General features: G+C 38.3%; 2 protein-coding genes and 1 non-coding gene across 11 annotated transcripts; all 3 read right to left on the bottom strand.

The window, feature by feature from the left end:
* Positions 1 to 13,060: 13,060 nt before the first annotated feature.
* LOC113641332 (palmitoyltransferase ZDHHC18-B-like) lies at positions 13,061 to 25,415 on the bottom strand. Of its 5 annotated transcripts, XM_047816561.1 has the most exons (10): positions 24,807 to 24,948; positions 24,580 to 24,709; positions 24,302 to 24,462; positions 21,719 to 21,874; positions 20,099 to 20,236; positions 19,163 to 19,214; positions 18,853 to 18,955; positions 18,091 to 18,203; positions 16,834 to 16,930; positions 13,061 to 14,573 (listed from the first exon to the last, which is right to left on the bottom strand). In XM_047816561.1, the coding sequence occupies exons 2-10, from the start codon at positions 24,636 to 24,638 to the stop codon at positions 14,316 to 14,318; spliced, it is 1,137 nt and encodes a 378-aa protein (XP_047672517.1). In that variant the 5' UTR covers positions 24,639 to 24,709; positions 24,807 to 24,948; the 3' UTR covers positions 13,061 to 14,315. The 5 variants fall into 5 exon arrangements, with proteins under 5 accessions (XP_047672517.1, XP_047672516.1, XP_026999810.1 ...); XM_047816560.1 differs by having other exon boundaries at positions 24,580 to 24,949; XM_027144009.2 differs by lacking the exon at positions 24,580 to 24,709 and having other exon boundaries at positions 13,087 to 14,573; positions 24,807 to 25,415.
* Positions 25,416 to 30,115: 4,700 nt separating this feature from the next.
* Positions 30,116 to 30,187, bottom strand: trnap-ugg. The gene has a single exon. It is a non-coding gene; the product is annotated as a tRNA-Pro (tRNA).
* Positions 30,188 to 32,998: 2,811 nt separating this feature from the next.
* grb10a (growth factor receptor-bound protein 10a) lies at positions 32,999 to 77,998 on the bottom strand. Of its 5 annotated transcripts, none has more exons than XM_027143870.2 (17): positions 77,825 to 77,998; positions 70,848 to 70,931; positions 68,297 to 68,384; positions 65,011 to 65,254; positions 60,188 to 60,323; positions 45,730 to 45,886; positions 43,648 to 43,763; positions 40,648 to 40,722; positions 40,066 to 40,203; positions 38,936 to 39,046; positions 38,630 to 38,728; positions 38,312 to 38,383; positions 37,714 to 37,830; positions 37,018 to 37,084; positions 36,847 to 36,934; positions 36,648 to 36,741; positions 32,999 to 36,517 (listed from the first exon to the last, which is right to left on the bottom strand). In XM_027143870.2, exons 2-17 carry the CDS (start codon positions 70,896 to 70,898, stop codon positions 36,371 to 36,373), a joined length of 1,800 nt encoding a protein of 599 aa, XP_026999671.1. In that variant the 5' UTR covers positions 70,899 to 70,931; positions 77,825 to 77,998; the 3' UTR covers positions 32,999 to 36,370. The 5 variants fall into 5 exon arrangements, with proteins under 5 accessions (XP_026999671.1, XP_047671947.1, XP_047671946.1 ...); XM_047815991.1 differs by lacking the exon at positions 77,825 to 77,998 and adding an exon at positions 75,642 to 75,663; XM_047815990.1 differs by lacking the exons at positions 70,848 to 70,931; positions 77,825 to 77,998 and adding an exon at positions 68,564 to 68,909 and having other exon boundaries at positions 36,648 to 36,720.
* Between the last annotated feature and the right edge of the window lie 48,740 nt (positions 77,999 to 126,738).

Below are 126,738 nucleotides of genomic sequence, written 5' to 3'. Positions count from 1 at the left end.
TTTTAAGGTTTGTGCTTGCAGACTCTTGTGTCTTCTTCAACAATGCAAGCATTATCTTGTTGTATTATGTGTACATTATCTTGTTTATTATCAGTTCATAACCTCCTGGTAGAACCAGGTATTGGGGTTGAAGTATCCAGGTGTTAGAAAAATCCAAACACCATCCATTTATATTTACGGCATTTAGCAGACACCTTTATCCAGAGTGACTCACATTTTTATTTCGATTTATACAACTGAGAAATTATGGGGTAAAGGGCCTCGATCAAGGGCCCAGCAGCAGTGGCATCTTGGTGGAACTGGGATTTAAACTCATGATCTTCCAATCAGAAGTCCAACACCTTAAACACTATGCTACCAAATCACTCAAAGGGCATTTTTAACAGCAGAGTACTGGATTAACAAGGGTAAGATCAAACACCAGTTTCAGTCTTTAACCTTGAGTGGGATATGAACTCATGTCTCTGTGATCAGAGCGCATCGTGCTAACCATCACACCAGGAAAGCACTCTGATGTAATGGTTGGAACTTCACAATAACTGCTGAATAATCAGCCACAAAAAAATGATCCACTAATCTGCTATAAGCTGGTATCTGATTTTGATTTCATCTTTTTGATCACGAAACACATGACTCCAATTCTAATCATAGCTCAGATTATAATTCAACCCTATTTTGTATTGCAAAATATGTTCTTCTGAAACCAACCACCATAACAACCTATATTGTTCAATTCTGCTACTCATCCTGATTATTCAACCCTTTTCAATAAAATTCGTTCAGCCAATTATTCAATTCATTTATCCCTTGTTTATCACTGCACATGTTGCAGTAGACTTGGAGACTCCCAGAAAAGCTGGACATGCAGTAATATGGACACAATAGTTAGAGACTCCAGTTCAACAAACATTTACACCAGCTTGTTTTAGGGGAACCCAGACAAATGGGATGAATGAGACATGGAGAACATGCAGAATGCACAAAGACCTTAAGGACTATGAAGTTCATTAGTTATTTCACCGCAAGCAAAATCTACAGAAGCTGGACACTATGATGGGTTTTTTCTAAACCATTTTACACAAACCATGTCAGGACAGGTAGACCTCTTCTAAATTGAACAAGAATTCTTAACATGCATAATTCCTGGGAGAGTCCTGGAATAATCACCAGCATCTCTGAGATCAGGTTTTGACTTGTATTGGACACCTGTTGGTTACATTTTAAGTTTTTGTGACTACTATAGACTTATCTTAAGCACGCTTGCACTTACAGATGATAAAATGTGGCAGATTTAACCCATATGGGTACTGAAAATAACAACGTTACATTGACATTCAGATGAATCATATATTAATATATAATATTATTCAGAGTAAGAGTATGTTGAATGTCGAGATTAGACTTCCACTGTCTGATACCACATTAAAAAAATGTGGGAAATTTGTTTTCTCATTTAAAATAGAAAAGAAACACATTCTGAACATCTTTAAAAGAAAGGAAGTAAATGCACAGTGTTGAATATTTTACACCCTCCTATTAAAATGCAAGCAAATTGGTAATATTGACCATGTTAACTCCTTTGTACCAAACATCACATTTTCCTTATGTCTAATATCAATAATGTTGAAGCATGACAACACTCCAAAAACACTTAATTTGATCTGGATCATAATGTCCACGCGGCTCAAGCGTAAACTGTCATTAATGCAAATAAGGTTTAAATCAAATACTACAAAACTCTGAAATTAATGTAAATATGTCAAAGATTTTACTTCACACTGTCAGGAATATCATTTTTAAAATTGGCATATTGAATGAGTAATTAATCCAAAATAGAAGCATTATTACCAGTGGCCTGTGTATATATATATATATATATATATATATATATATACACACAGACAGTGTGTGTGTGTGTGTGTGTGTGTGTGTGTGTGTGTGTGTGTGTGTGTGTGTGTGTGTGTGTGTGTGTATGTGACTGTTTCTTCCATATGTTTTATTCAATACTGTAGTTTCAGCTCTTGGTGGCTTTACAGTTGAGTTATTTTGTGTCCTATCAGAGAGTACACTTTGAACAGATCTTTTATGAGGAGAGTAGTTATTAATAATTGTGTTTATCAGACTCCAGAGCACTATAATATAATCCCAGTGTACTCTACTGCGCTTTGTACCCGAGTGTCGAGTGCCGAGAGTACATTTCTGCAGCACTGTCGTCTTCTTTATCGCATCTTCTTAATCTTTGTCTTTGAACTGCCGTCTTGTCGGTCATCTTTGTTTTTGGGTCTTCATCAGCAATCATTTGAAGACTTCAGCAGGAAGGATCTAGTGTTGTGTCTGTAATGAACTCAGAAATGATGCCGACCTGTTAATATCTCAGGAGCTTTCATCTCAGAGAGTTACCATTCTTTCTTGTCAAAGTTCGACTTGCCATATTTTCTAGTTACAATGGAAGCATGTCTTTAGTAACGCAAGAACAAGCTGTATACAGCTACTGTATATATCATCTCATATATATATCACGTTATTGCCTATGTACTCTTGTTTTTTGTTTTTGTTTCCTACTTTTTGATTTCTTGTGATGTTGTTGCTCTAACATGTGCTGCTGTGTTCAATTCAATTCTACTTCAATTCTTAAATGTCCCTTATTGGTGATTAATAGAGGTACATATCATATCATATGCTCTGTAAAACTGCTTTGAGACAATGTCTATTGTAAAAAGCGCTATACAAATAAACTTGAATTGAATTGAATTGAATTGAATTGAATCATATCATATCATATCATATCATCTATTTTAATCTCATCTCATTTCATCTCATCTCTGTGCCTTAAGGAATATAAGATTTAACAAATACTGGATACAATCAACAATCTGATAACATCTCGCTAAAGCTCCTATCCATCTGAAGTATATCATTATTAAATAAAGCAGTGTATTTGGGAAGTGACAGGTACATGGCAAGAATAATACAAAATGATCTTCTCATGCAGAACCTGACCTGTTTTTTAATTGTCTTACAGAATGGTACCTGTGCTCATTAAACAGACCATCGCTGTTATTATTAATACTCACATCCCACCCACTGTGACTCCTCAAAGCTGATAATCCTAAAAGTTGCACTACATAATGATTGACCCTTGAAGGAATAAGAAGCTGTCAAAGTTCTTTAAAATATGGTACGTGTTGAGTGACTGGGGATTTTCCCTCTTGAGGCAGTGATTTGTAATCCAAGCTGCCTTCTAAAAACAGATTTTAAGCTCCTTCTTTACAAACAGTCAGGTATGTTGTATTGTATGTTTTGTTTCTTTTCATATTGTCTTAAATAGATACAATAAGAATGAATTTATTCATCTGATCCAAAGGCCCAATAGCAATTTCCTTATAAAATGCCACCAGTAAACACAATACATTTATTAATCTTTAGTAGTCTAATGTAAATTTAGGATAGCTTTTGAGGTTTTATTGTTAGTTTTTAAGACTTTTCTTTAGGTAAGATACTCATTCAGACATGATAAGACCATAATAAAGGCATAAATTAGATTACATTACATTACATTACAATAGATAGATTAATCCCTGGAGCTGTAAAGCAACCATTAACATATTAACAAATTGTTAGAACATATTCTACAGATGTTGTTGATATTAAATATTACAGGCTTAAATGTGTTTATTTGATTTCAGGATTTAAGTCTCCACATGTGTGTGGATATGTTATTGAGAACGGACCAATAAGGATGAAATCATCTGCTTAAATCTGGCTCCCTTTCACCTTAATAATAGACTTTTGACTTCCTCTGCCTCTGCCAATGAAGTTCATAGGTGTATTGTAATGCATGTGATCATAACCTGGTGTTAATGTTATAACTCTTATAGTTATGTATGTATGTGTGTGTGTGTGTGTGTGTGTGTGTGTGTGTGTGTGTGTGTGTGTGTGTGTGTGTGTGTGTGTGTGTGTGTGTGTGTGTGTGCGTGCGTGCGTGCGTGCGTGTGTGTGTTTTAACCTTACAGTAGTTACTAGTATTATTTTTCATTATTCTCGTTACACATTTACACATTTACTTCCTGGTTTCCAGTAATTACCTGTGTGTGTGTGTGTGTGTGTGTGTGTGTGTGTGTGTGTGTGTGTGTGTGTGTGTGTGTGTGTGTGTGTGTGTGTGTGTGTGCGTGTGTGCTGTGTGTGTGTTTGCTTATTCATGATTATGAATTACGTCGATTATTGAGTTCTGTTATTTGTTCTCAGACCACTTCCTGGAATATGGCTCATGATTCAAAGATTCAACATAATAAAGTTCAAGTTCATATAAGAATAGTTTATTTATTTAAACTGAGATTTCAGGATTTTAAAGAAACAGGGTTAACAAATGCATCTAGTGGGACTTTTAATAGTAGTAGTAGTAGTAGTAGTAGTAGTAGTATTGTTGTTGTTGCTGATGTTAAATATGGATTAAACACAAATGACACAATACATTATGACATTGTCAAGTTTGCCATTTATTCTATTTTAAAAACTGATTACTTGTCAATTACATTAGTACGTTTCATTTCTGAAACTCTTGCTCTTTCAAGTTTTGAGATCCATCATTTTAGAACACAAAGAAGTGCTGAAATATTGTTGAGTTGCAGATTTCAGCAGTGCTTCAGTCGGCATTAGTTCCTCAAAACCCATACCTGTGGCAGTCCAGCTGGCTTCACAGAGAACAAAGGCCACATGCTGCCTGGTGCGCAATACGCCAAAAATTAAGCACAGATGTTAGACAGTTGCAGTTGGCCCAAAATGATGTTTTATAGCCACATAAATTTATCAAAAGCACTTGTGTTTGAAGTGAGGGTAAGAGCCATGCATCATATCGTTGACATGCCACAGAGCTTTGAAGTCAATCCTACGTATTTCAAAGACATATCTGATTTTACTTTTTTTGTTTTATTGAACTGCTTTTCTGTTGAATCTGGCTGTGATTTACTTGCATTACATATCCAGTTAAATAGATGGGGAAGAAGATAAAGAAGAAGAGGAAGGAATTATGAAATACACAGGTGTGGGGCAGTTTCAGTGAAATCAGCATAATTCACAGTAATTGAAACCTAAATGGAGACTGTGGTTTATCGAGGGGTGGTCTATTCACTGCAGGGCCACTTTATCCAACTTAAAACCCTATAATTTTGTCTCAAAGCCTCTATTCATTCATTATCTGGAATTTCCTATGTGGAAATGCACACCATCGCACATCTTTACCTGAAGATTTGGAACAATGGAAAATATGGATTAATAGCATCGTCCTGCTTGATGGTAATTGTTTATAATTGTAATTGATTTGTTTTAAATATTCTTGTCTGTTCTGCTGGATATGTAGACATTTTGGCAATACAGTTTTTTCCTGATGGGGAAATCATGCTTTGAGTGGCACTCAGTTGGAGGAGCCCTAATTTAAGTGTTTGTATGAGTTTTTAATGCCTCCTGGTGCTTAAGAGAGGAGTAAAAAGCCTCCACGCTGGCCGAGACCACAGCATGCTGACTGCTCACTTTTCCTTAAGATAATGAGCTTGCATAAAGCACAGCTCAGGACAAGGCTTGAAAATCTTCCCCACTATTCATCTTTTGCTTCTCTTAATCTTGCTTATCTAGATAACCTTTCGTGTCGCCGCAGCTACAGTATACGCCTTTCAGTGGTCCTTTCAACTGTCCCTAGTGAACAGTATATTACATAATGATTCCACACAAGGGAAATAAAACACAAGCAACTGACACACAAAATGCCATTCATCATAACATGAAAGCCTAAACCTATTATTACATCGCACCAAAACAAACCAACAAAGAGTGTTCAGACCCAGATCCTTCAGCAGACTGTGTTGAGAAGGAAAGGCACATTTAGATAGTTTCCCAGAAGGAAGCCCAGTGAAATGTCAGGGTAAGATTAGGTGGGGTTCCTTTACAACAATACACATTACAAATAGCTATATGGAATCTGGATGTTGGATCGTACTGTTCTGAGGTTTAGTATGCGTCTTAAACTCTTAACTTTAAAATGTTTACATTTTAATGTTACATATTAAAATAAAAAAGAAGTTGCAAATGAAACATTATTAGCCATATATTCATTTAGATTATATTCATTTCGTACCACCATTTTCCAAAATATTGTGATACAGGCAAACTTTAGGAGTTTTCTGATCCAAAAAAAGCTATTTCTTTGCTTCTTCAAACCTCCTGGGGCTTTTCCAGGAAGCAGACCTGGCAACCTTCACCGAATGACTAAACTTAATCCTCAGAATGTCTCCAAAGGCAAACTCTGGTTTTCCAGTTTCAACCCCCAGTCCAATGGGGTTGATCATGATGATGATTGTTTATATTAGTATTAATATATTTATAAGAATAGTATTTTCCATAATGAATTTCAAAAGTGCTAAGTGTGTATCTTATTCTACATGATTTTACATAGAAAAACTCAATACTGAGAGTTTCTTTCCACTCAGATGCTGAACAGAAATAAACCTGAGCTCTCAAAAGCAGCCCAAAGATACAAGTAAAGGGTTGTCAAAAAATTGTGACATTTAAGCAATAGGTGAACAGAAGGACAGAGCTGATGCCAAGAATTTCCTACAAATGCTTTCCCAGTCCCCAAGATATCCCACCCCGTGTGTCTGTTGGAACTGTAATACACAAAATAGCTCAGAAAGCCAAAGGTACGTTAATCACAGGGTGTGAAGGAGAGCACAGAGGAAAAGCCCGGGCTTCTTTCCTGCCTCTCTTTAACTGCACAAGGCAATGGCTTTCCCCATTTTACACAAACACACAGTCACATAAACACACATATGTGGGGCAGATCTTCCATCACAGTTTCCATCAGCATGCTGTTAAAGCTTCCTGACACTGGATATTTACAAGAAATGAGGGGGAAAGTAAGATGACAGGAAAACTAAGCATTATTTCTTTCTAAAAGAGAAAGCAGAGAGCAAACAGAAGCTTGGACAATAATGAGTTACAGAATTGTAAAGTATAAGCTATTATCTTACAATTGCTGTAGGTTATTTGATTGCAGAATCTCTGCAGCCATAAAACGAACAATCCACTTACAAAGATGAGTGTCCACAAATCCACATGCGCTCATACTAAACAAAATAGTTTTCAGACAAATTCTCCAGACAGACAGCTAATTTGTTTAAATATTGTGAAAAAGTGCTATACAAGTTGAATTGGATTGAAATGGGGGGCACGGTGGCTTAGTGGTTAGCACGTTTGCCTCACATCTACAGGGTTTGGGGGTTCGATTCCTGCCTCCGCCTTGTGTGTTTGGAGTTTGCATGTTCTCCCCGTGCCTTGGGGGTTTCCTCTGGGTACTCCGGTTTCCTCCCCCGGTCCAAAGACATGCATAGGTTGATTGGCATCTCTGGAAAATTGTCCGTAGTGTGACTGTGAGTGAATGAGATTGTGTGTGTGTGCCCTGCGATGGGTTGGCACTCCTTCCAGGGTGTATCCTGCCTCAATGCCCGATGATGCCCGAGACAGGCTTCAGGCTCAGGCTCCTCGTGACCCGAGAAGTTCGGATAAGTGGTTGAAAATGAATGAATGAAAGAATGAATGGATTGAAATGAATATATGTCAAGAGCTTCAGTTAACGTTCAGATCCAACACGAGAATTAGGAAAAGTGTGATTTGTGTGACTTTAAGCAGGTGGGCTGGTTTGAGTATTTTATAAATTGCTAATCTTTTGGATATTTTGGGGGAAATTTTTTTTAATTCTTTTGGCAATTTCACACATAACAGTCTCTAGTGTTTAAAAAAAAATAATTCTGTGTGTTGATGATAGAGACAACATGTTGATGATAGAGAACAGAGGATAATAGCCAAACTAGTCTCAGCTGACAGGAAGTCTACATGCTTACAAATTAGCATAGCTTTGCTGAGCAGAAAAGCATCTCAGCATGCCCAACACAAAAACCGTTGATGGTTGGGCTGCAACAGCAAATGACCAGACAAGTCATATTCAATTTAATGCTGCTGATCATCAGTGTCATCAAATGTCATCTAAAAATGCACTATTTGTTTGTGTGGAATCGGCAAAAAAAGAAAATATGTTTCTACTAATAACAAATGCTGTTTGAGGTATCAAAAGCATCACTTTTGGGTGTCAGTAGGAAAGACCTAACAGTGTGATGAAGTGAGGAAAGGATTGCTGGCACATATTAGGCGTCTGATACCTGATCATCACCGTATACAGTATCTCCAGATGGTCCTAGTAACGGCTTTCATTGCTTCTGTGGCCTCCAGTCCCTGGATTGCAACCCAATCAACCCTCTTTGGGATTTGCAGCCTTCTAATTTGCAGTGAACTGTGCAGTACAATCAGTTCCACATGGTACAACATTCTTGCACAACACATCAACCATACTGTATAGCCCAAGCCTAGGTGAATTCCCAATGATCTTTTCACACCTACAACCAATCTACAATATTTATACATAGATTTTAATTAGAAATGACCTTAAGAGACTGAAATCTAACAAATTGTCAAATCTTCCATTAATTAACCTTTCAAAGCTTGGGGGATATGCAAGCAGGAATGAAGGAAAATCTCCAAAACCAGGTAGAAAAATACATAGCATATGAGTAAATAAGTATTTCTCTAATTATGAGATAAAGACCAAAATAACAGTTCAGAACAAAAAGGAGTTGATGGAGCTGCAGGACACATGGGTGCTGCATGTATACAATCTTTGGACTTGTGAACTGCCCATGGTGCATCAATTGGTTATATGAAGTAAATGTGGACTTTCTAATCAAACAGATCATCTGATAGAGGAGCTGGATGTATCACATACCTGTAGGACCGGCTGTCAGAGCAAGGATCTCTAAACATTCTCTCTTCAACCTTCTGGAGAACAACAGCAAGTATAACAAGCATCTATCCACTACAATGGTGCCAGAGGTTGATTGATGCAATAGAACAGCAATTAGTTGGTACACTACATGTTTTTAAAAGAAACATTGCAGTTGACCACAATCTCTATAAATTCCATAGATATTGTAGCTATATTCGCAACCATTCTTCTCCTTGCCTCGTATACACAGAAGAACCACATACCCACCTTATGGAGGTATTTCTAATCTAATAATTTGGGCCTACAGTCTGAATCCTTCAAAGCTGTCCATAGACCCTCTTCAAGTCCTATCATCATCTATTCACTATTTTGTGCAATTTTCCTTTCCATTTGGAATTCCATGGCTGCTGGCTCGAGTTGGGTTCCTCATCCACGTATTAGCCTTGATTTCATTCACTCACTTGAGTTATCTACCAGCTATTATTGTTGGGCAGTACAGCATTCCCCTCTCAGTACCTCTAACACTGATCCTTTTTGCTGATCTGAGTTATTGATCAGCATTTAGTACCCTGCAGGCCTGTGAACAGTTGCCATGATCACTGATGTGTGCCATGTGCATCAAACTTTCTCCACCATACTGTGCTGATCAACACTAAGCTTCATCGAGTTTGGTGGTATGACTAAAGAAATATCATCTTCGAAAGAGGCACTGAATCAAGGGTTTAGACTTTTAGTTTTAGGCAAATTGTGCATACACATGTTCTACTCATATATATAGCATATAAAGAGAGATCATTACTTATAAATTAAAGTGTAGAAACCAGGAAGTAAGGTGCAGTACCTGTGCTTGGCACCATCATTCAATAGTTCTTCAAAACTGGAAAATATATATTTATTCCAATGTGGGTGCCCAAATATAAGTGCACAGGGCTGACCCAGAGAAGGCTAGCTACTTTAGCTACAGAGCTGTTAACTGTGATGTCAGTATAGGAGGTAAATTGATCTTTTTCATCAGAAGGTGAGTAAGTTGATCTGGGGCAAAAAGCATATAGTAAATTTTGATTAAAAAAAAAAAAAAAACTGTGACATGTGCCTCTAGCGGTCCGGACAATGCAGCCTCTAATGTACTCCAGACACAGGAATCCCCCCACCCCCACCCCCTTCCCGGGTTTAGCACATGCTTCAATTAGCTGCTCTTCAAAAAAATACATTTTTTTCTAAAGATCTCATTTAATGCCCTGGCACATCCTCTGGAAGGTAACCTTCTCTGTTTTAGATAAACATACACGCCATAAAGCAGCTCTGAGATATAACAGTAGTATAGAATTGACTTACAACCAGAGCAGCCCTTGGATCTTCCCCATGATCAGTCACAGCAGAGGACTTAACAGAGGAGTTACACAGCATGCCCAGGCTTGTCTCAGAGTGAGAGCTGAGAGTTGTGAGAATACGAGACAAGTGTGTGCACGCAACAGTGATAAAGGGCTCACACAAATGCTTAACCAAAGTAATCTGGGATTAAACGAGCTAAACCTTTCATTTAGCAGCACTGGCACACAGTGAAGTATTTAATTATCTGTGAACAGTGTAAACTTTGCGTGCCACATGTAATTTAGTCTTTTTCACTTACCTGCCTTGAGGTTTTTCTCAGAATTACACCTAATTTGCTCTAATACTATCACATTTATATTCTAGAGTCAATCTTTCGCTAGTCAAAATTCTGTGGTTTCACACAACGTTGGCCAAGGGAGTAGTGTTGCCACCTTAAAGCTCCATGGTCCTGGTTCTATCTTGATCTTGGGTTACTGTTGGTGATGAGTTGTTCATGTTTTCCATGTGTCCATGTGGATTTCTGCTGAGACAACATGCATGTAGATAAAGTGGCTATGCTAAAATATGCATGGGTGATTGTTACATCTACCCAGCACATCTCTATACCAACAGAAAATGCTTCTTTATTTCATCATCATCCTCTTCCTTCAAACACTTCCTGCCTCAAAACTGCACCATTGACCTACATCCTGTCTCCTCACCTTTATGCAACAGAGCATATCCCCGGTCATTGCCAGTTACCAATGTAACAAAGAACATATTTAGAAATACACCCTGAACCTAGATCATTTAGCCCATCTTCTAGTTCATATAGTCCTATGTACATGTGAGGAGAGAAGAAATATTCATAAAGTTAGACCAGTGCAATGCATAAACAGTTGAGTAGGCTCAACTTATGGTGAGCCTACTCCTCCTAGATTGTGCATATGTTGTTGTTGATTCAGCTGCTCCCTGTTCGTGGTCACCACAGATCAAATGGTCAACATATTTTATTTGGTTCAGGTTTTACACAGGATTCCCTTCTTGATGCAACCCTCCCATTTTATCTGTGCTCGGATTCAGCACTGAGAGTCAGTTCTTCAATGGCTGGGTTAGTTCCCTGTCCGTGAATCGATCCTGGGCCATCACAATGAGAGCGTGGGATCCTGCCACTTAAGGAATAATATATATGAAATAATAAATAAAAAAATTAAGTGGATGGACGAGATGGCATTAAAATAACATCATAACCACATTTGTCAGGTATTGTTGAAACCACTGGAAAACACCTTTTGTGTCAACCCTCCTAAAGCTCTTGGGATACATCCTGGATGACAATGGTGGTGGGAACTGACATATTGGTTGAGCCAGTAATATCATGGTCATGATCCATTAAAACAAAGGTAATACAGCAAGTTCTACTTGTGATTCATTAAAGGATTCAACTCCATGCTGACCCCTAATTACAATATAAGTGGAATGAAGCAGATTTCCAGCCATTCCAGATACTCTCAGCTCCCGCTATTCCTGTGGAACCCACTGAAGTACAAATGGACAAACTTAAAAAGCAGCACATGTCCAACACCAAAGAGACATCTGCAGATAGAAGTTCCAAGCCTACAAAAATCATCGGCCTCACTTACAGCTGCATACCTAACTCAGAAGGACTTTGCTTGACTCATGGTAATGAAGCAAACAGATGGTGTGTCCCATGGACTGAGAGGGGTACAGTGCTGAAGAAAGATCAGGGGTTGCTAGTAAGTGTATCTGAAGCAATTCATGAGTCATTACAGACAGAGAGACAAGCTGTATTATAAGTGTGGGTTGACTTCAGGAGGCGCCATATGGCCACATCGCCATCCCATCCAGAGTGTATTACTGTCTCAGTGTTCCTGGCGTAGTCTCCGGATCCACTTCAGTCTGGAGCAGGAAAAACAGTGACTGAAGATGAATGAATGTATATGACACATATAGTTGATGAAACACTACTAATGTGTGAAACATAAAGAACAGGATCAAGTTACACATTATTAAATGGTGCTTTCATCGCTCAAAACCAAGTATATCACTATATCTTCCAAAAGTTGAAAATATAAAGACAAATAAATGAGATGAATAAAATGCCAAACATTTATCATTCAAAACAACACAGGACAGATATGTTCTCTTCCTATAAACAACTGAAATTGATTCAGCTGTAATTATTGCCATCTAGTGGCAGACCTACTAACATTACCTGCTGTATCTTTATTTCCCAGTTGTTGTTGTTGTTGTTGTTTTTTTTTATGTAAGTATATTGGCCACATGCCACAAGCACATAACCATGAATCTTTTTTTCTATTTACAGATTCATTCTCTGCTCATTTCTGGTCACTGACTTTTAAGATAACATTTAAAGGGTCCATAAAGGTAATCGTTCTGAACTACATTTCTGGGTCGCTTTTATCTACAGTACCAGTGTGCGCTGTTTTACCCCTAGACATTCTATAGTGAATCAATTCACCCTAAAGGGAATCGACTCACCCTAGGTCTGACTGGTTCCCTGAACCAGGAATCAGTGCTCATTGTGTATGAACTAGACAGGAAGTTTTTAAAGGCAGATAGCTACTGATGATGGTATTTAATAAGCTGATAAGTTTATAGAAGCACAGTTATATGTATAACCACTATTTATTAGCCTATGTATTTATAGGCCATAATCGGTTTGACACAGACTTTGTCGGCAGGCATCACATCCTTTACCTCATTATCAATTCCCTGACTGTGGCTTTATGCTTTAAGTTGAGATCTGTTCCACTGAGGTTACACTGCCACACACACACACACACACACACACACACACACACACACACACACACACACACACACACACACACAAGACCTGTACACCAAATGTGCTTGTCCAGTGAGTTTTTAAATTTATTTGTGCAAATATTGCAAAGGTAAAGAATAGCAGTTAAGCATGATTGTTCCGTACTCATATTTTCCCTACTAAATTTGCATATTCATGAACCATATCTGGATTTCATCCACACCATATTTTCATATCCATACAGGTCCATATCCTAGAAATATATTTTTGTCCTGAAAACACCAAGAACATCAAACATTGGATCGAACATGACCAACTCAAGTAAAATAAGATGAAGATAAGAAATCACATGACTTGCTAATAATAAGTAACTTTAAGATCCATTGTGTGACTACATAGTGATTAGGGAATAAGGGAGACTACAACCTTTGTTTTTTAAACCATGATAGGCAACAAAATGCAAACAATATTTTTTCCAGCATGCACAGTCATTTGCATAAAGAAGGCTGGTCTTAGTGCACCTCAATAATGTAGCCTCGAAGGCCAGATAAATGGATCCCAGAGTTCATTCATCATACACAACAAATATATTCATGATAAATTATTGCTGTTTAAATCAATTTCCAATTGCATATTGATTCGCTGCTCTTTTTGTGACACACAACATATGAACTCAAACAGCAGATCTGATGGAATACATGGCGTTTGATCCACTGCTTTTGAACGTTTATAGTCATAGTGCTGATGTTTCTCAACATGGCGGCATCCATGCTAGGTTGGTTAGCAGGTGTGATTCGTGAGCACATCTGAGGTAAGAGTTGATATTCCTGACTGTTCAGTCTTGTTTTCAATCTGTAGATTGTGTTGGAGACTGCATAGCTACGTGCTAGCTAGCTAAATCGTTAGCCTCAGACATTACAATCAGTTTATACTGCGTCCATATTTCCGAGTAGCCTAGCATTAGTGTTCTCTTGACTTGAACTACTTAAACCACTTGCTTGTGTGACTTTCCGAAGTTATTCTCTCGTTCCCAGTCAATAAAGAGCACAGAAAAAATCAGATCTTGATGAACGAGCCAGACTATTTCAAGTAGATGATTATATCTATATATTTGGACAATTCAATATTCCCATTATTAAAGAGCAGCCCTTATATTTGGTGATCTAAGTGAAAACAACTGACCTGCAGGTTTTCTAACAGCCTTCAGGACGTTGTGTGTTTTTTTTCCAGTGATCTCTCCATTTTTGTTCTTAACAATTGCTCTGTAAAGAATCATCAGTTTCTTTTTTGTATTCTTTAAGCAGGTGATCGGTGCTGTAAAAAGTGTATTTTGAATCTCAGGTCTTTAAATCTTTCACTGGTCTCAAGCTACACATGTGCTTGAGTCCTGCTGCTAGAACTGGAAGTATTGATTTGGTTAAGAGATTGTGAGCTGCTCCGCTTTCCCTTGTGATGATGTCTGTGGGATGGTGTCTTCCAGGCTTTTGAGATTTTGGGCTTCACAGGAGAAGGACCTGAAGCAGGAGAGATGGTGGGTAGAGTGGCTAAGGTTTGAGACTTGCTTTGAGGACAAGGGCTGGATTCGTGAGGAGAGCATGTCGCTGTATCCAAAATGCCATTAGTATCCTGACAGAAGGACAAAGAAGAAAAGGAAAGGAAGTAGAAAATCAGGAAGGAAGCAAAGAAGAAGAAACAATTAATGACATTGATTAGAGGAGGTGAAATTATGGAGAAAGAGAAAACATATTGAGAAAAAGAAGAAAGTCATTAAACAAAGAGAGGGAAAATATAAGCAATTAGGGCAAGATGTAGCAAAAGGTTACACAAACATTAAACAGCAAGATTTAGAGAATTGGAAAGAACTCATGCAGGTGATGATTAAGATGGAGGAAAAGGTTTCAGGCAGTTATGTTCTATATACTATGGCACATGAAGCAGCTCTATAAACTTGCCATTTCATCATGACATCAGCACTTTCTGCCTCTCTAGCAATGACTCAGGCACTGAATGAGCACAGAATGAGACCGAAGCCTGCATTGTTAAACTAAAACTCAGTAAAAAAGGATTGACCTTTAAAATAATGTCACTTTCAAACAAACTACTTATTAGGTTAATATGATGCTAATTTTATAGCATAAATAAAAAAAAAAAAATTTAACCCATATATTGAGTTTGGTTCTTCTTATTATTACTGTGAAGCTGCTTTGAAGAGAAATGAAGAGGAAGAGTAGTGCTGAAGGAGATCTGATGGTCATTGGGGTGTAGTTTAGAAACTGCTGCTCATTGTGTTGTTCAGCCAGGCAGCATGCAGAGCCTATCCGTGCCAGGTTAACTGGCGAACCAAAGCCGATGCCTGCTTCTTACTGACCTCCCCATCCCACTGCTGATCCCAATTCATCAACTGGCACAGGTCAGTGCAAAGGCCAGACAATCATCCTCCTAAACATACACCCATAGTCATGACTGTTGCAACTCGAATGGATAAATGAGCTAAAAGTCACGAAGGCTTTTTTTGTTTTATTTTAAGTCTAAAATAAAAACACAAACAAAATCTGCTTGTACAGCTTAAAATACTTGTTTTTCAATTAGAGTTTATTTAACAATTGTAAAATATAAAGTTAAAAAAATAGACACAAACAAAAAGCATCAACCATTAGATAAATAGAAATAGACGTACAAATTTTTTACAAACGCTTTGTTTCGAAGCAAATCTCCAAAAAAAAAAAAAAAGTACTGTATCTAGTGTAGAGGTAATGAGCTAATTATAAGCAGAGGTTCTCTTTCTAGCACAATCATAATACATAAGGCATCTAAGGCGGGTTCCAAAGACATCAACATTGAAGCGAATCTCATATGCACTACTCGTACGCTCATATCTAGATCAAGTTGTAAACAGGAAGCCTTCTGTATTCTGATTCCTATTAGCATGCTGTCCTCTGATAATAAGAAGTAACTACATGTACAGTCAAGTAGACAGCCTGAATTGTTAACAAGTGTACAGTATTTCAATAGTGGACTAATTCTGAGATTGGAAAAAAAAAAAGAGGACGAGTTTGGGAAAGAAAAACAAACAAAAAGAACAGTTACGAGATTATTGACTTAATGTTTGATAACTGTAAACAATAAGACTTTTGTGAGGTGTTGTGCCAAATAATACTGCACTTTATATCTTTGTATTGACAGTGACTGACAAACCCCTAGAAAAAGAAGCAGCCTCTAGTGAAACAATCTACAGACTGCACAAAAAAAAAAAAAAACCCTGAGCTAAGATGTAAACATGTTCTGATATAAAAAGTAGCTCTATTTTTTCCCCTCAGCTTTGTGCAATACCATTATATCAGATGCGGTACCAGCTGCACCACATCTACAGTACTCTCTTTACAGTAATCAACGCAACGCAACCCAACCTATGATAAGCAGTCGGATCACGAGTTCATCCCCCCCAGATATAAAATAACTTTGCGAACGGTGACAGGTTTCATTTCCTCTTTCCGTTAAGAAAATGCAGTTCACAGTCCTGAAGTACGTGCGGCGACACGTTGTCACGTGGCGTCGAGTCAAGCGAGCAGCTCGAAGGCGGAAGTTCCTCAAATTTTAAAGGAGTTGAGTACAACAGATATGAACCTTGTGTCTTGCCTCTGAGCGGTGGTATAGAGTTTGGTATTGATAATTAATAGGAGCAGCGTTTCACATGCTGAAAAGGCAAAATCCGGAACAAAATGTCAACTCTTATGATTGCTCCAGGGAAGGTATAGATGCTCGGTTTGGGGCAGGCATGTGATCGGTCAGGCTGTAGAGTGGCTCTGAATGTGAAAGGGAGATTACTGAGAGGTTAGGGAAGAAGAAATGGGTGAAGAGCATGACCTCATACAGACACACGTCCTACCATGTTGATGTCGTTCTTTGCAGCAGGAAACCCGAGCTCTGTGGGACCAGCATGGGCAACGTCCTCCTGCGGCACTAAGCCTCTTCTATCTATCAAACTGGGACAAGGAAAGAACTTAATTGTTACACAAAGGTGTGGCTTGTAAATTCAGAAAGAAGAAAGTGACACCATAATCTACATGAATAACTCCCTACATTAGATTCTGACACCATGCTCGGTTTCATATTTTCACATGGTATATCATACAAGGTTCTCACTATAACAAACTGTGGATGATATTAAAGTGTGGTAACATAATACTGATACTGAGATCTCATGCTTTGTTTAACACTTTCACACAAAACTAAAAGTGATGTTAAAGCTATTGTTATTATTGCACACTTTTCTAGCACTGTACACAAGGGGAGAAGGTTCTGTCAGTCAGTCAGTCAGTATGAAACCGACCCTTTACCAGATTCGGATAAGACTGAAAACAGGATTTTTGTCAATTTTAATATTGAATATATCATCTAATTGTAAATTCTTATTCAATAACAGATGACTAAAGCTTTGAATAAGCTTGGAGGTTATGGAGGCTACGCTTCTAAAATTATGAGTCATGATACTTTATATAGATGACTTTCATGTCCTGTTGCTCATAGTGGCTGATTTGCATTGGAGAGATTTCTAACTTCTCATAACATCTGACTGGCTGTTGAGGGTACGGCATACACTACAAGAACGAAGGTTTGTGGACCATCACACCCGCACGTGCTGGTTGAACATGCCATTCTTGGGATTATTTATTGAGATCAGACACTGATGTTGAAAGAGTGAGGAGGTCTGGGGTGCAGTCTGTGTTCTAGTTCATCCCAAAGGTGTTCAATGGGGTTGAGTCAGAATCAGGACTCTGTGAAGGACACTCGAGTCCTTCCAGTGTTTTTGCAACAGCATACATAGACAATCTATAGACCCGTGTGCTTCTGACGTCACGGCATCAATTTGGAGAAGGCCAAAATTTGAGCGTGATGGTCTGGTGTTCACATACTTTTGCCCATATTGTGTAACTTCTCAAGTGTCCGAGTCAAACTGCAAGAGCTGTCTGATTAGTTGAGGCAAAGCACATGGACAGCTTAGTTTACAAAACTTGTATAAAGCATTAAAACATAATTCACATATTGTAGTGTTGAAAATGTTTTATACTTTCAATACAGTGTGCAAATCCTTATTTCATAGTGTCATAACTGATAAATAATTCAGATAATCAAGCTCACTCACCTGGGAGGCATCGGCCCACACAGCACTGAGCAGCAGTTTTTCAAAATGTTGTTAGAACTATAAGGATTCCCAGTTTCCTCGTTCCCGTTCTTCCCTGACCAGGAACCTTTTATCTGGAAGCGTGAAAAAAAAAAACACTTTAAAACATTCAAATTATAAAACGTCGTGTCTGTAAAAACTACACTCGAATTATATTAAATATACAGTATCTCACAGTACACCCATCACATTTTTGTAAATATTTTATTATATCTTTTCATGTGACAACACTGAAGAAATTACACTTTGTGTACAGCTTATATAACAGTGTAAGTTTGCTGTCCCCTCAAAAGAACTCAACACACAGCCATTAATGTCAAAAAGGCTTGCCACAAAAGTAAGTACACCCCTAAGTGAAAATGTCCAAATTGGGCCCAATTAGTCATTTTCTCTCCCCGGTGTCATGTGACTTGTTTGTGTTACAAGGTCTCAGGCGTGAACGTGGGCAGGTGTTTTAAATTTGGTGTTATCACTCTCACACTCTCATACATTAGACATTAATGGCTGTGTGTTGAGTTCTTTTGAGGGGACTGCACATTTACACTGTTATACAAGTTGTACACTCACTACTTTACAATGTATCACAGTGTCATTTCTTCAGTGTTGTCACATGAAAAGATATAATAAAATATTTACAAAAAAGTGTGATGGGTGTACTTACTTCTGTCAGATACTGTATAATCTTTCAAGATAAATCTTTTGGTAGTAATGTACAACACTTACATCCTCGTTCGTGGTGAGATTAGCAGCAACCAGGTAAGTGTGGAATCCTGAGAGGCCTAAAATAGACCAAACCGAGAAGAAGCAAACCACCAGCTCTAAAGCAGTGGAGCGGAGTAAAGGAGAACGCCAATAAAAAGATTACATCCAGTTCATACACATACGCTTTTACACAATTAATTAGTAGTAGGGTATAAATAGAAGCACAGTATTAGCACCAAAGGGGAGTCATAAGGAGAGGATCATCAATTATTCAATGCAAACGGCTTTAAACAGAAGACTGTAGCAACACAGTTGAAAGCCAAAAGGATATCTGGCAGGACTCGCCTTGAGAGCAAACACCAATCCTCTTCCATCTTGTGACCCTGTAAAAAGTTATGATTAATCATTATTAGATTTTAATTAGGGTATTAATTAACAATAAGATACAGCACTATCTGGTTGTAAGTTTCACTGTCTCAGTTTGACAATAACGATATAGAGGAATTAGACATTAACTAAAATGAAGTTACTATTTATCTCTATCATCTATCCCTACTGAGCAAGCATGAGACGAAAAAAAATCCACGAGATGATATGAGGAAGAAACCTTGAGAGGAACCAGACTCAAAAGAGAACCTCATCCTCATTTGGGTGAAACTGGTCAGTAAATAATGTCCTTACTACAGCAGTTTGTAGTTCTGAGGGAATAAAAGGTCAGAGTCATTTCTGACTTAGTCACAGACTCAGCACTAATTTCTACCGGACAGAGACTTCAAATGATCGCTGATGAAGACCCATCTAAAGAAAAGCCTGCTTTTTGTCAAGATTATTAACTTTTCTCTTATGTAATGATAGGAATAAAATGGTAGAAATGGTTTTCCATGCAGTTGAGGTCAACTATAATCTAACACATCTATGCATCCCTTCATAAGTTCCCTCAAACCCAATTTTAGAGGTAGGTTTTTAGACATTGTTTGAACATATAGCCAGTGAAAAAAGTAGGTACGGGCAGGTACAGAAGCCTATAGTAATGTCATGGTGTCATACCAATGTTGAGTCAGAAAGGCAGAAAGGTGACTGAAAGTACTCAATCATTGGATCTTACACCCATCTATTGTCCCCTCACTCCTACTTATACACAATTTATGCAAAAATGTCTGGAACCAAGCAAAATAGCGCTGCTGTTCATGTCATCATGAAGGAGGCAACTGAATGTGCATATGTGAGATTCAGTCTGAGGTCTAGTCATGTACGGTAGCACACATACTCAGAGCCAGGTGCGTGGTCACACAGCCGAAGATGAAGGCGGTGTGAAAGGACAGCGAGACGATGAACATGTAGAAGAAGCGATAGTTGCGCTTTCCCACACAGTTTCCTACCCAGGGGCAATGGTGATCAAACCGCTCTGAAGAAGACAAAGAAGATGGCAGAATTTACAGCATTGACAAATTCTCTGCACCACATATCACAGCTTGTTAGGAAGTTCGGGGTTAGGGCGAAAGGTTAGCCATGATCCGGCTCTCCTGGTGAAGACAGGATTAATGGCTTTGTTCAAGAGCTCAACAGTGGTAGACTGGCAGTGTGACGATTTAACCTTTAAGCCCCCACTGCCCATAAGGAAGAAATAAAAAAAAACACATGGGTTTGTCCATATTACGTTTTATCATCATATTCTTAAGTTCTGAAGATATCATTCCTGTGATCTATTAATTTAATTCAACTCAAATTGTATCATATTTTTTAATATAGATAATACTGATTTTCCAATGGAAGCAGTCAGGACAAGTTTAAAGCTGTGCTAGGTACGATTAGACGTTGTTTAGGTCTCAAACTATTCAACATTTAAACGGTTTCCAGGCATGCAGCTAAACAACAAACAAACCGATTTTTTTCAGCAACTTAATACACATTTACTAAGACTTATTGAACTGTTCTTCCATCTTCCACTGGTAGTTGACGATTGCACCATTAAGGTGTAACGTCATGTGTCGTCTAAAGAAGTTACAGATTTGAATTGATCATTTAACCAATTGCATTTCTTTTCAAAATAATATAGAATTATATAAATAAGGAACATGATACTCTTTTATAGTTTTCATTTAGTGTTTTTCTAGTCAGTTTTTTTAACAATCACTGGGATATTTGCAGACTTATTTACAGGAAAGTGTAACTTGCTAGCTAGCATTATTCAGCTATGCTAAATACAAGAATTGATGGACAACAAGTAAGAATGCAAGCAAAGGCTTAAGCTAAGTCCCAAATCACATATTCTACACTATGCACTGTATTGTCTGTGAATTTTAGAAAGGTTGTAACGATTTTTCTCTGACAGGAAGTTCTCAGTCAACAGCAAATGATGCCAAGTGGACGTAATGTGGTGCGACTAGCTTGAACGTAGTACGCTGAATTTTTAAAATGTTAAGAAAAAAAATGTCACAACATGGGCTAATTTAAGACATTTGACAGACATCTTGTCCACCAGAGTGTCATTGGCCAGCTTGGTAGCCCCGTCCCTTTTTTTTACTACATAAACAAGCTTCCAACATTCCACACTTCGCTAATTCAGTTAAATAAGTGCATCATCCAGGTATATCACTACTCACTGTTTTTACTACAAAATGACAAGTGCATAAAATACGATTTGGGACGTAGGTATACAGTAGATAAGAATGTACCTAGGTCATTCAAGCTGAGAAGACAGCGGATTTGAGAACATTAACCTTGGGCAATCAAAGGGGCAACACGTGATGCAGCTTGCAGATGTTGCATTTTGGACTGAACAGTAGTCATGAATAGATCAAAGATCACAAAGGTATAAGCTTTTCTAGAGGACACAAGTGCCAAAAAGCAAAGGAGATGACATCCTTCTAGTTCTGTCGCTACTCACCCACACAGTTGTCACATAAGCTGCAGTGGGAGGTGCGTGGCGGCCGGAAGATCTTGCAGGTGAAGCAGTACTTTAGCTTAACGACCTGCTGGTTGATAACGACCTCCTTGGTGCGAGGAGGGGGCCGATAGGATGAGGTACAACCGTTGGGGTTATCTGTATAGCAAGTAAAAAAAATATTTTTAGCAAAAGAGCACATGGTTATAATACAAGTGGTTTAAATGGGAACAAAATTATATAAAGATGCTAATTACTTCAAAAACAAATGGACTTTTCTATTAAAACATTATTTTTGTGAAACATAGAAATTCTTAGAGCACAATGACGATGTAGAAATGACATTTAGGCTGATCTAAAAACTCTTGATATTGCTTTCTTGATATAGATCTTTTAACACAGCATTTCTTTATCAAATGGCTTGTTCACAAACAACAACAAGATTCCAAGAGTATTATTATTAACAGCAAAAACTCCAGCACAAAAATAGAACCTATGAAATGAGGCATAACAATGCAGTCAGACCGATTTTCTCTGACTGGATCAGCCTGAAGTAAAATGAACTCTATGTTAAAACTATAGGTGTGTCCCAAGTCAAATCAAGTAGCTTTTAAATAACAGACTCGATGTACTTTACTATTTTGCGGTATAAATAGTATGAGCAGTGTGTTCATGCTGATTTGAACAAGAAATGCACTTCAAATCATTTATATTTAACAGACTTTATCCAGAGTGACGTACAAAAGTGCTTTGAATTCTTCATCTAGGAATTACATTGACAATCATTGCCTGGTTCACAGACTAACGATAACATAAGTCTAAAACTCTGCTGAATATTTATCTATCATCCATCCATCATTTATCCATCTGTCTACAGCATCTATCTATCCATCCATCCATCCATCCAATCATCCATCATCTGTCTGCCTGTCTGTCCGTCCATTCATTCCGTCGACAGTATCTATCTATCTATCTACCCATCCTTCCATCCATCCTAGATATACCTATCTACACATCTATTGATGTGGTAGCTCAGTGGTTAAGGTCTTGTTCTTGATTATAGGAAGGCTGCAATTTCAATTCCCAGGTCCACCGAGCTGCCACTGCTCGGCCCTGTAAAAAAGCCCTTAACACTGAGTTGCTCTGTTGTATAAAATAAGATAAAAATGTACATTTGTCTGGATAAGAGTGTCTGTCTGTCTATCTATCTATCTAAAAAATGGCAAAAATGACACTCTATGCTGACATAACAGAAAATGGGCGGAGCTACCAATGTGATGACTCTGGAGGAAAAAAAAAATTTCAAGATGCCCAAGGACACTCTGGTTGACAAAAAAGCTTACAAAGGTCTTTTAAACTGGCTGATGTTACTGGCTGATAGTACACATTAAAATGACACTTAGAGTGCAAGGTGTTGTAGTACATGATTTGGGATGCAGCTCGTATGTTACGCCCCAATTTTTGCCATTGATTTCCAAGTAGATGAATTTCTGCTCATATTCAAACACATCTACTTACACGTGTGCTTGTTAAATGATGGCAATCGTTTTTTAAAAAATGAAAATAATAAGCAGGGGAAAAAATCAATACAGCACAGGACTAAGCCAGGATATGGAGACGTTACTGGGCTGAGCTGTGCTTTACCGACTAAAGGAAAAGCACAAAACAACTTAACACAGGTGACTTATGAAAGAGAATGTGAATCATCACTAAGTAAGTAAGCAAGGGAGTGAGCAAGTGAATGAATGAGTAAATGAGAGTGTATGAGGGGAGTTAATGAGTGAAGGAGCACATGAACTGCAGTTAGGCCACAAAGTGTTTATTTTTGAGGGAATAATTGAGTGAGTGAGTGAGTGAGTGAGTGAGTGAGTGAGTGAGTGAGTGAGTGAGTGAGTGAGTGAGTGAGTGAGGTGGGGAGTAAGGGAAGGAGTGAGTGAGTGTGTCAGTGTGTGTGAGTGAGGAGGAACAGAGTAAGTGAAAAGGGTAAGTTAGTACGTGAGTAAAGGAAAAAGGGAGTGAGTAAAAAGGGAACAGTGGGAGGGAGTAAGTGAGTAAAGGAGTGAGTGAAGGAGAGAATGAAGGAGAGAGTGAGTGAGTGAGTGAGTGAGTGAGTGAGTGAGTGAGTGAGTGAGTGAGTGAGTGAGTGAGTGAGTGAGTGAGTGAGTGACGGGGGAACAGAGTGAAGGAGATATAGAGTGAGTGAGTGAGTGAGTGTCAGGCTGAGACTCACAAATGAGCTGTGGAAAACCTTTTAGAGACAAACCACACCAAATACCACACCTGAATAAAGAACATTGTGAGCTGTTCATAAAATTAGACTCATGAATAGTGGTGCAAACACTCACACACACTGATCAGTAGCTACATTCATCATGTTTATTTTAAATATCTTAAACAGGAAACTCCAAACCAAAACTACAGTAAACTGTTGTCCTATCTGTCCTTTTTGTGGCTTATCTTCTTTGGGAAGGGGGAGGAGATGGTAAACCATGTGAAAAGTAAGAAGCACATAACACAGTACATTTTTGATATAATCCTCATCCAGTTCACTTGTCTTGTGGTCTAATAGTGACTAAGTGCACTCACCAATCTGTTTCTCGATGTCGGCTGCTTCCTCAGGTGTCGCCCTCGGAAGAATGCCAGGGTCTGAGAAGCTGGTCTGAAGAAGAGAGATGACTACAAAGACAAAAAGGACTCCTCCAATCACTGGGATGCAGCCTGTCAAGTGTTTGACCAGGAAGGGACAACTACAAATACAACAGACCTGAAATAAGAGCATTGCTATGACAAAGCCTCTCGGATGCATCTGCTGTAAGCATGGAAGACCTAGAAAACTCTACAATGAACATAAAAAGTGTGACCACCGTGCACCAGCATTGTTGTGCAATCGTGTCATGCTGTGGTAGTTTGTGCACTTGCACATAATGTCAGGGTGAGTCGTATAGTAAGTCTCAGGTGTGACTATAAGCAGGAAGCAGCAGAAGAAAAGGGATCCTTTTTGAAAACACAAAAAGACATACACAATATTTTTGGGAACTTGTATGTAAAGCAGGTGAAGTCCAGATCCAGATCCAGATGTGCAGTTACTTACTCAAAAACGAAGAATAAGCCACTGGTGATGAGGATGAGCCCCATGGTGAGAGGTAGAACACCGCTTTGACGTGCCACCATTATCCGACCATCACAGTAAAATCGATTCATTCCCGGAAACACTTCCCATTTCCTCTTGATGCGCGTGGGCTTCTGTTCTTGGCAAGGACGCGAAGGAGCTGCTGTGTGTCCAGGTGCCGGTGTCGCGAGCGCATGAGGATCTATCTGTTGATATTCACTTTTCATGTCTTCCTGGTGGTGTAAAAAGAACCGTCTCTTCCTGTATTATCCTCAGTCACTCAGTGCTTTAGCACTGGACTAATGTGATGTGATGTGACCGGAAATCCTTTTATTTTTTTGTCCCACAAACCGACGTTTACGCGTCAGTGCGTCAGAAAAGATTGCAACATTTCACAGAATGTATTCGTGTTCCTCTTCCTACGGATTAATCATTGCATTTCTGTAACACTTCAAGCTGGTAAACCAAACCAGTCAGATATACCAGGTAGTGACGTAATGCATCTACTTCCTGTGTGGGTGCGTAAAGATACTGCGCTCTCTGGTGACTCTGTGAATGCTCCAGTGTTTTCCTTCAGCCTGATCGGCTTTGTCTTACAATAAGGACGTAATAACAAACGGAGATAACAGCTGAAGCATGCCATGTGGGAAACATGTTATGTTTCAGGGGACAATGAACACGTGTTCCCCTGAAGTCGCCTGGTGACGTCATGACGGCGTTGGATTGTTGTTATTGTCATGATCTTTTTTTCAGTATGAGACTCTGGAAATTGGTTTGGACTAATAATAATAATAATCATAAATATTGCATTAACAATAAAATTAGTGACGTATTCTTTAAAATTATGTAATTATGTAATGTAATTTGTCCAACAAATACATTTCTACAAAAAAATTTAAAATGATATTTCAGATTCTTCAGATTCTTGTGCATTCTGTAATATAAATATCAACAAATAAAAACAAATGTAATATAAACGTACATACGATAGGGTTTTTTTGGATCGATGGATGTCGAACATTTGTTTGAATCATTGTGTGGGACAAAAATTAATATACAGTAAAAAAAAGTATGTTATATTTCTTTATGAGAGAAGTAAAATGGTGAAATGTCATATTTTTATTTTAAATCTGCTTATTTGGAAAGTTTCATATCCATAAATGTAAAGTGGTCTGAAAAGAAACCAAACATTTTCTGTTTTAAGCTGGAAATGAAAACTCTGTCAAAACTATGGACTTCTACAATACTGTTCCTCTTTTCTAAATTAATTATATTGCTCGATTCCCCTTATTTGTATTTTTTATTTGTATTTTTTTCTTTCTCTTTCCTTTATGTTATGTTACCATTCTAAGATTTGAAAAATATGACATTGTATTTTGTTATCTGTTATCATTTGTTATTGTGAAAATTAAAAACAATAATAATAATAAATAAAATAAATATAAATATTAATATAAATATTAAAATAATATAAATATCAAATCGTGCATATGCTGCAAAAGATTTGGATGTTTATCCAAAAAAATAAAACAGAAAGCAAGAGAATTGTGTTTTTTCAGCGTAGAAAAAATAAAGTCATTTACCGCATTTAAAGTCCTTATAGAAACAAGACATTGGTGTTGATAGCAGTGCAAACTTCCTAGTAAGGTATATTTAGAAAATACTATCATTTATTTTTTGAGTTCTCATGTGGGATTATAAAAAGCAGCAGAAGGTGTAGAAGACTGGTAGGTTACACGGTGAATAAAAAGTCAGGTACACGTTAGACTCGGGTACAAAATGAATGTGCTTTTCATGGTCATTTGTGTAATATTGTAAGGTCACTTCATGAGCACTTAGTAGCACAAGAAAATATCCCTGCATGCAACAGTCCTTTGCTACAGATGTGCTGCTTTGTGCCACATGTTAGTGCACAATATATTACTAGATAGATAGATAGATAGATAGATAGATAGATAGATAGATAGATAGATAGTATCTATCTATCTATCTATCTATCTATCTATCTATCTATATCTAGATAGATAGATAGATAGATAGATAGATAGATAGATAGATAGATAGATAGATAGATAGATAGATAGATAGATAGAACGAACGAACGAACTTTATTGTCATTGCATAGTACAGGAACACAGCAACAAAATGCAGTTTGGCATCTACCAGAAGTCCAAAGAGTAGCAATTTTGCAAATAGACAAGTGCAGATAAATATTTAGCATATGTACAGCATGTAATATATATAGTACAGTATATATATACTAACATAAATAAAATAGTGCAGGTGTATATGAGGCACAATATGTGTAGAGAATGAGGAGTAAAAAAAATACAATATGCAATATGTACATTGTATGTATAATTGTACAGAAGTTATATACAGTTATATACATCTAATGTAACATGTTGTGAGACATCTGTGTTAATATAAAACACCTGCTGTCCTTCTCAACAACTTCCTCTTTTGTGTAACACCAGTTTCAACCATACCTTCCTTTGAATTCTGTTATATTCTGGAGTGTTACAAGTGGCCTATTGTTTGCATAATAAAGATTTGGTTGTTGTTTTCTTGTTTGTTTGTTTGTTTGTTTGTTTTTGAATCACACAATTCTTATCAAAAGATTTCATAAATTTGTATTGTATTTGTATCCAATACATGCAAACATTGTTGTGAGTCTCAAGCATAGGGAAGAATTGTTAACATCAACCCACCTTCATTTATCTTGCTATTTGGATATATTTAGCTTGAGGCAATTTTTTTAAGCCGTTTCGTTCCTCTCTGGTTTCCACAGCCAGAGTAAATACAAATGCATGCAATATTTTCAGAACGATTTGTTTTCAGACAGTTGACAAGCACAACTTCAGAGCAGGTAATTGCAAAGACAAAAGCTATATTTGCATGACATGGTATTCCAATGACTGCAATAAGTGACAACGGACCGCAGTTTGCAAGTCAGAGTTTGCAAAAAGTTATGGTTTTGAGCACATAACATCAAGCCCTCTGTACCCAGCAAGACCACTGAGCCCACTTGCCCAAGAAGAAATTGTACAAGTGAGATGTGATGGGCAGTGGGAACCGTTGGCCAAAGTGATAAAGAGACTACGCCCAGGTCATACTAAGTGCTAACAGAGCATGGGAAAATAATGAGAAGAAACAGAAGACATTTGCTAAATGTGCCTCAGAAAGAAATAAAAATCAATGAGAGTGAGATAAAAGATCTGGAATTTGCAAAGCAAAATGAACAATTAGAAATGCAGGGCAATTCTAAAGAATCTGTAAGTGGAAATAGACAGGATGCTGTAAAACAAACAAAATGTCCTGAGACAAATAATAAGGCCAAAAAACTAATAGAAGAAATGTAAAGAAGTGAATTTAAGAGGAATTGTTACAAATGAAATGTTAATAAATGAAAATAATTTGGGGTAATATTTGTAGTAAAGAAGGCCAGTTGCTGTATAAAATTAAGAAAATTTTGAGAAAAATGTGAAAATAAAGGGAGATGTATTGAGATGTGTATATTGAATATCATGGCCACTAGAGGTCGGTATAATGCTACCAATACAGTTAAGTGTACTGAGCCTGCTGGGACTAAACACCTCCCTCTGCAACTGGATCCTGGACTTCCTGACTGGGAGACCTCATTCAGTCCGGATCGGGAACAGCATCTCCAGCACCACCACACTGAACACTGGAGCTCCTCAAGGCTGCGTGCTCAGTCCACTGCTGTTCACTCTGCTGACTCACGACTGTGCCGCAATGCACAGATCGAATCATATTATTAAGTTCGCCGATGACACGACCGTGGTGGGTCTCATCAACAAGAACGACGAGTCAGCATACAGGGAGGAGGTGCAACAACTAACTGCCTGGTGTAGAGCCAACAACCTGTCTCTGAATGTGGACAAAACTAAAGAGATGGTTGTGGACTTCAGGAGAGCACAGAGCGACCACTCTCCGCTGAACATCGACGGATCATCTGTAGAGATCGTCAAGAGCACCAAATTTCTGGGTGTTCATCTAGCGGAGAACCTCACCTGGTCACTCAACACCAGCGCCATCACCAAGAAAGCCCAGCAGCGTCTCTACTTCCTCCGAAGGCTGAGAAAGGCACATCTCCCTCCCCCAACCCTGACCATGTTCTACAGAGGGACCATTGAGAGCATCCTGAGCAGCTGCATCACTGTCTGGTTTGGGAACTGTACGATCTCGGATCGCAAAACCCTGCAGCGGATAGTGAGGACAGCGGAGAAGATCATTGGGGTCTCTCTTCCCTCTATCATGGACACTTACACCACACGCTGCGTCCGCAAAGGCAACAGCATTGTCGATGACCCCACACACCCCTCACACACACTCTTCACCCTCCTGCCGTCTGGAAAAAGGTACCGAAGCATTCGGGCCCTCACGACCAGACTGCGTAACAGTTTCTTCCCACAAGCCATCAGACTTCTCAATAACTGAACTGTACTATACTGAGCACAACATACACACACATCATCTGTATGGACTGCATAGACCCTCACAAAACACACACACTGTTTTGCACACTTTTCTGCTGTTTTTGCACATATTGGACAATATCTCAGTCATCTGCTGTTTTTTGCACAACTCTATATATAATCCAAAGGACCTGCTGCTAAGAACCTGCTGCTGTTCATTCTTTTACTGCACAAAATATTGTTTGAACATTCAGTATTTACACCGGTCGGTCGGTGCTGTTTCTGTTACTGTTTCTGTTACTGTTTCTGTTACTGTATTGTCTTTTGTGTATTGCATTTTTTGTACTTTTTGTATTGTCTTGTAACTAAATGTCTGCACTGTTTTTTGTCCTGCACTGTCTTTTGTCCTGCACTGTCTTGCTTGTCTTGTCCTGCACTGTTTGCACCAGGTTGCACAGTTGCACTTTATGTGGCTAAGACTACTTACATGTCCTTAGCCCTGTCTTTGTTTTATGTAGCACCTTGATCCTGGAGAAACGTTGTCTCATTTCACTGTGTACTGCAACAGCTATATATGGTTGAAATGACAATAAAAAGCTTCTTGACTCTTGACTCTTGAAGTTCTGACTGTGTGTAAGTTACACACAGTGTAGAACAGGAAGAACTTAATAAATGGGGTTCCGAACGTGATATTCGGTGTGTAAGTCTCATCAATACATCCACTTTAAGTAGATTTAGAAAAATGTTATCAGTGATGGGTGTATGGAGTTGTGCACAGAGACACACACACACATATATGTATTCTGAGAACAAGCACTGGATAATTTATTGATTGCTTTATTGAAAATATTTGGGCTCGTCCGGGATTTGAACCCGGGACCTCTCGCACCCAAAGCGAGAATCATACCCCTAGACCAACGAGCCAGCTGGAGAAGCAAGTTACAAACTTCTATTTAAGTCTACAGTAAACAGTCTACGTGGCACTAGTACTGGCTAATTCTGTACACTAGAGGGCGTTAACGGACAAAACCGGAATCATTTCTGTATTCATTGTGAATTTTCTATTACAAATATTTTCGAACCAATCTTCGATCCGGTGTCGATTCGAAGTGATGGTAACAGATTATACACAACAACGTTTTGCATTCGACAGAGGGAAAGAAACAGAAAATAAATATTATATGTATACAATGTCGGGGGCACGGTGGCTTAGTGGGTAGCACATTCGCCTCACACCTCCAGGATCGGGTTCGATTCCCGCCTCCACCTTGTGTGTGTGGAGTTTGCATGTTCTCCCCGTGCCTCGGGGGTTTCCTCCGGGTACTCTGGTTTCCTCCCCCGGTCCAAAGACATGCATGGTAGGTTGATTGGCATCTCTGGAAAATTGTGAGTGAATGAGAGTGTGTGCCCTGCGATGGGTTGGCACTCTGTCCAGGGTGTATCCTGCCTTGATGCCCGATGACGCCTGAGATAGTCACAGGCTCCCCGTGACCCGAGGTAGTTCGGATAAGCGGTAGTGAGTGAGTGTATACAAAGTGTAAGTGTAAGACACAATTAACAAAAGTGAAGGTGAAAGTATTGGCCCTTATCAAGCAAACTAATTTAACTCATCACTGAGTTGAATCGAGACGCTTAAGGAATCGATTCTTTTTTAGATTGTCTTTCAAGCCCTAGAATTATGCATGTTATCAGTCGCATTACTACATTTGCAATACATTTAATGAGCTTAAAATTTATGTTGGCCAGTAAGAGTAAACACATTTAAAGGCTGTAAAGTGTATTTATGTAGACAGAGAGAGACAGAGATGAGTATGTATGTCTATGGCAGTGTTATGGGCCTGAATGGTGGATTAATGAAGTGCTACAGAATGTATTTACTTATTTATTTTATTTATCTGGAGGAGCAAAATACATCAGGATAGTATGGGATTTCTGTATGGGACCTCATTCAGTGCAGGAATAAACACAATTTCACCATAACTTTAACTAGCAGCTATTGTCTCCAAGAACAGTGTGAAGAAGTTTGTTTATCTCTTGTTTAGTCCATGTTTGGTTTTCAAGGAACATCATTCCATGAAGTCATGGTGTGTGAAGGTTAGAGTGAAGAACTCGAGTGTCCTGCACTGAGCCCTGACTCTACCCCACTGAACACCTTTGTGATGAACTGGAACACAGACTGAACTCCAGACCTCCTCATTCTTACAGCATCAGTGTCTGATGCTCTTGCAGCTGAATGAACACACATCCACACAGACACACAACAACAACTATTGGAAAGACTTCACTTAAAAGCTTATTATAAGATCAAAGAGGGAACTAATTTGGAATGTTGTATGTTCAACAAGCATATATAGGTGTGATGGTCAGGTGTGCAGAATTCTGCACTATGCCAAGAACAATATGGGCAAAGTGGGAATACACATGCACACACACACTCAATTAACTCTTGTATACTTCTTATACATTTAATTTGCATAGACTATGCTTGTTTAACTTGTCGTGTGTGTGTGTGTGTGTGTGTGTGTGTGTGTGTTTTAACCTTACAGTAGTCACTAGTATTATTTTTCATTATTCTCATTACACATTTACTTCCTGGTTTCCAGTACTTACCTGTGTGTGTGTGTGTGTGTGTGTGTGTGTGTGTGTGTGTGTAAGTAATACAGCTGAGGCACGAAATCTTTTCTGTGCTTCTGGTCCCTTTGATGCTTTTATAATTAGATAGCCAATATATTGACCCCACACACCCCTCACACACACTTTTCACCCTCCTGCTGTCTGGAAAAAGGTACCAAAGCATTCGGGCCCTCACCACCAGACTTTCCACAAGTTTCTTTCCACAAGCCAACCGACATCTTAGTAACTGAACTGAACTGTACTGAGCACAACACACACACATCAACTGTATGGACTTCACAGACCTACCTCAAATACACACTTCCAATATACATCCATCAAACTGCTTACATGTTGTTTTTGCACACTGTTCTTTTGCTCTTTGCACATGCTGTCTCACATTTCAGTCGTTTGCCGTTTTGCACAATACTTTACAATATCTCGGGGAACTGCTGCTATAATACTGTGTTCATTCCAGTATTTCTGCACATGCAATATTGTTTGAACATACAGTATTTACACTGGTCGGAGCTGTTTCTTTTTATTGTCTTTTGTGTATTGTCTTGTATTTTTTGCTTGCACTGTCTTTTGTCCTGCACTGTCTTTCTTTCTTTTTGTCATGTCCTGCACTGTTTGCACCAGGTTGCACAGACGCACTTTATGTATCTAGGACTAACTTACTAAGTCCTTAGCTCTGTCTTTGTTTTATGTAGCACCGTGGACCTGGAGAAACGCTGTCCTATTTCACTGTGTACTGCAACAGCTATATATGGTTGAAATGACAATAATAATAAAAAAAGCTTCTTGACTTGACTTGATATTTAGATGAGGTGTCAGGATGTTATACATAGGTTCTCTGATGTTTGACCGCTAGATGGCAACAAAGAAACATAAACCTCCTGCAGAGAGAGAGAGAGAGAGAGAGAGAGAGAGAGAGAGAGAGAGAGAGAGAGATGCAACGTGGCAAGTCCTCTGGATGAAGGTGCAAGAGACCCAAAGCACCTTTGGTCTTCAATCTAATCTAGGATTGTGCCATGTCACATACAGTACATGAGCTGTATGTTCATCCTAAAAAGAATTTGAAGCACAACTCGTACACAAGAGTCGCATGCACAACACATCTTAATATAATATAGTTTTATAAAAAGGTTTCTGTGACATACAAACGAGGACAGATAATATAAGAATATGCACACTGATACAAATCACTGAGAGAGAGTATGCAAAGTACACAACATCCATATAACAATTCAGTCTTCATTTTGTTTGGTAGCCCAACCATGTACATATCTGTAGATAGCGTAAATACAGTGTTAGATCTAGAGCTTAAGCTTCACAAAAAATATTGCTAATAAAGCTGTTTGGACTTCATGTAAATGCACACAGGTAGAGTCCATCCTTCAGGAGAACAGCTGCATGCTGTATTCGGGCTGATTAAAGATTTTTTAAAACATTTTTTTCCCTATTAGCATTGCAGGCTCCTGTTGCAGAGATCACATCTCAATCTGAACTGACTGAGGCGTGACTACACCATACATTACATACTGTACTTACTACTCTGTAGGTCTGTGGTAAAACCACCAAAATCGGACTTTCTTAACACCGTATTGTTGCTTTTGAGTATATTTAAAACACATTATTGAAGTTTACCAATGAAAAACATATTGGGATTTCCAGACACAGATTAAGCACAGACTCAATGATTCTAATGAATTCTGTTGAGAAGTTACTTGGTGTAACACCATGTTTTGTTTCTGTGTATTAAAAAATTGGACTAACTAACGTACATCTCTCGATCATGTCTGACCTTCTATTAGATGCGTGTACAGCAGTTTAACAGTCAGCTGTATGAAATTTGATCAAAGTATAGGAGGTGGTCATAGCTTAAGTCATGCTGGGCCAGTGTAGGACATGGAGGATTCTGCCGCATTGTTACAGTGGCATATTCACAGGTCTAAAGCTTGCAATACTTCTCCATCAAAACTAGGTACAGGAGCAGATCTTCTCGTGAAGCTGTGCCTCACAGACGTAGAGGATTTTTAATTTCACTCAGGACATTCTTCTTTGAGTGTTGTGTATATTTTCTTTTTGGCTCCATTTGTAGCTCATGTTAACATGTAGATTAACAAAAGTATGGATAATAAACCATCCAGGCTCACATTTAGGCACATTGTAATCAGATTTCCTTCCCCCACAACACATACACACACACACACACACACACACACACACACACACACACACACACACACACACACAATTTAGCAAATATGCCAGCCAGCTAGGGAAAATGTTGCCAGCTGTGAACACGCTGGAGTAAGCAGGAGAGCGTCATCACTGACAGTCTGTAAATCAGCAACATAAACAACTCCAGGCCTTGTTTCTGGCAACTGAATTATTTGTGGTGGATATTTTTTGACAGAAGTTCCCATCAATGGCTGCATAATGCAAACAGACTACAGAGATTTTATTTATACCTGCTGAAAATAGTTTTGGACTGACTCAGTGCTGTCCAAAATTTTCTGAAACAGGGATTTTTCCAGATTAGGCCACATCCAAGGGGATTCCAGAGAACAGATCATCATAATATTATTTTATAACTCCAATACAGAATAGAGATTTAATGGAATAATTGCCCACCTGTTATTTGTACCAGCCCACACTAATATAATTGGCTGGAACCAGGCCTGGCTCTCAGGTGACATCCTCCAGCAATCAGAGGTAAAAAACTATTCTGCGCTCCAGGGACAGGGCTTTGCTTCAGACAGGTTATAGGCTGCCCACCCAATCAGACGAAAGAAATCATGCTGTTATTTTTCCCTTTTGCTTAAAAAAAATCAAACTTTGATATGGTGGGCCAGCCCAGCTGACTGTTGCAGTTGTGAGAGGACAAAATTATCATAAACGTGTGTTTCTTTTCAGGAAAAAAAAAGTCATTGACTTGATTGAATTGATTCAGGAAAAATATTCTGTGCTTTCCATTCCAAAGGCACCATGGATTAGCTCGAGAACTGTTCTCTTACAAAAAGATGCTTTTCCCAGGAGTGATTCCATCTGCTTCACATTTTCTGCCCTCTCTTCCTCATGATTTGTTTTAAAATGTCTCATGATTTTAAATAACAATCCTCTCTTGACATTGGAGGCATTTGCAGTCTACTGCCACCATCAGGTGAAAAGGAAGAATTGCAATGTGTTGAAGAGGGAGTCTGCACAGTCAGACTATTGACAGCCCAGGTCTGACTGATCATAAAACATTGTGTGCATTTACACTCATTTATTTAAAGGTGGTTTATAACGAATCAGACCACATGTTAATTCAAGCTACAAATGGGGCCTTGTAACACCTTTCATATGTTCATGTGGCTCAAGGACAGCAAAATGATGTAAAGGTTATTCTTATTTATAACTATACAGGATTTTGTAGAAATAATAATAAAAATAATAACAATAATACAAAAAAAAATTGCTACATAGTCAGAAAGAGCTAATCAGCTAGTCAGTGATTGCGCTCTGGGTAGTCACCATCAGCAACTTTAGCATGGGTCAAGTTTTTAAGGCGGCCACGCAGGGCCTGGGTCAAGTTTCCTTAACTCCACCATAGACTGTACTTAAAAAATATTGCACTTCAATTAAAAGTGACTTTTTGTCCCCCTAATATAATTAAAATGATGCATGATTTAAATGACTTATCATCTAGCCAGATGTACAACATGTGAAACTTCCCTTTGGAATGTCTCTGTCTCCAGATTGACAGAATGTAGCGCAGCTTTATCCCAGTGAGCTCAGGTTTTTAAGGCAAAAAAGTCATGATGAAGACCGAGCAGATCCACTGCAAAAGATGAGATGATAAGCAGTATTTCAGGTCTGCCGATCTATAATTGGGTGCATCAGCCGTCAGCTGTAATTTTGTCAATAGGAAGCTCCGACAGGGTTCAGTGAAAGTCTGTCTTGCAAAGTAATCCAATTACCACACAGGAATTCCCCACTGAGGTTTACTCACCATGAAGCCAGGAAAAGGAGGGGGAATAAAATGAGGACGGGGCATTTTAATGATAAAGTGGGCCACCCGTTTTCAGCTTGAAAGTGCAAAATACTAGGTATGAAATCATCAGCAATCCCACAAATACCAATCAAAGATTATCAAGTAAGATTATCAAGGCATAAGCAAAAGAAAAGATGTATTACTCTGATCAATCGAGAGAATAACTTCTGCCTATTGACATCAAGGTCTTCTTTTGGATGAAATCTTGAAGTGACTAACACTGGCTTGGAAAATGAGAAATAAATTGGCAGTGTTATATTAACTGGATAACAGCCGGTTCTGTAACCATCCTAGAGGCAAGGTATAAAAGAATCAGAAAATTCTCTTCATGTCTGAGACGTCAAAAGTGTCAGCTTATCAAAGAAGAGGGATACTGGGTTGGTCTTTTGCTTTGTTCTCAGCCACGGGTGCAAGAATGTAGCATCAGTTTGAACCAAGGGGTATGAGGAGGGTCATAAGGCCACCATGGTGCAGGGGTGTTTGAGTTTGCAGGGTAGGACCCCTCTGTTAAGTTGGTAGAATTCTACAAGGTGGATCAGGTCTGTGAACTTGGTGGAACCATCGTCAAGGCTGAAGAAGATTTGACCATCCTCTTCATACTGACAACAGAAATGAGAGCAGACCTTCAACAAGCTCTTTTTTAGATTTGCTCTAGATTTGAAGACATACCACAGAACACTGACTTGTATTAGAGGAATGTAAAGCTCAGAATAGAGGTTGTAGACTTACAGGCAAGATCTGGAAGTGTCTGATCTTTTGGTGATGGCACAGAGTGAGAACAAAAGCCTTTGGGTTGCTCTGACTATCCCGCAAAAGAAACAACCTTCAGGGAAAAGAAACTAAACTGAACAAAGACCTTAATTATTATAGCATTATACATGTATACAGCCAAAGCCACACTGATGTGTGTGCAATTCTAGCTTCTCACCCATCCACCTGACCCTGCTGCATCATCATACGGTGGGATTCCTCTCTCATGATGCGGCCGTGGAACCACAGCTGTGTTCGGTGGATCACTGCAGACATTATAACCCATATTTTATTTTATTACAGAAATATGAAACATGCTGTTCCATGTGAAACTGATCAGCATGCCTACCTGAATTTAAAGAGGATGGATGCGGAGAACTTGGGTTGCCTGATACATTCATTCGCTGACTTCGTTTCTGCACAGAATAACATTTAATGCATCATATATAAGGAATGAGATGAAAGTCCTCTCACACACAGAGATGTGTGAGTGTGTGTAAGTAAAGGACCAGTGTACAGTACATGTGTGTTTCAGAATAGTACATGGGTGTGAGTGACTGAATTCCAGTAACTTTTTCAGGTTTTATGATTTGAAGAATATCAAACACGATTCACAACAATCTCCTTACAGGTCAAATTACCAGACCTGGCAACCTTTACACAATTAGTATAGGAACTCAATTAATCATAGGCTTACTGTGCCTTTTTTTAAACAATTTTAAAATATTTAAGGTAATATTAACTGAGAATGATAGTAAGGCTTTAAAATGGATGGCCCACAAGCCTCGACCCTCACATGTACTCAAGACCTTTGGAAGGAATAAAATCTATGGAATAAAATCATTAGTATATTTTCAGCTTGGTAATTTAAATGGGATGCCACTGGAGAATATCTTCCAAAAATAGTCAAAAACAGCATTTTTTTTTCAAGAAGCTTCATAAATTATGCCTTCTTTACACCTGTGTGTGTGTGTGTGTGTGTGTGTGTGTGTGTGTGTGTGTGTGTGTGTGTGTGTGTGTGTGTGTGTGTTCATACAAAACTTACTCTCCAAGTGTGTCCCTCCTCCATCGCTGCACTCATTGCTTCCACAGGGTTGTCAATCACACGGCCTGTCCTTCCTGAGAAATCCATGGCAACTAGAGAGTTCTCTGACACACTCCTCTACAGAGAAATCATATCAGGATACTGACTGCATCATATAAATTTCCAGTTAACTGTGGAAACATCTTAGCATTGCTATTAACTCTTAATAAAATAAACAAAATCAGCCCACATCGTAGTGGTCAACACTGGTCACGTATTAAGTTAGAAAAATACTAAGCATATGTGAAAATACAACAGAAGCCTTTATTTTGTCACATGTACATGACAACACAGTGAAATTCTTTTTCTCATAGCCCAACTTTTGAGGTTGTCATAGTGCAGGGTCAGCCATGATACAGCACCCCTGGAGTAGAGAAGGTTAAGGGCCATGCTCAAGGGCCCAACAGTGGCAGCTTGGCAGTACTGGGGCTCGAACCCTGATCCTCCAATCAACAATCCGGAGCCTTAACCACTTAAGTCACCACTGCTCGATTCTAAAAGGTATTATAATATTAAGAATAGGTATACAGTCAAATAAAAAAAGACGCTGAACCCTCACCACTGGTGTTGTGAAGTTGGAGACGGCTGATTGGTGGGGGATCTTATAGTTCTGATAGAGCAGAATTCCATACTGCACACAAGTTTAAAACTGATTGTTATTAGCATTAGTTGCAGTGGGAGTGCATGCAATAGCTTAAGTAAGAGAAGTAGTAGTAGTTAAAGTAGTGTACAATTACAATAAATGACTTGAATACTCTTTAATTCTGTTGTACAATATACTGTAAATTTGCTAAAGGGCTTTAAATATTTTGATGCCCTGTTCGATTAGAGGTTACAAGTAATCTATGCAATCTATAGCAATATAGTGCGTGTGTACCTTAAACACTCTGAAGCCAGTCATCCAGCAGGTTCGGCTCTGCTCATCCTCAGCACAGAGCATCTTCAGATCCTTCAACTCTGTTGTGCCTTTAGTAGGCTGTTATTAAACCACAAAGCAATAAAAAAAAGAGATGTCCATTTAATATCCTCCCCAGCACAAACTCCACAAATGTTTAAGGGAATTCTATCCCATTTTACAGTAGCTGCGCATGAGGTAATAAAGCCAAAAACACAAATGTGAGAGGTTTATTTTAATCGCCCGATAAAATCTCCATCATTTTCCATCATAAGCTACGTGTTGTACCTTAATGCAGAACTGGTAGTCTGTGGGAGCGTTGTGCACTTTCTTCCCTGTCGTCATGGTGAACACACTGTTCTCTTCCAAATCTGACAGCAACTGCAGATGCCTGGGCTCCTGAACACGCCACATGCAAAATTCTCAGAAATTGAACACGAGCGGCACATTAACACCCACAACAGTGGACTAATAATGAAATGGTAGGCCTGTGCGATAGAATGTTATTTCTACGTAGCAGTGCAACATTTTATCTGAATACGCACTACAATACATATGCTGTAACGAGTTATCACTCAAAAATGCACCCAAAGAACAGACGTCTCCTTAAACAAATACTGTACAGTAATGTGAGCCATATTAATCTGGAATGATTTGCAGAGATTTTTTAACTCATCAATATAAAACCGAGACCACCTGCAAGCCCCGTCCCCTCCTCTACTCTCTGAACGTCTTCACTTGACAGTAAACGCTGTATGTTGAATTAATATTAATATGTACAGTAATGAAATCCATCAGTGCATGTTGGCCAACATTAGATACGATTATGTTATGATCATGATATAATGATCAGTTTGACAATTTCAGCCAGAAATGCTTGAGTTTTGAAGTTTGGATCATGTCTAGCTCAAATTTTGAAAATCTAACACAAAATGACACATTGGGGCAATAGCAGATTAACTCCTTTCTCCTTTATGCTCCTTAAACCAGAAATGTGTGTTCATCTTTCTTTTAAAGCTGTTGGCTCTGGATAATAAAATCAGGTTATTTCTGAATGCTTCTTAATGTCTTTTTTTTTGGGGGTAAATTACAAAACAAGGGAAAATCAGTATCACACAATCATATGAAGTGGTCATTCACATGCATTAAATGCATATTTATTGGAATTATGTTCTCTAATCTAACTCAAATGAATCAGTGAATTCTACAATATTGTACAAATAGTCCATAGACCATAAACCAAAATCTCATATTCCTTGCATGACCCATACTGTATCTGCTCCTTCCACTGATGTCCAAGCATGTGGAATCACTTCTAGTCGACAATGCACTTCATGTACCATAGACCACAAAACTCAAATAGGAAACGAGTGCCTTTTTTCTAAATGCAAAAAAAAACCCATAAAAGCTCAGCTTGCCTTGGACATTCCTTTAGTGGAGTAGTAGAGGCCAGAGCGGCGCAGGAACATGTAAAGCTTCTTCCAGGACTTGCGGCCTGTCTCCTTCATGTAAAGAAAGCCCTGGATCTCAGGGCAGCGGCTGGAATTCAAGAAATTCTGCATGGGGGAGGAGAGCAGGAAACCATCTAGAGACTAGTTATTTAGCTTTTCTGCACAGAGAAAACTTCCTCTCCCCATGGCTTACACACAAACTGCTATGTATCCTGTCTCACGTATATATGTGAAAGCACACACAGAGAAAGTCATGACACAACATTGACTAAAGTGTACTCGTGAGTGTGGTGGAAGCTGAGCTAAATTCACCATTTCACAAATGTGGAGGTTTTCAGTTGAGTCATATTTCAGTAATCATCATTTTTACCTTAAAGTACTGCAGTGTACATTATGTGTGTGTGTGTGTGTGTGTGTGTGTGTGTGTGTGTGTGTGTGTGTGTGTGTGTGTGTGTGTGTGTGTGTGTGTGTGTGTGCGTGTGTGCGTGTGTGAGTGAGTGAGTGAGTGAGTGAGTGAGTGAGTGAGTGAGAGAGAAAATGAGTGTTCACCTGCAGAAGCTGAGATGGTGGGATTGTGCCATTGGACTCTTGACACCACGCCACCATATTTTCTGGGAAGAAATTCTGAAAGACAGCAGAGGAAAAGAGATTTTGTATATTAATAATAACGCTAGCCACTTTTCCCCTAAAAGCTAACATATTTTGTATATTGTTTAGCATTATTCGCACTGAGGTATAAAAAAATACTATATAACTATATCTGTAGCATGTTAGCTTTAATCTCTAAAATATTTCAGGAAGATTCCAAATGTGCGTGCACGCACGCACACACACACACACACACACACACACACACACACACACACACACACACACACACACACACACACACACACACACACACACACAAAAACTATAGACCAGTACAAATGTGTCAGTTCTGCTCTATATAATTCTTCACCTCAGACTTTAAATAAACTAAACAACATGTTTATTTGATCACAATTTTTAGCCAACAGCTCCCAGAGAATGATCAGAAAAGAAATAGATAAATAGATAAAAAGTGGATCACGTTAGCCATCTACTGTAGCTTGACTTTGAGCACAGGGATATTAAGGTATATAAAGTATTATATATAATATATGGTCTAATATAAAGTATTAGATGTTTCAAGGGTGGATAGATAATGTGTAATGTGATTACCAAAGTGTAAACCGATTTTATTTTGTGTACGTTCTGAATCATGTGTGTGTATTCTTGCTCTTTACTGAATGAGATCATCCCAATTTCCAAGAATACAGTGCAAATTATAATGACGGGTTCAAACTGCAGTGCGCACACATACAAAACATGACAGAGTGCTGGTAAAGGAAAATAATCAACAAGGAGGTCGTGTGATGTAGCCTGACACAAAGCAACGGAGAATAACATCACACTTAATAATAATAATAATAATACAAAGCCAACGATTATATTTATTTTCATACTGAATAGAAGGTTATGCTTTTTTTTAACCTTTTAGAATTAAAACAATCAAACTATCTTAACAAGTAAAATATCTTGAATCTTGTCCAATTTATCATCATTTCTTATTATAAATTTACTATAAACCAAATAGATTTCTAGATCATTCATTCATTCAATTTCTAACGCTTATCCGACTTCTTGGGTCACGGGCGCTTGTGCCTATCTCAGGAGTCATCGGGCATCAAGGCAGGATACACCCTGGACGGACTGCCAACCCATCGCAGGGCACACACACTCTCATTCACTCACAGACACACACTACGGACAATTTTCCAGAGATGCCAATCAACCTACCATGCATGTCTTTGGACCGGGGGAGGAAACTGGAGTACTCAGAGGAAACCCACCGAGGCACGGGGAGAACATGCAAACTCCACACACACACAAGGCGGAGGTGGGAACCGAACCCACAACCCTGGAGGTGTTAGGCGAACGTGCTAACCACTAAGCCACCGTGTCCATTTCTAGATAATTTCTTGAAATAAATTATTAATATGAGCAAAGTATTTGCCAATCAAGCAAGACTAGCTCAAAACAGAAATGAATTTATAGTCTAGAAGTCTGAAAATAGTTTTAATAATCTTATATACTTTTTGTTCAAACCTTAAAATAGGAAATCATAGATTTAATTCAATTTAAACAATGGTCTCAAAGCATCCTTAGAGAAATATAATAAAAATTCAGAAAAAAGATGGCAAAGTTTAATATTTAAAATTATATCCAAATACATTTGACTATATTCAATATATATATATTTTGGATTAATGACAGAAAAATAAATAAAAAATAAGAAACTGAAGGCACCAAAACTGGAGACTCCTTAAATAAATGTTAAAGAATCATTTTACAGAAGGGTTGATACAGTATAGAAACGATATCTAACGCCAGAGCCGCTGCTGTAGAAAATGAATCAACAAATCAGATTTGAGAATTCAAAAGCACTAGGATATAATAACAATATTTCTAAATTGTTAGCATTGCTGTTTTACTTTGTAGCTACAAAATGTTTATGGTGCTCTTAGAAATTCCAGGACAAGATTTTATGAAAATACTTAGCGTAAAGAGTTTTTCCTAACGAAAAAAATCTAAGAATTCTTAGAAATGTGGGCGTTTCCCCTTAAAGAGAAGGTCCTAGTAAAGATAAAAGTTATTCATAAAGCATCTTAACCCTTAAAAGACCTAATAAGGTCAAAAGGTGTTAGGAGAAATGAGGAGGACTTTTAAGAGGATTAAGAGTTTCTTTATTAGAGGAGAAAATGGCTGAAAGGTGACAAGGGAGAAGAAATGTTTCATATACAATATTTAATAATGATAGTGAGTTAATAAGATACAGATTAGATCGTGTAGGGATTATTTTTGTGACCAATAATATTAGAGATAATGTCTGAGACACAGTACAGAATGTATAGATATATAATTTCTGTGCTGTGTCATTTAGAGATACACTAACATCTCTGAAACAGAGCCGAAATGATATAATTTGTGTATAATCTCTGTGACATTTCTGCTTTGTGTCGGAGATGTTTCCATTCACATTACATTTATTACATATATAACATAAAGATGTTAAAACATAATATGATCGGTTACGAACGTAATCCTTACACAATATAGACTCAAACATCTTAACATAGAGACAAAGGAAAGGCTTATAATAGACCAGATTTTAAAAACGCTCCTTTTTATTAGACAACCAATCACAGTCTTCAACACAATGTGTCATACCTAGTAACAGATTAAGCCCCGCCCCCTCTCTAAGATAATAGTTGTTGTATTTTCTGTGCTCAGAGTTGATCTGATGTCCTGAATCACTCTTAAGATAAGATTCCTAGTTAGTAACGTTTAAGCTAAATTAGGAGCTTTCTCAGATCATTCTTAGACTCTTTATAAAAAAAAGGCCCTGGGTACTGGTCAGAAAGGTTTATGAAACGACGAATAAAGGAAAACAAATTATTTATTAGGACAAAATGAAAAAAAAATCATTAAATATTGTTTTATTTAGAAACGTTGTGGATTTCTCACCAGTGGGTTTTTGAAGAACTCGTACTTAGCATAGTTCTTCCTGAAGAGAAACTTGCTCTCTGGAGACATGCAGGCCTGCACCTGAACCACCAGTTCATGGTCCTCCAAACACCTCTCTACACACACACACAAACACACACAAACACACACCCACAAACACAAACACATGATCAGGTCTTGAATATTTATGCAAGCTGAAGAACAAGAAACTATGAGCAAGAACAAATAATCAATAGGACGTTGCACGACGCCACAGCTGCATTAAAAATTTTAAATATATAAACGACTGTGTATTAAGACAGTGATCTTATACGGCATAATTATGAACATATGTATTAATAGAACAGAGGATGTGTGTATTCAAAGTTTAGTTTAAAGTCTCTCGGATTTACGGTCTCACAACACTCATACTAATCATTAAGAGTTTCCCCAAAGAGCAAGTGTGTGTGCGTATGTGTGTGTATGTGTATGTGTGTGTGAACAGATAGAGAGGGAAAAATAAAGAGAAGGAGGAAAATGTAGACAAGGCAGTCTCAGCTCTGTGTATTTATATGACACTTTTGCCTCAGGGCACAGTTAAAATGAGAATATTTACTTTGTGTGTGTGTGTGTGTGTGTGTGTGTGTGTGTGTGTGTGTGTGTGTGTGTGTGTGTGTGTGTGTGCGTGCGTGCGTGAGAAAGAGAGAATTGAAAAGTAAAGAAAGTGGCTATGTACCAGTAACTTGTAATAAAAAACTAAAGTGTTTATGTATAAAAAGATGAAGAAGTTTTATATACACGTGTTTCATTATGCATTTTAATACTTTACATCCAGACATGCATCTCCACCCAGCCTGACAATACAAATGCAATCAGAGCAAACAGAGAGAGGGGGGAGAGAGAGAGAGAGAGAGAGAGAGAGAGAGAGAAGCATTGCAGGGAGATGAGGTCATGTATTTAGCTTGATTGCATTGAGCAGTAGGTCTGATCATAGCTCAGCAAGGAGCCTCACAGTTAACGGCTTATGTAAGAGGAACATTTTCTGGAAGGTTGCCATAATGTTGGGCTAACGCTAGCTCAGAGATCAAATCTAGAGTGTCCTGATCTGTCAAGGCACAGGAAAACACAATGTTTAGCTGAAGCTGCAGCTGAAGAATCCGAATACGGCCGATCACGTTATGACATCATACCCAGAGGAACATCTAATATTATTTTTTTTATTTTCTTAAACAAAAGTTTGCTTTACAACAGAAATAATCACTACTTTCACATAACTTGCTAAAAAACTTGGTTGAAGTTACACTAGTGTACTCTTAAAGGGGATGTGGTAGCTCAGTGGTTAAGGTGTTCGACTACTGATCAGAAGGTCATTGGTTCGAATCCCAGGTCCACCAAGATGCCACTGCAGGGCCCCTGAGCAAGGCCCTTAACCCTCAATTGCTCAGGTGTATAAACTGAAATAAGACGATGTAAGTCACTCTGGATAAGAGTGTCTGCTAAATGCTGTAAATGTAATGTAAATGTTAAAGAACCCATTGAGTTTCCATGGATATTGATTGAACCACAATCCAACAAGAAAGTCACACTGTTCCTGAAACCCATAGGATTCTCGCTGTCATACGACAGCCCGAGAAGCCCATCAAATGTTTTCTCTGCTAGCATGTAAATTATGTTATGTTTACTAGCTGTGAGATTTGTGCATAATCCTGGTCACACTCTATTCCCGATACCTGCTCTATTGCAGGATTTTCTGCTTCCCTTCACAACTTGTCCTCCACGTCAATCACTTTTATATTTCAGAATGCTTTTCCTTTTACAGTGGACAAGCAGGAACCGTAGAAAAGCACAAGATTATATAAAGACTTAAGCACAAAGAGCCGATCCACTGTTTGCTTTGCAACTATGGATAGGAGAGAACGTGCCCTTAAGGACCAGGTGGTGATTGCTGCTCACTGTCTCTCATTAACATACATACACACACACACACACACACACACACACACACACACACACACACACACACACACACACACACGCACACACACACACACACACACACACACACACACACACACACACACACACACACACACACACACTTACCTAGTCCAAGCAATGGATGATGCTCTACTAAAGTCCAGCAGTTGTCATCCAGGCAATGACTCTTATAAACCAGGAGCTGACACACATCCCTGGCTGTCATATGAGCAGGAACTTCCACCACCTTCCCAACACCATCTTCACTAAAGACCTTGATGATCTGAAGACACATACAAAAGCCTTTTAAATCTCAATAATTATGCAGGATTTCATGCAAGACATCAGAGAAGAAAAAACACGAACTCAATCCTTGGATTATTAGTATAATTTATTTAAACATCTGCTCAGAAAAAAATGCTGCGTTTGCTATGCATACGAAGTGTGGCACGTCTGCTCCCACCTCAGCAGTATGTAAGCAGTTACTGATCGCGTTTAGACAACGGCACATGCCCCCAAGCCCCCAAGCATAGTTTCTTAGACACACATGCATTCACTCACACACGCTTCTAACACTCAGAACTCTGTCTAAATTGCAGCAGGCCATAAAGATCCACGAGAGAGTGTATACGCAAACACGTATTAAAAGGGGATATATCCAAAGCACATTTAGAAACACTGAAACTTTGTATATATAGTTTCCTCTCTCACACACAGAGAAATAGATTTTAAAAATAGATACAATTTTCCCAGCCTGAAATCATACTGGGATAAAATCCCGGAGCTTCCTCTTTCAGGTAATGTATAAATTTTAAGAGTGATACAGTTACCTAGTCAGACCCATGTCAAGTAGATTTAATAAGACATTTGTCATGCAAAGCAGTCGCATGTAAAGACAGGAATCCTACGCAGATCCTATGTAGTAGTACGGTCAATCGGTCTTACCTCTACTGCTGGGTAGAGGCAGCAATCCGGAGAGCACGATGGCATTTTTCGCACTGAGCCGACCTTCTCTTACAAAGTGAGAGAAGAGCAAGAGACTGAGAAAGAGTGTGAGAGCGAGAGAGAGAGAGAGAGAGAGAGAGAGAGAGAGAGAGAGAGGTGGGGGTAGTGCTGAGGGGGCGGAAATATTAAAAGAGAAAGAGGTTCAGACAGGAGTTGGGGGAAAATTTTGATTTGTCAGAAAGAATGGTGACAGACAGGAAAGATTAAAATAGAAAGAGAGAGTCAGAGAGAGATGGGGACAGAAGAGAGAGAAAAAGAGAGTGAACACTAGGCTGTGCTGATGCACGAACTGCACACTGCTCCATTTCTAGTAGATTAAGATCAGTGGAACTGACACCTCCCATGGGCAGAGTGTGTGCGGGTGTATTAGAGATTTTAAGGTGATAGTGAACACCTATCAAGGACTTCTCTCACTCACGTCCATGCGTGTACAACACTCATCTGTGCGTGTGTGTGTCCGTCCATCTCTCTACACACACAGCTCTGTAAAAATTTCAAATTCTCTAACCAATGGGTCTCACTTTCATAATGTACACACACACACTCTTTTTTGTGAGATTTTTTTTTGGCAAATTCTTCCCTGAAGTCTGGCCAAACAAAACCTCTCCCTCTCTTTTTCTGAAAACTCAGCATATCAGAATGGTTACACACACACACACACACACACACACACACACACACACACACACACACACACACACTTTAATTTAAGAGGTATGAAAAAAATTCTTGTACTTGGTAAGTTTATATCAGTGTATACACACACACACACAAAATTGAATTCTAACTCGAAACTTATTCTACTTGTTCTGTTCTACTTATTCTACTTTCTACTTGCAACGTAGAAATGCAAGTGGGGAAAATCAGCAACCCCCTTTTTTAAAGTAGTATGTAAATGTTTGCGTAGCGTTCGTAAAAATGCTCAAAAGGTTTCGCAAACCAGCTTCCATTGTCACTGGATTGCATTTGGGTAAAAAAAAAAACATTCTGAAGAGTATTTGGTTAAGGATTGTTTAAATGTAAAGTCTGAGTCATGTGACTGCAAGCAAACATTTGCTGAGAAGTGGTCAGTTCTTCTGATTAAATGGTGGGGGTCAATTCAAATACTTTTTTTCAAAGGACTTTCACCCAATATTCTGGTTACGTCATCATACTTTAGATGTTGGTCAAATAAATAGTGAATTTTTTATTCACTGGAAGCCAAGGTGAATCGTTGCATGGAGGGTGTCTTATAGATGACATCTGCATCTTAGTGGGTAATGTTGAGATTAGATTGGCCACAGGCTAGTCCGGTTAGCATGGTGATGTATAATGCAGATTAAACAGTACTAAAAACACTATGAGGATTAGACCATTAATAATAACAACAACAAGCAGATTGAGTGTCCGAACAACATCTAAAGCTGAAATCACAGCAGATTGTCGTAGCATTGCTACGCAATACACTTAGCTTATTTATTTAATTTTTTTAGACTGTGAGGATGTCATCTAAAGATTAAGACAGACTTGCTCAGCAACTTTAGTGTATCATAATCAAACGCATGTCTATAAGCCTAGTCTGCTGTGCCCGAAAGACAGTAATAAAGACTGACGGAGAAATGTCCGCTATGTTAACCAGTACCAGACATGGTCTTCTGAGAAGGCAGGCGTGTGTGTGTGTTTGTGTGTATGTGTGCGTGCACATGCAATCTAGCCTTGCACACTATAACCATGTGCTTTGCAATAAACCTCTGAGGTTAACTAGGGTCAGCGTGTGTGTATGCATTGCCATATACAAAAAAGGACAAACACACAAAATTCTACACAGCGATTCTTTAACAGCATACACACCTTAATAAAACCAGAGGAGCTGCTACAGTAGGAGTAAAACAGAGACAAGGCTAATGTAGCCATCTCAAATCAGATAACTTATACATGTTGGTCTATTAAAGTTAATCTTGTTTCAAACATGAATAAATTTCAACTCAACTCAATTAAAAACAACAGAGCTAACAAAAGTGCTTCACAATTAGGAAACCAGTAAAAGACCAATACATGGACATGGTGTATAAACATTAACAATATTATTAACATCTAAAGTTTAAAAATGTGTTTTCAGCTAAGATTTAAAACAATAATCTTCACTGACGGGGCCAATGAATTTAAAGGAAGATGAAACGATGAATAGATAGATAGATGTTTATGTACCATGTGTATGGAAAAAGGAAGAATAAAGAGTGTCCCTTTGGAATGTCTCTAACCAATGAATACAACTAAATTACACAATGTCACATTACACAAAGTAACCATGTTATTTGTATAGAACAAAAAAAAAATTATTGATACTTTAAATCTTTCTGTAACTTTTCACATTGATAGAAAGAAGTCTTCAGTGAACAGTCAGAGAAAGCTGTAAATTTACATTGTCCACAAACAGGGAAATCTTCAGGAGTTTGGACTTTGCAGTTTCTCTGTATCAAGCTGGATTTATTGCGGTCTTGTTAACTCAGCTTACTCCATACTCTAAGTCGACTGTGCCTTTAAACAGCTTGGAAAATTAAAGAAAATGGTGATAAATTCAATTAGCTGAATTAGCTTCTGATAGAATAACTGGCTAACTGGAGTCAAAGAATTTTAAAGCCTACCTACAAACTGTATGATGTATGATGTATGATGATGGAAACCTTCACTCAGTCAACGTAGATGGGTGAGGAAAGTAAATAAAATCAAAACCAGAACCAAAAGCAAAGGAGATTGTGAACAAGAATCTATATCCACTGTAAAGCCAGACTTATACTGATTTGACCTGAAAGGCTAATTAGCATTGCTAACCAAAAAGCCAGACTACAGTTTGTACTTGTGTGTGGAGACTGTTAGAGGAAAAGGGGTTAGACTTCTTCCTAACTGTGAAGCATGAGGTTGGCAACATCATGCACTTCACAAACATTATGTGGATATGATAAAGAAACACCTCCAAACATTAGTTAAAGCTTGATCCCAAATGGTTCTTTCAAATGTACAATAATCCTAAGTGTACCTACAAAAGTTGTGGTAAAATGACTAAAGTATGACAAAGTGAAGGTTTCTAGAGGACCATCTCTATTTTTACATCAGTTCTATCTGAAGGACTGGGCCAAAATCCCAGCTACGTATTGCACGTAAACATGTGATCTAAGTTAAACAATTTAATGCAGTGCTTCCAAATACTAACCCAGGAAATGTAAACTTCTGTCCAACTGGGAATGTATTGAAAGTTACATTTATTTTATTTATTATTCTGACATTTGACATTTATTATTCTGACATTAAAGTAGTGATCCTAACCGACTGGGAATGTTATTTATGATCAAATGTCAGGAATTGTGAAAAATGTGAGTTTAAACATGTTTGGCTAAGGTGTATGTAAACGTCTGACTGTACATACAGAGGCACAACTGAATAAATTCTTAAGTGTACAGTAGCATTACAGCTGCAGAGATCCAAATAAATGACCTAAATAACCTTGTGAAATATAAGGTGAAATATAAGGTGCACTTGCTACATACATTATACGGTTATGATCATTTTAATGGTTAAATTAAAGGTTTTCAATAGCTTCCAATGAACACAAAAGCCATTGAAAATAGCAAGTTTAGCTGAGTTTGGAGCTCATATTCTGCTACAAAGCTTATGATGTTTCAGAAGATCATCTTCGTAATTCTCCTGGTATTATTGGGAATAAAATGGTGAACCCGTAAAACAGTTTGTTTACAATTTTACACCAATATTTTATTTACAGTATTTTCCGCACCAAAAGGCATTCCGGATTATAAGGTCTCAATTACAGTCTCAATTACAGGTTCTATTTCTGTACTTAACCCATACATAAGGCGCACCGTATTATAAGGCGCATGCTAAAACATACAGTCTACAAAAAAGGTAACGGAAGCAAAACAGTGAATTTAGTTGAACTTTATACTACTATTTAACAATACACACACACATTATTTTTTAATCAATCTTCTCCCACAAATCCACCAAAGTCCTCATCTACTGTGTCTTCTTAACTTGGCACATTTTAGTAATTTTGAGCAAGTACATTTTCTTGCTTCCTCAACTTCCGAACCATAGATACATTGATGTTGAATTGTTTCAGCTGCTCTATTCCCATTTACAACCATGTAACTGATAGCCTGTAGTTTGAATTGTGCCTCGTAAGCATCTGATTTTTATTGGCGGATGGCAAACCAAATTAAGGTGCATTTACCGCCACCTACTGGACTGGAGTGTGGAGCGCATAATAGACATAGATATCTACACAATAGTGGTTAGGAAGAAACAAATAATTTTTCAACATACTGGTAGTATACCTACTGGAGGCCTTGCGGAGATAAGCGTACGTACTGTACGTATTACTTAATGTTCTCTGAATGGTTTATCGCTGCCAGCGTATGTAGTGTATGTATTACGTCCCTGTGTCAGAGGGAAATGGTCCGACAGTCAATCAAGCGAAGCGTTTACCAAAGTTGCACAACATTTTTACAGATTTTTGGAACTCCGTGCACACATTTCTGAGAAAATTTAAGGCTTTTAGGTGCGCCTTATAGTGCGGAAAATACTGTATTCAGACAAATAGACATATTGCATTGTTTGTGATTCAGAAAAAACATTTTTTTAATCATAATTTTTCCACATTCCAATTTTTTTTTTTCATCATTTGAGAATCAAACTGAAATCCCAAAGTGAATCGAATGAACTGATTCGTGACCAGTGTGTATTGTTGCACCTGCTCTGTATAAAAGATTCAATAGATTCTAGATGTATATAAACAAGTGTTAATCGTTCATGGCTCAACCATAATGTCAAGCTTCATTTCATGTGTAAACACTTCTGGATGAGTGTGTAAAGCAGAAAGCAATGAAATGATATATGAACATGATACATGATGACTACGCCATGTGTAACTGGGGCTTACATGTAGAAAACTGTTGCTGTGTCTGATGTGTTCATAATGACTAGTCAAATTTCTATAGATGTTGTAGGTCTAATTTAAGCCATCACTACACACACACACACACACACACACACACACACACACACACACACACACACACACACAACCATGTACTGTACACCTAATCAATCAATCACATACTTCAGTTACCTCAAAATGCACACACACCCATGTGCTTTTATCAGCATATGAAAAATATCTGGCAGGAGAAAGCAAGGAGAAAATAAATGAAATGGAGACAGTGTTATCACACACACACACACACACACACACACACACACACACACACACACACACACACACACACACACACACACACACACACACACACATATACACACACACACACACATATATATATCCAAAGCACATTTAGAAACACTGAAACTTTATATATGGTTCTGCATGGAGACTTGGTTTTGCATATAACAAACCCTTGTGCACATACACAGCAGAGATGGAGCCACAGACACAGTTACAGCTTAAGATAACTCTGGCCGGTGACCTTAAATGTCACACAAAGATAGCCTTCGAGCACCATCCCATGACACTTTCTGACATACGGTGCAGATACCCACGGTGCTGAAATGGTAAAGAGATTGCATTTAACTAGAGGCTGCGACTTTGAATTCCCAACCTTTGACCTGAAAACCAAAGAAATTGCAGCCTCAACTTTGAAAAACTTCTCAGATCAAAGCAATTTAGAGAGCTTCAAATGATGTTGAATCAACATGGCTGCTCACAGCATCAGCAGTCAACTCTATAACTTCAGTATTCACATTAACGCCATCATGCTCGTCATCTCAAAGGTCACTAACTAGCCGAGTTGTTTCCAGAAACAGCATTCACACAGTCCTGAACTTGGTACAAAGTTCCTTGTTTTCACAACATCTACAGTGGATTTCTCATGAATGACATCGTTGGAGCTATTCCTTTATTCTGTCATTCCCAGTCTGAGATTGTTTCTCAACAATATAAATGACATCTTACCTTCTTAACAAAATAATGAGTTACAATTATAGCCAAGAAATATTTCAAACAGGGTTCCTTTACTGGGAGTAAATAAGAATGAATTAGAAAATTAATGGGAGTCATTTTTAGCACGTTCCGGTAAAAAAATCTCACGAGGCTTACTGTGTGGGAACAGGTATCAGAATAAACTGTGGTGTGGAAGAAGACAGAGAAGAGAAAAGAAGGAGAGATGAGAAAAAGAGAAAATGTTGAAAGAGTTCTCACGATGGTGTTTTTAGTAACACTGGGTCAAGTCATCTCTGGGGATCCATGTCCCAGCAGGACTCACAGTCAGCTGACAGAGCAGCAGACGCTGACGCATTGAATGCAAGAGTGTGTGTGTGTGTGTGTGTGTGTGTGTGTGTGTGTGTGTGTGTGTGTGTGTGTGTGTGTGTGTGTGTGTGTGAGAGAGAGAGAGAGAGAGAGAGAGAGAGAGAGAGAGAGAGAGAGAGAGAGAGAGAGAGGGAGAGAGAGAGAGAGATACCAGACTGAAGAGGATAGACATACAAACCTAAACCCAGTAGGTTTTATGGGTGTGTAAATTCAGAGCACCACAAGAGGGAGTATTTCAATCTGTGTGGTTAACCATTAGGGCAGTGTGTGTGTGCAAGTTGTGCAAAATGCAAGTTATTCAAAAGCCATAAAAAAGTGTCATGACATCAGCATGATAGTGCTCCACATTCTGTATAGCATGCATGTAGGAGGGTGGTGACATCCTCCTTTTGTCTGCTTGTCTAAATATGATTTTCCATGTTGTGTTTACTGGAAGACAGAACCCACAGACAGAGTATTAAAAAAATTACACCACTTGAGAAAAGAAAAAACCTCAAGATGCTGATGTAGGAAGAGCTATTCTCCTCAAGCCTTTAAATCAACATGTGTTAGAAGTGTTCAAAGCTAAGCTCATTTAGAAGCAGTTGTGTGGCTGAAGACTTGCTAAACCGGATTAGTATGTCTAAGACCTGCTTTAGTAGATAATCTCACATGAATGCCATAGGCTTGTACCTTCTAACAACTGCTGCTGCAACAAACACACTGCATTTTTCAGCATTATTTAGAAATGGTTTTAGGAACATGAGCAAGTTTAAGATGTTGACTTGGCCTTCAAAATTCCCCAGATCTCAATCTGATCCAGGATCTGTGGGATGTGTTGCACAAACAACGCATCCGATCCACAGAGGCTTTACCTCATAACTTAGAGGACATAAAATGATATGCCGCTAAAATCTTGGTGCCAAATATCACAGACCACCTTCTTGTGGAGTCCATGCTTCGACGGGTCAGAGCTGTTTTTTGGTTGCACAAGGGACTACACAATATTAGGCAGGTGATTTTAATGTAATGGCTGATCGTTGTATATATCTGCATACACACACATGCACATGCTTATATAAATGAATATTTACTCAATGGTTAAGATTCTGGATTTCTGATCAGAAGTTTGTGGGTTCATGCCCAAGCACTGCCAAGCTGCCAGAGTTGGGCTGCTTCAGTAGCTCTGTAACTCAGCAGACTCTCATCTGACCCCAAGCTGGTATATGCTAAAATTATTTATGTGCTCTAATGTTTGTGAGACAAATAAAGGCTTATTCTCCATGTACACACACACGCATGCACACACACGCATACAGTGTTTGTAATTTTGCCCTGTATAAGCAAAAGACTGAGGGGAACTAAACAACAAGCCCATTACTAAGATAATGTATGTCTATATTTTGGTCTCCTTGCTTATAAGAAGTGTGTTTGCATGTGTGTCAACTAAGATGCTCCAAAAGCATGAACACAACAAACTTAACTAAAACACAAACAGAGGCAGGATGTAAACACCGCAGCACATAGTGCACATTTGAGGGTGCTCTGGGTTCTAAGGGTTCTGTGTGTGTATGAGTGCATATATTTCTCTCTCTCTCTCACACACACACACACACACACACACACAAACACACAGAGACAACAATTCGAAACAAAAGGTGTTAAAATGGAGCAAACTCTCCGCATGTGTATTGCTGCTTAATTATTAGCTTAAGCTGCTTAGTCCAAAAGTTTAATATGTACAATGCCTTTTATAATTATTGGCACCCTTGAGTAAAAATAATAACTAACTTTTAAATACGCTTTTAAATTAGATTCTACAGAAACTATTCGTCTGTGTTTTAACACAGAAAAAAAAAATCATTATCATCATTTATTTTTTTTAGTATTCTCCTCTCTGTCATTCCTGACCATTTTTAGCATTTCAGAGTCACCATTATTCATTATTGCTCTTCAGATGTGAAGTAAAATCTGAAACTTTTCCCTGTTTCAATGAACCTTTTCAATAAATATTCCACACCTGTGGTGTTCATGTTGCTTCGTGTCTTGAGATGGCTCTAAGAGAGAGACCAAGGAGTAGATAAAATCTTCAGGAAAGTTTAGTTAATTTAGTTAATATACTGTAGTGTATATTATATAGTATAGTAGAATTATACTCTAGTGGGATTTTTTTTTATCCTTGCACTTGCTAATGTTTGGATTTGTTCTTGAAATAATATTAAATATTTTTTACCCAGTTTAACTTTGATTTTTTTTATGCTTTTTTATGCACTAGAGTAAATTACCATCATTAGTGAATTGTTAGTTACAAAGTTGGGTGAAAATTACAGGTGTGCAGCTATATTCTGCCATGACAATGTACCATAATATCAAATTAGCCCTGTTGACATGTAATTCAGGATCATGCAAAACCAGAACTATATATAGAATTTAAATAAGGATAGTCCTGATTATAAAGTCTAATTTCATATAATTATATGTGCACTTGTACCGCTGATGCCCTATTTTTACCTGACAGGAGTCACTAATTCAAAACTGCATGAGCTTCACATCATCAGGCTCTATAGGATCGAGGTTAACACCCTTAACACTCTGAACAATATAGCAAACAATCTTAAAAGGTTAGCACAGCAAAAAAACAGGATTGTACTGTGCACACAGCAACGGCCCTTGTTATCGTTAATTGCATGCAAACTGTGTTACTGGACTGTTGTCCCTTTTCTGTCAGAGGTTTACAAGGGTGTGTGTGTTATATCTTTGTGTGTGCACTGAACGCCTGATCAGTGGCACACATCCAACACCAACATCATCTTAACCATCCTCAAGTCACACCAACACTTATCATTGAGTGCAGAGAGGTTAGGAAGAGGTCATGAGTCCTACCATAACATGTATTTTTTACCATAATGCAAATGTATTTTAATAACTTGAGAAAGAGAGAGAGAGAGAGAGAGAGAGAGAGAGAGAGAGAGAGAGAGAGAGAAAGCAAGAGAGGAAGAGAAAACGAGAGAGCAGAAAAGGAGAGTGCAAAAGAGCGCAAGAGAGGGAGAGCAAAAGAAAGAACAAGAAAGAGAGCAACAGCGAGAGCAAGAGAGAGAGTGAGAGAGAGAGCAAAAGAGAGAACAAGAACGGGAGCAAAGGAAAGAGAGAGAGAGAGAGAGAGAGAGAGAGAGAGAGCGCACGAGAGAGCGAAAGAGCGAGAGAGAGAGAAAGAGCAACAGAGAGAGCAAGAGAGAGAGCGAGAGAGGGAGAGTAAAAGAGAGAATGAGAGGGAGAGTAAAAGAGAGAATGAGAGGGAGAGCAAAGGAGAAAGCGAGAGAGAGAGCGAGAGAGAGAGAAAGCTAGAGAGAGAGAGAGAAAAATCAAGAAAAGAAAGAGTCCGCTGAAACACTCCCTTTCTTTCATATTACATATTTCATAATTAAGATAATTAAACTAATGTACAGTAAGCTCTAACATGACAAATTCCCTTACACTAGTATGCGTGTGTGTGTGTGTGTGTGTGTGTGTGTGTGTGTGTGTGTGTGTGTGTGTGTTTCCATGCATACTGGCACATTCGCTTACAAAACAACACTATTACACTCTCAGGCTGTCAAACTTCTGTGTGTATTTAGGAGATTAATGTAAATACAATTACCTGTCTGTTTACAGCTGACACTCTTTAACGCTTCTTTATTACTATTATTATTATTATTATTATTATTATTATTATTATTATTATTATTATGGTCATTCAAGGACTGCCTTTCACCATAAAATAATTGTCACGCCCTTTGATTGGCAGACAGAGAAGAAAGAATGATGAAGAAGAAAAAAAAAAAAGGATGAAAAGCCAGACAGAATCCAGAACTGCTGCTGGAGGCAAGCGGTGTAATCATGTCCCGTCTGCCCGAGAGCGGTGCCAGTGTAAACACGCACATATGCACACGTCCACACCCACAGATTACATGAAATATGCAAAGTAGGACACATTCAAACAGGGACAGAAGGACATCATGCTCTCCTGTCTTTCTGGCAAGACCTTCCCACGCGCTGTAGGAGACTACACCAGACAATAATCTGTGCAATAAGTTTCTGTGCATGTACCCTCTTTAATCTGGGCATCGCTCTCTGACTCACATTAATCATTCGGGGTCACACAACCCTTCTGAGAATAGTTAAGAAATATGTATTTGTAATGGTGAGAATGACAGCATGTGAGAGAGAGCGTGAGAGACTCATAGCAGATTTCTCCAACTGTGGCATTACGGTTGAAAGAAAAAGCCTTGTCATGCATGCTGGCCTCAAGATAACCATTTCACCATCTGCCCTCTGCGGGGTATATTCTTTAGCAGACTTTATAATGAGTGCAGAAACTGTGCTCAAAGACAGACAGATGTAACTAACTAAAAAGTTACAGGCAGCCTTATGGAGAAAGACAACAATGCTAAATATTACGCACATCGATTTCCACCAAAAAAAAAATGGAGACACTAATTAGCTACTTACATAGAGAAAGAAAAAGATACAAAAAACATTATCATTTCAGAATATTTACAAATCCTTTTAACAAAAGTCTTAAAAATCCAGATCAGCTGAGCCTATTTTTGCATATTTTAATTGATTGTTTTGGTTCAAAATCAGTTGTTTAAAAGAAGCCCAAGTTTAAACGGAGCTGCAGGTTGAATAAGTGACCGTATATACAGTAAAGGATGGGTGTTAATGTCCTAACAAGGGTTTAAAACTGAAGCCAAAAAGATCCCTCACGCCCTCTAGTGACTGGTTGCAGTACCATTTTAAGTCCACCCATTCCCATGTTAGTGATGTGACGTACTTGTTAGTGAACAACTTAGGACAAATGCCAAAGGATATGTCTTTATGAGAAATGAGTTACGAGAGAATAATTAACAGGTTATGGTTACTGAGGTGATTAACTTGTATAACAAAGCCATGTTTTGTTCTGCTGTACACCGTCATAACAGTCCCTGATGATGACATTGTTCACTCCTGTTGGTTTGGTGGTTAGCTAGCATAGACATCAAAGTACATAAACCAAGGCAGCTAACTGTAGCTACGTTTCATAACTATTTCCTGACTGTATGACCCCTAGCTAACACTCCAAGCAGCTTGTTGCCTTTAGCCATGTTCTCATTTATACACAAACTCTACAAACCATAAACCCAGCAAAAACATTGTCTCAAAGCAGCTTTACATAAGCATAGAAACAGAATAAAAAATTGTAATTCTATTATCTATATACAAAAATTCCCAAATGATCAACCCTGAGTTGAAGGGGGTGAGGAAAAACTTCCTAAAATGATCAGAGGAAGAAACCTTGAGAAGAACCAGACACAGAAGGAAACCTCATCCTCATTTGGGTGACACTGGACAGGAAATAATGTCAATGGAAATAATGTCCTTTCTATAACAGTTTATAGTCGAGTGGAATTGTGTAACTAAGAGCTCCTGAGGAACTAACAGGTCAGAGTCCTTTCAGAGTTGACCGACGCAACAGTAGATGGTGTGACCGTCTCCACAACAGACCAATCCACAGCAATCCCATGATTCATGGGCTGTCCATGCAGATGTATCCCCAGCAGAGTGCACACCGGGCCATGAGACTCCAACCAGGGGTAACACCTACCTCCATACAGGTGTAACTTACCAAAGATTATTTTCTAGATAGATAGATAGATGGATAGATGGATGGATGGATGGATGCTCCAATTCTTATTAGATGCGCTTCATCTTTGCAGCATGTTCCACACCTTTAATTATTTTATTTTAATCTGTTTCTGCTGTATTTTCTCCAAAAAAAAAAAGGCTGGGAAACCAGAACACGCCTTCAAACTAATACTTGCCCAATACATTTATTTACCCACCTCATGTAAAAAAGCACATCATATAATACAGCACAGCACATAATAAAGCCTAAAGCATAAAGCCTTTTCTGTAATAAAAATCGGTCTCTCTTATGAACAAGTAAAAGTGATTATAGAGAATCAAAGGGCATCATTTCAGTATTTGTTCAACAGTCTTTACTCAGACCATCAGAGAAACTCTTTTATAATGTTGTAAATGCAAAATCTGTTCCATCAATCTGTCAGCTACAGTAAGTACCCCATATGCACATGCCAGTAAGCATATAGGGTATAAAGACTTTTTATTATTATGAAGAGGATGTGTGTAGTGTACTGGGACTGTGGGAAAAGAGCAGATAGAGCATCAAGGAGGAAGGAAGGGTTTAGACGGTTGGCAGGGATGTGGAGGCACGCACAAAAACAAGCACGACGCACAGGCGTGTGAAAGGAAAACGACTCACATCTCTTAAGGAAATGCCTCCGCTCAAAGGATACTAAGGAAAGATATGTAGGAGGCTGAAGGCCAAAAGGAGACTGACATGTATTTGCACAGGACCTTGGACCGTAACTTCCACATGCTGCAATGTTCTTGTGCACTTAGTTACGTAACACGAGTACACATAATCTCAAGTGGCTTTGTATGCTCTTTATCTTGTTTTAGAGAGATAGCATTTTTGTATCAGCATGAGTGGATGGAGAAGTATGCTCCCAAATGATGGATGGACAAATTGTTTAAAAGAAGCCATACATTGAATCTCTGTGATGGTCACTGAGCCAAACCTGTGAGCCAAAAGCAGCATGCTCTGTAAATACTCTACATGCAGGGATCTGGTCCACTAAATATGTCTGAAAGATATAATGTGTTTAGGAGCCAAGTTCTTGCATGCAAACAGACACACACTTATTTGTCTTACAATCTTTCTAAAGGACCTGACATTGACATTATTGTTGATGCAGATCATTAATGCTACACATACACCATGTGTTGACAAATAGGAAGTTTTATTTTGTCTCTTTTTTGGTAATAATTTTTTTTTAAATTCCCCCCGCTCCCACAACACACACACTATCAGGAAGAACCCTTTCTCACAGCTTGTTCCCAGCTCCAGAAACTATTTATTTTGCCATTTCTCTTGGCAAGGAGTTATGTGAAACAGTGTGTGCCAGACAATAACTGTTGTTGTTGTTTTTTTTACACACATACAGAGACATACATGCAAAATTTATACACTTCTTCTTATTAGACCAGACATACACATATTTGTGACAATGATTAAAGAAAGAAAACAGACAGAAATGCAGTTCAAATTCAACACTTAGGTGATTTTCAGACTTTATGTCACGTGTGTGTGTGTGTGTGTGTGTGTGTGTGTGTGTGTGTGTGTGTGTGTGTGTGTGTGTGTGTGTGTAAGCATCCATGCATGTGGTTGTGTGAGACTCTTACTTGCACATCTGATGGCTGTGGCATCGAAACAGTGCTGAGTATCGGGGAACCTGTGGGGCTGCATAACTCAGGAAACGGGTTGGGAATGGCTGGCAGAGATGAAGGGCGAACCAGCTGCTCCTCCTGCTGTAGCCTCCTGTGTCCACACACACACACACACACACACACACACACACACACACACACACACACACACACACACAGTTTCAAATTAATTGCATTTTCTAATTTCATTTTCTATGATCTATTCAAATTCCCATGTGAGACAGGATCTTAAAGTCGTTGTTACTGTTGTACTTATTTCCTTCAGTCAAAGAAGACATGACATTTTCAGATTCTCTCTTGTACAAACAGAGCGTAGGACTGAAGCTAAACAAACAATGTTAAACAGCACTCCTTTATCAGAGAAGCAAAAAGCACAGGAACGGGTTCATGCACTCGAATGGTGTCACATGGAGTTCTGTAAATGTAAATCTGCACTAGTTGATCTAGATCAGAAAGGCAGGGAATAAAGACAGGCTCTGCTCTGGCACTGTTAAAGCCCTACAAAGAAATCAAGGCAGAGCCCTATGTACAAAGAAATGAAGCTTGCAGTTCATTTAGAAGTCAAGGGGGCTGTGAGCAAGTGTGTGTGTGTGTGTGTGTGTGTGTGTGTGTGTGTGTGTGTGTGTGTGTGTGTGTGTGTGTGTGTGTGTGTGTGTGTGTGTGTGTGTGTGTGTGTGTGGAGTCAGGAACCTCTGAGTGAACTCGTCATGATGTGTGTGGGTGTAACACCCCGCTGCCAGAGTGAGTGAAAAAGACACCAGGGAGAAAAAGAGAAGAGAAATGTGATTTGCAGGACAAGGACAGAGAGAGAGAGAGGGAGGACGGAAGACAGAGAGCTTACACAACAATACACAAAAATTAACAACTTATGAACTACACCAAAGAGCTGGAAAAAAAAACTCAATACACATACACACCATTAGTAATTTTATTTTATTTAAATTTTTATTAGGTTTTTTTCCCATATCAAGACAAATAAAACACCCTACAAGAAATTAAATATCAAAATGAACAATTACAACTGGAACATAAAGTAAATAAATAAGTAAAATAAAAATAAAAAATGGATTACATATAATAATAGATAATAGAGATAATATTTTGATGACACAGCAATAATTTCAGCAATTCAGTTTTCTTTAACCTTGTTTTGTTCAGGTCCCAAGTTCACGCAGAAGTGTAGAAAGGGAGTCAAGATGTTATAAAAGTCATTTAACTTCCCTTTGATAGCAAATGTCAGTTTTTCCAAAGCAAGGTTTAAGGACATTTCCTTGATCCATTGGTCAGAAGAGGGTCTTTGAGTGTCTTTCCACTTTAATGCAATGACACGTTTGGCCTGTAGCAAACTAAAGTGTAATAAATCCCAAATTCCTTTATACGTCCAGTTTTTAAATCCCATATCGCTTCTGCCAGGTATAAAACTTTTATTACCCCAGATTGGTGAAAAACGTAATTCTTTCACCTAAATATTCATGAGCTTCATACAAAACAGTATTTTTAAGAAAAGGATTTTTGGTATTTTCTTTTAAGATTTTAATTGGGGAAGAATAAAGATACATCTGTAGTGAGACTGGCATTTCATTTTTTCAACCCATTCAAGGAGGGGTCAGTAATGTTGAAATAATACATAGCTGTACAGAGTTGGGCTGCCCAATAATAAAGTTTAATATTTGGCACTCCAAGTCCTCCCCAGTCATATGGTTAGATATAGTAGGGACAAACATAATCAAGAGTGTTTATTATTCCAAATCTAGTAAATATTTTCTTGAATGTGGGAAATGTTGCAGTTAGTGGAAGTAGGATTGACTGGAAAAGATATAAAAACTTAGGTAGAATTGACATTTTTATAATATTAATGCATCCTATCATAGAAATCTCTCAAGTGAGTCTGTGACATTCTTTACTAATGGCTCATAATTAGTAAAAAACAATTTCATCCAAACTGGGAGTCACCTTAATTCCTAAATATGTAAATCCTTCTTGAGCATTTACAAATTGCGTATGGTAGACAGGGTGTCTCCTGTCATCTCCATTTAAAAATAATAGGATGCTTTTATTGTTATTAATTTTATAACCTGAAAATGCTTCAAACTCTATTAAGGTATTGTTAAGTGCCCGGATAGAAGTCTCTAGTTTTGTAAGAAATACTACTATGTCATCTGCAAACACGATAGACAATGTTCCTTTTCACCTACTGTTATACCTTTTATATCTGGACTATTTCAAATTGCAATGGCAAGAGGTTCAAATGCAAATAAAAATAATAAGAGAGATAAGGGGCACCCTTGGCGTGTGCCTCTACTTAAACTAATTGGCTTTGAGATTTGGCTATTTGTATTACATCTGCCAGGGGATTCTTATAAAGTAGCCTGATCCATTTAAGATATCCATCTCCCGGTCCGAATCTTTTAAGCGCTTCGAACAGGAATCCCCATTCAATCCTGTTAAAGTTCTTTTCAGCGTCCAATGACAGGATTGTTTGGCCTTTAACATTCTGCTTTTTATATAGTACATTAAGAACCCTACATGTATTATGGAAGGCATGTCTTCCAAGAACAAACCCATTTTGATCATTCATAATTAGGATTGGTACACACGTTTCAATTCTCATAACTAAGGCCTTGCAAAGTATCTTTGTGTCGCAGGACATTAAGGATATTGACCTATAGTGCTGATTTTAATGAAGGGGGGTAGGATTCCTTGCTCAAATGGTTCGTTAAACATATTAAGCATATTAAGCAAGTTTTTTGCAAACTTTTTATAGATTTCCACCGGCAGGCCATCAGGCCTGGGGGCTTTTCCAGTGTTCATAGACTGTAATGCCTCTTGCAGTTCTTCGATGCTTAAATTTCTGTCCAAAGTACATCTATTCTCTCCTGATAGCTAAGGAAAATTAAGTTAGTCTAAAAAGTTATCTTGTCTTTCCAAGGTATTCGTGCATTCAGATTTGTATAGGTTCTCATAAAACATCTTAAAAGACCTTATTTATTTCCCCTGGGTCCACAATATTCTCTCAATTCTCCACTATGATTGACTTAATGGCTCTTTCTGTTTGTATCTTTTTAATTCTCCATGTGAGTAATTTTCCAGGTTTTTCACCCTGATCGTAGTAAGATTGCTTTAACCATAATGAATTTTACTGCTAGTTAATTTGTTATATTTGGCTTTAAGTACCAAATTTCCTTTTGTATTAAAGGGTCAGGGCTATTAGAGCTGACCCCCATTTCCCTGAGCTGTGCCTTCACTCTATCAAATTGTCGCTGTTGCTGGCGAGTCTCAGATGATACAGTAGGTCCGGGAACAAGCTGATTCGTTGTCCTTCATATCGTAGTTCTTTTAGACTTCTAGCTGCTCTCAAAGTTTTCTCTTTATCCTTGTAGCTCAAGAACTTCATTGCTTCACAATTGGTCGAGGAGCTGTCGGGCGGTTAGGGTTCACTTTTTCAGACCCGGTGTGCTCGCTCAATAACAAGCACAGATTTGAATGGGCGTCCACCTGTTTGCTAGCATGTGTTAGGTTATCATCATCATTTTGTGTCGATGGCTTCGATTAGTGTCCCGATTTGACAGCTTTTGGTGGCATTGTGTCACATTTTTCTTATATTAGCTATCCTACAAATATATCCAGATATGGATCCTTTTATAGGAGTTTTACACAGAAATTAAGCAGCGAGCCCTTCTCCTGCATCTTACGAGCTGCGCGCCATAACCGGAAGTCCTAAACTTTGACTTCTAAACTTTTGACTGATACTTTTCACCTGCATGCATCACTTTGTAGATGTCACTTTAATCGCTGTTCCTATCGAAACACAGCCAGTTGAGTAGGGTCTATGATTGAGAATGCTCACCATGTGTGCCCCAAATAAACAATCAAATCTCAACATTATTTAGATACAAAACTTGGCCTGTATGCATTTCGAACCCCAGGTCCACCAAGCTGCCACTGTTGGACCCCTGAGCAAGGCCCTTAACTCTCAGTTGCAAGTCACTCTGTATAAGGGTGTCTGCTAAATGGCTTACATTTCCATGTAAATGTATGATATTAATGGCTTAATTTAATTGTTTTTTCCAGTTCAGATTCTTCATTCAATTGTGTGTGTGTGTGTGTGTGTGTGTGTGTGTGTGTGTGTGTGTGTGTGTGCGTGTGCGTGTAAGACACAGGACATTGAGAGCATCACACCTGTTTTCTGTTGTATCATACTCTTAGAGCACCTTTATAAACCACTTTTATTTACAAGCACTATGGGAAGTATATGCTCAGGTTTTGTGTATTCGGTCTTTACTGCGTTACCCTGGTTACTGATATTGGGCTCGATCACTGTTTTGGTGATACTGTTTGCTAAATCACCTGACCTGTCTGTTTGCCATTTTGATTTACATTTGGATTATAAACTACAAACTAACCTCCATCGTCCCCAGAGTTTCTATTCTGACAATGTGTATATGAACTGTACCGAGCACAATACACACACACACTATATGGATTGTATTGATCTGCACTAAATAAATACTCTCCAATATACATCCATGTTTTGTATCATTTGTTTTGCACTGTCTTTTTGTCTTGCACTGTTTGCACTATGCAGTTTATGTGTCTTCTTGACTTGACTATATGCAAGAACACCAAAATGACAGCAAAATTAAATTTTTTGACTACTATTTTAAGCTTTATATTTCTACTGTAAGTATCACTGGGAATATCTGTATTACATGTTACTGATACACGCTGTCAGGGGTATGCATGGTATTAAAAGAGAAGTGTGAATCACTATGTGTTACCTAACAGCCAGGATGTGGACAGGTTGCGAGCGGCAGGCTTTCTGTGCAGATGAATGACCAGCCTTCGCTCGGCTATTTGACGGGTAGGGCGGCAGAGAGATCCTGTTAAACTGGACATCTGTGTCTTGGCCATTGTGCAGGAGAGGGACGGTGTCCTTGTGCTGGGTCTTAAAAGAGTATAAGCCCTCATAGGGTGACAGGGAGGTCATGTCATTCACCAAAGCCTCTAGATCGACATCGTCATCTGGACGGAGAGAAGAAAAGCAAGTCAGACAGGAAATAATACATTAATCACATTCAGGCTATGATACGCTGTAGTCAAAAACCCAACATCAAAACTCTTTCAGAAGGAATCACAATTTAAAATGCCCACACAACAACAACTCTACAGATTAGCCATGCAAAAAGAGATGCCTAGAATTGGAAGCTAATTGTAAGAAATTATCATTTTTATTTTATATATATATATAAACACTAATAACAATGTCAGCAGAATTAAAAATAAATAAATAAAAAATCAAAATAAAAGCTGAGACCAAGACCAACAGACTTTTAACTTCCCTGATGAATTAGTAATTTCGCTTGCACTAATAAAACAATTAAGTGTTACTGGTACCTTTGCAGCTATGTTTTTATTCCCAGTTTTTAGTCCTGCATTAAAACCATGATTTCTGAAAGCAGGATGCTTATTTTTACAATATCACCAAGAATATGTAAGACCTTATGTACGAGTTCCAATTTCATCATTAGAAAGGTGGTTCCACATCTGCTCTGCTCTGCAATCAGTGGGATAGATTAAGCTTACTAAAATAACAATCAAAAGAAAATATATGTTTAATATCGAATTTATTTAAGAATAATGTTAATAATCTGGATAAATCATATGACCAGCAAATCTATGGAACATCTGAAGTTTAGTCAAGATAAAGGAAGCTGAAACAATGCAGAAAATCATGACTGAATAAATACACCCAGGAACTCACGTTTACTCTTAGAAATTCTTTCAGGCATGAATTCTACAAACATTCCTTAGAGATTCTGGTCCATGTTGACATGATTGCGTCACATAATTTGCAACAGATTTGTCAGCTGCACATTCATGCTGTGAATCTCCAGCTCCACCAAATACCAAACTGCTCTTTTGGATTCAAATCTGGTAGACTTGCAGCATGACACATTAATATTATCATGCTGGAAGTAGCCATTAGAAGAAGAGTAAATTTAGGCATATGGTCTACAACAATACTCAGAAAGGCTGACATTTATACAATGCTTGACTGGAGTTAAGGTTTGCAATGTGTGCCAAGAAAACCTCCCCACAACATTCACCACCTCCACCAGCCTGAGCCTGAACTGTTGACACAAGGCAGGTAGGATTGATGGCAAATTCTGCGTTACACCAGAAAACAGATCATGTCAACATTTTTCAGCAATATTTTTTCACCTGTCCAGTATGTGTGTATGTACCTATGTGTATAAATATATGGTTTCCATCTGTTTTTGTGATGCCAGAGTTCAGCACCGAAAATTTCTTTGTAATGTAACACTGCAGAGTGTTTAATGCCCCATATGAAAGTAGATTTTATAATTTTGCAGTTTTTTGCAACTCTGTAGGTTTAAATATTATAATTTTATTGTGGCACGTGTACACTGTTTTACTATAAAAAAAAAATAACTAAAATAAACTTTAGTTTTGCTGTTATCTCTGTGCCAACATTAGGCGTGAACTGTTTGCCCAGCAGGCAACTCACACCCTTCTAATTTCCCATCCCTTGATCACCAGAGGCTAAACACTGAGTCAAGATATACATCTTTTAACAGAAATGAAGTCCTGACTAATCTTATAACAAGCTTGTGGCAGTAAAATAACTCATTTGTTTCTCCTAAACAGTCCTATAAGCCAAGATCAATTCCACTTTCATGGACTGCCAGTGTGCTGTGAGAAAGTATTACAACGAAGTAAATACTCAAGAATCTGCACTATTTCCAAGTCCCAAAGGGGCAGTCTTGACTCAAGTGGTTAAGGCTCTGGGCTGTTGAACGGAGGATCGAGGTTCAAGCCCCAACACTACTAAGCTGCAACTGTTGGGCCCCTGAGCAAGGCCCTTAACCCTCCCTGCTCCAGTGGTGCTGTATCATGGTTGACCCTGTGCTCTGACCCCAACGTCCAAAGTTGGGATATGTGAAGAAAGAATTTGACAGTGCTGTAATGTATATGTGACAAAATAAATACTTCTATTCTATAGTTCTAGGTCTGTAGATTTGAGTTTTATCCATTCTATTGAAGCAGGTATTCAGAAAGGACTGTATTTGAGGAGTCTATGCCATCTCAAATGTTCTGTCATTATAGCAAAATCAGGAAATACCAAATACTAAAAAATTTATTTCTTACGATATAGAGGTGAAGGCAGATACAAGTGTATTATTAAAGTCCATTTTAGTTTATCATAAACTATTAGTATAAGGCAATATCAAAGACTCTAGGCATTACTGTGGCACACCTGACAACACAAGAACATTATGTGTGGTGGGCTCCTTTGTGGCCTTCCTGTTGCTATAATATGATTTTGGATTACTCAGTGCTGCTATAACATTAATGTGAATCAACAAATTCTTGAGCAAGAAATGTGGAACTTTGGTGTGAGTGAGTGGCATTGCAGGGACTGATGGGTAATGTAGTTACTGCTTGATTCCAGAATAACATCATGTAATTATCTATAAACAGATCTATATATTTATAAACAAGTTACAGCAAATAACATTATATAACAAATAGCTAAATTAAATATAAAATTGTTGTGTTTATTTCAAATTGCAAAATGCAATTTTGGAAGTGATCTCAGACCTTTCGACCACAATTTATAGCCTAACCATAGACACTTGCACACTATTAGATACTGTATATAAACAGAACATTGCCTATTAGGGGACTTGTAAGATTCGGTGGTTTAACTGCACTTGGGACTTCCACAGCAATGCAGAAATATGAAAATTTAAAAAAGCATCCTCACACATGCATAAGAGCGCGCACACATACACACACACACACACACACACACACACACACACACACACACACACACACACGTACACCCACACATCTGAACTTGTTCAGCGCAAACATGAAATAAATCAAGAGAAACCCATGTTGATACATCACAAGCCTGTTTTCCATTGTTAAATGATTTCATCATATAAAACTTACTGACCTAAAAATGTTGTCAAAAATAATTGATGAAAAATAATATATTTAAATTTGACACGACATTAAGATGACAGTACCCACCTGGGTGATTAGGAGAACTTGGATTAGATGGCTGCTGAAAGTGAATAAGACTGGCTGATCCACGCGATGATGTGTGGTCAACATTGTCCTGAAAATGAAGCGAGTATAATTAGGCGGATTGTGCAGAATGCATATGCAAACAGACACACATGGCACACAGCACACATACGCGGCACACAGCACACAGATGTCCTAGAACTGAACGTGCCCTTCTCTTAATCCACTTAACATTTATGACAGCACAGCATATGAACAAACCCAACATGCCAGGCTATCGTCCGTTCCAGGAGCGTCCGTTTTCACTGATATCTTCCAAACCAGAAAGATCAGGAACCTTGCTCCATCTACAGCTTGACCAAGAGTTATTTTCATGCACTACACTTTATAATTTAAAGCAGTCTTTCGAATCGGAAAAAAAAAAGAAGAACATTCAGGAGAAGGAACCAGAAGAAACAGAAATATATATCACACCCCATTTTCAATTTCCAGTTTTCTAAGAAACTCTGGAACATGGAAATTGTTTCCAGGAACTGGTCCTTGTCAGAGGGCTTGCTGTTTCTCTCATCCCCTCTGGCTCCAAGAAAAAAAGGATGATCTATAAAACTGAGGATATTTACAGCTTTGACAAAGTGTGTCTCAAATTCTGTAATGCTGTCGGAATGTTCACACAGCCTGTGGAAAATTAAGGCAGCTCAGTATAACCATTTAAAAAAAAGCAACAATCGAGTATTATGGCTTTTTTTTTTTTTTTTTTGATGGTTGTACTTTGCTGCCTTTATTTTCCACAGGCTGTGTGAACATTCCGACAGCATTACAGAATTTGAGACACACAAGAATTATAATCAAGTATTATGCCTTTTTTTATGCTTGTGCCTGTGTTGAATCTTTGACAAGTTTCTAATGTACTTCATGAAAATCAGCTGAAGAAAAACTGGAGCAGATTATCTGTAACGGGTTTGGGGAGGAGTGAGCAAAGGGATGGGACATGAGTGTGTACGGTTCTGTGTGTTGAATTTGGCCAGGCTCCAGCCCTCAGGGCCATTATGTAAACTTTAAGCCCCCAGCTAATTCTGTGGGGCGGTGAGGATGGCGTTTTTCCTAGAAAGAGACCCAGGCTGAGCTGCTGTTTCTTACAAAAAGCAAATAGAAAGTCAAATCCTTAAGGGCTTAACCTCTGACCTTCTCCGCTAGAAACTGGGGAGATTGCTGAGAAAGCAAGACGTGCACATGTATACACACACACACACACACACACACACACACACACACACACACACACACACACACACACCGACTAAAACACAACGAAGAGCAAGTTAAAAAGGTCAAACATCCACAAGACAAAAAAAAAAACTAAAAATAAAAACTAATAAGTCAGCTTTTTCCATTTTGCTGTATCTCCCAATTGTTCAGAGAGCTTATTTAAAAACACATGACATGGTAACACAGCCATCTGAAAACACACACAACCTAACAATTCATCTGCTGTAAATCTGAAACAGTAATTATTTACTTAACCCTTTGGTGCTTTATCTTAATTTTATGCATTTATTTAACCAATCCGCAGTCATGACATGTCAACCCGATGCGGTGGTGAATGCAACAGTTTATCAAAAATACCATCATAAAAACTAGAAAATAACTGCAAACTAATCAAGGCATACAAGTGTACATGGAATTCAAATTCTAAAAGTTCTACAGAGTGAAAAGTGATAGGAAAAAGGCTCACGTATAGACATAGAGATAGGATGGGGCAGATAGAAACCCACCAGTGGGTTTGAACACATGCAGGAAAGGTTTGGGCTGCATTCCCAGCTCAGGGTGATTCTGGCTCTCAGTAACTGCCACCCCCAGGCCACATAGTTATATAAGAGAAAAAAGAGGGCAGCCCAAACCCCTGCTGAGCACACACAAGGCCCTGACATGTTCAAAAGCATGCTATACACTCCATTGCTGTAGTAAGAGAGCAGTGAAAGAGAAAGTAAGAGGAATGATCAGAAAACTCACAGAATAATAATAAAAAAAAAACCCTATGGAGCATGGGAAATCAATGATGCATGTGTCCATATGGGGTCATGGATATGCTAACTGCATGAATGTTACCACCTATACAGTACATTCAACATGAAGGATTTATGAGGAAAGCTGTCAAGAAAAACATAGTAAGAAATACGCAGAGAGAAGTGGCAAGGGAGTCAAAGATGCAGAAAGAGAGCACAACCCTAGTATAAATAGTGGCAGGCTTTACTTTACATGTCAGCTGTGCAGTGCCATGGCAACACCATGGTGGTGACAGGCATGCACACCAGAAAAGTGTGTGTGTCTGTACATGTATACCATTGCAACCACAAGCCAAAGACATGCAGTAAATACAGTGCTTCAGTTAGCTAGCCTATGATGAGAAAATACGCAGATCTAGTAATTTGGGCAACTGTGCAAAATTCAACCTACAGTAGTTTGAACTACTAGTTTGAAATAATTTGCAATGAAGAAATTTGAGTTTCTTAATATTATGCATATTTGTCTGTATTAAAACAGCTAAAAACTGTACCTGGTATTTCGGGTGAAGCACAAAATAGTCTGGGCATTCAGCAACTGCCATGCTCTTCCAAGGCTCTTGGTGCCACACATTCACCTGAGCAGAAGAAAGAAAGAAAGAGGTTTTTTAATAATACCAATGTGTGTCCTTGAACTCTACATCTAGAGCTAAACACTAAATTAAAAAATATTTTAAAAAATTGTGTACAGACCCACAGATACACAAACAGGGGAGCCTGATCAAAGAAAACAAACATTACATATAGCAACAACTATATTTACATGCAGCTTAATAACCCATCAATAATCAAAGTGATTTCTTTGATCAGAATAAATAAACTTTATATACCTTTTGTATAACCAGTGTTAAAGGACTGAGCTTTCAATTAAAGTGGAAAATCCATTTAATACCCTGAATATAAGCGGGTCTTATTTAATTATGTTATGTCATGTTAATTAGGAAATTACATCAGTATCTATGTAGCAGGTTTACTGGTTTATATCTGCCAGGATAATTAAAACTAATCAGATTATTCTGATTAACATTAACATCAACTATGGCACATATACAGTATAAAACATTTGCGTTGTGTAAGAAATCCTCTATCCCCAAAACTCTAGTCTGTATGCACAATTTGTTCTGGCCTTCACTTCACTAAACATTACAAAGTGGCATGTCTCTCACCGCTTTGGTTCAGGCTCACAGCATCTGCAGTTTTCCAGTTACCAGACATGTGGTTAAGAAGGGTCACCTTTATTCTTCCTCGAAGTCTGCACTTGGTTTTCCACATGCCCTGCTGTCTAGCCAACTGGTTGGCCTGTGGCTAGCATAGCTCAATCCATGTTCATAGCTTGCCCCCAGCTAACTGCATGCCAACAACATCAACACTGGAGATGATTTCCCTCCGTTTTCTTCTTATTGTCAATGGCAATTACACACTCCATTGGGGCTAGAGTAAGTCGAATTAGTTATCTCTTTTGTACTCCCTGTCAGGCCATTTTCCCTCACAATTTTTTTCCTATAATCTTCCCTGTCCCCTGTCATAATATAGACTGGCTGCCAATGGTTATATTCTGCTAGCATCTTTCACCAAAGGTAAAAGAAGCAGGCTTTTGGTTAGTTGGTCGTATTGTAATTGTATGACTGGGTGATGATGTAAGCAAGTGCTGCAACCTAAACAACTTGAGAGTTGTTGACAAACACAAATGCCCAGAGATTCAGAGTCCAAAAAATCTAACCAAGTCATAACCTGCTATTGAAAGTTGGCTCAGCATGCACACATTGCAGTGTTCCGTCTAACTTTTAACTCAGCCCACATAGTTCATCACATGAAACTAGATTTATTAAGAATGCTAGCCACCCTTTGCTCACTAGTCAAATTTAGGCAGGTTGCTGCATGCAGTGCAGTAGTTCCATTGGGATTGCTCGAACAAAGAGACTTTTATATGTTGCTTATCGTCCTGAGGCTAGACCAAAAATACGACAGACAGTGTTCTTGGCTCAATGAGAGTGGCACAAACTCTTGCTAACTGGTGATGTCAGGCTTTTATCATGAAAGGTCTGGTGTCCCAGATCTGGAAAAGGTTTGGTAAGGCAAATGTGGACCCTTTCACCAATGCCAAATCAATTCTCTGTTAACTGTGGTTCTCCCTGGTGGAGCCAGACAAGCCACTGGGACAAGAATTACTGGCCCCCATCTGGCTTCATTATGTACTGCAAGTCCTCATCTACTCTAAAATTGTAGCTGGCAGCCATTTGCAGTGTTCCAGAACAGCAAAATGGAAGTAGTATGTAATAGCAGTTACTACAGACTTAGGTGAAAGACGCACCTAACACGCTGACTCATATGCCCATCATGAGATCTTCTCTTCATTGGAGTCACATTAAGAGCCTATGCATAATGCCAAATTTGCCAAATGACTTTAAAGCCCTCCATGAAAGTGAATCTGTAGAGCCTTTCTTTTGATTTCCAGTACTTGCCTGATAGTACTGTGGTGGTTATTCAATCCTCAGATTAACAGTTTACCGGTCTTGGAAAAACAGTGACTGGGCTACTGGGTGATGGACATTATCAAGAGCTACAGGAAGTAGGAGCACCCAGCTCCTACTTCCTACCTTCTATTTATAGGCATCATTTAGGTTGATTTCACATTTGAGTCCTTTTTAAAAGAACTGAACTCTGACCACAGAGGACAAAGTGAAAAAGGACTCTCTTTATGTTCATGTGGATGTTATGTTATGGTAACAGAACCCAGATCCAGTAATGGGGTCTTAGTCCTCTTTATGTTCATACTGTGGCTTTTTGTGTCCATCATGATTACCTTAATATTGTGCAAGATGGCTGACCCAAAATATGCTAATTTGTCTACACAATAAGTTTTAGAAGGTGTGTACTAATGGATTAAACAAAATGTATTTAATAAATAAGTAAGCATTTCCCTCTTCTGTGTGTTTATTAAGGCTGCTATGTGGTAACTATTGTGTGGGCACAATTGTATCCAGTATTTTGGTATAAGTTCCAAATGTTTTGATGCCAGCCCTAAAAGATTTTGTTTCCCATCTCAGTTTTATTTAAAATAATGTGTTTTCCTTTAAATCTGATGTCATTTTACACCAAAGGTTTACACCAAATGTCCTGTCCCTGACACCCATCCATGGTAAGCACAAAGAATCATCGGTCATTTCCAGCAGAACCAGCCATCTTCAATAGCATGATTTGTACAAAGTCCAAAAATCCATTACATTTTTAACAACGTTAACATGATGTTGCAACCTAGGTGATATTCAACACCTCTATCAGTTAGCTGCATTCCTTTCAGAACCACTTTCAATTCAGCAGAAACTCAGTGAGTAATTTCTAAAAAAAAGATGGCTTTTTGATAATAGAAATTATTATAAGATCTACATCACAGCTCACTTTGTGACCTGTCTGATGGTCTCTGCCTTTGTGGTTGGAGGTATCCCAGTTACAGTGTCTGTTCTTGGTGGATTTGCAGTGGATCTACAGTAATATACTAAACTAGCATTTGCAGTTACTCCTGGCTGACAGTTTCATTTGAAGGCCATAGGATCCAAACAACACATTATGTACTCAAATTCTGACACAATGGGAATCTTTCTTACTTCCAGTTATTAGGTTTAGTAGTAGATAGTACTCTTGTCAGCTGAAGTATTTAGGATCCCATTCTTCCTATCCGTATCTTTCATTTGATTGCTGCTGGTCAGCTCTGCTCATTGTTTAAGGTGTGGTGTGATGGTTAGCTTACAGTATCTGTTCTGATCCCACAGAAGAGATGTAGCACAAACTGCTTGAAAGTTAATGCTGGATAGTGAGATGTGTGCATTGCTTATCTAGGACAGAGATGCAATATTGGAAAAAGACATTCCGGGGGAGATTACAGAAATTTCAAGATGTTGAACTGGTACAGTATCTAAATTCCTCAGCTGTCAATCTGATCAAGAACATATGTGATATGCTGGACAAACAAGTTTGATCCATGGAGGCCCCACCTCACAACTGAAGCCCTTTTTGGACCAAGGCAGATTGAGTGCTGATTCAGAGCCAGAGCTTAATTTAAAATCAGTTCTTTCTTTTTCGACAAAGCACCGGCTCTGAACCAGAAAAAGTGGTTCTTAAGTACTGTAGCGCAAAAAGGTTGCTGGTCTGGACCTAAGAACCGCTTGTGTCAGGGGCTGGGGCAGGGTTACTGTGACCAACAAGACAAACGAGAACGTCGTTAACGCCATTTTTAAATCATTTTAAATCAGGATTCACCATGTTTGGAGGCCAATGTAGGTTTGCAAAGCCATGAGCAGTAACAGTAAAGCCATGAGCAGTAACACTAAAGCAACATTGTTGATGTTGTGTTTACTGCTGCTGCTCTAACGTTGCTGTATAACGTTGTATACAGTGACGAAAGACTTGATACTGTGATGGCTCTCTAGCCCATGGAAAGGCAAACTGGTTCTTAGGCTTGCCAGTGGAACCAGCACTCTGAACCAGCACCCGGTTCTTTCTGGTGGAAAGGGGCATTACAGGACTCAAAGGAACTTCTGCTAATGTCTTTGTGCCAGATATAACAGCACACATTTAGAGGTGTTTTGGCTGCATAAGAGGGACCTACATGAAAATAGGCAGATGGCTTTAATTTATAGTTTGAAAGATTCCTTACAAGCTTTAAACCCTTTCAACTTTTGATGAAACTAACTGTCTACCAAACACTCAGCATTCATTTGTCTTATTTGTCAGCAATTATTTCATTTTAAATCTTGCCTAAGAAGCTAGATATGAAGCTCCTATGGAGCTTCCAAAACAGATAGGAGCAATTCTCTTAAAATATCCATGAATTAACATTAAGATTCAACAGTGGGTGTTAGAAGGTAGGGTGTTAAACACCATATGGTAGAAAATGTCAGAACTTCACTACATGAACAGACTGACGTTAATATATATATATATATATATATATATATATATATATATATACACATACACATATATTATATATATATGTGTGTGTGTGTATATATACACATATACATAGATATATATATACAGTACAGACCAAAAGTTTGGACACACCTCATTCAAAGAGTTTTCTTTATTTTCATGACTATGAAGGCATCACACTGAAGGCATCAAAACTATGCATTAACACATGTGGAATTATATACGTACATAACAAAAAAGTGTGAAACAACTGAAAATATGTCATATTCTAGGTTCTTCAAAGTAGCCACCTTTTGCTTTGATTACTGCTTTGCACACTCTTGGCATTCTCTTGATGAGCTTCAAGAGGTAGTCACCTGAAATGGTCTTCCAACAGTCTTGAAGAAGTTTCCAGAGATGCTTAGCACTTGTTGGCCCTTTTGCCTTCACTTTGCGGTCCAGCTCACCCCAAACCATCTCGATTGGGTTCAGGTCCGGTGACTGTGGAGGCCAGGTCATCTGGCGCAGCACTCCATCACTCTCCTTCATGGTCAAATAGCCCTTACACAGCCTGGAGGTGTGTTTGGGGTCATTGTCCTGTTGAAAAGGTGGTGTGTCCAAATCCAAACTTTTGGTCTGTACTGTGTGTGTGTGTATATATATGTATGTATGTATGTATGTATGTGTGTGTGTATATATATATATATATATATATATATATATATATACATACATATATACGTATATATATACATATATACGTATATATATATATATATATATATATATATATATATATATATATATATATATATATATATATATATATATATACACATATATATATATACATATACATATACATATATATACATATACATATATATACATATACATATATATATATGATTTAAAGATTCAAAGATTGGGGCTTTCCTATTGCAGAGACAGTTAAATTGCATAGTAAATAATGGTTAACCCAGGGACTAATGGGAATGCAGACCTGACTGTTTGAACATACAGTATTGCTGCTAAAGATGATAAACAACTATCTCATATTGTCCAATATGAGCAGAAAATTCTGGCTCAAGTATCAGAGAAAAAAAACTGTCTTGTAACCAGTATAATCTAAAATATTAGTTAGTTATTAATAATCATAATATACTGGAATCAGTTATTTTATTTACATTCATTCTGCCACCATCTCAGAATCTGAATTGGGTTTATTGGCCAAGTGTGTTGACACACACAAGAAATTTGGTTCCAGCTGTTTGTGACTCTCAAAAGTACAGACATAAATAACACTATACTATACAAGACAATATAATACAGACTATACAAGATAATGCAGATGTGATACAATATAGACAATACGAGTATTAAAAATGAATACAAAATATATGACTGATCAGTTCTGTACATAAAGTTTGAGAAGTGCATAGTAGTGTGCAATATTAGTATTGTGCAATATTATGCTTTTGTGCAATATGCAGCAGCAGTAACTATATAAATAATATGTAATATGTATGAAATATATGTAATATATTTGAAATATGTAAAATAGATCAATCTAATAGCTGTGGACTTATACAAGGCATGACGCAAGTTTTAAGAACCATGTTATTCCCAGCAGCATGTTCATAGTACTTCAATCCATATTCAAGATTTACTGACACCATATGAATTTGACATATTAAGCTTTCTGGTTGTGATATGAATTAGGACCAGTACAAAAAAGAAAAGGTAACTTCTACAAACCAGTCAGTGGCCTGATTAAGCTGATGGTTTAAACCTGTTTTATTGCTTGGATTGTGAAGAAACTGTAGGACAGCTGTTGGTGTATGTGAATCTGTCTTTGTATTACGTAAAATGTGTCTGTAACGTGTTTATTTTCATGCAGCTAGCTAACTAAACATGCTTGGTACCTGCACATTCATCATCTACAAATGAATATGCTTTCTAGAGTTAAGCCAAGTTTCGACTGCTGGGTCCTTGTGCAAGGCCCTGAACATTAAACCGTGCCTTTATATCAAATGAGACAAATGTCAATAGGTTTGGATATTGGTGTCTGTCAAATTCTGTAAATGCACTTGAAACTTGAAAGAGAAAATGCACTGTAAATGCACTTGAACTTAAAGAGAACTTGAACTTGATAATCGTTTAGTGGAATTGGGAAATTCTGTACATGCAAAAATGGTTCCAGGTGTAGTCAGAGTTTAAAACTCTAAAACTACCACTTTACTTCTCATGCAAACGTAAATATTAAGTGCAGAAGTTCAGTATCATGTGAAGAGTTCCATGACATGCCAGTGGTTGTTGATGGAAAAGGGATCCAGTGTGAGGATCAGTGATTAAATCACACTATGTCTTCATGTTGTATGTAAACATGAACACAAACAAAGAGGTGTGGAAATGACTGAAGAGACCTAGTTACGTCATTACAGTGTCCAAAACATTTGACATTTATTTACCTTGTCAGGTCACGCGCTAATCAAACCGCGCTCGCGCACTCGTATTTTTAACTATTCACGCTTTCCTTCTGTAAAGTTTTGTCACTCACCTGAAAATGAACGCAGTTGCGGTGAAGCCCGGAGTTATGAGCAATGCCACTGTCACTGCGTGCGTGCAGAAACGCCGTTAACGTGCAGCGGTTTTAAAGAAAAAAGAAAGAAAAAAAAATCCACGGCGTGCGCGAGCGCCGCTCAGCTGATTCCTCCCTAGCCACGCGGGCGCGGAGCCGCCCCGCCCACATCATCGCCACCCCGTCCATCTCGCTACGCCCCGCCCACATCACCACGCCCCCTCCCCCAGATTCATTTAACCCTTATATAATTTAACAATTATGAATATAATCATTTATAATAATTTATATATATTATAAATTATTGTACCATTATATTGAGAAAAGCAACTGATTTGCTGATGTAAAGCACTTTATTTATTAAAATTATATTTAATAAATCAATTACATTATATTTCTAATATATATTTAAATTCTATTATATTCATAATAATTTTTACTGGAATAAACAGTAATCCTGTTCCTGACAACACCCCTGTGTACAAGGCAAGCTTCAAGAAGACTAAACGTGTTAAGGCTGTACTGGAAGACCTGGAGTTTTTTGCTTGTCCATATAATGTAAATTATATGGAATAATGTGTTTTATCAGACCTGTTAAGGAAATCACAGTACATTTTGATTTTGCCATTTTTATGTGTTCCTGTCATTTTTACAGTGATCCTGTTACATCTTTTTTGTAGTGTTTTCGTACTTCACCATCACTGCTGAATAACTGGCATCAGGAGACTGAAATTTATTTTATGAACTATAGCCAAAGCAAGGGTAAATATTTTTATTCATACGTGTACCGTATGTGCACGTAGACACGTAGTAAAAATGAGCAACATGACTAGAGTTGTGTGGATATTTGCCATTATTTGGCATACGCCATTATCCAGATTATTCTACTATTTTACAGGTTTAATAACGGCTTATGTTAAGTTGGTCATTGTTGTTGGTGTCTTTCTTGTTTGTTATACTGTATGCCAAATATTGAATGACATCTGATCCTAGACAAACCTGACCCACTCCTCTATCCACTAGAGCAGATTTGCATGTTAAAAGTGGTACACATAAAATTCTACTGGCTCTTAACCACTGTTAGATTATGTTCACAAACTTCCAAAGTAGTCAGTTTTTCCATTAGGTCACATATTTATATCTGTTTTTCTAAACTACTGTGTGTAATTGTGGTGGAAGTTCATAGAGGTTTATTGTGTGTGAAAAGTGCACTGAAATCAATCATTTAACCTCACACTTTCTTTTTATTAATGGGCTCAGAGGTTTGAACGGAGTTCTGATTACAGGGTCGACAACAATTCTGCTTTCTGGCAACAAGTCACATTCTTACATCAAGAGAAACTAAGAGCTAAATATTTTTTTAGTGTTGTGATTGTTTATATATATCAGAATTGTGCAGTAAAGTGCTTTCCATCAGCAAATCAGTTGCTCTTCTCAAGTGTTATGTGTTATGGATTGGACGTCTCAGACTGGAGGAAATCCTTGGCAGTTTCTGGGTTAACAGTTTCAAGAGCCACGGATATTTAATATGAGCCAAACCTGAAGACTACTATCTGAGAAAAATTAACTGATATTGACACAGTACATGCCAAATTCAAATGTACTGTACCATACCCAAAGCACAAAGAGTGTGCCGGAGACTACTCTAATGCTCGGACAGAAGGCGGATGTTAGAAGGAAAATTGATTCAGTGTGTTTGCCAATTTAGTACTTGAAATTCCTGTGCTATGTTTAAGAGACAAAACATAGACCGAAATTTCCCACTTTCATTTGAAATCTCAAATAAACATTGGTTAACCACATTAGTACACCCACTCATTTCCTACATTGTTATGTAAAAATCCCATAGCTTCCTCAAGAGGAAGTGTTTGAAAGGGACAGATATTTTGTGGAGTTGGCTTGTCTTTTTTCTCCCCCTGTAAACAGAAAGGACCATTTAGTCAGTCTTCAGATTTGACCACAGCATAGAAATATCATCTTAATACTCCTTGTGAAAACATAGTAATGTTCAGGAGGCTGACAACAGAGATACAGTTAAGTATTCAGATGGTGACAATTTTCATAGGTTTGCCTCTCTACAGCTCCAAATAACAATGAATGCCATGAAATCTGCTTATCAGTCAATTGTCTAGTTACTTTTAAGCCTGATAATATGTAGAGAGCAACCAAAAAAATGGCTTCGCATGGCCAAAATGGTTAAAGAAATATTTTTTGTTACACCTTTTGAATTAAAGCTAAAAGCCTACATTTCAATGATTGCTTCTTTTTTTTTTCAAATTCATTGTGTGCTCTTCAGAGGAAAAGGTATGAATTTCACTGTCCAAATAATTATGGACCAGACTGTATGCACTGCATTTTTGAATGTTATAATCTGGTCTCTTTATTCAGTAATGTCACTAAAGTTTATGTGTTTGAATTGTGAGCCATAAACAACTTCAACTAAAAGATCTATCTATTTTTTTCTTTCTTAAAACTCAATATTGTTCTTTCTAATCACTCAGAATTCTTGTCATTCCTGCTGGGAACTGGTAGAAGGAATCTTAGAAGCCTTCAAACCAGCATTGTTTCCGTTGGGGAAAGCACATGGCCCATACAAGCGAAAAGCTGCAGTTCATGCTATTTGATTTGGCCCATGCTGTTTAGTTGCCACACCACCCTACTGTACCTACCATTTGGCTAGGCATGAACTTTAAGTATATGAGGAATACTGAGAAAACACTATGCTCTTTTCTTTCTTGCACCTGTGATTTATTTCCCCGTACCACCAAAAAAAGAAAATATTTGTACAATGACCAAGAATTTCATTTTCATGCAGGTTTTCAGACTCCATGACTAATTTCACTGAGAGTGCCAGTATTATTTTCTTTGATTCCACAAATGTATGTTCTTTAGACTTTATTGATTTTCTGGATATTACTGAGGCTATTAAATAATAATAAGCATTAGTCATTTAATGACTTCTCCAGACTTCACAGTTTTACTCCCTCTCTTCCTGTAACTATGCGTCCTGTATCCTAGGCCAGGGTCGCAGTGGATTGGAGCAAATCCCAGGAACAATTGGTGTAAGACAAGATACATCCCAGATGAATGTCTTTGCTCGTGCATTCATTTAGTCTACTTAGAGTTAGTATGGATCTGGAGCCTATCCTGGATGATAACGGATTGAGAGATAGACAAACAGGAATTACTGTACCGTCTGCTAGCGCTGCATCTAAACTGTAAACTCTGTCCTAATGGCTGGATTTGTGTCTGAACTATATAATACTAATCGATTAATTTGTGCTGAGTATCTAGCTAAAAAATTATACTTCTCAGTAACACATAATTGAACTAAAATACAGTTAAAAGAAAGGAAGTAAGTGTTTTAAGCAGTCATATATTGTAGGTGCATTATGTACAGTAATGTTAACCTTTTTAGAATGAGCATCAAAAAAAAACTGGAATATATGTGTTTCAATGTTGTGTGAGTTTGGAAGGGTTTGGAAGAATAAATCACTTCATATTAAAACTGAAGCTGTTAAAAAGACTAGAAAATCTATGTTTTGAAGTTCCACCTACTGTATAGTTTGTAGTTCAAGTAGTGAAACATGTCACCTTACTCAAATTAGTCAAGCAAGGTTAGCAGACTCAGGTGATAATACACTCTCCAGACATTTTCCAGAAACTGTCTCTTCACACAGTCTTTTTGTCCTAAGCCCCTAGCTGAGAAATACATGACCTGTTTGTCCCTTGTGTCTCCACTCCAAAGCCCCCACCTTCTGCCCATACAAACATATTAGTATGCAAGTGAGCAAATCAAGCAGTGTTATTCTAGGATACCTGGAATTGTTGTCACCTTGAGGGTTCTCATTACGTCAGTTCCCTCGATGGCCTCGTTACCAGATGCACAACTCTCAGGTCAATACTGGAGCAAAGAGTCAACAATGTTTGACCTTGAACACATTGTACAAATGCAGAGAGCAAAACAAGTCATTAAAATACATTGGTCTAAATCCAGAGCTCCACTGCTTGTATGACAAGAACTGAATGTTTGACCTGGGATCCAAAGCTCTTCTTACAAAGGAAGGTCACCTTACAAAGTTTGTTTATTACATTTTAACTTTTTTTTTTTTTATCTAGGACAATTTTTATCTAGGACAAAAAAAATTATTAGCACCTCAACAGTGAACAACAGTTTATTGAAGCCTAGTAGCATTTATTCAGTAACATGATTGGAGACATATGTAAACAGATCTAGGGCCTTTCTTAATTCTTTGGCATGTAAAGCCAAATATTCTTAGTTTCTTCGGACTGTTGACTATATATTAGTTTATATTCTTAGTTTTGATTGAGAACTGTTGACTATATATTAGATTGCATGTTTTTCACCAGGTTTAAATCCAAAAACAAAGAATTGTATTGCAAAACACTGATTTTGTTTCACAAATCAGTCAGAACATAGGACCATGTTGAAAGCTCTAGTTAACAGAGTTATGTGGAGTTTTAACCACTTGGAACTGTATTTTGGGATAAATTATCTTTAATGGAATTAATGATGCCATCATTTTTAACTATACCTGCTTTGTGCATAATATAGGACTAGAGGTGTAGGAGCATTAGATGAACATACCATGTTAAACCAGTAGGGGGCAATCTCTTTTAATGATGAATATAATAAGTGCACCTGGGATAGAGGGAGTGTTTTTGTGTGGACGGGGGAAGCTCACAGTTTTTTGACCGTGAAATATGACCGCGAATTGGATCTTTACCACGAATATGTGAGATATATTGTGTTCGAGCATATACTTTCATTGTTTTGGAATTTTGTTTAGTTGTTTAGCTACACATTTGATATGTTCAGGATTGGCGTGGACTATGTGGATGAATGAACAATGGAACTATGGTGACTGTATGATATGCTTGTTCCAATAAAAGACACGTAACAGCATATAAAGAACATTTAACTTAATTGACACGCGTCAATTAATAGCTCACTCCCCACACACGATTCACCTGACTTTAGTGGAAAGTCAGCCACTAGAGGGAAAAAAGAAAGACATGAACCCTAGCTAGGGAGATGTAATCATTTTATTAACGATTGTTTAATTTATTAATTTAATATTGACAAAATGTCTAAGACAGGAGTATATATTAGACGCTCATATCAAATACCATGATTTCTGCTGGGGTCTCAGCATGTCTAACAGACATATCATCATGGATGATGGCTCATCAATTGAAACTCAATAGCAGCAAAACTGAACTGCTGATCATCCTGGGTGACTCATTCCCAGGTCAGAATCATGATCACATGAATCAAGATCAGACCACTATCTGATCTTCACTTCGCCCACTGCTCACAACCTTTGGGTAGCCATGGATAATCAATTGTCCTTTTCCTCAGGGTTGCTAATGTGATATGCTCATGTTAGTTTGTTCTCTACAACATCAGAAGTATTTGGCTGTTTTTATCCACACAGGCTGCTCAGGTACTTGTTCATTCTCTTGTCATTTTGACACTGGACTGCTGCACCTCTCTGCTGTCAGGTCTGTCTTTGAACGCAATTCGTCCTCTGTAAATGATCCAAAATGCAGCAGTGTGACTTGGTTTCAAATTGTCTAAGTTCTCACACACCACCTCACGGCTGTGTTCCTCCACTGGTATCTGAACACATCAATTTAAAAACACTGATGCTTCCTACAAAACCAAGAATGGTTTTTCCAATGATGCTTCCTACAAAACCAAGAATTTTTTCACGCCTCACACTGCACCTCGCTCCCACAGAGCTACAAGCACTGTAAAGATTCTTGAATACCCCAGCCTTCATCATTTTGATCACTCAATCTTATTCATGATAAAGGTGGATTAAATAATGACGTATGAAATCGGGAGCTGATAGACATCAAAGCAATCCTTGAAGAGTGGAGGCACTAACTCGAGGGTGATGAGCACCTTTTTAAATCCTTACCAACCGTAGAACGCTTTAGGATGTCACTGTAGATGAGAGTCCCATCAAGCTTACTGAATGTTTAAAACTTCTAACTGCTTTCCTGGGCAGGATTTAAAAAATCCTTTACTGATTATTCCTTTGAAACCAGTGCAATCTGAGCAGTTATATAAATTCTGAGCCTATGTTTATTTTATTTTATTTATTTGCCATGTCTATACTGCTTTCTGTGTGAATCACATTCTAGGTTGCTTTTTTGTGATAAACCCCTCTGCACATGGAAACTCAGTCTCCTCTGGTGTCTGTTATGGCAAGAGCACGAATTGCTGTTGGAAAATGTCATGAGACCTTTATGACTCATTGTATAACATTGAATAAGCTGTGTATTCTGTGAGAGGTTCAACTGAACTTTGGCAAAAGTGTTTTTATGGAAAGTGTAGCAGGTGAAAGGCCAAGCAGGATATCCTTCTAATTTCCCTCTTAGTTACGGTATCTGTGCTCCCACACAAATATAGGCTGCACAAACAATTACAATTTTCCTCCTTTAACCAGTAGGAAATGTGTGACAGCAGAAAATGTATCTGTCTCTGGTCTGTTGGTGTTTGCGTCATTCACAAACAGTGACCGAAATAAACCGAAGGATGCCATTATGTGCAATCAACTTTGTTTCCCATACAAATCCTGCAGCATGTTATTTGAACCACGTAATTGTACCCTATTGGTCATTTTGTTCACTAAAGTTGAAAGAAGCTCAAACAAATGTGATAATGTAACAAATACTCAAATAAAGCAGCTTAAAAAAAAACAGGACATAGGACTGAATATGATATTGAGATCAGTTAATAAACATTTTTTTACATAAGCTACATGATGCTTATTATTGGACATGACAGAATGTTGTTCTTCTGCAATTTTTCAAATAATTATAGAACAGTTATAATAATAATAATAATAATAATAATAATAACAACAACATTCCCTAATAAAGAATGCTGGAAGGGTTTTCTGTTGATATATTTCTATATATAATATATTTTGAAATATATATATATTTCTATATATAATATATATTACAAATCCTTCTGTGTGGGACCATGAGAGCCCTGTTGTAGAAAATTATATATACCTGCTTATAATGTCTTTGACTGCATTGGGCTTTGTATTCAACAACTCCAATTTAAACACACTGTTAATTAGACAGAAAACAGTCCAGCTAGAATGTTGTCCTTCTGCCTGTGAAATACACTATACTGTATGTCCATAGGTTTGTGGACACCTGACCATCATGAATATGTGTCCATTCCAGTTGTACTTCACCTTTGCTGCTGTAACTTCCACTGTTCTGGGAAAGCTTTCTGCTAGATTTTTGGAGAGTGGCTTTGGGGATTTGTGGCTATTTAGGCACTGATGTCAGGTGAGGAGGCCTGGAAAAGATTGATGTGCAAGACCCTTGAGTTCTTTCAAATCAAACTATGTATTTGCTTTGTGTACAGGAACACTGTCCTGCTAGAACATTTTTGGGTTTCTTAGCTCCATTAAGTTAAAACTGCAATTCTACAGGATACAAGACTTTGTGACAACAGTTTAAGGACGAACAATATATAGGTGGTCAGGTGTCCATAAAAATTTGGCCATATAGTGTATAGTAGACAGCTATCTCAAGCAAAGGACTAGCAAATGGCATGGCAGATATTTAGGTAGCTGGTTATATTTTACAGAATATTATATACATACATCATTTGATCTAGCTGTTTTTTGGCTGGTACCTAATAATAACTGCAGGATATAAAGCTTTATTTGTGGAATTTATAAACATTAGACAGACAGACAGACAGACAGACAGACAGACAGGAATGTATTTAGTGTACAATAGTCCTAAGAGGACATGCATCATATTTTTATTTTATTAAGAATAGTTTCCTGGCTAAAGTTTTAGTGTGTTTTGCATGTTTTAAAAGTGATCTCTGACAAGCTTAAATAAAACCAGTTATATTTTAAATAATTTGCCTTGCATGTTGATGCAAACCTCTGAGCAAATAATTTAAGTCTTTGATGCCTAAATATAATTTACGATTTACAAAAGCATAACTTGAAGCTGTTAGAAAACATCATTGGAACACAGATATATTACACATCTAGCATTGACTAGAAGATTATTATTATTATTATTATTATTATTATTATTATTATTATTATTTGGAGTCAGATAATTAATTTCATGTATTGGAGTCAGACATTTCTCAGCAGTGACTAAGCTGTACTGCCATCTAGGGGAGTGTTAAGAGTTAAGGTATGAGGGTGCTGGGCCGCATTTGGCTTTTTGAATTAGCATCAGTGTTTTAAATCTGATGAATTGAGTGGGGGGAGTGTAGCAATGGGGTGGTGTAGAAGAACTCCAGAAAGTTGCAGCTGCATTTTGGATCATTTGTAGAGGTCCTGTTGCACTCAGAGGTAGACATGCCAGCAGCAAGTTGCAGTCGAACAGGAGATCTGTGGCCTGTGTGAATAAATCAGAAAGACAATTAATATGGCTACTGAAAACTACAACAAAAAGAAAAAAAAATACAATTATGTAACAAAAAAACAATCAATATTTTAGTATTTTTTGTTGCTGTTTTTTGATTTTTTTTTTTTTTTTTTTTTACAGAACACTTAAAAAAGAAGAAACGTGAATAATAAAAAAAAAGGAAACTCAGGAACATTTGTCACTGTTTAGTGGCAGATTGCTATTTCAAAATCAAACAGTTCATACTGTAGGACCTAAATCAAAAAGCCATTATTACATTTGTTAATCCTTATACAGAACTGTAAACAACAACCATTTAGCATACAGGTGCAGCTCAATAAATTATAATGTCGTGGAAAAGTTAGTTTATTTCAGTAATTCAACTCAAATAGTGAAACTTGTGTATTAAATAAATTCAGTACACACACACACTGAAGTAGTTTAAGTCTTGGGGAAGACTGCTGATCTGACAGTTGTCCAGAAGACAATTAATGACACCCTTCACAAGGAGGGTATACCAAAGAAGCTGTTCATATACCAAAGAAGCTGTTCATATACCAAAGAAGCTGTTCACAGAGTGCTGTATCCAAGCATGTTAACAGAAAGTTAACATGAAAGTACACAGAAAGCCTTGAGAGGCTTGTTAAGCAAAATTGATTCAAGAATTTGGGTGAACTTCACAAGGAATGGACTGAGGCGAGGGTCAAGGTCAAGGAATTTGGCAACAACTGTCATATTCCTTTTGTTAAGCCACTCCTGAACCACAGACAACATCAGAGGTGTCTTAATTGGGCTAAGGAGAAGAAGAACTGGACTGTTGCCCAGTGGTCCAAAATCCTTTTTTTTTTTAGATGAGAGCAAGTTTTGTATTTCATTTGGAAACCATGGTCCTATAGTCTGGAGGAAGGCTGGAGAAGCTCATAGACCAAGTTGCTTGATGTCCAGTGATAAGTTTCCACAGTCTGTGATAATTTGGGGTGCAATGTCATCTGCTGGTGTTGGTCCACTGTGTTTTTTTGAAAACCAGTTTTATGAAAAAGTCACTGTACCTGTTTACCAAGAAATTTTTGAGCACTTCATGCTTCCTTCTGCTGACCAGATATTTAAAGATGCTGATTTCATTTTCCAGCAGGATTTGGCACCGGATAAGGCACCGGATAACACTGCCAAAAGCACCAAAATTGGATAAATGACCATGGTGTTGATGGGCTTGACTGGCCAGCAAACTCACCCGAGAGAATCTATGGGGTACAGTAAAGAGGAAAATGAGAAACGAGAGACGAAAAAATGCAGATGAGCTGAAAGTCTTTGCCATTTAGCGCAGTGCTGTTAATACTTAAAAGGGCAAGGAAATACTGATTCAATGTAACATTGTAACATTAGTTGGTTTAATTTTAATATATTTGAGGCACTGTAGTGTGTAGTACCCTCCTTATACTTAGTGTTATAACATAAAACATTAATATACAACAAACACATTACTATGAAAACAGTGTTAGTTGCATTCCATGGTAATAATTTTATAACTTTATAGTAATTAACGTTGTGTTAAGAAATAAGGAATTCTAAGAACCTCTAAAGAACACAGTGCTATTAATATTTAAAAGGGTAAGAAAATACTGCATTAGTTGGTTTTATTTTAATATATTTGAGGCACTGTGCTAAATGGCAAAGACAGACAGTTACATAAAATAAAAAAATATTTCCAATATAAGGAAGCAAAATTCCAAAAATAAAAATAAGTCCAATAGTCTACAAGTGAATATGACAGAAACTTTAAAATTACAATATCATGAGCCTGCATGAGCCATTTAAATTAAATTAAATGTATCGTTAACAAGTATAATCCAGCTCTACTAAACAACCCTCAAGAACAGATGCATAAATACCAAATAACCTTAACACATACAAAGGCACATTTGCATTTTTTGGTGAAAAACCTGCAAATTAGTGCAACAACCTTTTAAGGCATTATTTTCACAGAAGGAAACCACATTCAAATACAGCAAAAATACAGGGTTGCACAATTTTTTCAGATTTTCTAAATATGTATCAAGTCATTCTTTAGACTCTGTAACTTCGACGACAGTTTACCATCTTCCAAACCAAGTAATATTTTTTGAGTGAATTCAGAAGTGTTGGCCAGTCCCAGGATAGCTGAGGTGCATAGGTCAGTCCAAACATTACCAGGAAGGCATCAGTAAGTGGTGGAAGGCTGACCACAATCTCACTTTCAATTATGACAAAGATTTTCACTGTCTGAAAGTGAACTGTACTTGTGTCATTATCCATGATGACTGTGAGGAGGGCTGCAGAATCTAAAAGTTCTGGCTCATCAGATGTATCCTAAATCATTGAAAAAGATGACACTAATAAAAATATTTAAAAAAATAATAATAATAAAAATTCAAAAAGAAATAAAAACACATGGTTACAAATACTAATTTAAAATTGAATTCCTTTTTCAATGTAGGGTTTTTTTTGTTGTTTTTTGACAAAGCTCAATTATACAATTTAATTATATTTAATTATGTTGGACGTTTGGGGGACAAAGTTAGGGAGGCCAGATTAAGATGGTTTGGACATGTTCAGAGGAGGGAGAGTGAGTATATTGGTACAGTAGGAGAATGTTGGACATGGAGCTGCCAGGCATATAGATGTATTATATATATGGATATATATGGATGTAATTGAGCAAAATGAGCGGATGCAGTGTGTGGTCATCGGGGGCGTGTGGTCATCGGGAGGAGGGATGGTCTTCCTTGCCGTTATGTTGTTCTGCACCTCAAACCAAGTGTAGAAGTTGATCAGCGCATCTGGGAGTGAGGCATAGCTATCACAAGCAGGTGAAGTTGTCTTGTAGTTCTTGATCGCCTGTATGCCCTGCCACATGCGCCGGATGTCTCCTCTGTCCTTGAAGTGTCTGTGGATTGTCTGGGCGTGTGCGTGCTTTGCCTCTCTGATGGCTTGGGACAATTTGGCCCTTGCTGTTCTTAGGGCCTCCCAGTCCCGTTCTGAAGGCTAGGTCTCTAGTCCTCAGCAGCGCACGCACGGTAGCAGTCATCCACAGCTTCTGTAACTCACGAACTCAATAAATTCCATAGTAGACTGTATGTTTGATTTCCTACAGTGCTCAACAGTATAGCTTTTTGCTTGGCTGCATCTGTAATATCATTTGCTTCATAAGTCTCATAAGACTGCTATTGAATATCAAATGGTGTGACTGTTCCTACCATGTTTGCCATCTTCTTTTCAAAAGCTCCAACTTGTACAGATCCAGCTTTTTCACATTTTCAAAACCTTTTCAAAACCTTTTCCTTGCTTTCCCAAAATGTAATAACTTGAGAAAGACAGATCTGGTCAAGATGAGGAAATTTACTCAGGAGGAACCGGCAGCAAACAATACACACACATTTCACGGGATCACAGGTGGATTATATCCATAGATAGCTACATCTAGATCTCGCCTTGGGGTTCTTGGAACAGGGGTCTTGTACTTCAAATTCATGGACGATGCCGGACCTCTGTGCTGCGTTTGGATGTTCAAATCTAAATCTAAAAACCAGACAGCAAGTGATTACATTTCACAAGTGAGAATGTGTTTTATGATATTGAAGGTTATGAAATTAAAAATTCTGGTTATATGTTGGTTTGTTTCAGTCCTTGGTTAATGACCGCAGCTAATCCATGCTAGTTACCCATTAGTTTTTGACAATTAGGAAAACCAACAATGTTTTTAGATGATATATTTATGAGATTATTATTGATTCTATATTTATAAATAATAATTTATATATATAAAATTTTTAAAAAATATATATTACCAGCTAGCATGCTACGCTAACTTCAGTCAGCATTCATGGCTAACTGAGATGAGTCTTAAATTAAAACCATCTTTGGACATCTGATCAAGCTTATCCAAAAATACTGGTTCTGGCTATTTACCCCAATATTATCTGATGAGCTACAACGTGACGGGAAAAAACAGAAACGGTTTACAACAACAACAAAAAAAACAGGAACAAACATTTTCAGTCAGGCCCTTTACTCTGCTCTCACTTGGCAATGTCCCTTGAAGTACACTAAATACTATGGACTTATTTTGTTTGTAGATTCTGAAGCTCTTAATAAGGAAATTAAAAATTGACCCATGCTTTTTTGCTTAAAGGTAAAGACCCAACTTTATGCATGTTTTGTAAGATTCTGTCAAACATATTTTATTAGATTGTCCTGGACTTATCACAAGCAGAATGCTCTTTTATGAAGTTACTTCACTTAAGGACATATGTAATGAGATTAATGCCTGAAAAGGATTTAGATTTTTTTATTGTGTTAATTAAAACAAAAATCGTATAATATGACCTTCCATTTGTTTTGTTTTTATTGTATTTATATATTTGTGTTTTTGTAATTGAATTTTTGCCATGAAAATAGATTTGATTGCTGACATGGCATTAAATAATCTGAATCTGTTTGTAGATTCCCAAGCGATAAACAGAGACGTCAGCATTATTTTGAAAAAGCAGATTATTTTAATATCAAAACCTTACATCTTCTCTGGGCTCAATGATAAATACATGTCTGACCGTTGGAACAAACAAACTAGAAAATCGCATTCATGACGATTCATGGTGATTTTATTTCTTTGCCTACATTGACGCTGATACATTAAAGAGTGCAAAAAAAAAAAATACCAAAAAGGCGGCTCTATTGACGTATTCGTTCCGATGAACTGCCGTACCCAAGGCGATATCTAGGTGTAGATATCTATGCATTATATCTACGACCATAGATATATACACTAGATGTCGCCTTGGCTTCAATCTCAATGCTTCACTCTCGTGTCCAGTAGGTGGCGGAATATGCACTTATAAGTGGCCAATTTTAACCACCAATAAAAAGAATTAGAATAAAAAGCTCGCTATGAGGAAAGTTCAAGAACCTTCGTGTTCGTTTGTGGACATTTTTTACAGAAGTCCAGGAAATCACTCTGCTTCACGTTCAAGGTACAAATTATCATTTTACTATAACTACTGGTGTATGTTTCCTTTGTTTTATTCTATCCGGGAGTATTATGGCTGATTAATTATTATTATTATTATTATTATTATTATTATTATTATTATTATTATTATTATTAAGGTAAACCCCGCACCCGATGGCTTGACGTCCTTGCGGGCGACCTTCAACAACAAGGAGTTGCTATAGAGGATGCAGAGCAGCTTTCACAAGACCGTCAGTGCTGGAAACAACTAGTTCAACTGGTCGGCTCAACGCACAGGGATGGGACACCCCCCTACCCATCGCAGGAGCCAAATTGAATTGAATTATAATAATTGAAAATAATTGTGCACTTAACCTTTAGGATTTACTGCATGTATAAGGATTGTAAGTAATGCACTGGCTCAAAATGTGTCTTTGCCTTGAAAGTTTGTTCATTTTTTTGTGATTTGATCTTTTCCCACTTATTCCCACCTATGCGGGATACTGAGAATTATGATTGGATAAAGGGGTGGAGTTTAGAACTGCAGACCGGTGTGAGGTTTGTTTTTTGTCTCCTGAAAAGTATAGAGTAAATAACCACTGGCAAAGTGTGTTAAAGCAAAGTGTGTTCGGGCTGTATTAGGCTGACCAAGTGTTATTACTACTTTTGATTACTGTATATTTTCTGTACAAGAGTAAAGTTTACAAGTTGTTTCTTCTGAGTCTGCTGCGCAGCTTCGACTTAAGTAAAGTTGGCCCCATATTCCCAAATTCGATTTTCCCGAATCAATAGCTCCTGAGCTAAAGGGTGTTACTACATGAATAACACCTCTTTTTTATCTTAGTAATGTTGAGAAGCAGCTACAATGCAGCTACAACCTAATCTTCCTCAATATCAGCTTTCCTCCACGTTGGACAAAATACATAATTCTCTATGTGCAAACACCGAAGAGACAGATTCCAAGGGACCGTCTGCAAAGTGCAAACCCCGAAAAGCGAATACAAAAAACAGTCAATAGCTTTACTGTAATACACTGTACTGTCACCAAACTCAGATCACACATCAGTGATGTCCTAATTGATGTACAAAAACACTTATTTTGGGGAAATGTCTTTTTGTTGATTTTTTATGATTTTTCATAATTTAAAAAAAAAAAACAATAACTTTACTGTAATACACTGTATTGTCATCAGACTCATAACACACATCACTGATGTCTTAAAACATGTACTAAAACACTTATTCTGGGGAAATGTCTTTTTGTTGATTTTTAATGATTTTTCATAATTTAAAACAAATCAATAGCTTTACTGTAATACACTGTACTGTCATCAAACTCAGATCACACATCAGTGATGTCCTGATACATATACTAAAACACTTATTTTGGGGAAATGTCTTTTTGTTCATTTTTTTATGATTTTTCATAAAATACAAATCAATAAAATTATGAAAAATCAGGACATCACTGATGTGTGATCTGAGTTTGATGACAGTACAGTGTACGCTGCTGTTCAGTAGAGTATCAGAATCAGGTTTATTGGCCAAGTGTGTTGACACACACAAGGTATTTGGTTCCAGCTGTTTGTGACTCTCAAAAGTACAGACATACAGTACTATACAAGATAATACAGACTATACAAGACAATGCAGATCTGATACAATAGACATTGAGTATTAAATATGAATACAAAATATATGACTGATTAATTATGTACATAAAGTGTGGGAAGTGCAAATAACAATATTGTGCAATATTATGCCTTTTGTACAATATGCAGCAGTAGTGTGTGTAACATACACGGATGATGTGATGACTGACAGTTCTGATAATACAGTATTTATGCTGTGAATCAGGGAATTATGGTGAGTTTTTAATCAGGGTGATTGCCTGGGGAATGAAACTGTTCCTGTGTCTGTCAGTTTTAGTAAGCAAAGTTCTGTAGCGCCTGCCAGAAGGGAGGAGCTGAAAGAGGTTGTGTCCAGGGTGCAAAGGGTCAGTGGTGATTTTTCCTGCCTGGTTTCTTGTTCTTGTGTTGTACAAATCTACTGTTTTAACTGTGCATTGTAGTCTGTTTCTGTCCTGTTTTGTTGCTGCACCAAACCAGATGGTGATGGATGTGCACAGGACGGATTCAATGACTGCAGTGTAGAGCAGCATCAGCAGCTCCTGTGGCAGACCATACATACTGCCTTAATTGGCCTAGATAGTATATCCTTTGCTGGGCCCTTTTTGATGATGGAGTTTATGTTGCACTCCCATTTCAGGTCTTGGGAAATGGAAGTGCCCAGAAACTTGAAGGTCTTCACAGATGACACCGGGCTGTTGGATATTGTGAGGGGAGTAGTGTTGAGGGGTCTTTCCTAAAGTCCACTATCATCTCCACAGTTTTCAGGGTGTTTAGCTCTAGACTGTTCTGACTGCACCATAGCACCAGCCGTTTCACCTGCTGCTGGTAAGCAGACTCATCGCCATCTTGGATGAGACCCATGAACGTAGAACCAATTTCAGGAGTTTGACAGTTTGGTCACTTGAAGTGCAGTCATTAGTGTAAAGGGAGAATGGAAGTGGGGAGAGGACACATCCTTGAGGAGTGCCGGTGCTGATTGTCTGAATGCTGGAGGTGGCATCTCCCAGTCTCACCTGTTGTTTGCTGCCTTTCAGGAAGCTGGTGATCCTTCCATCTGGAAGGGGGTATAATGAGCCTTACGGGTTTGAGCAGAGAATTTCCAGAATTATTGTATTAAAAGCTGAACTGAAGTCGACAAAGATAATCCAGGCGTATGTCCCTGGGCAGTCCAGGTGTTTCAGAATGTAATGCAGTCCAATGTCGACTGCATCGTCCACTGATCCACGTCCGTCGTCCACGGACTATGAACACCATCTTCTAGAATGGGGAATGAGGACGCTTCTCTGGCAGACAAGCTAAACATCTTTTACGCTCGCTTTGAGTCTGCAGCTAACCAAGCTATTGGCGCTAGCGGCACAAACAGCATGCATGCTGAGAGAGCCGGAGAGGTAAACATGTTCACAATCTCGGAGCATGACCTGAGGAAGGCATTCAGGAGAGTGAACACCAGGAAGGCAGCAGGACCAGATGGCATCACAGGTCAGGTTCTGAAAGCCTGCGCTGACCAGCTAGCACCGGTGATCACTGAGATTTTCAACCTCTCACTGGAACAGTCTATCGTCCCCTCATGCTTCAAACAGTCCACCATTGTTCCTGTCCCAAAGAAACCCCAGTCCACCTGCCTCAATGACTACTTCCCTGTAGCTCTGACCTCAGTAGTGATAAAGTGCTTCATCACTGCATCACTACCAGACACACTTGATCCACTACAGTTTACATACTGCCAGAACCGCTCTACTGAAGATGCCATTGTTTATCTTCTCCACACCACATTGAGCCACCTGGACTGCAGGAAAGGGAATTATGCAAAAATGCTGTTTGTGGACTACAGTTCAGCGTTTAACACCATAATTCCCTCCACATTCATCTCTAAGTTGGAGGTCCTGGGACTCAGCCTGCCGCTGTGTCAATGGATCTCTAACTTCCTTACAGACAGACCACAAGCCGTACGGGTGGGCCAACATACCTCATCCACTCTCACCCTCGGCACTGGTGCTCCCCAGGGTTGTGTTTTGAGCCCCCTGCTGTACTCACTGTACATGTGAGTACAGCAGGGGGCTGTGTGGCCACTGAACGTGCACCATTGAGAGCGTCCTGACGGGTAGCTTCACTTAATTGTTCGGGAACAGCACCATGCAGGACAGGCGAGCCCTCCAGAGGGTGGTGCGGTCAGCTGAACGTACAATCCACACTGAGCTCCCTGACCTGCATGGTGCTGTTCCTGGAGATTGGGAAGCCAGGAAGATTGTAAAGGATCTCAGCCATCCCAACAATGGACTCTTTTCTTTGTTGTGTTCAGGGAAATGCTTCCACTCCTTGAAAGCGCAAACAGAAAGAATGAGGAGAAGCTTCTTCCCGCAGCCCATTCAGAGTCTAAACCAGGATACACCCAGGATCTAGTACTGAACCTCTCCCTCCATCTTCACTGTTTTTATGCACACCTTTTTTGCACTGACACTTTAACTCTGAACTGTCACTTTAACTCTGGACTTGCACAGCACAGTGCCACTTTATACACTCTATACACACCATACTGCACTTTAAGGACAATCATTAAAAAACCATACACATTTATGTATATGTATATACATTATTTTTCCACATATATTTTTATATTTTATATAGTTTATGCGTGTTTATTTATCTCCTTTTGGTTTTGGTTTATTTTTTTATCCTAAATTGCATACCTTTTTATGCTTATATACTGGACAGATGCAAAAAGCATTTGTAGTGGCAAATGCATCTATAGTGGATCCAGCATCTGTTCTGTTTCAGTCTTTAGGTGGGCCAGTACCAGCTGTTCAAAAGTCTTCATGTATTCATTCGGTCCAGTGATTGTGGAGAGTTTAAAGCAGGAGGGAGGACTTCACATAGCTCCAGTGATCTGTTGAAGATATGGGTGAAGATAGGATCCAGTTGATCAGCACATGCTTTGAGACAGGAGGGGAGACCTCATCTGAGGGCAGTCAGTGGGTTGGGTTGCATGGGAGATGTGAAGATGTTGTTCTCAAACCTGCAGTAGAAGGTGTTGAGGTCATCAGCCAGGTCTTTGTTTGCTTCAGTGGGGGGTGGCTATTCTGATCTCCTATGTCAGTAGGTTCCTGGCCTGCTTATACAGAGTTTTGTCCTCCCCTCTGTAGGCATCTTCCTTGGCATGCTGAAGTTTTTTTCAGTTTGGCTGTGAACCATGGCTTGTTGTTACTGTATTTGCAGAAGGTTTTGATCGGCACACACACATCTTCACAAAAACTGATGTACAATGACACGGTGTCAGTCGGTTCATCCAGGCTGTAAGTTCCAGCTATAGAGATACTCCAATCAGTGCAGTCAAAACAGTCTTGTAGTTCCTGCTTTGCCTCACTGGTCCATCTATTCACTGTTTTTACTACAGGCTTAGTAGATTTTAGTATCTGCCTGTATGTTGGAATAAGATGAACCAAGCAGTGATCAGACTTCCCCAAGGCTGCCCTGGGTACAGAGCGATATACGTCCTTAAGAATTGTGTAGCAGTTATCCAGTGTATAGTGTATTGTCATCAAACAACCACATGTTGGGGTGCAACCACTAATTGGGAAACCCTTGTTGAACTATTGTTGAATATTTGTTTTGCTTAATTAAAAGCAAGAATCAATAAACCTACCCATTAAACCTGGAATAAAAATGTATATGTATCAATGACTTAAATTTATTAATTTAATTTTTCAGATCATAGATGGATAGGCTTATGAAGCTGACTTCAAATAACAGCATCGATATGGCTTCTTCAAATTATGATGCCAGTGAATATATAAAAGATGCTCTTCAAAAACTGGTTGGACATCTACAAAACCTGCCTGTTATTGTTGAAATACTTCACCAACAAAATGTTTTCACTGGCAATGAAGTTAGTGAAATTGAGGCAGAACCAGAAAAGTACAAGAAAACTAGGAAGATATTGGACTTGGTCTTAAACAAGGGCGAGAGGGCCTGCTATACCTTTCTCAGAATACTGGATCGTGAGAGGAAATTGGTTTTGCCAAAACCAGATTCAACTACTCAAACTCCTGATTTACATATGTGGATCTCCTTGTTCTCCTTTAGAGATGAGGCTGAAGATGACTACATTAAAGGTAAGACTGCTTGATTTAAGCAAATTAATAACAAATTAGAAAACTCTGGTATTTCTATGGTAGGGGTTTAAACTGTAACATCGTCAAACTGCCACTGTTGGGACCTTGAACAAGGCTCTATCTGTATCGACTGTATGGCTGAATCTGTACTGTGACCCCAACTTCCTAAAAGCTTGTATATGCAAATAAAAAAATGCGACCGTGCCATAATATATGTCACAAATAAAGCCTTTAAAATGTTGAGAAGGAAATGAAGATTTGTAGCACCTCACCTGTGCAGATGACAAAAATATCATCATTGTACCTAAAAAATATCTGGGGTTCATATTGTGTAAATTGTTCTTAGAACTTTTGCCTGATAAAACCAACAAATAGGTTTGCATAGGAAAGTCTGATTTTATTGTCTATACTAAAGTCTCTTACTTGTGCGTAAAACTTGTAATTGAAGCCAAAGCAATTAAAATTTAGCACAAACTCTGATAAGCTTAATGGTACATGCTAAAGTTTTCTGATGTACCAGTAAATCTGAATTTACTCTATGTTAAAAAATTTTAAACAAATGTTAGACCTGTTATCTCAATTTTAAAGTAATTAAATGCTAAATAAATGAATTATTCCCCAAAATGTTTTCACGTTGTCTGTGATTATGACATTATCTGTGATTGTAGGACCTCTCTCATGCCATCAGCTGCAAAAACTTTTGAAGACAAAAGGAGAGCTAGTTCTTAGTCAACAGTGGAGTCAGAGCCTGTGGTTTAATGAAGACGAAGTACATAAGTTTGCCTTTATTCCTCTAGTGTTGGACACAGAGACAGAAATGAATACACCCCGTAACAAAATCACACTGAAGAGCAAGAAATCTAAAAAGTCCCGTTCAAAAAAGATGAAGTCCTACATACCAAAGGGGACACAGATAAAAATCCCCTGAAGATTTACTGAATAGCAGTGAGAAAAGTATCCTAATAGTAGGAAAACCTGGAATTGGTAAGACGACAGTTGTTCAACAAATGTTACATCACTGGGCAGAAAGAAGTGACAGAAACCTTGACTTCATGTTTTACTTTGACGAAAACACACTGTCAAACGTCTCAACTACAGAGAGCTTAGAAAATCTTCTACTGAACACATATTTAATGTTAAATCCAGAGCTTAAAGAAAATGCTGAAGAAATCATGCGGTATATACAAGAATATTCTGACAGTGTCACTATTGTTTTTGATGGAATCAGAGATTTTCATAAGAACACGGTTTTGCTGGAGACCATGGACCATGAACTTCTGCCTGAAGCAAAGATAGTGGCAACATGCAGGCCTGAAGTAGAGTGTGAGTTCTCTGACTGGACAACATGTAAAGTTTTTGTTAAAGGTTTTAGTGAAGAGTCAATTTCTGATTTTTTTTAGGAAGATGTCAGATAATGAACCAGAGTTGGTAGACATTGTGATAAACAATCCTGCACTCCTCAGTCTCTGTCACATCCCTATGTATGCTTTTATGGTGGCAGCTTGTATTTCATACTACCTTTCTGAAGAAGCACAGAAACCCTTCACAGCTACTGAGCTGTATGTTCAAATATTTAGTCACTGTCTACAGAGACACAGAAATAGGAAATTGCTGGATTTAGATGGACACATTAAACACTGTAGAGACATGGTTCTGTCTTTAGCAGAGAGCGCTTTCAATGCAACCAAGTTAAAAACTATCAACCTGGAGTTTGATTATGATGAGAGAGGCATTTCTGGTGCTTTCCTGAAGACTGTCTCAGCTGTGTCACGTGCCAGGATTTCCTGTGCATTTCTTCAGAACACAACGCAGGAATTTTTTTTTGTGCTCTCTGGCTTCTAGAAAAATCTGAAATACTTGATTAGGTTCTCCATCTGTGTCAGAATGAAGACAGTGAACACATGAAACATAATTCCTTTTCTCTGTGGACTTCAATCACAAACCATCGTTGATCATCTGACGTGTCTCTTTCCATCGAACAAGATCAAGGACAATATTGATGGGTTCTTTGAGAGGGTCTTAAACACTTTCATTGGTGAACAACCAGATGAAGAAAACACTGACATTGCCTTCATATGTCAGTGTCTGTATGAATTTCAGTCACCTGAAAACTGCTGCTCATTTCTAGAGAGAATAAACTATCATCTAGATTTGAGTGAGGAACATCTTGACCCTTACACATGCTGTGCTGTGTCCTATGTAATCAGACAGCCCAAATACACACGGGTTCATCTTGATTTGGAGAACAGTCCCTCTCAGGGCTGAAGATAATTCTCAAATATTCATACCATCTAAGGTATTATATATTCATAAAGTATTGTATCCTTTTTTTGGGGGTGTAACAATACAGACATTTTGAATGTGATATGGTTGTGCATAAATTTTTATTACGTCAAAATATTCAATTGACTAAAGCAGTCAGGATTATCAAAGTACAGTAACTGAAATGTAATAACATTTGACTGTATGTCATCCATTCCATCTCTATGCAGTGTATACTGAAACAAAAGCCATATGTTAGATTGCATAAAAGAAATGGTTAAACATTCACCCTCTTTCCAAACCTTAGCAACTCTGTAGGCTTACCAGGTTTCAGCACAATTGCAAATTGCATTCATTTTTTTTTTTCTGTCAGGATTTGTACCATAGCTGACTTCATTTTTCTACTATAACTATTAAATATGTTACCATTTTTCTCAGTAAATATATTTCAAAAGTTGCCTCAACCCAAGTAATCCATACATACAAAGAAAACAAAATAAATAAGTTCAGAAATTATGTTGTGTAATAAAATGAAATGACGTGGAAAGATTATTGAACTAAGTAATTGATTTAGTACTTCGTACTAAAGCCTTCGTAAAGCCTTTGCTGGTAAAGCCTTTAAATCTTGAAGGTTCCATGGACGACATCTATGAACTCTGGTCTTTAGTTCTTTCCATAGATTTTCTATTAGATTTAAGTCCGGTGATTGGCTGGGCTATTCTAGCTGCTTTATTATCTTTCTCCAAAACCAATTGAGAGTTTCCTTGGATGTGTGTTTGGGATCATTGTCTTGCTGAAATGCCCACACTTCTGGATTTTGCTTCAACAGTGCTCACTGGAGCATTCAGAAGTTTAGAAATCTCTCTGTGATCTAGGCCATCAGTATTTTTTTGCAAAGGTCTCGAAAGAGGTCTTTGCCTTTAACTATCATGAGCTGTTTCTTCTGTGACACTTTGTAATAAGTTGGGACTGAACCATCTGATATTACTTTCCACTGACAAGGGTCAGGATTATTTTCTAGGTACTGACAGATCTCAGCTGGTGGCTTTTCATGGCTTTTGCACATCCCTTTCTTCATATGTTTAATACTTTTTCTCTGCGTCATTTCAGTTTATTACACATAATTTAATTTCTGAACATTTTTTGTTTTCTTTGTAGTTATGGATTACCTGGGTTGTTTAGAAATATATGAAATTAAGGAGAAAAATGGTGATGTGGTCAATACTTATTTTACCTGCTGCGTGTGCGTATATATGATTGTGTTTTTTTTTTCCTCTTTCCAGGGATGTCTCAACAACACTTAGTCAGATCTGGAGAATTGCCTTGAAGTGTGAGGAACTTAATTATATGATAAATCTCCTACAGTTATGTGAGAATAAGGTTTACATCCCAATGAGCAGTCCGAGAGATGTGATTGAGCAAGCTGGAAAAATTATAACCCAATATGCAAAACAACCAATTCTCCATCTGCACTGTGATAAAGACCCACAACAGCTCACAGATCTTATCTTAAGCACAGTGTCCTCATGGCTGCCACACGTCGACTCTCTCAAGTGAGTAACTCGAACAAAACTGTCTGCAAAACTTGAGAGCCGAAGAGGACTCAATTAGACATTGAACATTTTATTTGAAAGTAACCTTCAACCCAGCGTCTTTTTACTTAAGGTTAGTTCAAACTGTTCAAAATATTTTTGTTTGCCTGCAGAAATAAAATTGCGTTTACTTGGTAGCAGTTCATTGATTTCATAAATGCAACACACTACAGTTTTCTCTACACTTTCCATAAAGGTAAAAAACGATATATGCAGTGTTATCTTCATTTTATATGTCAAAAGGGTTTTGTGGCTCCGTGTGTTTTTTTTTCTGTGGGAAACGGGTCCAAATGGCTCTTTGAGTGTTTAAGGTTCCTGACCCCTGACCTAAAGAATCTCAGACGTTCAACAACAGAACGATTGAAAGATGAGCTTAAGAAGGTCAAAATTAAAATGCCTGAGGAGGGCATTCTCTTCTACAGCCCAATGTACCAACCTCTAGATGACACACACACGGGCTTAACGTGACTACTCTTTTACTTACACGCTTCAGAGAGATAACACCAGAACAGGTATAACCGGAAACACATGCAACAAGGTGCACCATGGGAAATGTAGTTAAACAAACAGCGTTACCAACATACAAAACATTTCCTTCCCTCTTACTATTTGAGGTATAACACAAAGATAACCATTTAACTATACCACTCAAATTATAAAATTTATGTCTCTGTAACATCAGCTATAATTATTTAGATGGTTGTTGTCATTTTGAAGGATTATTCACGTTTATTTCTGGTAATGTTGTATGTGATCTGTAAGTTTTGGTGAAGACATACTGTTAGTACATTATAACACTGTAAGGACTGTCGCAAATGTAACACTAACTATAGCGATTTGTTGTTTTAAAACTGTATTAGTTGTCTGTGGAATTCAGTAGGATTACAGGGTTCCCTATGATGTCCAAATTCACGAGTCAGCTTGGTCATTTCTCAACTCAGCTCATCAGTATTTTCAGAAAGAAAGGAGGAGCAGCAGGACAGAAGATCAACATCATCCTGTCAGTTATAGAACATACCTCATCCTTAACTGACAGGATGTTGTTGATCTTCTGTCCTCTGATCTTTTTTTCCTCTGTGAAATGCATCTAAAGTCTGGCATATATATGAGTTCAAATGTGAAACCCTCTATAAGCCACTTTAGTCAAATGAAGATTAATTTAGAGAGTATTGCATCTGAACTCTTAAAAAAAAAATTATAAACTGTTTTAATTTCAAGGCTTGTGTATAGCTTTAGCATATTTTTCAGCAGCATCAGAGTTGGGATTTATGAATTGTCACACATTTAAGGATGTCCCCATCGAAAAAAGACGTGAATGCATCCTAAAAGCCCTTGTTGTTTATGTGAATGTGAAAGACCCCTCAAACCTTGTGAAGGAGTACATGGTAATTTGAGCCTGTTAAACGTATCTCTAATACCAATTCCCCCTTTCACCTGGATTTTATGTAATTACATATTTTTGTATTTGAATTTTTAGGATGTTGGGCACGATGAAGCCCAAACTTCGATGCGCAACACCACACTAGGAATCTACGTCATCAAACCTGAAGGGGCACATGCCACAGACCCTTACCAAGATGTTGGCATCATCGTTGAAGGCATCAAAATAGTGCGTGTTCTGTGATGCTTGGTCTAATTTATGTATTAAACTTGGCCTACCCGCAAAACTTTTGAAACATTTCAAAAGCTTTTTATGGAGATAGATGCCAACAAGCTGTCAAACAAGGTCCATGTCCTGAAAAATAAACTTCTTTTGTAAGTATTAACTTAAAAGGAAAGGTTCAAGAGGTGGTACTCAATGATGTTACACTGTCGGCTTTTTACAGTACATTTATTCCAGGACTGACCATGTTACACTTTTTTCATTATTGATCTCGTTCTAAATAAATGCTTTATTTTTTCCCAATTTAAAGTAGGCACAGACTTAAAGGAGCATTTGACATCACTTCCTGTGTTTGAATTGTTTACCGCGAGTTTCGCGCCGGTCGCATGTGTTTGCTTGTCTGGGTGTTTTAATTCAGTTTTGAATTATCTTTGCGTTTACTTCAAGTCCTCACAAAGGGTGAACACACCAGCAATAGCAACAGCATCTTAAGAGTAAAATAATCGCTCGAAATACATTTTGATATCGCTAAAATTTTATTTGTTTTCCTGAGCGTCCACTTCTTGCTGGTTAGCATCACTAGCCTCCTAGCCTGATTACCGTTAGTTCTCTACACCTTCTCACACCAATTATCTCTGTACGTGCCCAATAACACCATGTCGCTTGTGTGTCTGCCTTTGAGTGCAGGTGAGGACATGTTCAAGTTGCACTCCCTGGAACTGGAGCTGGAGGCCGTGGAGAAGCAGATCCGTGACCTACAGGTAAAGCAGGTCCAGCTGCGGGAGCGGAAAGCCATGCTGGAAGCTTCCCGGTCGTTTGCTTACCTGTAAATTCCCGGTGTGAAATTAGTGCTACCTATGAGTATGCCTCTACTCCATGTGTTTCTCTGTCCAGGCCCAGCGCACCCAGGAAGCAGCCTGACCAAGTGTTGTTTACTCCTGTGCTAGGGAACCACGGACCCTGGATGCAGCAGCAGAGGAAGACGTGAGCCGGGAGTCTCCCCCTCCGCCGCCACCGGTCTTCAAGGTCCCCACCGGGAACCGCTTCGCCCCCCTTCGCGAGACGGAATGCAATGCTGTGATCATCGGGGCCCCATCGTCCTCCACGTTCGTGCTACTGTGGCTAAAGGTAAGGCTCGCACTCACTGTTTACCTGGTGCTCGTGTTCTTGATGTCGCTGCACAGGTACCTGGGATCGTGAGCAGGAACACCGGAGCTGTTATTCTCCATACTGACTTAAATTACTCCAAACTATGAAAAGTAGTGATTGCTGTTATGCATCTGTGTGTATGTTTGTTGTGTGTGTGTCTCTTTGCTTTTCATTGTTGTGTGCAGATTCATGGAGTGCCTCCCATTCCGATGTCCCCGACTCCGACCTCCTCGACGACACCGCTCATGTGCCTGCCTTGACCTTGGCCCCGATGAGCTGGCTTATGTTCATGTCTACTGTGTCCGTATCCGTGTTTGTTTGTCTTCTGTTAGTGTTGTGTGCAGAGCCATGTCCGGCCGTCCTCGTAGGTGCCAACGTGACCGGCGGCCCCTCACCTGTACTCGTACGGAAGGCAGCCCCAGAGGAAACGCCGGTCGCGATTAGATGACGCTCCACACCTCTGCTACACCTGCAATCCAGCTGGACATCGAGGTCGATAACTCCGACTGGCGCTGGAGGGACTTCGACTTGGGGGTGGCACCTGACCATACCTGGCTGGCTTATCCTCTCCCCGCCGACCTCTGATACGTGGACTACCGTGTTGGAAGACACACTTCCCCTGCTGCTTATCCTGGCGCATGCAGATCTATTCCTCCCAGAAGGTGTATGGATTCACTCCTACCAACATAAGGATTACCTCCTCGACAAAGGATTGCTGTTGCGCACGCATACTTATGGCATACGCTGTTCCGTTTGCGTTGCCTCAACATACGGGAATAAGTGCAGACACGCCTACTTCATCACCTGCCACATACAGCAGACTGACATACGTCAGTACTGTACTCTGTTCTTTTGTGGGTACCAATTATGGACCTCCCACATGAACAGTACACGGCAAACTTTAGTGGACATGCCAAAACCACCCGGGTTCCTGTCTGGAGGGATGGGTGGCGATTCGGATGCTATAGTCTTACTGAGAAGGAGGTCTTGTTACTATGACCACATCTTTGCGGACGTTTGGGGGTCCTTACGTGTGCATCGATCCATTAAAGCACCTCTGCCACACTGGATTCGCAGCCTACATTGCCACCACTATTGGTGGTGGCTGTAAACAGCTACCGTTGGCATTCACTGTCTCAGACTCTTGCTACAGACACCATTGTAAAATGTGCACTGTTGCTGTTATGTACCATAGTGACCCTGGTGAGATTACGCTACTGTCGCGCTATATGCGGGCAGAGTGAGAATTTTCCCTCCTATTGGCTTCTGAGGGTTTTTCGCTCACTCCTGGTTCACCCTTTGAGAATGAGCACCATCTGTGTATATGCACGATATGTGTAAGGTGTAAAGTGCAGGTGGGAGTAAAGAGGAGAGTAATGTTAAGTTGAGTTAATGATGCTGAGTTAATGAGTTAGTGTTGAGTTCAGTTAATGATGTTGAGTTAATGAGTTAAAGTTATGAATTATCTAAAAGTAAATTGTTGTGTGTCAGTGTTTTGTGTCAGTGTTTCAAAGGTTAATCTTCAGTGATTACTGTAATTTTGAGCCCTGGGTAAAGTTTATATAACTTGGCGAGAGGGTAACTAGAGAAAAGCCTTAGGTGAGGCCTTACGGCCTCGGAGGTGGGGTGGGGGGTGTTATGTTGAGAAAAACCTTGGAAACTCACAATGCCCAACAAATAATGAGTTACACCTTAAAATATTATACCTTATACCTTAAAATATTATACATTATACCTTAAATTATTATTATAAAATGTCATAAGGCATATGGGAATAGGCACCAGATGTTGTAATAGTTTTAGGGTAATATATAACTAATATAGAATAACCACACATGAACCAAAGTGTGAACAAGAAGAGTAGTTTGTCATCATAAACTCAATACAAATGACCAGATGCAGTGCTATCAGGCCTAGGAGAAGTAGGAGTATAGTCTGGGGATCCAGGCTCAGGATCTGAAGGAGAAGAAGGGGAATATGTGGGAGAGAGAGGGCAAATACAGTTGGAGGTTTCCTCACAATGTGTGCAGGTATGAAAGGACACTCAGGTAGTTCAGAAGAACAGAACGACACAGCTGGAAGCGACGGTAACCAGTCATGATTTCAGCTGGAACAGGACTCGTGTAGGGAGAAGGGCGAGTGTGATGTAAACAAGGAAGTGCAGCTCTTTTGAGCACCTTTTTTTAAAATCAATGATGAAAAAGGTTGAAAATAATAGGAAATCAGAAAGACAGGAAAATCCATATATGGGCATGTGAGTAAAGGGCAGAACTCAATTCTGGGAAATAAGGGTATTTCAGAAAACATGATCTTGGGTCACTGAGGAGGCATTTGAGGTAATTCTGGAAAATAAGGGGAATTTAAAAAGGTCATGTGAATGATTCATGTGAGACAAGGCTTCAAGTATGACTTTGAGAAATAATAGGAAATTGCCTGAATGTATGTAAATTAAGGAGGAGGTGCCTGGAGGCACCAGGGTATATATTGAGGGGATTTTCCTGGGGAGAAAACCGTTCTTTTTGGTTGCGTGTGAATGCTCTGTTGGGTTTTTCATTGAATGCTTTTTTGACTTAGAGATTTTTCCTTGAGCTCAATGGAATTGATAGCTGACTGACTACAATAAAAGAAGTTTGCTCATTCTCATCCAGGTTTGGAGAGTCTCTTCGTTGTTTTATTCTTTATGCACCATAAGTTCAGTAAAGTATTAGTTAGATGTAATTTGGCCAGAAACATGAGTCTACAATCCTTCTAACACGTTACAATCCTTCACTCTGTCTGAGATCAAAAGATTCAGGACTCCCGGTAGGTCCCAGAATATCTAAGTCTACTAAAGGCAGTAGAGCATTTTCTTATTTACAGTGCCTTGCAAAAGTATTCATACACACTGAACTGTTTTCACATTTTGACATGTTACAACCACAAAAAAGAATGTATTTTATTGGGATTTTATGAAATAGACCGAGAGCATTTGTATTCATCCCCCTTTATTCTGATACCCCTAACTAAAATCCACTGCCTTCATAAGTCACCTAATTAGTAAATAGAGTGCAGCTGTGTGTAATTTAATCTCAGTATAAATACAGCTGTTCTGTGAAGCCCTCAGAGGTGTGTTAGAGAACATTAGTGAACAAACAGCCTCATGATAAAGTTGTGGAGAACTTTAAAGCAGCGTTAGGTTATAAATTAATATCCCAATCCTTGAACATCTCACAGAGCACTGTACAATCCATCATCCGGAAATGGAAAGAGTATGCCACAACTGCACGCCTAATAAGACATGGCCACAATCTCAGGTGGGAGAATCTGTCCACAGGACAACTATTAGTCGTGCACTCCACAAATCTGGTCTGTATGGAAGAGTGGCAAGAAGAAAGCCATTGTTGAATGAAAGCCACAAGAAATCCCATTTGCAGTTTGCGACAAGCCATGTGGGGGACACAGCTAGTATGTGGAAGAAAGTGCTCTCGACAGACGAGACCAAAATTGAACTTTTTGGCCAAAAAGTGGAAACCTAACAGTGGACATCACCTTGAACACACCATGCCATGAATACTTTTGCAAGGCACGGTAGCTCCCAAACTTTGGTTCGGTGCTCAGACACACTTTCCCAGTTTAAATGTACATTCAAAACTCATCTCTTCAGTCAGGCGTACACATAATACATCCCATAATATTGTGCACTATTACATCAGACTTGCCAATATTATGAGCAGCAGCTATGTTAATCCCTCTCCACTGCTTCTCTCTTTCTACCAATCCCAAGGCATCAAGAAATTGCACCAGTTCTGATCGTCTTTTGTGCGATAAAGATTTTAGACCTCCACTGAGACGAGGCGGACTCTGAGAATCCTGAGGCATCTAGAGGTCTACCAGCTCCAGTTGGACTCTGCGATACTATAGAGGAGATGTAAACTCCATGTGATCTTTTGCATCAATACAACATTTGTCAGACTGTACATTTATAATCACACCCTCCAGTGGGTGGGTTCCCCTTTGAGACTGGTTCCTCTCAAGGGTTCTCCGTTTACCATCTAAGGGAGTTTTTCCTTTTTCCTGCTGCCTGAGTCACCTCAGACTTGCTCATTGGGGATAAATACATACACATTGTGAACAAAATATATCTAATATTAATCATGAATTTTGTAGTCTATTAATCTTTATTTTATTCTTTTATATACAGACTATAAGGTAACAGACTGCAAGAAAGACTTTTCACCCACTTAATTTCATTATAGGCAATGATTTTTATTTTTTGTATTTTACAGGGTGCTTTTAAAAATAAGAAAATGAAAAGCAGTTTTAAAGATACAGGTTTTGAAGAAATAATTTTTTTTTAATCATGTGGGCCACACACTTGAGACGTCCAAAGAATACGACAGAGCTAAAGCAGTTCTGTCAGAAAGATCCCAACAAGTGTCAAAACAAAACTTATGAAAATGAATAAATGAATTTCACTTCAGTAGTGAGTAAATTGACCAATGTCTTGATGCAGATAAAAAGAAAATCATTATGATGTTAAAAACAAATCACAAAATAATACTGTGTGGATTACCAAAATAATCAGTAAGATAATTTCACCATTACAAAACTACCTCAAAGAAAACTGTTATAGTCACAGTGTTTAGTGTTAGGAAAATGGGAAAACAGCATTTTTTGAAAAGAGAAATAAAAACATCCACCATCATTTGTGTCACAAATTGGAGGTGAAGGTGGATGCAAGTGCAGAGTTTAATGTATAGTGAAAAAGAAGAATTAAACAAAACCATAAATGCTAAGAACAAGGCTATTAGTGTATAAAGAAAACCACAAGGACACTATGGCAGGTAAAACAAGCTTGTAATGGTGATGGTATAACATTTCCTACATCAGTGAAATATCAAGCACATGTTAGAGACTCGAATGGTTACAACAAAAGAGGTCCATGCTTCAAGTGTCACCAGCTGTTTAATCTAAAAGACCCAGACCCAGGTAAAGTGGATCATCCCTATGAGAACTGTGCTGAGACAGAGTGCTTGAGCAAACTACTCAAAAATCCAGGCATACAAAAGGAAACAGAGATGGAAAATCATACTGAGGAAAACTTAAAAGGATCAGCACGCTTGATGGAGGAGCTTCAGAAGGTTCACATTCAAATGAATGATGAGAACATTCTCTTCTACAGCCCAATGCAATGACTTCTGTAAGTCACCTGGATAAGAATTTCTACCAAATGCTGTACATGGAAATGAAAGTAATATGTACTTTTTTGTACAATATATTAGTTGATATTTAGTGTAGTCAAACCACCTCATTGTGTGTTTTAGACTGTAGGAGAAAACCCAAGAGAACACAGGGAGAAAATGTTAAATGCTACAAAAACAATAACTAAAGAATAAAATCATAACCAGGACCCAGGATCTGTGAGGCTGCAATGATGGTGCACCACTGTGACACCTTCTTTTATTTATGTATTTATTTGTTTGTTTATTTGCTTTGAAGACCAAATGTTTTCTGGCTGGGTGTATAATTATTTATACTGTACCATATAATTTGCTTGGGTGTGCCATAGGTTTACTAACACAAAGCTCACAGACCCTGTCCTATCCAATCACATCTAACATCAGTTCATGACATAACAGAAGTTGACAACTCTCCACTATTCCCTCTCAGCAAAATCACTTATCTGATTTGACTGGGAAAGTACAGGTAGCTTTAAAGATGAGGTGAAGCACTGCTCAGCAGATTTACAAAATAATATACTGTGTATTATTCTGCTAGACATGGTGAGTCAAAATTGCAAAAATGATCCAAGCAAGTGCCATGTGTCAAAACCAAACTTAAGAATAGAAATAAAAGCTCAGGAATATCTTTGAGGTTGCCATGTTGTAACATGAATCTAAACTGCAGATTTTCATTTTAGTTGTGAGTAAATTGACCAATGTGAATTAATTAAAATAAAAAGAAATTAAAAATATTTCATTTTTTTGGTGTCCCTTAATGTGATTAAAGTTCTTTGTGGTTAGTGCAATTACTTCCTTTCTAGAGGGAATAGGAATCTTCTGTATACAGCACTGCATGAGACAAAAAATTAAATAGAACACAAAGAAAAATAACAGTAACAGAACTGCTATATCCTTAATCCATAACCATGAATCTCCAAAAATGTTTCTGAACCAAGAGGAATTCTCTGTAGTCATATTGTGCCATTTCATTGACAAATCACGTGTCTTTTTGTATTCTGCTGGGGTTAATGGTTGGGTCAACCAAGCTAGTGCAGCAATGGTGAGTGCTGTATCATTTGCTAGCTGCTGCACTTCATTTGATAAACTCCTTACTTGGTCTAGAGCCTGCATAACTCCACAGCTTGGGATTAATGCTCCAAGAGTTCTTGACAACCAGGTTTGGGTGCATGTGAGGCCTGGAGTACAGTCATCTTTCAGCTGACAGAAGGGGGTAATTCTTGTAACTGTGGAGAGTTTCCATAGCAATACCTGGGTGTTGACTTTGTTTAGCCCCTAAATTCACCCTAACGGCTGGAAGAGCATAGACTAAGGTACATCGTCCATTAAAGTGGGCAGGTAACTCGCTATAAATTGATGTTCCATGTAGCAAATATGTGCCTACTGGGGAGGAAATTTTGCACCACATATTAATAGACAACAATAAACTATGAGCTAGTTTTTTAGTTTCAGAATCTCTGTGATCGTGTAGATTTCTTTTTTGTTTGTTTTAGAGTTGTTTTTTTTTACTTGCCCTAAGCTGAAGTGTTATGACACCTAAGGACCAGTAAGGTGGGGATAAGCTAATGAGCAGGGAATTCTATGAGGAAGTCTTCACCACAGGGTTGACCCCCGAGGCCTATTGCCTTCGGTTCCTCCCTGGGCTCCTCACTGGTCTGTGTGTCCTAGTCTATCCCTAGCCCCTGTCATTTAAAGACTTGTTAGTGTTTTGAGCCCCGAATCGGGGCTTAGGTCTCAGAAATGGAATGGGCCGTTGTGGAACCCAGTTGCATGGGTTCTGGAGAAGTCTCTTCGGAAGTCAATGGTGTAGCTGTCTAACAAGCGTGTGCCCTGGCATATGCGAATATCCCTATAGGGTGGTCAAATGTGCTCCACAGGGCATCAATAAATGAACCAACTGTAAGATAGTCAGCAAGGTGGCACTGCAAAACGGCCATAGCAGACGTTACATTTTCATTGTTTTGCAGGTTAATGAGCAATAAACTAAAAAGTAACTAAACTAAAACGTAACTAAAAAGTCAAAGAATTGTTTCATTTCTTTGTAAAAATGGGCTCTTTTGTTTATGAATTTATTAAAATTATTGTAACTATATTTCTGCATCCAATTTGTGGTATGTTATGCCTTCCGTATTTGCAAGTGCAGAGTTTTATTTATAGTGAAAAAAAAAGTATAAATGCTAAGAAAAAGGCTATGAGTGTATAAAGAAAACCACAAACACCACAAAGACCAATATGGCAGACAAAACAACAAAAACATTTAGGGCCTTTTTACACCTGGACACTTCATGTGTCTTCTCTGATCCGATAGCTATCTGATTTGTTAAAACTGTTCCATGTACATTAGGCTACATAAATGCGTCTTGGCGAATCGGATATCAATCCGATCTTACTCCCGCCCAATATGCAAATATATTTTACCTCATTTCCGGGGTAATTGAAATGGAACATGCTTTGGAGTATGCAGTTGCTACAAAAAAAACAGCATTTACTGTTTGCTGCATTTTCGCTGGCGGCAGCTGTGCATTTTAAGACCCAACGAGACACCTGGATGAAAGATGGGAGCCAGCACTGGTGGGAAAACATGTTTGTTTCTGGCGCGATGCACGACTCGCGAATCACCTGCAAGTGACGCACTTCCGTTTGGGAGGAGTATAGCGCTGACGTATGTGGCTTGAACAACAGACTGCGATTACCATTTAAAGTGACCATTTGGTTGATAACTGTAACAATACCACTCCAAGGTCTGCGTGACCGCGGTGACCGCGATTACCATTTAAAGTGACCATTTGACTGATAACAATTGTAACAATAACAAGACAGGGTATACCTGACCGTGATTAACATTTAAAGACATCTGGCTAACAAGGTGTGACCCAGCCATTTGGGAGACACTCAGATCTTACGCTCAATACACCTTCAAAGTAGAATCTCATTTAAACTACAAAGAGGAAAAACAGTATAAAATGCGTGAGCAGGATTTGCTCTGGGTTCCTACAGACTCCGACGAACCCAAAGTACGGCATGTATTTTGTCACTGCTATGCTGGAATAAACTTCTTGTTCTTTATTAAGATCTTCAACATCATCGTCTTATTTTTACACTACGCATTTTATTTCTTACAACACTATGAAACGAAACATTATGAGAAGGACCTGGACGTAAAGCAGAAGCATCAGAAGGTGGAGGAGATGAAAAAAAGTCTGGTTTCCCGGCAGACTATGTTCATGAAAGCAAAATCAAAAAATGAAGCTGCTGTAAAGGCTGGCGCTATTGTGGCAGCAGAGACAGCGAAATCTGCCCGGCTCTTTAATGAGGGAGAGTTTGTCAAAAAGTGTATGGTCAATGTTTGCGAAATGAACACCACTGATGTGTCTTTTATTTCAAATTTAATTTCTTATGTGTTTGTAATATCAAGCTCTGGTTGTTCCAAATCCTGTGTTTAAGCAAAACTAAAGTTTGTTTCCATATGAAAAAGGTTGAACATTACATATCAGTTTTTATATTTTGGCCCACTGTGAATTTGAGTTTGACACCCCTGAGACTTGAACGGTTACAGTAAAGAGGTCCATGCTTCATGTGTCACCAGCTGTTTAATCTAAAAGACTCAGACCCAGGTAAAGGGGATCATCCCTATGGGTACTGTGCTGAGACAGAGTGCTTGAGCAAACTACTATTCAAAAATCCAGGCATACAATAGGAAACACAGATGAAAAAAAAATCACACTGAGGAAAACTTACATAGTCTTAGACGTTTAACAAAAGCACGCTTGATAGAGCAGCTTCAGAAGGTTGACATTCAAATGAATGATGAGAACATTCTCTTCTACAGCCCAATGCAGTGACTTCTGTTCTACTTATATTGTAAAATAATTTGCTTGAGTGTGCCATAGGTTTACTAAGACAAAGCTCACAGACCCTTCCCCAGTCATATCTAACATCAGTTCTTGACATAACAGAAGTTTAACAATGTAATTACAGTAAATAAGACATACAGAAAATTGGTGAAAATAAATGAACATTTATTGTGCATAATATTTATGTAATAGATATATACATATATAATATTAAGTGATTGTATTTGTGATACGGTGGTGGATCGAGAGAGAGAGAGCGCATGGCAAGTGTAGGCCAAATAGTGAGTGTAGTGTTGTGTTTTAGGAAGCTTGTTTGATAAAATTGTTTCAACGAAGATTATCGAGGCTTAGAGTATTAAAGACAACAGCACTAAGTTACAGTGTGGATAGTGACCCACGTTCTTTAGTAAAAAAAAAAAAAAAAGGTTTTTTATTAGCATTTGTTCCTACAAGATATGTTAGCAGTTAGCATGACGCCGTGGCATATCTTGAATGCCATGTGAGTAACCAAACTCTGCTGGGTTATTGTCAGCCAAAGAGACTCGTTGCATCATCTTTGCTCCACTTTGTACTTTCCACGGTTTGCTTGAGGGGTAGCGTTAAGGACCAACGCTTTTACGGGTCCGTTCTCTGGTGTTAGTTTCCTGCACGTGTCGGAGCCCAAGACCGAGGCCGCTGCATGATGCAGTTGGTGTAGAGATGTAGCTTTTATGTGGTTCGGAGCTACAGATTGTTTGTTACCCTGCCATCCAGGTGACATCTTCATCTGGTTCATCTCAAATTAATCTTTTTTACTTTTTGGACATCTTCACAAAGTCAAGTGGATTGTTTAACTTAGCCACTTCAGCTATGTGGTTTTCAGTTTGTTTTGGTTGAAAACCAGTAAAGACTGGTATTTTTCCCCCATTTTTGTTATATGACTGGACTGATAAGCATTAAACTGTGATAAATAAGAGGTACTACAAGACCTGTCAAGGACTGAGTAATTGTTGGGTGAATGTTGCACATAAGTACACACTGACACATTCTGATGTGATATTTTGTTATGTATGCCAGTGTTTTTGTTCTTTGTGTTTCCTTTTAAATGACTAAGTTTCCTTTTAACTCATTATAAATTGATGTTCCTCGTAGCAAATATGTGCCTACTGGGGAGGAAATTTTGCACCACATATTAATAGACACCAATTTAAACTATGAGCTAGTTTTTTAATTTTAGAATCTCTGTATTCGTATAGTTTTTTGTTTGTTTCAGAGTTTGTTGTTTACTTGTCCTAAGCTGTAGTGTTATGACACCTAAGGACCAGTAAGGTGGGGATAAGCTAATGAGCGGGGAATTCTATGAGGAAGTCTTCACCACCGGGTTGACCCCCAAAGCCTATCGCCTTCGGTTCCTCCCTGGGCTCCTCACTGGTCTGTGTGTCCTAGTCTAAACCTGCAGGTGGTGGAACTACCTTACAGTGTGAGACATGAGTCTAAGTTCTTTATCCTTCACATAGTACTGCAGCATCAATGACTAACAATACTTGGTATGGTCCCTGCCAACTAGGTTCTAAGAGAATTCATGGAATAGGAAATGAAAGAAATGATAGAAGCACACAACCGTTTCAATGAATCTTTGGATCTCCATATCATGGAATCTTTACGGCAAATCAAGCGAAATCAATTGAATGTGAGTTGCAGTCAAGAAAAGGGAAAAAGAAAATGCCCCAATTTCTTTCATCTGTGGATCCCATTGCAGTTTTTTTTTTAATTCTGATTAATTATGTTCAAATTTCAGGGTGTGGAGAAAGGCTGTCCCAAGAAGAATTCAGACACAATAAAACAGTGACTGGAGGGAACGTCTAAAAAAATATTTTGCAAGCGAAATGACTGAACACTGTGAACAATCTCTATGCTGATAATAATGGGAATTATTAAACAAAATTGACATAAAATGGCTGTTTTTCATAAGTAACTAAATTGTTATATTGATTGCAATGAATTAGCTAGTTACATTATATGTGGAGTGGTTAGTAGAGGCAGACAATTTTTCAGGATTCCTGCAGGTCACTGGAATCCCATGTGAATAAAGTGGGATGGGTAACAAAATCACTATTAATCACGTGACTGGAACAAGACAGGAAAAAAATGTCAGTGGGAGTGGGCGGGACCGGGAATACACAAATATACCTTTGATATAAATATAATCTGTCTGGTTAAATGAATGACGTGCTCCAGACACCTGGGACAGTTGGTGGCAGTAATGCACCAAGGTGGTATGCCAACGACCAATAATTTAAGAGAAAGTGGCTTCCCCGTGCACTCTCTAGAAGCAGCGAAAATTAAAAATGGAGTCGGACCCGAAACTCACACTGCAACGACTACTGTGGGGACTCGTGTCGAGCTCACTTCCATTTGAAAATCCACTCCCGTGTCACCCTCTAGTGGTTAGCTAGATTACACCATCTAGTCAGTAATCAAGCACAGTTTTCCAAGGCAATAGTTGGGTCATAGTAACTTTTGAAATAAAGTTCTGGTTTATTATGATAGTGATGAGGAGCAGAGATGATGATGTTGAGGTTCTCTTTAGGAGTGACAAGTATGGACAGGATTAGGAACAAGCACATCAGAGGGAAAGCTCAGGTTGGCTGTTTTGGGAACAAGGTATTGAGAACAACCAAAAAACCTCAGAGAGCATTGTGGAAAAAGTATGTGAACCCTTGAGTTAATGACCTCAAAAAAAGCTAACTGGAGTCAGGTTTTAGCACACCTGGTCTCGTTAAGATAATATGCTAAAAACCCCTCAAACATTTGGAGTTTGCTCTGCCCAAGAAGAACAAGCTTATGTGAGCCATGCCTCGCCAAAAAGAGCTTTCGGAGGACCTACGATCAAGAATTGTTGCTGCAAAGAATTTCACTCACCAAGGCATATTTGCTGTGGTGATGTGACAATAAAAGTGACTTAATTGACTTAGCTGGAAAGAGCTACCAAGTTATTTCAAAGACTTTAGAAATTCACCAGTCTACAGTTAGGTGGCAGGACACCACGAAGGAAGCCACTGCTTACTAAAAAGGACATTGCTGCATGCCTGAAGTTTGCAAAAGAGCACACTGACACTCCATAGCGGTATAGGCAAAACGTTTAGTGTGGACTAATGAAACCAAGATTGAACTATTTGGGACAAAACACACAGCGCTACATCTGGTGTAGAACGGGCATGGCATATCATCATGAAAACATCATCATGTAAAGTATGGTGGAGGAAACATCATGATTTGGGCCTGTTTTGCAGCATCAGGGCCTGGCCAGATTGCAATCATTGAGGGGAAGATCAATTCCCAGGTATAACAGACAATTCTTCAGGATAATGTGAGAATGTCTGTACGCAGAGTTTTTCCTACATTGAAAATTTTTGGCGGCCGCCAAAACAATTTTGTGTCCCGCCAAAGCATTATTTGATCTGTAATTGGGTTTTGTGAGTGAAGCAGGCTACTGAAGGAGTGACGGAGAGAATGAGCACAGCCCCACCACCACCCAACCCCACCCCCGCGCGGGCACTCTCAGTCTTCAGTTCTGTCTTTGCTCTCTCCCTCGCATCAAAATCAACTGATCCTAAAGGTCGAAAGCCCGAATCCATGTTTCACGTGGTGCATTCGGAGAATATTGTTGCTGAATTACTGCTGGGTGTGAATTGCAGTAAAAAAAAGTTGCCTTATCTTCTCTTACAACTTGTAACAAGCATTCTGCACATGCAGCTGACATAACTTTAAATAAACGCAAAAAAAAAATCTATCCAGTTATGAAGTGTTTTTTTGTGTGTGTGTGTGTGTGTGTGTGTGTGTGGGTTGACAAATCTTTTGCGATGTCTTAACAGCCAGGATTCCCACACAAGACGTCCGCTAAAGTCCTAATGACTCCTTTGAGCAGATTCATTATAATGAATGGTTAAAGCAATTGGTCTGCCCGTCAGTGTCTGAATCGGTGTACATGAACATACACATTTCACATCTGAAATGAGAAAGTAAGTGTGCTTACCCCATTTAGCAAGAGTGTTTAGTAAAATTTAGCCTTAATAATACACAGTATGTATAGGCCTATGACAATGTGTAGTAAATTACCTATAAAACCATTTAGTTTAAAGTTAGACTGGAGTGAGATGAAACTATATCAAAGCACAAAGCAAGTTGTTGCTAGCTAGCTGCTAATTTTATTAAATTTTATAGGGTAAAAATTACACTATTACACCCAACGCTATGTTTTTAATTTAACTTTTTAATTGAAATGATTACACTAAAATAATTATCAGGTCTATCAAAAAAAGGATTTTATCTTTCAAAACTATGAAAGCCAGTCGTGGAAAAATCACAGCTTTTTTGCAAAGAAGGCAAGAAAGGATGACAGTAATCGTTTTTTCATGAATAAATAGGATAAGAAAAAAAATCACAAACTGTTTCTTTGTATTTATTTTAAATTTAACATTTAATGTCAATATTGGGCTTGTGGATCATGTGGGTACTAGGGTACTCTTTGCTGTGTGTGGATGACCATGTCGGTCAGCCACCACCGAAGACCAATTTTGAGGAAAAACCATGGTACGTCAGCTGATACAACAGCAAGTCCACAACAGAATGGCTTCAAAAAAACAAAATCTGCCTTTTGGAGTGGCCAAGTCAGAGCCCAGACCGCAACCCAATAGAGATTCTATGGACTGACTTGAAGAGAGCCATACACATGAGACGTCCAAAGAATATGACAGAACTAAAGCAGTTCTGCCAGAAAGATCCAAACAACTTAGGAAAATGAATAAATGAATTTCACTTCAGTTGTGAAATTTCAAATACAAAAGGCATAATATACTACAAAACAGATGCAGAAATATAGGTACAATAGTTTTAATAGTATTAATTATTAATTAAGTAATTAATAGTTACAACAAGAGAGACTATTTTTACAAAGAAATAAAACAATTCCTTGACTTTTTAGTTAATTTTTAGTTTAGTGACTAGTTGTGGCAGTCGGAGAGCTATCTGTCGGACTGCTCATACATAATTATAAGATAAGATAAACCTATTATTGAATTATTGTATACATTGTATTATTGTTTTGTGAACCATGGAACCTGGTTCTCCCTTTCTTTAAAATATTCATTGAATGAGTTAAAGCTAATAAAATTACTGCTCTTATATCTAATATAAAGCTACTCATTTAAAAAATTTTTTTTTTTCAATTTAAGAATTCACAAAACAGAAGATAGAGTTAAGTTTTTGTTGTTTCTTTTATAAATTATTTATTGTATAAATATGTTACCTCTAACCAAATGTCATAGATATATACACTCGCCTTGGGTACGGCAGTACATCGGAACGAATGTGTCAATAGAGCCACCATCTTGGTACAGGGGACCCCCTCCTCTTAATGCATCAGTGTCAATGTACAGTAGGCAAAGAAATAAAATCACTATAAATCGTCATGAATGGGATTTTCTAGGTTTTTTTTTAAGGTAAGGTAAAGGTTTTGATATTAAGATAATCTACTTTTTCAAAATATAATGCATAGTGCTAGGAGGTCTAAGTTTATTACTTACATTCTTCCACTTGAGTAAACTTGGATGAGGTAGGTGGAAAATAAACCCTAAAACATTTTGAAGTAATTTAGTGTCCTACCCAATTTGTGCTGTTAAACTCTACTTTAAGTGGTTCATTTTTCATTAATTGGCGGTGTTGTGTCTATAACTGTGTCCATATTTATTAATAGGTTTTGTATTACAACAAACCTAAGTAACTCTAAGATTAAACATGACACAGCTACGACAATCAAACAAACGTAATGAGTATAAATAAATATTATTCATGATATTTGGACAATATTTAGGGCAATTCATTTTGTTTGTATTAGACACCAAAGATATTTGAGCTTCAGATCAAAAGACATATGAGAATAAGAGCTTATGACTGTAGCTTTTACATTCTAGTATTTACATCTGGATGTGTTAAACATAAAGCATATACCCTGTTGTATCAGTTTAGTTTTTTACTTTTGTTAGTTAGTACCAGGTAAGTCTTGAAATAAATATTATGTAAAATTTGTGTCACACTTTTAAGGATGTCCCCATCGAAAAAAGACATGAATGCATCCTAAAAGCCCTCGCTGTTTATGTGAATGAAGACCCCTCAAACCTTGTGAAGGAGTACATGGTAATTTAAGTCTGTTAAACATATCTCTAATACCAATTCCCCTTTCACCTGGATTTTATGTAATTACATATTTTTGTATTTGAATTTTTTTAGGATGTTGAACACGGTGAAGCCCAAACCTCGATGCGCAACACCACCCTAGGAATCTACATCATCAAACCTGAAGGAGCACATGTCACAGACCCTTATCAAGATGTTGGCATCATAGTTGAAGGCATCAAAATACTTGAAAACCTAAACAATGGTTTAGTCTAATTTATGTATTAAACTTGGCCTACCCGCAAGACTTCAGATACACATTTGAAACATTTCAAAAGCTTTTTATGAAGCTAGATGCCAACAAACTGTCAAACAAGGTCCATGTCCTGAAAAATAAACTTCTTTTGTAAGTATTAACTTGAGGTAAGGTTCAAGAGGTGGTGCTTATGTTTCCTCAATGATGTTACACTGTTGGCTTGTTAAAGTACATTTGTTCTGTTCCATGTTAAACTTTTTTCATTATTGATCTCGTTTTAAAATAAATGCTTTATTTTTTCCCAATTTAAAGGAGGCACAGACTGCAAGAGAGACTTTTCACCCACCTTATTTTATTTATATGCAATGCTTTAATTTTTTGTATTTTACAGTGTGCTTTTAATAATAAGAAAACGGAAAGCAGTCTTAAAAAGATACAGATTTTGAACAAGTTTTGTTGGACATTTGTAAAAGGTATGTTCTTGAATGTATTAAGTGTATTTACAGTGTATTTGTTTTACTTTAAATAGTAAAAGAAAACAGTGAGAATGATTTTGCACGTATTATTCTTGTTAAAAATGTGTAGAATTAAACCCTGCAGTATGTATAAGATGCAATAGAAGAAAACAGTGACAGTGTTCACAGTGTACAGATGTTGTACAAATGTGCACTGAAAAAACTTTTTGGTGTAGTAAAATATATTAGATTAACCCTAATAATTTCTACATAGCTTTAAGTTTCTGGGTGTTAACATCAGTGAGGATCTCACCTGGTCCACACACACCGACACAATGCTGAAGAAGGCACACCAACGCCTCTTCTTCCTGAGACGGCTGAGGAAGTTTGGAATGAGCCCCAGCATCCTCAGAACATTCTACACCTGCACTATAGAGAGCATCCTGACGGGCTGCATCACCGCTTGGTTTGGAAACAGCACCGTTGGCAACCGTAAGCCTCTGGAAAGGGTCGTGCGAACTGCCAACCACATTGTTGGAGGTGAGCTTCCCTCCCTCCAGGACATCTACAACAGGCGGTGCATAAGGAAAGCTCGGAGGATTATTAATGACTCCAGCCACCCATCCCACAGACTGCTCTCTCTGCTCCCCTCAGGAAGACGTCTCTGCTGCATCCGATCCCGCACTAGTCGACTGAGGGATAGCTTTTTCCCCTCAGGCCATCAGACTAATTAACAGCCATAACTAACACAGCACACAGCATATTCAACAGTTCAACACCGGACTATACACACATGCACACACGCACACTGTATTCATACTGCATCAATACACATGGGACTATACACACACACTGCATTTAATTTAAAATAAGAATCTATCTGACAATAAGCTATCGGTACCACAGGACATTTCTGTATCTGTACAGTCCGTTGCACCTTAACATGTTACATAATATTACATGTATATAATACTTTATATATATTATTTCTATTTATACTTATACATACATATATGTATGGTCATACATATGTCTAGTAGTACACTGTGTAGTACATCCTTTCCACATTTGCACATTTCAATGGTACTGAGGATTTTGCACATTTTTTTAACCTGTCTGTAAACTGTTCTATTTATGTTTCTACTATTGTATGTAAATGGTTCTGCAATTTCTGGAGCTCGCTCCCAAGAATTTCACTCACCAAGGCACATGTGCCGTGGTGATGTGACAATAAAGGTGACTTGACTTGACTATAGTAATATTAACATTTATTGAATACTAGATTTTCCTAAGTAAAATTGTAAATAAATACACAATTAATTTATGTACAAAATGAACTGTGTGGGACTAGTATTCATATTCATATTATTTAACTGTTTTATAGTCCCTGCACATAGTCCTAAAAATACCAAGTAAATTTTAATCAAAAAATTTAGTGCATTCAAGTCTGCGCATTGCACATGTGCCATTGAACACGACACTCTTACCTTCATTTTGGATCAGAGGAGGGCTGATTCACGTGTCTAGTTTAAGTAAGGTGGGTCAGTAAATCCCGTTAATGTTAGAGGTCAACGTTACACTTTCAACGGTAATGAGGCCTAGAACTTTCCATAACCATTTACAAAGCATCGAGGCTAATATGGAAGTTTGTTTAAAACCAAACAAATTTCTGTGGGTCGATGGTGATTACATGACAAAACAGAAAAACATTTGATTTGAAATTTGCATTCCGTTTTTCTTAACGTTACACGTTATGCAACTGACTTACTAATCGACTTACTTACTAATCTTACTAATTACTACTTCATGCTGTGATCCAATTCGTTACATATAAATACGTAATATAAATATATTCACTGAAAAACGTAACCATATTGTTTTCTATCAAGGTAATGATATTTAAAGTACTTCTGCACTATAAGGCGCACTTAAGGGCCTTAAATTTCCCCTAAAATCGGCCGTGCACCGGTTAATCCAGTGCCCTTATGTGTGCACGAAGTTCCAAAATCTGTAAAAATGTTGTTGTGCGACGTTGGTAAGCGCTCCGCTTGATTGACTGTCGGACCATTTCCTGCTGACACAGGCACCTAATACGTACACTACGTACGCTGGCAGCGATAAACCAATCAGAGAACATTACGTAATACGTACAGTACGTACGCTTACCTCTGCCATGCCTCCAGTAGGTATACTACCAGAATGTTACAAAACAACATTTGTTTGAATAAGGACCCCGAAAATGGCACCAGTGATGAGACATGCTTACGAGGCACAATTCAAACTACAGGCTATCAGTTACGCGGTTGTAAATGGGAATAGAGCAGCTGCGAAAGAATTCAACATCAATGAATCTATGGTTCGGAAGTGGAGGAAGCAAGAAAATAAACTGCGCCAAGTTAAGAAGATGAAACAGAGTTTGAACAATGGATTATTGAACAAAGAACAGCCGGGAGAAGATTCTCTAGAGTCACCATTCGACTGAAGGCAACAACGATAGCACAAGACATGAAGATCAAACACTTTAGAGGAGGTCCGTCTTGGTGCGTTCTTTTTATGAAAAGGCGTCATCTCTCCATCTGCGCAAGGATTACCGTGGCACAGCAACTGCCAGTGGATTACAAAGAAAACCTGGTCATCCTCCGCACGTACTCACAAAAAGATCCAGCCCAACCACATCACTAACATGGACGAGGTCCCCCGTGACATCCCCATGAACCATACTGTGGAGAAAAAGGGGACCAGCACGGTATCGATACGCACCACGGGGCATGAGAAGTTAGCTTTCACTGTTGTTCTTGGTTGCCATGGCAATGGACAGAAACTACCACCTATGGTCATTTTTAAGAGGAAGACGCTGCCAAAAGGAAAGTTTCCAGCCGGAGTCATCGTTAAGGCCAATCAAAAGGGCTGGATGGACAAGGAGAAAATAAGAGTGGCTGGGAGAGGTGTATGTAAAGAGACCGGATGTTTTTTCCATGCGCGCCCATCTCACCGCTACTGTGAAAAACCAAGTGAAGCAAATTAATTTGGAGCTTGCCATCATTCCGGGAGGATTAACAAAAGAGCTCCAACCGCTGGACATTGGTGTAAACAGGTCGTTCAAAGTAAAGTTGCGAGCGGCGTGGGAGCGATGGATAACAGACGACGAACACACCTTTACTAAAACTAGGAGGCAGCGCCGGGCAAGTTATGCCACCATACAGTGAGGAAAATAAATATTTGAACACCCTGCTATTTTGCAAGTTCTCCCACTTGGAAATCATGAAGGAGTCTGAAATTGTCATCGTAGGTGCATGTCCACTGTGAGAGACATAATCTAAAAAAAAAAAGAAAAAATCCAGAAATCATAAAATATGATTTTTTAACTATTTATTTGTATGATACAGCTGCAAATAAGTATTTGAACACCTGTCTATCAGCTAGAATTCTGACCCTCAAAAGACCTGTTAGTCTGCCTTTAAAATGTCCACCTCCACTCCATTTATTATCCTAAATTAGATGCACCTGTTTGAGGTCGTTAGCTGCATAAAGACACCTGTCCACCCCATACAATCAGTAAGAATCCAACTACTAACATGGCCAAGAACAAAGAGCTGTCCAAAGACACTAGAGACAAAATTGTACACCTCCACAAGGCTGGAAAGGGCTATGGGGAAATTGCCAAGCAGCTTGGTGAAAAAAGGTCCACTGTTGGAGCAATCATTAGAAAATGGAAGAAGCTTAACATGACTGTCAATCTCCCTCGGACTGGGGCTCCATGCAAGATCTCACCTCGTGGGGTCTCAATGATCCTAACAAAGGTGAGAAATCAGCCCAGAACTACACAAGAGGAGCTGGTCAATGACCTGAAAAGAGCTGGGACCACCGTTTCCAAGGTTACTGTTGGTAATACACTAAGATGTCATGGTTTGAAATCATGCATGGCACGGAAGGTTCCCCTGCTTAAACCAGCACATGTCCAGGCCCGTCTTAAGTTTGCCGATGACCATTTGGATGATCCAGAGGAGTCATGGGAGAAAGTCATGTGATCAGATGAGACCAAAATAGAACTTTTTGGTCATAATTCCACTAACTGCGTTTGGAGGAAGAAGAATGATGAGTACCATCCCAAGAACACCATCCCTACTGTGAAGCATGAGGGTGGTAGCATCATGCTTTGGGGTGTTTTTCTGTACATGGGACAGGGCGATTGCACTGTATTAAGGAGAGGATGACCGGGGCCATGTATTGCGAGATTTTGGTGAACAACCTCCTTCCCTCAGTTAGAGCATTGAAGATGGGTCGAGGCTGGGTCTTCCAACATGACAATGACCCGAAGCACACAGCCAGGATAACCAAGGAGTGGCTCTTTAAGAAGCATATCAAGGTTCTGCCGTGGCCTAGCCAGTCTCCAGACCTAAACCCAATAGAGAATCTTTGGAAGGAGCTCAAACTCCGTGTTTCTCAGCGACAGGCCAGAAATCTGACTGTGAATGGATAGTGGATGCCTGGGCTAAGGTGTCTGCTTTAACTGTTGTCCGAGCTTTTGCGAATGCCGGCATCATTGCTGAACAGCCACCTGGCAAAGAGACCAACTCAGACAACGATGAGAGGGAACCCGGCATGTTAGATGGAGAAATTGCCCAGCTGTTCAATTCAGACACAGAAGATGAGGACTTTGATGGATTTGTGGGAGAAGATATAATAAAAAATAATGTGTGTGTATTGTTAAATAGTAGAATAAAGTTCAACTAAACTCACTGTTTTGCTTCCGTTACCTATTTTTGTAGACCCTATGTTTTAACATGCGCCTTATAATACGATGCGCCTTATGTATGGGTTAAGTACAGAAATAGAACCTGTAATTGAGACTGCACCTTATAATCCGATGCGCCTTATCAAATTCATGTACCATATTTTCTGCACCATATTAGACATGAACAGATAACACGACACATTAGCTACATTTTTTGTGGTGTTCAAAATAGCGGGTTCATAATATGCTGCAAAGGGCGAGTCATGAAGTTAAAGTAGCACGGATATCATGCTGCACGAGTCATGAAGTTAAAGTAGCCTTGCACAAAAAAGACTACACATCGTCTGGTAAGCAATCGATAATACTGTAAAACTACTGCGTGCATTTTAAATTAAATTTAAAAATGCTTGTTAAGTGATATGGATACTAAGCAAGACAATGGATGATCATCGATTAACAAACGTCGTCGAGAATAATCTGGCCTGGATACATAGGTGACTCCAAAAACCCTTGGATGAACCTAAAAGTGATGAAGTAAAACCGAAGGTCTAATGTAAATGCAGGAAATATTCGTCTTTGGATAGAACAAAGTACTTCATGTTTCATTATGTGATTGATATTGCACTCTAATTATTGCAGTATAAAAATTACTTAAGTCTGCATGCTGAACAACACTGATTAGGTCTTAGATATAGTACTGTGCAAAAGTCTTAGGCGTGCTAGTATTTTACCCCAAAAAGAGGTTTTAAGCCAGTTAAGTTTTTCCTTTGCTGTATTGTGACAGTAAGAATTTTCAGTTTACATTTCTAAACATTCATTTTGTCATTATTTGTAATAACCCAGTGAGATTTTTTGTATGCACAAGGAGCCTGACAACAGCCGGTGCTACACATAGAGATCTGATCTCATCATCATCAAATCTGTCTATTAAAAAACTGAGACAAACTAAATTCAGAAGAACTTAACTGGCTTAAAACCTCTTTTGGGGGGTAAAAATACTAGCATGCCTAAGACTTTTGCACAGTTCAGTATGTGTTGACAACCATATTCTCTTCACAGAACCAAGGCATTGAGGTGAGACATGAAGCTATTATCCAGAGTCTCAAACTGTACCTTGGCGAAAAAGAAGAGGAACTTTTTGAAGAATGCCTGGTAAAGCTTTTTTGTAAAATAACATTTTTAAATTGTTTTACCATAAAGTTAAGCCTGAATTAAGAGGCACATAAATTCTTAATCTAATGCCATGTTCTACTAAACAATTTGAGTGTTGTTTTACCAGTACAAACCAAGTAATATTTCTTGCTAATTATTTGCAGGAGGACAGTCGCAGTGACACCATGCAACACATCGTTAAGATTCTGGTGGTCTATGGAGCTGGTGTAGAGGATTCAGTGGATGTATTCATTGTTCTCGAAGGCCGGGAGATCCTACCAGGATGTCACAACGTGGCTAAAACTTATTTTGCACTACTTATGGGGTTGATTTATGCCCTTAACCTTGCATACCCCAAAGCCCTGCACTATACTTTTGAGGTGTTTCAAAAACTTTTTCTAGAACTGGATGGGATTAAGTTGTCCTCTAAAGTTCAAACTTTGTTCTGCACATTATTGGATGCCAATACAACACCCCAAATCAGTGTTCCATCCTGCATGTTCTGGTGAACGCTTTGCATAAAGAACTTATTTTTAGTTGTTCTGTTGTTTTGAACTTGTTTCCCTCACTTTGGTACATAATTTGTACTTTTGCCAATTTTACTAAATTGATCTTTAGTAGTGTTTTCATTTTTAAGCCTTATAACCACCTGGTCTTACTGTCTTTTATCACAAACTTTTAACACCAAGATAGACCAGACTTTAGAAACATCAATGTGTTTGTACTGTGTGTTTTGAATTTACTAATAGTGGTGGTAAGTTGTTTTTATTAATGTTATACTTTTTTGCCAGTTTTCAGGTGCTTACAGTATATCTAGAGTGTTTAACATATTTAATAATGCTGTTTTATGCAAAATGTTTTGATACCATTGGGGGAAAAAATTGAATTGTATTTAACCACTGTGATTTGTGTTGAAAGCATAGACAAAGTGATTACATCTATTTGGTAATATTATTATTAATAATGTTTACTTAATTATTACTACAAAAGAAAATAAAAAACAGTAAATGCAATCTACCGTAAAAAAAGTAAATAAGATTTATTAAATATTTCTAGTACAGCAATGCTACACACTTTGAAAAAATCTAATAGACTTTACCTAAATAATTCAAATAAATTTAATTTCTAAAATAAAAATAATTAAGTTACATTTACTTAATTTTTTTAACAAACATTTCATGGATTATTAAGTAGATTTTAATTAATTGCTAAGTAATTTATACTTGAAATTAGGTAGTAAATTCTACTTAAAAGTTCGTGCAAATTGTTACGAGGATTTTTTTAGTAAATTTTACAAATTCATTTT

This window comes from Tachysurus fulvidraco, chromosome 7 (assembly GCF_022655615.1).
Source record: "Tachysurus fulvidraco isolate hzauxx_2018 chromosome 7, HZAU_PFXX_2.0, whole genome shotgun sequence".
Taxonomy (NCBI): Eukaryota; Metazoa; Chordata; class Actinopteri; order Siluriformes; family Bagridae; genus Tachysurus; species Tachysurus fulvidraco.
The sequence above is the reverse complement of the archived record's forward strand: the minus strand, read 5'-3'. Positions and strand labels throughout refer to the sequence as shown.

What these genes read in the sequence shown, in the direction of transcription:
- LOC113641332 (XM_027144009.2), bottom strand. Translation starts at nt 25,051, where the DNA reads ATGAAAAGTGAATATCAACAGATAGATCCTCATGCGCTCGCGACACCG. An exon ending in GGCTTATTCTTCGTTTTTGA is followed by an intron (nt 24,463 to 24,806) that starts GTAAGTAACTGC and finishes TTGTATTTGTAG; the next exon opens with TTGTCCCTTCCTGGTCAAAC. An exon ending in CTCAAGGCGAGTCCTGCCAG is followed by an intron (nt 18,956 to 19,162) that starts ATATCCTTTTGG and finishes ACTCCGCTCCAC; the next exon opens with TGCTTTAGAGCTGGTGGTTT.
- grb10a (XM_047815989.1), bottom strand. Translation starts at nt 68,668, where the DNA reads ATGAAAATAACTCTTGGTCAAGCTGTAGATGGAGCAAGGTTCCTGATC. An exon ending in CTGGAACGGACGATAGCCTG is followed by an intron (nt 68,385 to 68,563) that starts GCATGTTGGGTT and finishes CTTCATTTTCAG; the next exon opens with GACAATGTTGACCACACATC. An exon ending in TCCATCCTCTTTAAATTCAG is followed by an intron (nt 36,935 to 37,017) that starts GTAGGCATGCTG and finishes TAATGTCTGCAG; the next exon opens with TGATCCACCGAACACAGCTG.